The 121896-nt window shown below is 33.9% G+C and overlaps 14 protein-coding genes, 1 non-coding gene and 1 pseudogene across 31 annotated transcripts; 5 read left to right on the top strand and 11 right to left on the bottom strand.

The window, feature by feature from the left end:
• Positions 1–761: 761 nt before the first annotated feature.
• Positions 762–8502, top strand: LOC7494742 (phosphate transporter PHO1). Its single transcript, XM_002312553.4, has 15 exons — positions 762–1062; positions 2152–2235; positions 2538–2763; positions 3354–3687; positions 4070–4118; positions 5030–5101; positions 5422–5551; positions 6029–6149; positions 6460–6709; positions 6882–6986; positions 7090–7134; positions 7249–7401; positions 7520–7798; positions 7882–8018; positions 8126–8502. The coding sequence occupies exons 1-15, from the start codon at positions 823–825 to the stop codon at positions 8214–8216; spliced, it is 2316 nt and encodes a 771-aa protein (XP_002312589.3). The 5' UTR covers positions 762–822; the 3' UTR covers positions 8217–8502.
• Positions 8503–8764: 262 nt separating this feature from the next.
• On the bottom strand, positions 8765–12969 carry LOC7494741 (long-chain-alcohol oxidase FAO1). The gene is made up of 3 exons (XM_002311649.4): positions 12574–12969; positions 12088–12360; positions 8765–10664 (listed from the first exon to the last, which is right to left on the bottom strand). The coding sequence occupies exons 1-3, from the start codon at positions 12799–12801 to the stop codon at positions 8931–8933; spliced, it is 2235 nt and encodes a 744-aa protein (XP_002311685.3). The 5' UTR covers positions 12802–12969; the 3' UTR covers positions 8765–8930.
• Positions 12970–17720: 4751 nt separating this feature from the next.
• LOC127905730 (small nucleolar RNA R71) lies at positions 17721–17831 on the bottom strand (annotated as a pseudogene).
• An 11408-nt stretch (positions 17832–29239) lies between these two features.
• TRNAE-CUC (transfer RNA glutamic acid (anticodon CUC)) lies at positions 29240–29312 on the bottom strand. Its single transcript has one exon. It is a non-coding gene; the product is annotated as a tRNA-Glu (tRNA).
• A 761-nt stretch (positions 29313–30073) lies between these two features.
• LOC7473467 (KIN14B-interacting protein At4g14310) lies at positions 30074–34654 on the bottom strand. Its single transcript, XM_024606297.2, has 3 exons — positions 32933–34654; positions 31836–32452; positions 30074–30762 (listed from the first exon to the last, which is right to left on the bottom strand). Exons 1-3 carry the CDS (start codon positions 34478–34480, stop codon positions 30231–30233), a joined length of 2697 nt encoding a protein of 898 aa, XP_024462065.2. The 5' UTR covers positions 34481–34654; the 3' UTR covers positions 30074–30230.
• Positions 34655–40288: 5634 nt separating this feature from the next.
• LOC7473466 (plastid-lipid-associated protein 6, chloroplastic) lies at positions 40289–44477 on the top strand. Its single transcript, XM_002312552.4, has 4 exons — positions 40289–40626; positions 43236–43472; positions 43837–43963; positions 44090–44477. The coding sequence occupies exons 1-4, from the start codon at positions 40342–40344 to the stop codon at positions 44302–44304; spliced, it is 864 nt and encodes a 287-aa protein (XP_002312588.2). The 5' UTR covers positions 40289–40341; the 3' UTR covers positions 44305–44477.
• Positions 44478–45352: 875 nt separating this feature from the next.
• On the top strand, positions 45353–49829 carry LOC7494740 (kinesin-like protein KIN-10A). The gene is made up of 6 exons (XM_024607529.2): positions 45353–46455; positions 47116–47271; positions 47373–47480; positions 47569–47679; positions 47774–49306; positions 49423–49829. Exons 1-6 carry the CDS (start codon positions 45793–45795, stop codon positions 49705–49707), a joined length of 2856 nt encoding a protein of 951 aa, XP_024463297.1. The 5' UTR covers positions 45353–45792; the 3' UTR covers positions 49708–49829.
• Positions 49830–50658: 829 nt separating this feature from the next.
• On the bottom strand, positions 50659–53646 carry LOC7494739 (CRIB domain-containing protein RIC3). Of its 5 annotated transcripts, none has more exons than XM_052455441.1 (6): positions 53197–53646; positions 52682–53109; positions 52170–52379; positions 51896–51996; positions 51515–51608; positions 50659–51390 (listed from the first exon to the last, which is right to left on the bottom strand). In XM_052455441.1, exons 3-6 carry the CDS (start codon positions 52225–52227, stop codon positions 50882–50884), a joined length of 762 nt encoding a protein of 253 aa, XP_052311401.1. In that variant the 5' UTR covers positions 52228–52379; positions 52682–53109; positions 53197–53646; the 3' UTR covers positions 50659–50881. The 5 variants fall into 5 exon arrangements, with proteins under 5 accessions (XP_052311401.1, XP_052311400.1, XP_052311398.1 ...); XM_052455440.1 differs by having other exon boundaries at positions 52170–52299; positions 53197–53645; XM_052455438.1 differs by having other exon boundaries at positions 52170–52294; positions 53197–53645.
• Positions 53647–54383: 737 nt separating this feature from the next.
• On the bottom strand, positions 54384–57827 carry LOC7494738 (glycolipid transfer protein 1). 5 transcript variants are annotated; one of them, XR_008059977.1, is made up of 8 exons: positions 57806–57827; positions 57125–57275; positions 56668–56714; positions 56339–56469; positions 55722–55857; positions 55071–55202; positions 54769–54891; positions 54384–54588 (listed from the first exon to the last, which is right to left on the bottom strand). XR_008059977.1 is itself a non-coding variant. In XM_024606136.2 (7 exons), the coding sequence occupies exons 2-7, from the start codon at positions 57252–57254 to the stop codon at positions 54553–54555; spliced, it is 612 nt and encodes a 203-aa protein (XP_024461904.1). In that variant the 5' UTR covers positions 57255–57275; positions 57377–57799; the 3' UTR covers positions 54384–54552. The 5 variants fall into 5 exon arrangements, 1 of the variants encoding a protein (XP_024461904.1); XR_002983115.2 differs by lacking the exon at positions 57806–57827 and adding an exon at positions 57367–57799; XR_002983114.2 differs by lacking the exon at positions 57806–57827 and adding an exon at positions 57377–57799.
• Positions 57828–60040: 2213 nt separating this feature from the next.
• On the bottom strand, positions 60041–61807 carry LOC7473465 (uncharacterized). 2 transcript variants are annotated; one of them, XM_024606747.2, is made up of 3 exons: positions 61627–61807; positions 61254–61450; positions 60041–60488 (listed from the first exon to the last, which is right to left on the bottom strand). In XM_024606747.2, the coding sequence occupies exons 2-3, from the start codon at positions 61398–61400 to the stop codon at positions 60264–60266; spliced, it is 372 nt and encodes a 123-aa protein (XP_024462515.1). In that variant the 5' UTR covers positions 61401–61450; positions 61627–61807; the 3' UTR covers positions 60041–60263. The 2 variants fall into 2 exon arrangements, with proteins under 2 accessions (XP_024462515.1, XP_002311681.1); XM_002311645.3 differs by lacking the exon at positions 61627–61807 and having other exon boundaries at positions 61254–61531.
• Positions 61808–64514: 2707 nt separating this feature from the next.
• Positions 64515–66217, top strand: LOC7494737 (60S ribosomal protein L14-1). Its single transcript, XM_002312550.4, has 5 exons — positions 64515–64677; positions 64774–64875; positions 65414–65543; positions 65627–65739; positions 66005–66217. Exons 1-5 carry the CDS (start codon positions 64675–64677, stop codon positions 66059–66061), a joined length of 405 nt encoding a protein of 134 aa, XP_002312586.1. The 5' UTR covers positions 64515–64674; the 3' UTR covers positions 66062–66217.
• Positions 66218–69759: 3542 nt separating this feature from the next.
• Positions 69760–72454, top strand: LOC7494736 (putative protein phosphatase 2C-like protein 44). Its single transcript, XM_002312549.3, has 5 exons — positions 69760–70087; positions 70588–70872; positions 71254–71512; positions 71864–71997; positions 72093–72454. The coding sequence occupies exons 1-5, from the start codon at positions 70013–70015 to the stop codon at positions 72228–72230; spliced, it is 891 nt and encodes a 296-aa protein (XP_002312585.2). The 5' UTR covers positions 69760–70012; the 3' UTR covers positions 72231–72454.
• A 343-nt stretch (positions 72455–72797) lies between these two features.
• On the bottom strand, positions 72798–81137 carry LOC7462838 (COP1-interacting protein 7). Of its 3 annotated transcripts, XR_002983158.2 has the most exons (14): positions 80835–81137; positions 80231–80404; positions 79627–79747; positions 79508–79547; positions 79085–79137; positions 78946–79001; positions 78133–78285; positions 77787–78007; positions 75672–77272; positions 74521–75471; positions 73558–73954; positions 73191–73253; positions 72932–73096; positions 72798–72857 (listed from the first exon to the last, which is right to left on the bottom strand). XR_002983158.2 is itself a non-coding variant. In XM_024606329.2 (13 exons), the coding sequence occupies exons 1-13, from the start codon at positions 80891–80893 to the stop codon at positions 73029–73031; spliced, it is 3957 nt and encodes a 1318-aa protein (XP_024462097.1). In that variant the 5' UTR covers positions 80894–81137; the 3' UTR covers positions 72859–73028. The 3 variants fall into 3 exon arrangements, 2 of the variants coding, with proteins under 2 accessions (XP_024462097.1, XP_024462098.1); XM_024606329.2 differs by lacking the exon at positions 72798–72857 and having other exon boundaries at positions 72859–73096; XM_024606330.2 differs by lacking the exon at positions 72798–72857 and having other exon boundaries at positions 72859–73096; positions 77802–78007; positions 80835–81136.
• A 10393-nt stretch (positions 81138–91530) lies between these two features.
• LOC7467543 (casein kinase 1-like protein 10) lies at positions 91531–97930 on the bottom strand. 3 transcript variants are annotated; one of them, XM_024607351.2, is made up of 15 exons: positions 97867–97930; positions 97184–97262; positions 97030–97070; positions 96051–96120; positions 95788–95936; positions 95575–95670; positions 95103–95173; positions 93844–93905; positions 93679–93742; positions 93503–93587; positions 93177–93303; positions 92953–93026; positions 92792–92852; positions 92406–92539; positions 91531–92280 (listed from the first exon to the last, which is right to left on the bottom strand). In XM_024607351.2, exons 2-15 carry the CDS (start codon positions 97257–97259, stop codon positions 91999–92001), a joined length of 1392 nt encoding a protein of 463 aa, XP_024463119.1. In that variant the 5' UTR covers positions 97260–97262; positions 97867–97930; the 3' UTR covers positions 91531–91998. The 3 variants fall into 3 exon arrangements, with proteins under 3 accessions (XP_024463119.1, XP_002311677.1, XP_024463120.1); XM_002311641.4 differs by having other exon boundaries at positions 97184–97880; XM_024607352.2 differs by lacking the exon at positions 97867–97930 and having other exon boundaries at positions 92406–92536; positions 97184–97860.
• A 2185-nt stretch (positions 97931–100115) lies between these two features.
• LOC7467542 (uncharacterized protein At4g14342) lies at positions 100116–102312 on the bottom strand. Of its 2 annotated transcripts, XM_002311640.4 has the most exons (4): positions 102113–102312; positions 101944–102029; positions 101720–101843; positions 100116–100398 (listed from the first exon to the last, which is right to left on the bottom strand). In XM_002311640.4, exons 1-4 carry the CDS (start codon positions 102116–102118, stop codon positions 100351–100353), a joined length of 264 nt encoding a protein of 87 aa, XP_002311676.1. In that variant the 5' UTR covers positions 102119–102312; the 3' UTR covers positions 100116–100350. The 2 variants fall into 2 exon arrangements, with proteins under 2 accessions (XP_002311676.1, XP_024463121.1); XM_024607353.2 differs by lacking the exon at positions 102113–102312 and having other exon boundaries at positions 101944–102035.
• A 446-nt stretch (positions 102313–102758) lies between these two features.
• On the bottom strand, positions 102759–112952 carry LOC7467541 (uncharacterized). Of its 3 annotated transcripts, none has more exons than XM_002311639.4 (14): positions 112721–112952; positions 111318–111725; positions 110798–110972; positions 110410–110493; positions 110077–110318; positions 109755–109974; positions 109183–109262; positions 109017–109101; positions 108550–108681; positions 108352–108465; positions 108218–108265; positions 107574–107658; positions 106509–106565; positions 102759–103234 (listed from the first exon to the last, which is right to left on the bottom strand). In XM_002311639.4, exons 2-14 carry the CDS (start codon positions 111536–111538, stop codon positions 103122–103124), a joined length of 1656 nt encoding a protein of 551 aa, XP_002311675.1. In that variant the 5' UTR covers positions 111539–111725; positions 112721–112952; the 3' UTR covers positions 102759–103121. The 3 variants fall into 3 exon arrangements, with proteins under 3 accessions (XP_002311675.1, XP_024463118.1, XP_024463117.1); XM_024607350.2 differs by having other exon boundaries at positions 102759–103231; XM_024607349.2 differs by having other exon boundaries at positions 112460–112933.
• Positions 112953–121896: the final 8944 nt, after the last annotated feature.

Raw genomic sequence — 121896 nt, 5'->3', positions numbered from 1 at the left:
TATATACACAAAATTCAAGATTTAAAGGGTTTTTTTTTACCTAGATAACAATTATTTTTAAAATGTTTTTTAATTTAAAAATATATTAAAATAATATTTTTTTTTATTTTTAACGTTAACATATTAAAATGATTCAAAAACACTAAATAAATAATTTAAAATTAAAAAAATTAAAAATTTTTAAAATTCCAATTAAAATGCTATACCAAACAGATAATTAATTAAACTGGTTCTTTACCTAACTAAAATAATAACATAAAGAGTTTTAACTCATTAGTAAATATAACAAAAGTATAAATAAATGTCTTTTTTTATAAGAAGTACGCAAGATTAGGGTTCAATTCCTTCGTTGATATATCCAGGAAAATTAATATCATGTTAGTAATATTTTTTTTTTAGTTTAACGTGGGTGTTCGGGCCAACTTGCGTGTATCTCGACTAATCCCACGGGCCCTGAAGTTAACGACCATGTAAGCCTCCAGTGGCCATCATATGAGCAACCACAGGGCTTGAACCTGAGATCACAGAGAGAGCAAACCTCTTGATCCCAAACTTTTATTACTAAGCCACCAGCTAGATGGTTTCATGTTAGTAATATTGATTAACCTAGTTCTCAACGTGTCGACACCCAATAGAAGAGGATCTCACTTCATTTCCCCCGACGTTGCTGTCATTTCCTCTTTCTATATGTACACACACACACACACACACACAAATCTCCCTAATCCCTCCAGCACCCTCAAAGGTTCTCTTCTCCTCCCTCCCTCTTCCTTCTCCCTATCTCTCTCTCTCTCGACTTCCTTTCCATTCAAAGAGAAGAAAATGGTGAAGTTCTCAAAGGAGCTTGAAGCTCAACTAATCCCAGAATGGAAGGAAGCCTTTGTAAACTACTGGCAACTCAAGAAGCAGATAAAGAAGATCAAACTCTCACAAAAATCCAAACAACCCCAACAAGTTCTTGACCATGAATTTGGTCTTTCCATTTTTGATCCCATTCGCTCCCTCGCCAAAAATATATCCAGCAAGCTCTTCCACTCCGATACCGAAACCGAAATCATTCAGGTATTTGACAACTTAAGAAGACACACATACACACGTATATCATGTGTGTATTATACGTGTTAATGTGAAATCTTGTATATTCAACCTCAATAAGTAGTTAAGTTGGGCTTTCGAAGTAAGCTGATCATTAATGTATAAGAAGTGGGGGTTTCGGCCACTAATGGTTTTTTCCAGTTCACAAACCGAGAGATCGGAGTGTTCTGAATAGTTTCTTCTTCTTCTTCTTCTTCTTCTTCTTCTCTTTTTGGGACCAATATTAACAAAGCAAAGTGGCATCAAATTATTCATCAAAAAGACAAAAGCTGCATCAATATTGCAGCAAAAAGTATCAATTTTTCCGATATGAAAACACATGCGCCGATATATAATCCCTCTTTCTTTTTTCCTCTCTCTGTTTTTTTTTTCCATGATTTTTGGGTATCCTCGAGTTTTGTTACTCGTCCTCTGTCGGTCTCAGCTTGCCATCGTGCCAGAAAATATTTGCTTTCTCGACAACATTTCAGGTGGTTTTTGGTTTTGTATAAGTATTCTTTTACTCCCTCATTTTTAGAGTTCGCTATAACCATCCAAAGTTCAATTAATGGGTCCCGCATCCTTAGTACAACATCTCTCGCAGTTGTTTTGAAGTTATATAACGAGATAGACGAGATAAGACATGATGATATAAGAAATATATATCTTTATCTTTTTTATATATATTTTTTTATATATTTGATTGTTTTATATATGTCTAAGTAACGATTATCTCCTCTAATTTAATTAATTAATTTCTCTACTGCGTAAGTGGCGCCAGCTCTTCTTTTCCTCAAACCCCCACTAAAGATTGGTAATGGTTTTACTCTATTGTTGGATATGGTACTCGAGCGAGTCATAATCCACCAAGTGCGGTTCCTTTTTGGGTTTTTTTTTTCCACCCAGTTTTGTTATTTTTCCAATTCTCTCACGAAATCAAGGAAACGGTTATGTAGGGTTCTTGTAGTCACGATATTATTGTGAATAACATAGAGAAGAACAAGGACTCAACGAAAGTTTGAAAACAAAAGAAAATAATCAATGAAAAAGCATCAGTTTTTCGGTGGTTAATTACAGGCGAGGAGCAAGAGCATGGAGGATGGTGATGAAGAAGTACTGTACCAAACCGAGCTTGTTCAATTGTTCTCCGAAGAAGATGAGGTATATATTAAGTGGCCTCGCATGGCCCCAAAAGGTTATATCAAACTTGTTACTCACTAGGTTTTATATAGCTTCCTAAGTTTGTACATATATTTAAATTAATTATATTCTTTAATTTAGTTTATTTTCTGTCATTTCCTTTTTTGGCACGGATTTTCTCATGTAGTTTGTCAATCTTTAATCAAATTAATATCTTTGAGAGTTAATTATGACTGATTAATTATACAAATTAGGAGGGGAGGAGGCATTTTTACAGGTTATGATTTCTTTGTTTTTGTATATCTCTGCACTTCATATTTTAGGTGGCGGTGTTTTTTGAGAGTCTGGATGGAGAGTTAAATAAAGTGAACCAGTTTTACAAGAATAAAGAGAGCGAATTTCTTGAAAGAGGAGAGATACTTAACAAGCAGCTAGAGACTTTGCAGGACCTCAAACGGGTTCTCAACGAGCACTGTCGTCGTAAGCCGAATGCCGGAGTCCTTCCTCTTTCTTGCTCATCCTCACCACCTCGAAACTCCTTTTGTTCTGGTAACGGTCGTTTTTCCTTTGACATAAAACTAATAGATTGGAGTAGATACCATGAGATTGAGACCACACCGTTTGAAAGTACGTGGAGACTCATGGAACTTGGGGGCGTTAGCTAGCCAAGTAGGTGGGCAATACATAGACGTGGCTAAAAGCGAGATTGTGAACAGATTGAATCAATTAATGCTCTCTCTTGTTTATTTATGATGACAAACTATATCGCCAACAGGATACTTTCCAGAAACGGAAAGAAGCGAGTCGGATACCAGTAATCCATTGAGCCAAGAACTAAAAATTGACTCCAGTCATTTAATTTAATTTACACGTGAAATCGGATCTCTAACTTTTAGGCCTTTGGCATACAAGAGAGAGAGATGAAAATTTAATTTCAATTAGGCCTAGAATTAGTCTTGCATGCACGTCAGTCGTAGTTTCTTAATTGCAAATTATGAATTTACTTTTATTACCAATGTTATAACATGCAAGCATAGAAACGGTTGATCACTACACCAACACGAACAATCATATATAAAACAAGGATTTAATATGATTTTAATTTGTATACATAACATTTCCCTAATGTTATTACGCAGAAAGCGCGAGTGAATCAAATGAGACCTCTGCAGATTCACAGATTGATGAAATCATCGCAGCACTGGAGAGAGATGGCATCAATTCGGCCACAAGAAAAAAAACAAAGAAAGGGAAACCTAAGATGGCAATGAGGATTGGCATTCCAGCTGCTGCACCAACACGAACGATCACGGCTGTAACATCAATGTTGTGGGAAGATTTGGTTAATAACCCTAAAAAGGAATTAGGTGCTGGAGATTTCATTAATAGAAAGAAAATCCAGTGTGCTGAGAAGATGATTAGAGGTGCATTTGTGGAGCTCTATAGAGGCCTCGGTCTCCTTAAAACTTACAGGTTCATTTTCACACCAATATAATTCCTCTTCATCGTATTATATATTTTGTCTCATAATATCCAGTCTTTTAAGAGAGGACTGCATGTCTCCCACCACCTAAAAATACTCTTCGTGCGTGGACTGTTGTGTATAAAATATTTTCTATTGATTATATATAAACTCCCAATTCCTAAAATCGACGGACAGATCCGCCATTCCATGCCATGGCTTTGATCATTTGAACAGCCACTCCAACGTCGTCACAATAATGATTGATTTAATTTGGACGGAATTGAACACGGGTGTAAAATATTGGGGTTTAGCTAGATATATACTGCTACGAAGATAATTTTTTTTATGACCTTGCATATCTTGATACATAAGCTTACCTATTTTTGGCAGCTCGTTGAATATGGTGGCCTTCACGAAAATATTGAAGAAATTCGACAAGGTAAGGTGGTCTTACCTCAGCTTTTCAGTATATATGTTCATGTATGCATGGAAGAAAGACAAGAGCATTTTATATTCTAAAAAAGAAAAGAAACAAGAAGAAGAAAATAAATTTAAACCAATATTGTTCCTTTTTTTATGAGTGGGAAATTCTATTAATCAAAAGCAACCGAAAAGAAATACAGAAATAAGATATTAAAGTACGTAAAATAATTTTTATGAACAAATTTTTTTTAAAAAAATGATAATTAATTATGTTGATATTCTAAAAACTGGGTATAAAACAGTTTCTCAAAAACATTATATTTTGAAAGAAATAGGCTTAAAGATTTTAAATTTATATTTAGTTAAAATAACATCATTTTGAATTTAATGTTATTCACTGCGGACTTTAGCGATATATATATAATTGAGAATTGGTAAATATCTTGAAGTGGGAAAGTATTTTTGTATCTTCCGAAACCAAACCCCTTTCCAATTAACTCGTGTTGGAGACAATAACATCAATATATATATATATATATATATATATATATGTTCCTCACATGAAGAACGTGAGACCACCAAATATCCTTACCTAATGATGATGTAATAAAATTAAGGGATTGGAGCATATATTTTTATTTTTTTACTTCTAAATATCATCAATTGCTCCCTCTTTTAACTATCCCGATCGAATCTTATATCTCCTTCTCTACATAAATACTTTATAATTGGACTCGTCATCATTAGTAATGAAAAAAAGAACAGTATATATAATTTATCATATATCAAGTCATTCTTCTGATAATCTTATGCATATAATAGTGATGAATGCAATTTCATATTATCTCACTATGTCATCTGCATAAACTTCATGAGTTAGTACTGTTCATAAAACAACTGAAACTGGGATTTTTCACACATAAACAGGTCTCTAATCAACAAGCATCAGCAAGTTATTTAAAAGTAGTGAAGAGATCCCACTTCATTAGCTCTGATAAGGTAACAAGACATTATCATTATTTTGTCATGTAGAAAGATGCCTTGCTGTTGTGCATATGGTACTCGGAATTGCATCCTTCGCCTGCACATGATCATACTATGGTGTTCTTATTCTTCACCACTACCTAATGTCTATACCAAAATGTACGTGGCAAGGATATGGTCTAGCCATGTTCTTTTTGTATGCATGATGACTTCTGGTTAGCTCTCCACAAATATGTAATTTGCATTTTGTTTACTCAAGTACATATATTTGGAGAAAGGGATTAATGGTTTTCTAATAAGGATTATGTGTAATATTATACTACTTGACTGATAAGGTTGTGAGACTAATGGATGATGTGGAGTCCATCTTCACAAAGCACTTCGCCAACAATGACAGGAAAAAGGCGATGAAGTTCCTGAAACCCCAGCAACAAAAAGAGTCTCACATGGTTACGTTTTTTGTTGGTAATTTCTCTTTCTCTGACACACACCGACAATAATCTTTACCACCTCTCATCACTTCGTTTAATTAAGTTCATTGACAAGGCAAATCCATTTTTATTTGGTAGGGTAGACATACTAGAGGAAAAAAAGCTCACAAGGGTTAGTATGAGTGGTGAGACTTGACCTAGGAAGTATTTTTTTATTTAAAAAATATTAAATTAATGATTTTTATATGATTTTTCATCAAATAAAAAACGCTTTTGAAAAAATATTATATATTTGATTAGCCTTTCGGTCAAAATATGCCGCGCACAAAATTCCCATGGACTAGTCCTGGCAGTGACCACTAATCCCATTAGTGGAAATAACCCTCATCATGGTTTATTAGTGTAATTCGAATTGGACCCACCAAACCAGTGCTGCTGGTGCTGTTTCAGGAAGATTCATGTTTTTTATTATTTATTGATGTTGTTTTTCTTTTGTTGTTGCTTATTGCAGGATTGCTTACTGGTTGTTTTGTATCACTGTTCAGTTTATACGCAATCTTGGCACACTTGGCTGGTATTTTTAAGCCAAATTCTGAAAGATCATACGTGGAAACTGTCTACCCTGTTTTCAGGTGCTTATTATGAACATTATCTTTAATCCACTTAGTAATTCTTCACATAAATTCTACATGGTTTTTAACTAATGATTTGAAGAATCTTTTTAACAAAAAAAAAAAGTTTCGAAGAACTTAATATGCCTTAATGGACTAGATGACTAGTATGGAATTCCTTGTAACTGGATTGACAAGAAATGAAGGATTTATTTGAGAAGTAGGATAGTCTCTTCATACTAATCCTTCGCGGCTGCTATGTTTATACTGTCCAAGATAAGATAAGATGATTTGAATCTGCAGTTGATGGACTAACTGTGATGTTATGCAGTGTCTTCACCTTGTTAAGTTTTCACTTGTTTATGTACGGGTGCAATCTCTTCATGTGGAAGGGTACACGGATCAACTACAATTTCATTTTTGAATTCCAACCCAGCACAGCCCTCAAGTACAGAGATGCCTTTCTCATTTGCACCACTTTCATGACCTCGGTGGTTGCAGCAATGGTAATCCATCTTCTCTTAAGGGCTAGCGGTTTTTCACCAAACCATGTCGATGCCATTCCTGGGATTCTCCTCCTAGTAAGTGTTACTGGTTCCTGTTAGTAGCAAGCTGTTACAAGTTTTCCTAGTCTGTACCAGCATTGCATATTTGCTCAAGCAGAAGTCGTTTTCCTTGGAAGCTCATCAGAACTGCAATTGAACCTCATATTAAACTAGAGACGGGGTGCTGATATCCACATGTATTTTTCAGATTTTTATTTTCGTGCTCATTTGCCCTTTTGACATCTTCTATCGTCCAACACGTTATTGCTTCATCCGGATTATACGAAACATAGTCTGCTCTCCATTTTACAAGGTATATATCATACTTGTTTATTTTGTCGAGCGTTATAAGAATTTGTCAGTGTAATAACCCAAAATTCTGTTTTTTGGTTTTCTTGATTACAACATATTTGCAGGTTTTGATGGTCGACTTTTTCATGGCAGACCAACTTACTAGCCAGGTGATTTCTCTTAGCATATAATTTACTGCTTAAAGTATTGAACTTCTGTATATTCTTTCTCTTGATTTCAATTAGTTTGTGGCTTGGCTAATCTTCCTCACGATTCTAATACAGATTCCATTGTTGAGGCACATGGGATCCGCAACTTGCTACTTTCTAGCTGGGAGTTTCAAGACACATAGATATGAAACCTGCAAATCCGGAAGGCTATATAGGGAGCTTGCTTATGTCATTTCATTTTTGCCTTACTATTGGCGTGCTATGCAGGTATAATTCCCCTTAACAACTACGCACTTTTCTTTCAAAAATGTATGATCATTTATTTTTTAGTCACTCAAAGCCAAATTCTTTATCTCCAATTAATACATTTTCTTGCCAATGAAAGTGTGCAAGAAGATGGTTTGATGAAAGTGACCTCAACCATTTGGCTAACATGGGGAAGTACGTTTCTGCCATGGTGGCAGCTGGTGCGAGGATAACTTACGGTAGGCAGGAGAACCACCTATGGTTTGGTATAGTCCTGGTTACTTCTGTGTTTTCCACAGTCTATCAATTGTATTGGGATTTTGTTAAGGACTGGGGCCTTCTCAACTCTAAATCCAAGAATCTATGGCTAAGAGATAATTTGATACTGAACAACAAAAGCATGTACTACATGTCCATCGTGAGTTCTCCCTCCATTTAAATCCTATTCCATTCAAGCGTTAAATATGGAAGCTCTTATCAGATTGAGAAATTGAATTGCAGGTCTTGAACATAGTTCTTAGAGTTGCTTGGGTGGAGACGGTCATGGGGTTCCGCTTCAACATGGTTGAGTCACGTATGTTAGATTTTTTATTGGCTTCTTTGGAGGTAATTCGACGTGGCCACTGGAATTTTTACAGGTACATTTTATTTCAATCTTTACTTAGAAAAGTTTATGAGAAGAGCTTTGTGGTCTCTAGAGGAAAAATATCTATCTTCTAACATTAGTCAGAATGTGTTGAAACAGGTTGGAGAATGAGCATCTGAATAATGTTGGCAAGTTCAGGGCGGTGAAAGCAGTTCCCTTGCCATTCCGCGAGACTGATTCTGATGGCTGAGATGTCCAACCGTCAAAATGTAAAGAATTTCCTTGCAAGTTCATTCCAGGTACAGTTCCTAGAAGGCTGACATAAAGGGGCCATATGGGATCCACATCTTATAAAACAATGTGCGAGTCTCCTTTTCATTCTTCACAGATCCAACTGATTCGGTGATTGTAAAGCTTTGAGTGTAATGAAGAAAGCGAGCATCAAGTTTACTTGGAATTATTATCTTGTACAATATTGGGAATTCTGACTTCGATTTGATGATATGAACGAAACTGATGTCTTCGACGAATTTTCATTTCCTGTGGTGATGACTTGAAGAACATCCATTGGCAGCTACAGTATCCCCATGACTCGTCTTATATGTTGAGAAGTATAAATTTTGAAAAACTTTAGGCAGCCCACAGCCCTTTCAATAAAATGGTTGCATCGAGTTGAATGAAATGGATAGACTGCCCAAATGAATTTGAAGCACATCGAAGATCAAGAAAGACAGAAAAATCAAAGGCATTTTTCAAGACACAATGTCAGAATTGAAGACGTTAAAAGAAGAGCCTAGGTTCGAGAAAAAGGTGTTTTTATTATAATAATGCGATATTATTACAAATTTTTGGCAATTGAAACCATTATTAATCAAGTCTTATAATTTAATTCCTGCTGAAACAAATTATTTTCTTGGACAAGTTTAAGATTAACAGGATTCTCTAAGCTCTAGAGGACTGTTCTTTAATCTTTGCGTAAGGACTCTGCTATTTTCTTCGAGAGACAGTAAGCAGTGGACTGGATTGTGATCATTGGATTAACACCCACGGCACTTGGCAAAACACTAGCGTCACAAACGAACAGGCCTTCTGCTTCCCAACTTTCTCCATTCTCATCAACAGCACCTTCTTTTTCATTAATCCCCATCCTGCAGCTCCCCATTTGATGGGCTGAGGAGTAAAACATCCAGTCCTCTTCCAGTGACAGAGCCCCCCCGGTAGCATAAACTGTGTCCAAAAATTCCTCCAGATCCTCTATTTTTATCCCTCTACATTTGATCCTCTGCCCATCGCTTCTATGTGTACCCACTTCGACTGCTCCCGCTGCTACTAAAATCCTCAATGCCTGCCGCAGCCCTACCTTGAGATTGTCTCTGTCCGATGCATTTAAGTAATAGGATATCCTTCCCTCTGTCGTAACTTTTCCAGACCCGCTGTCTCTTATTATTGTTATGAGGTGAGCAGTTCTTGAATACTTCATCATTCTGTTCTTCATGTCATGCCCAGACACCCAGGGACATAATACAGAAAATGAAGAAGGCCCTAATCCAGGGGTTTCTACAATTGCCCTTACATTGGAGTCTCCTGCTACCACTTCATGAACTGCTGTGATTATTCCACCATCATATACTTTCCCCTTGAACTCTGAATTTGACTCGGGAAAGTATCCCCAGGCCATTAGGACAGGGTGCAGATGAAGGTTCCTACCTATATTCTGATTCTTCAATCCACTAGAGATCATTAAAGGCGGTGTCAAGAGAGCTCCACATGCTGAGATTGTTACCTTGGCCTCGATTTGCAATCTTGTTATGATGTTGTTGTTTATAATTTTTGCAATCACTCCCAAGCACTTCTTTTTTCGTTTACCTAAGCCCTTGTTCTTTTCCAATATGAATCTCTCTGCTTTGCATCCTGTTAAGATCACTGCCCCGTTATCAACAGCATCAACCAGCCATGTACGATCAGTCCCTTTCTTCTCTCCTTTTCGACAACCATAACCACAAGAGCCACAATAATGTCTCTCTGAGGAATTTCGTGGGACGGTTTTGACGGGAACACCAAGGCGCTCGCACCCTTTTCGAAGTACTTGATTTTGAAATCCTTCCACTTTACAATTCTCTGTAACTCCTATTCTCGCACAAACAGTATCCATGGCAGAAAGATATTCAGAGCTACCAAAAAGTGGAATTTTCTGGTTCTTGGTCCATTCCTGAAGCACAGAGTTTGGTGTTTTGATGGATGCTGACCAATTAACAACAGAACCTCCTCCAACTGCTGATCCTGCCATAATTATCACCCCTGCATCAGCACTTGTAAGCAATCCACCTGATTCGTATAGTTGAGCCAAGGAAGGGCCTTCCAAACCAGAATAATCCGTAGCAGTAAAGTAGTTCCCTTTCTCGAGAACAAAGACCTTTTGCCCAGAAGCTGCAAGAACAGCCGCGGCAACTCCTCCACCACAACCGGAGCCAACAATAACAACATCACATTTGATTTTACAAAGGTTCCTTCGAGGATCTCGCGTAACTTCTAGGCCTTTTTCTGTAAGAGAGCGGAGAAGGGTGGAGTCAGTTTCTTGATTCGTATCTATCAATCCCTTTTGAAGGGGCCTCTCTTTCGGAACCTGGTCTGGATTTTCATCAGTGCCTGCACAATATTCAATGGCTTCCCATGCTGGGTTGTCACCATTTTGACCAACCTGTAGAAGCAGATAAAGTTGGATATTGTAAATCGATAAGAGAAGAATAGAATTTGCTGGAATGAGAATTATTATTGATTGCATCGCATATTTATACAAGAGTATATAAAGTTATTCTCATCTACTAGGAATCCAACACTTCCTCGGAATTCATTGTCCTATAGACTTAGTATTACAGTAGCGAACTCATGTAAGTTATTCATTCCTAATATATCTCTAACAGGATTCCTAACAGATATCTTCAAGACTTGAAATAACTGCTTCTGTAGAGGGGGGGGGGGGTCATTGTAACCTTTTCATCTGTGATTTACCCAAGTGAGAAACGAGTGCAGTGCATGATTAATTGTTTGGCTGGAGATGGTTGGGTGCATCAGTTTTTATTCTTTATGGAATATATATGGCCGTATGATTAAATGGGGCAGCTGAGACGTCAGTGTCATGTTGTTTGGCCGAATTAATGATGATATATATGCTTCCAATTCAAGCTGTTATACGAAAGGAAGTGATCAAAAACCAAACTAATACTATTACTGATGAATTAATGGATCGGAGCCATGATACATTTCTGCATAAATTAGCAGGGTGAAGAAATGGACTCTTGCTATCAGGACTGCCTACACAAAATCACAGCAGAAAATCTTCATTGCATCCTTCAATCATATCCAAGACTGCACAGAGTTGTAAGACCGTAAGAAAAATGGCAATGTGTGGTCCAGAAGCCTTTTCCTTACACTGAAAGCAACAACTCCATTTAAAGCAAGATGTTTTGTCGGTGGAGGTAAAAGGAGAAGGAGAAGTCACTTGTTTATCTCTGCTCAAAATTTTGGCAAGAGAGGAGCATTATAGCTAATAATAGAATATCCCACACAGTATCGATCCTGGATAGAGATATATGTTAACGATGCGATTAGTTTCTCTTTCATTTTATGCCTGTCGTTGTTTTGGCCATATGCAACTCCAACTGCTCACTTTTCATGAGGTATTTGTCAGTATACTATCAGTTATTTTTTAAAATATTATTTATTTGAAAATAAATAAAAATAATTAAATTTTATTAATAAATCTTTTCCAAATTTGCCGTTGGATTCATTCAAGTTTAGATTTTTTTTTTAATTTTAAATTTAAATATATTTTCTGGTTAATTTTCGTATATCAAGCTAGATTTAGCTCCTCTTGATTAGATCTTGAACTAGTCATTTATACCAAAAATAGATAAATGATAAGAAACCGAAGACCAATGCTTGCGGTGATACCCAAAATAGTATAAAAGGGTAATTATTAATTACTATTAACTAAGAAATTATCTTGGGCTTCTATGTTTTATGTCTGGAATAAATTATTAGATATATTCCTGATAAATCATTTTTCACTAAATACCAAAGAATAAGGAGCATAGAATCTTGCAAAGTGATGGGAACATTACCCGAGAGAAGAAAACGAAGACGCACAAGACCTTGACATAAATGAAGGCAATTCTGATAGCTGTAAAAAACCTGCGTTTGAACCATTTCTGCAGAACCTTCTCCCTCTTATCCAAAGAGATGCTTGAAAAATTCTTAATGCAGAGCCATTTCTCCCCAAAACAAAGAGACCCGCAAAGCAAAAATGTACCCAGCCTAGTAGATAGAAGCCATAGAACCAATCTCACCAGGAACACAGCTTCTGGCAAACCCCTCTTCCTTAAAAGCTCTGCAATCTGTGCAAGGCAAGACAAAAGAAGAAGAAAAGCTGCCAATTTCAATAAATTCCTGTAGCCAATTGAATAGTTTAAACAATTTCTTTTTCCGGATCAGAAACTATTTAATTCATGAAACTATAACCGATACAAGTTTGTTTGCTATGTTTGTGTTCACCTATAATTGTGTGAGACAAGAGAAGTTAAGAAGGGGAGAATATATCGATTCTAAACCTCATCAGGCATAGGCGTTTGAGAGCCAGAAGCTCTGTATAGGGCCTGCACGGCCTTGGTAGGCTGGTGTTGTTTTCCGTCCAAAGTAGTAACTGGTGGCGGCAGAGAAGGCAATATGGTTTCACATAGACTAGCAAGCGAATCCATCTCAGCAGAAGAGAGCCCATGACTGTACTTGCTCTCTCTTGTTCTCCCTCCACTCAACAAAGGATGGCACTGTCTTCTCATCTCTCCGTCCCCTATAGAACTTCTCCTTCACACAAACAGTAAGCGATGGTGCGCGTTCTCTGTTTCTATGATGTTGAAGTTGAAAGACAGCATATTATATTACATTTGTCTTTGTACTCAAGAGTAATTAATAGGATTAGCTTAATTATAAGAAAAAAAAACCCTCTAGTGGCTGTGTAGGGACGCGCATGTACTGTTGAATGCAGCGTGCAAACTGAAGACTATTCTGCGTACAAAGTATAGCTCAAACAATTTTGTTTTTTTTTTTAGAAAGAAAGAGACAATTGTCTCAATTTGAATATATAATTTGATGAAATGACATTTTAAGGAATTTGATATTATTTAGTGGCATAATTGGATCCATGTGGTTATTTTCTAGCTGCATATTTTCGTGGTTTGGTATGTTTTATTGAAACTGATTTTGATGGGTTTAGTTGGCAATGAATGCTGTTAATGTCTTTGCTCATTCTCTGGGCAACCATGAAATGACCATGAATCCCGGCTTGTAATTTACTTAATTATAAAACCTGGATTCTTCTAGAGTTTTGGACTATTCTCTGTTAAAGAAAATAAAAAACAAAAAAAGATGTGATTTAGTTTGATATTGTCAAAAACCTGATCGATCTGGTTGATCTAAGATAAAACTCAATTAAAACTAGATTTTTAATTTATTTTAAAAAAAATATTAAAACGATATCATTTTAATTTAAAAATAAAAAAAAATTAGAGTTGATCCAGGTTGGTCTCGCGGTCCATAATCCAATTCTTACTCTAAATTGGTTTTTAAATTGGATTTTATAACTATTGTCCTATACAAATTATTCTCCAACCAATCATATCTCAATGGATAATGCTAAATCTTACCAAAAGATTTTTATAGAATTCATTTTCTAGCAAGTTTCAAAGGTCAAATTTCGTTTTCCAGAAAATTTATTTTCAAGACAAAGCTGGTTATTATCAAAATATTTAAAATAATGGTAAAGAGTAGAGATCACTCTCGTGACATTTAGGTGGGAGCTCCATTTGAAAAGTCTAAGGAAATGCATGATGTCTTTTCAACCAATTACTAGCTTTGTCGTGAATAGTAGTACGGTTAAAATTGTGATATTAATTATTTTTTAAAATATTTTTTATTTTAAAATATATTAAAATAAAACAAAATAAAAAATAATTTTTTTACTTTCTTACGGCAAGCACTGCAGACTTGGAGGATTTATAGCCTTATTTCTTTTTTATGCTGTAGGGTTTTTTTTTTTATTTACCCGAAAATACTTAGTCCACGCACTTCAATTTGAGAAATTCTTAAGCACGCTATTCTTTTTTCTATAGAGTGGTCAGCACGATCCACTGTGGACGTGATCATGTATTATTTTTCGTATGTTATAGGTCCTCCAATTGTTTTTCAAGAATTGTTTTGATATCTTTCTGTCCCTCTTTTTTTTTTCAACCATAAAGTTAAAAATAAAAAATAATTCTTAAAAAATAAATTATTTTTCTATGTATGAATATATCTTTTAAGAACTGTTTTCCAGATATTGATAAAAAATAAGAAGAAAATAATTGTTATTAATCTTTTTTAAAATAGTATAATCTTTTAGTTGTCAACTCTTTCGTTGGCACTATCTCTTGCAATGGCTGTTTTACTTGCATTATTTTCAAAGAAATTCAAATTATATTTATTTAAGACAATTGATATGATGAATCCTTTGTAATAATAAACCTTAATTCTATAGATTGGGAGTTATAAGACAAGACAAGTGAAAAGACGTTGATACTTAGATAATAAGATAAGATTAATTAGTCAATCATCTAACAAATTAATTGTTTGTGTAGTGGTAACTTATTTAATGTTATAATATATATATATATATATATATATATAAAAGGTGCTAACGGTTTTGCTATCAAGTAAGGAATTTAAGTTAGTGTGATTTGTAATTTAATCATCACTTTCTATTCCATTTAATATTTTTCATTAGTTTTTTATTCACAATATTCTCGCTTTATTATTTATCCATGATGGCGAATTTCAGGTAAACATTTCCTGCTTGCAAAATACACATTATATAATACTAGTATATTTTTCGGTGCTCCGCTGCGAGTTGGACTATTTTTTTTTAATTTTTAAAAAATGTCGAGTATGAAGATTTTTTTGATAATATTTTTAAATTCAATCAAGCAATTCGATCTTGAAATCTATCAACCCGGTTCTTTGTTTAGCTCGAGTTTTGAATTAAACAGCGTGGGAGCTGATCCAAAGTGAATTAATCAATTTAATAAGTCCAAAGACAACTTGAATGACTGATAAAAACATGACATAACTTTTTGATTAGTACTTAAAAGTGCATTCTCATTAAGGCTTTATATCATCGTATTGCACTAAAGTATCGTTAAATTCCCTAACTAAAGCATGTTTTATAATAACAAGTCTAATAATATAATATATCTTTAATTTATGGTAAATGCTTGTTTTGAATGCAGGTATATCTCACAATTCAAAGGATTGATTGCTGTGATTAACAATTGAAAGTGAAGAGACAAAAAGAGGACTAGGCTAAGAGAAGAGATGCTGGTTCAATTCCAAACTGGAACACTATTCGGTTATTTGATCATAACTGGAGTTGTAGAACTCGGATTTAGGTCCACTTTATATGGATGGAAAGATAAGACATAGACCTAAAACTTTCATGAAGGGTCCAAAACTCAATTCTGCCATTTTCAAGTTCAAATATTAGCAACAACGGAGAAGTCGGAACCTGTCCTGCAGCTCAAACACTGTTCGGTTTTCAGCTCATATCTTGAGTTCTAGAAGTCCAAATGAGCTCTGTTTTTTTTTGTTGGAAAGCTGAGACAATTGCCCACAGCTTTCATGGAACAAAGGGCTCAAATTCTGATGTTAGCAATGACGTTTTGGCCAGCCAACAATATCAAAAATCTGCCAACAATTTCAAGAACCAGCAGCCAATAATGTCAAAAACCAGCCACCAAATCAATGGTTGGCCACCAACTATTTTCTTAGTCCACCAATCAATAGTTCTGAATCTTAGCCTATAAAAGGAGGCATTTGCCATGTATTTAGATATATTATTTTTCAGATCAAAATCATGTTCTTGTTTTCTCTCTTTATATCTTTGTAATGTTCAAGTTTTCTTTCATGTTATATTAATCTCTTGTTTATGCTTTTTCATTTCCTTTCCTATAATTAGTTAACTTATATCATGTTTATGTTCTTATGTTGTTTATTTATGTTTTTCTTCTTCATTATGTTTAGCTAAGTTAATTATGTCAAGGTGAAAAGGTTTTACTAATGGTGTTAGAATATGTATAATATAAACTCAACATGGACTTTAATGTTTATATTCAAGAAAAATTGTTATTAGCATGTCTTATCTTTTTATCTTAATAATCCTTAATACCTTGCTTGTTAAATGGTTAATCTAGATTTGTGTTGTATAACACTTGGTACATCAAATGCTTGATCCTTCATAGTTTTCGGCCGACATCGTTGTTATGATAGGAACTTGATTTGTTGTTAACATAAGCTAGCAACATGAATGCCTGATGATATTTATAAGTATGGTGTTACTTAGACAAGATAATTAATATGATCATGTTAATACTTTATAATGAGCCATTAATGATAAATCATCCGATTAGAACCTCCTTTGTGTGTGGTTTCTAGTTGAGTAATAAAAAGAGTTTATATTATATTTATTTGAAATACCATTAGTGAATCCTCTAACCTTGACATTTGTTTTTATCATTGTTTAATCCTTACATTAATCTTCCATCTCAAAGTTCTCATTAATTTCTTCCTCTTCTTCTTTTTATTATTATTATTACTACTACTATTATTATTATTATTATTATTATTATTATTATTATTATTTACATTCTTGTTATATGTTATGTACGTTAAGTATGCTCTGTGTTTGATCAAGGATCCTGACATTGTTGGTCTTGCCTTATTCATTCGCATCAGAAATCTGTTTATATTATATAATATATCTCTTTGATCTTTTCATAAAATCAGTATATAGGCTGGAAACCTGTGACCCGATCTTTTAGATCATTCTCAGGTATAACAACGCCACGTACTGAGTATTATTATTATTATTATTATTATTACTATTATTATTATTATTGTTATTATTGTTGTTGTTGTTGTTGTTGCATTGTTATTTATAATTTATACAATTAACCTCTCTGTGGTTCGACCCCGGTCTTGCCGGGTTATTTATTACTTCGACACTCCTGCACTTGGGAGAAGACATCAATCTTTTGGTCGTGTCAAGTTTTTGGCGCCGTTGCCGGGGAGGTAAGTATTGTATCAATTTTATATTTCTTTTATTTTCTTTTGTTTTTTACTTTTATTTGTTTTTCTAATTTTGTTCCTTTTCTTTTTCTTTTTCTTTTTCTTTTTCTTTTCTTTTCTTTTGCACTTGCATGAGAGTTTGGACACGTACATTAAGTGGTAGACTTTCTAGGAAATCCTCATTTTCTTTACAAAACATGGCCGAAGAAGATAACCAGTCAATTCATAATGAGAATAATGAGAATAATCATGTGAGAACACTTAGAGATCACATGAATCCAACAAGAACAAGTGCACCATCATGTATAGTTTTTCCTCCTGATGCTTCTCATTTTAATTTTAAGCCAGGTATTATTCAACTTTTACCCACTTTTCATGGCTTAGAATTAGAAAATCCATATTTGCATTTAAGAGAATTTGAAGAAGTTTGTAACACCTATAATGACTTAAATTGTAGCATGAACACCATCAGATTAAAGCTTTTTCCTTTTTCATTAAAAGATAAAGCTAAAACATGGCTACAAAATATTAGGTCAGGATCCATTCGTGCTTGGGATGAAATGCAACAACAATTTTTAAAGAAGTTTTTTCCATCTCACAGAACAAACTCTTTCAAAAGACAAATCACCACTTTCACTCAAAAACCAGGAGAAACATTTTACAAGTGTTGGGATAGATATAAAGACTTGCTTAATACCTGTCCTCATCATGGTTTTGAAACATGGAGATTGGTCTCACAATTTTATGAAGGGTTAACACCTAAAGATAGACAAATGGTGGAATTGATGTGCAATGGAACTTTTGAAGATAAAGACCCTGATGAAGCAATGGAGTACCTAGACTTGCTAGCTGAAAATGCTCAAAATTGGGACACCACAGGTACGTGTGAGGCACCAGGTAAAACTCAACCTCATAAATCTAATGGAGGCATGTACAACCTTAGGGAAGATCATGACCTCCAAGCCAAATTTGCATCTTTAGCTAGAAAAGTTGAGGCACTAGAATTAAAAAAGAGTGGTCAAATAAAATCTGTTCAAGAAATTATGTGTCAAATTTGTGAAACTAATGAACACTCAACCAATGATTGTCCAACTTTGCCTTCTTTTAAGGAGTGTCTCCATGAACAAGCCAATGCTTTAAATAGTTTCCAAAGGCCAAGTCATAACCCATACTCGCAAACGTACAACCCTGGTTGGAGAAATCATCCAAATTTCAGTTGGAAGAATGGTAACAATAATGCACAAACTTCACAGCCACCATTTCAAGCACAACATAATTTTCAAAATTCTCATGGATATGCACCTCCTTATATTCCCCCTCCTAGAAGAAATCTTGAGGAAACACTACATGCATTCATTGAAAAGCAAGAGACAATCAACTCTCAAAATGCTCAAACCATGGCAGATCTAAAAGATACTCTTGCAAAGTTCACATCTGCTCTTAGTTTTCAGGAGAAAGGTAAGTTTCCATCTCAACCCCAGCAAAATCCCAAAGGGCAATACAATTCAAGTGCAAGTGGTTCCGGAAGCCAACATATGGATCAAGTCAAATCAGTCACAACTCTCCGCAGTGGTAAGGTTATTGAAAAACCCGTTCTTGAACCTTGTGAGAAAGAAGATGAGTTAGTCTCTGAGGGTAAGGAAAGGGTTGAACCTGAACACTGCAAGGAGGAGACTGATTCCCCACCAGCACTTCCATTTCCTCATGCCATGACCAAACAAAGGAAAGTCAATCATAATTCTGAAATCTTTGAAACTTTCAAACAGGTAAGGATCAATATACCTTTGTTAGATGCTATTAAACAGGTACCGTCTTATGCTAAATTTTTGAAAGATCTGTGCACTGTGAAGAGAAAACTGAATGTGAAAAAGAAAGCCTTTTTAGCCGAACAAGTAAGTGCCATTCTTCAGAATGATAATGCTTTGAAATATAAAGACCCTGGTTGTCCTACAATTTCTTGCTTTATTGGAGAACATAAAATTGATAGAGCTTTACTTGATCTTGGAGCTAGTGTGAATTTACTTCCATATTCGGTTTTTCAAAATCTCAATCTAGGTGAGTTAAAACCTACTTCTGTAACTCTTTTACTTGCCGATAGATCTGTAAAAGTGCCTAGAGGAATAGTTGAAGATGTGTTAGTACAAGTTGATAAATTCATCTTTCCTGTGGATTTTATTGTCTTGGATACACAACCTATTGAAGCATGCAATTCAATTCCTGTTATTTTAGGACGTCCATTTCTTGCAACTTCTAATGCATTGATTAATTGTAGGAATGGAGTGATGAAGTTATCTTTTGGAAACATGACATTGGAGATGAATGTTTTTAACATTTGCAAGCAACCTGGAGATGATAATGATTTACAGGAAGTAGATTTTATTGAAAAATTAATTTGTGATCAATTTGAAAACACTTCCAGTGAAACTGAGTTTAATGAATCTGATGATTTGCAAATGGTTTATTTTCAGGAAGAATCAAAGGCAAATAGTTGGAGACCAAAAATTGAGGAATTGCCACCACGATCAATTGAGTCCATACCTTCAAGTGTTCAACCACCAAAACCCGATTTGAAGCCATTACCATTTAATCTCAAATACTCATTTTTGGGAGAAAATGAAACTTTTCCGGTAATAATTTCTTCCAAACTTAATGTTCATCAAGAAGGTAAGTTATTACAAACTCTGAAAACGCACAAAAATGCATTAGGATGGACCATAGCTGACATAAAAGGAATTAGTCCTTTGATTTGCACACACAAGATTTATTTAGAGGAAAATGCTAAACCCTCTAGAGAAATGCAACGAAGGCTTAATCCTAATATGAAAGAAGTAGTGAGAAATGAAGTCATTAAGCTTCTAGATAATGGAATCATTTATCCTATTTCTGACAGCAAATGGGTAAGTCCTACCCAAGTTGTACCTAAAAAGTCTGGAGTTACTGTGATAACAAATGAGAAGAATGAGTTAATTCCAACTAGGACTATTACTGGTTGGCGCATGTGCATTGACTATAGAAAACTTAATTCAATGACTAGAAAAGATCATTTTCCTTTACCTTTCATGGATCAAATTCTAGAAAGAGTTGCAGGTCATGAATTTTATTGTTTTCTAGATGGCTATTCAGGTTATAACCAAATTGAAATTGCATTTGAAGATCAAGAGAAAACTACTTTCACATGTCCATTTGGTACATTTGCATACCGAAGGATGCCTTTTGGATTATGTAATGCACCAGCCACGTTTCAAAGATGCATGCTTAGCATATTCAGTGATATGGTTGAACGTTTTCTTGAGATTTTTATGGATGATTTTTCTGTTTTTGGTGATTCATTTGATGATTGTTTAACTAACTTGGAAAAGGTTTTGAACAGGTGTGAAGAGAAGAATCTTGTGCTAAATTGGGAAAAATGTCATTTTATGGTAACAAACGGCATTGTACTTGGTCACATTGTTTCATCAATAGGAATTGAGGTTGACAAATCTAAAATCGAGTTAATTGCTAACTTGCCAACACCAAAATCTGTTAAAAACGTTAGATCATTCTTAGGACATGCTGGTTTTTATAGAAGGTTCATCAAAGATTTTAGTGTAATATCTAAGCCATTGTGTAACCTTCTAACAAAGGATAATGTTTTTGAATGGACTGAACATTGTGAAGAAGCCTTTGTTAAACTTAAAAACTTGCTTACTTCTGCTCCTGTCATTCAACCTCCTGATTGGTCATTACCTTTTGAAATAATGTGTGATGCTAGTGATTATGCCGTGGGTGCTGTTTTAGGACAAAGAAAAGATAAGAAACCCTATGTGATTTACTATGCAAGTAAAACTTTAAATAGTGCTCAAATGAATTACACCACCACTGAAAAGGAATTACTTGCAGTAGTATTTGCATGTGAAAAATTCAGATCTTATCTTGTTGGCTCACCTGTTATTGTTTTTAGCGATCATGCAGCGTTGAAATATCTTCTTTCTAAGAAGGATTCTAAGGCTAGATTGGTGCGGTGGATTTTGTTACTTCAAGAATTCGATATCACAATCAAGGATAAGAAAGGCACCGAAAATGTTGTCGCGGATCATTTGTCAAGATTGACAACTGATTCGAGATCTGACATCACACCAATCAATGACTACTTTCCTGATGAATCTTTACTTTCTGTCTCTACGATGCCTTGGTTTGCTAATATAGTTAATTTTCTTGTTTCAGGACATTTGCCAGCTCATTGGAGTACCCAAGACAAAAGAAAGTTCTTGAACGAAGTGAAGAACTTTTATTGGGATGACCCTTACTTGTTCAAATATTGTCCTGATCAAATATTTCGAAGATGCATTCCCGACAATGAGGTAAGTAGTGTCATTAAATTTTGTCATTCTGAGGCATGTGGGGGTCATTTCTCATCAAGAAAGACAACTGCAAAAATCTTACAATGTGGATTTTATTGGCCCACCATGTTCAAAGACACGCATGCATTCTGCAAAACTTGTGAAAATTGTCAAAAGCTAGGATCTATTTCAAGACGTCACATGATGCCTTTAAATACTATTCTTGTCATTGAAATCTTTGACTGTTGGGGTATAGATTTTATGGGTCCATTTCCTCCATCATTTGGTTTTGTGTACATATTAGTCGCAGTAGACTATGTTTCAAAATGGATAGAGGCAATTCCAAGTCGTAACAACGATCATAAAACAGTGATCAAGTTTTTGAAAGAAAATATTTTGAGTCGATTTGGAATCCCTCGGGTCATGATAAGTGATGGTGGAACACATTTCTGTAACAAGCCATTTGAGTCTTTAATGAAGAAATATGGAATCACACACAAAGTTGCCACCCCTTATCACCCTCAGACAAATGGACAAGTAGAACTTGCTAATAGGGAGATCAAACAAATCTTGGAAAAAACAGTGAACCCTAATCGGAAGGACTGGTCTTTAAGACTTAATGATGCACTTTGGGCTTATCGCACTGCTTTTAAAACATCATTAGGTATGTCACCTTATAGGTTGGTTTATGGAAAACCTTGTCATTTGCCTGTGGAACTTGAACACAAAGCTTATTGGGCTATTAAAGCTTTCAATTCAAACCTGGATGATGGTAGCCATCTGCGTAAGTTGCAAATAAATGAGCTTGAGGAAATAAGAAATGATGCATATGAAAATTCAAAAATTCATAAAGCAAGAATCAAAGAGTTTCATGATAAGAGAATCTTGAGAAAAACATTTGATGTTGGTCAAAAAGTTTTGCTTTATAATTCTCGACTCCATTTATTTCCTGGAAAGCTAAGATCAAGATGGAGCGGTCCATTTATTGTGAAACATGTGTATCATTATGGGGCCTTTGATATTGAGAATCCAAAGAATGGCAATGTTTTTAAGGTAAATGGACATCGTTTGAAAGCTTACTTTGATAATTTTCCTAGTGAAATTGAATCCATTGGTTTGAATGATCCTGTATATAAAGGTTGATTATATTATTTTTCTCATATTGTTTTTGTGTTTCTTTTTATGTGACTCTTGTTTTGCTAGTCTTTCTCCAACCCCGGTCAAATGGCGGATAACGGTACTCCGTGACTCTTAAGTCGGTTCTTTCAGTTTCCCATGATAACTGATATCTGTGTATATATTTGTTCAATTTCTTGTTCCTTCTCTTTTCTTTGCATCTCTCATCCACTTCTCTTTTGAAAAATGGACACCACTCTTGAAAAATTGAAAAAGTATTTTCCCGCCCTGCCTCAGAATGCGATTACAAAAATTTACCGTGCTAGGTGTGAAAGATTGAGGTTGTTAATGAACCATGGAATTCCTGAAGATATTCGATGGCTGATTGAAGCAAAGGTCCGATTGTCAGGTGAGTCTTCCAATACTTTTATTTCATACATGCCTGGAACAGGTAAAAGCACTTTTGCAAAGAAACGTCGTGCAAAACGACTGAAAGTCTGTCACCGATGTGCCAGATGGACTTGTAATGCAAAATGTCGTTCTTTAGGAATGGTATCTATAAACCGTGAAGATAAAATACAATTCATTAAGGATGGCCTGAGTAAGGAGTCTTTAGATAATCTTCTATTAACTCTTGAGACGCATCCTAGTGGAGATGTGCATCGTGCAATTCATGATTTATGGCCTCATTTTCATAAAGAACATGATCGACTTAGTCTTGGGAATCTGACTAAAAAAGACCCTGTTTGTCAGTTTTTAAGAAAACTGGATGGGAAGCCTATCCCCGACCCATAGAGGGCGTTTAAGCCGTTCTTGGACGTAAAACCAAAGGAAGATGTGAGCCACAATCACAGCTGCTTGTACATACACATGCTTTTTCAAAAATAAATAAATAAATAAATAAATAAAAATATACAAAGAGAGAGAGAGAGAGAGAGAGTGAGACTCCAGCTAGCCTACATATAGGTGGTATGATTGCATTTTCAATTTCTCATCTATAAAATCTTCTCTTCCTTCCCATCATTTCTACTCTACCCATTCATTTAATAGATATAGAAGTGTGTAGAAATGGCCAGTTCCTCTGTTCCTAAAATAAAAACTATTTGTGTTTTTTGTGGATCCAATCCTGAGAAAGAAAAAGAGTTTTTAGAATCAGCAAATCATCTTGGTCGGGTACTAGCTGAGAGAAAGATTCATTTAGTGTATGGAGGAGGTAGCCTTGGGTTAATGGGGAGTGTTTCAATAGCTGCATTTTTAGGAGGCAGTCAAGTTTTGGGGGTCATCCCCAAAGCTTTAGCCGAAGGGGACATCATTGGAAAAACAGTCGGAGAGGAACTACAGGTCTCCACAATGTCTGAACGACTATCTGTAATGTTTAACCATGCTGATGCCTTTATTGCTTTACCAGGTGGTTTGGGAACTTTAGAAGAGATATTTCATATTTCATCTTGGGCTCAGCTGAACATTCACCAGAAACCTATAGGTTTGCTAAATGTTAATGGTTTTTATAATACTTTACTGTCTTTTCTTGATCATGCTGTGGAACAACAATTTCTAACATTTTCAGCGCGACAAATCCTCATCTCTGCTGCTACTGCTGAACAATTGATTGATGAACTTCAATCTTTCATCCCTGTAGTTGATTCCTCTATGAGTCGACTTAATTGGTCAATCACGGAACGCCGTAAAAAGCTTAGATTGGATTTGAGCCTTAGTTTGTGAAATATTGTGTCTTTTGGTTTTATTAATGGTATATTATTTGTGTTTTGTTGTTTCTTGTATTTGTTTAAGTGTGTTTCAGGTTTGTCAGTAGTCGCTGTTTCAGGTGATGTCTTCTATACTCTATCTTTCTACCTTACAACATTGAGGACAATGTCTCGTTTTGGTTGGGGGGAGAGGGTAGTAGTTGATATTAGTAGTTGATATTACAAAAAAAAAAAAAAAAAATTATTAACTAACTGTGTTTTCTATTATTACAACCATTTGCAAACTTGTTGTTACTAGGATGGCAGAGTAAAGGATGAACTTTAGTGACTCTTGAGACGCATCTTAGTAAACATTCTTAACAAGGTCTATTATAATACTTCTTGAAATATTCAGATTTACAAACTCTCACATTGTTATCACTTAATTCTGCTCATATACTTATTTAACAAGTATTCTTAAACCTTCATTTTCACACACACACTTTAACATATGATTGTGGGTTGCATATTGGATTATTACATTATTTATGTTCTTTTGTTAAAGGTAACAACTAAGGGAAAGGGACAGTATATATATAAAAAAACAAAAAAAAAAAACAAAAAAAAAAAACAAAAAAAAACAAAAAAAAAAAACAAATAAATAAATAAAAAAGTAGATAAGTTTGGTTTCGTAGCCTCCTTGACTTAAGCAATTAAGCCCGAAGGGGTGTTTTAACACCTAGTACCCTAAAGTCAACTGACTTGGGAGCTATTGGCCCAGTGCTTGTTACATGGGTTAAGGAGAAAAGCTTAAGGGAATCAAACATTGCACTATCTACGTGTCAGTATCTGCAACCCGAGTTACTAAGCTCGTAGGGGTGTCTCAACACCTGATGCCCTAAGACCAACTGGTCTGGGAGTCATTAGCTAAAAGCTCGTTACATGGGTTCAAGATACATTGTATTATAAATTCTTGCTTTAAAAAAAAAAAAAAAAAAACAAAAGAGATAATTATCCCAACCCAAGGAAGTTAACCTTAAACATTGGAACAAAAATTTTGTTTTCTTCCATGAAAAGCTCCATAGCTATGTTTTGATTTACTGAGCACAAAAAGAAGGTTTATTAATATCTTGTTTAAGAAGTATGAAGCAGATATATAAATTTAATGAGAGTTTGTTTATTTGGATAGATTAATGGAAGTTAAATGATGAATACCTTGCTTTGTGGAACTTGCAAATTGTTTTTGTATTTTAACGCTTTGATTACTAGGGACTAGTAATAAGCTGGTTGGGGGGTGTGATTAGTACTTAAAAGTGCATTCTCATTAAGGCTTTATATCATCGTATTGCACTAAAGTATCGTTAAATTCCCTAACTAAAGCATGTTTTATAATAACAAGTCTAATAATATAATATATCTTTAATTTATGGTAAATGCTTGTTTTGAATGCAGGTATATCTCACAATTCAAAGGATTGATTGCTGTGATTAACAATTGAAAGTGAAGAGACAAAAAGAGGACTAGGCTAAGAGAAGAGATGCTGGTTCAATTCCAAACTGGAACACTATTCGGTTATTTGATCATAACTGGAGTTGTAGAACTCGGATTTAGGTCCACTTTATATGGATGGAAAGATAAGACATAGACCTAAAACTTTCATGAAGGGTCCAAAACTCAATTCTGCCATTTTCAAGTTCAAATATTAGCAACAACGGAGAAGTCGGAACCTGTCCTGCAGCTCAAACACTGTTCGGTTTTCAGCTCATATCTTGAGTTCTAGAAGTCCAAATGAGCTCTGTTTTTTTTTGTTGGAAAGCTGAGACAATTGCCCACAGCTTTCATGGAACAAAGGGCTCAAATTCTGATGTTAGCAATGACGTTTTGGCCAGCCAACAATATCAAAAATCTGCCAACAATTTCAAGAACCAGCAGCCAATAATGTCAAAAACCAGCCACCAAATCAATGGTTGGCCACCAACTATTTTCTTAGTCCACCAATCAATAGTTCTGAATCTTAGCCTATAAAAGGAGGCATTTGCCATGTATTTAGATATATTATTTTTCAGATCAAAATCATGTTCTTGTTTTCTCTCTTTATATCTTTGTAATGTTCAAGTTTTCTTTCATGTTATATTAATCTCTTGTTTATGCTTTTTCATTTCCTTTCCTATAATTAGTTAACTTATATCATGTTTATGTTCTTATGTTGTTTATTTATGTTTTTCTTCTTCATTATGTTTAGCTAAGTTAATTATGTCAAGGTGAAAAGGTTTTACTAATGGTGTTAGAATATGTATAATATAAACTCAACATGGACTTTAATGTTTATATTCAAGAAAAATTGTTATTAGCATGTCTTATCTTTTTATCTTAATAATCCTTAATACCTTGCTTGTTAAATGGTTAATCTAGATTTGTGTTGTATAACACTTGGTACATCAAATGCTTGATCCTTCATAGTTTTCGGCCGACATCGTTGTTATGATAGGAACTTGATTTGTTGTTAACATAAGCTAGCAACATGAATGCCTGATGATATTTATAAGTATGGTGTTACTTAGACAAGATAATTAATATGATCATGTTAATACTTTATAATGAGCCATTAATGATAAATCATCCGATTAGAACCTCCTTTGTGTGTGGTTTCTAGTTGAGTAATAAAAAGAGTTTATATTATATTTATTTGAAATACCATTAGTGAATCCTCTAACCTTGACATTTGTTTTTATCATTGTTTAATCCTTACATTAATCTTCCATCTCAAAGTTCTCATTAATTTCTTCCTCTTCTTCTTTTTATTATTATTATTACTACTACTACTATTATTATTATTATTATTATTATTATTATTATTATTATTATTATTTACATTCTTGTTATATGTTATGTACGTTAAGTATGCTCTGTGTTTGATCAAGGATCCTGACATTGTTGGTCTTGCCTTATTCATTCGCATCAGAAATCTGTTTATATTATATAATATATCTCTTTGATCTTTTCATAAAATCAGTATATAGGCTGGAAACCTGTGACCCGATCTTTTAGATCATTCTCAGATATAACAACGCCACGTACTGAGTATTATTATTATTATTATTATTATTATTACTATTATTATTATTATTGTTATTATTGGTGTTGTTGTTGTTGTTGCATTGTTATTTATAATTTATACAATTAACCTCTCTGTGGTTCGACCCCGGTCTTGCCGGGTTATTTATTACTTCGACACTCCTGCACTTGGGAGAAGACATCAATCTTTTGGTCGTGTCACTTTTAAAAAAACTTTAAAATGATAATATTTTTTTATATTGAAATGATGTCGGATTGGATCGATCTCGGTCACCCTGCAACCTATATCATGAACTTCATTTGGCTTAATAACTTTGTTATTTTTGTAAATTATTTTTATTTAATTTTATGATAACATTAAATGCTTTCAAAATCAAGCATCAACTCTAAAATAGATATTTATTTGAAATCGTGATAACCCTATATAAAACAGAAAAAAAAGCTAATATCAAATGATAAAATTCAAAAAAATTAATTTATATAAAAAAAAAAGGTAAACTCATCATACACGTCAACAGATCCATGGACTTTCTAAAATTTAATAAGATGTTTTTTTTCAAAACTACTTTTTTTAACTATATGATAAAAAAAATAGACAATCACACAATTGAGTTCAATTAGAAAAAAAAAAAAAAAAAAGAGATACCCCTCTAAACCCGCAAATAGAAACAATCAGGGTTATCTCGCCAAACTCGCAAATCGAGTTATTGACTCCACAAAAAAAAAAATATTTATTTGAAATCGTGATAACCCTATATAAAACAGAAAAAAAAAAAAAAGCTAATATCAAATGATGAAATTCAAAAAAATAAATTTATATATAAAAAAAGGTAAACTCATCATACACGTCAACAGATCCATGGACTTTCTAAAATTTAATAAGATGTTTTTTTTCAAAACTATTTTTTTTAACTATATGATAAAAAAAAAATTAGACAATCACACAATTGAGTTCAATTAGAAAAAAAAAAAAAAAGAGGTACCCCTCTAAACCAGCAAATAGAAACAACCAGGGTTATCTCGCCAAACTCGCAAACCGGGTTATTGACTCCACAAAAATTTAATAACCTAGTTTTTTTAAAATATATATTTTTTATTTAACTAATGTTTTTTTTTTTAAATAGATCATACCATGAAGTTAAGATATTTTTTTGATACCAGCTTGATACTGATATTTTTTTATTATTATGCAATAACTATATAACAATAAATTAAAACAAATTATTTATTTTAAATCCCCATAAACACATTCTATAAAGATTAAATTAAAAAATCAATAACAAAAAAAAATTAAAAAAAAAAAAACACAATAGACTGATTACTGGTCCACACTCCACAGTATGACTAAAGAAACCGTGTTTTTCACCAAACCTTTTTAACTTTATTTATAATAATAACATGATGCCTTTAATTCACCTTTCCGGACACAAGAAAAAAAGGATCATCCGGACATTAATTAAAACTTGTTTGTTTTTAATGCTTTTTGTTAGGAACAATTTAATTATATATAAAACTTAACTGTAAAAACTAATTTTTTATTTTTTTAATTTATAAATTCCATGCACAAATCTCAATCTCAACTAAAAAAACAAAAAAAAAAAAAAAACAAACACACCAGAAAGTAGAGAGGGAAGTAGAGTCGATATAAATGTGCTGCACAAGAGTGGTCCTTCAGTGTATTCTTCTTGTACCTGCAGACAGGACAAGTGATGCTACTTAAGAACAAACAGCCCCTCTGGACGCCGTAAAAGACAAGTGATGCTACTTAGGAACAAACAGCCCCTCTGGACGCCTTAAAAACCGTAGCATGCACATGCACCGCCCAGAACTAGAAGAATAATCATGTGAATTTTCAAGCGTTAATTTGCGCCACTCGCTAGGATAATCATGTGATTACTGATTTACATTTGGATAATAAAAAGGTTATATTCCGTTGCCGGGACTTGAACCCGGGTCTCTCGGGTGAGAGCCGAGTATCCTGACCAACTAGACTACAACGGATAGATGTTCTATGGGTCCAAATACTTTGATTTATATGAAACGTTCCCGATTACAAAACATTTGTTAGTTTCAATTTTTTTTTGAACGTTTTCGGTTAATTGTGGAAGATAGAAAAACATGGCAACTGAGTGCTTTAAGCATGGCTTCTTTCTTTTTCTTTATTATCTGACTGCACAGCGATATGATCTCAAAACGTGAAAATTGTTAACAGTCTGCAATTGAATTGAAGAGTCTGGAGATTTTGCCAAGAAACTACAAGAGCAATCTCCATGTGTTTCTGAAGAGAACTCTCAAATCTCAACTTATCTACTCAGATTATAGGGTGGAACCTGATTACCAATAGATCAAAGGAGCCACAACTGTATTTCGATTTTCATAACCACTACACATTAACCACAAATTCACGTATGGGATCTTTTGACATCTGCAACTTGGGCATTGTTCGTGAGCTACGAGGGTATAATTTGATTATTAAAACCAGGATCAGCATCTGCAAGCACAGCAACAAAATGAGATTAAATCTTTCACAAAAAAATTTATTCCAAACTCAAATGTACTATAAAAGGATAATCTTGTCGGCAAACCATGTCTAGTGCTTGTCTGCAAGCAACAGAGTGTTTATCCAATTACCACACATCAACCACAAAATGTACTCTAACAATCACCAAGCTTATCCAGTTGCATCAACCCACTCCTTGTTTACTCTCTCTCAGGCTGGGGTGATAATGCTCCCTTTTCCAATATGCTTGAACAAAGATATGTGAATGAGATATGTCCCAGCGGTATTTATAGAATAGAATTCCAAATAAATATCAAGCATGTCATGTAATAGACAACAAAACATAAACAACAGGGCGTTGTCACATTCACAGTCATCTTTTCTAGACATATTACATCAGCGGCAGGCAGGAACAGCACCTACAATAACCGCTTCCACAGTGCTGGGCGATCTCTTGATACAAGGAGAGCACAGGATGCCAAGTAATCAAAAGAAGGGGAATCTAAGTCATCTGGCCCAATAACATCCTTGACCTTTTGAGTACTGCCAATATCACCAGTGAGAGACTGTGGTGCGTCATCTTTTAAGGCATCAAATGCAAATAGCCCCAATCCACAAACTCCCATTACAACGTTTGAGTTCCCCCAAACCTGTGTTATAGCTGAGTAATGTGGTTGAGCATTAGATTCTGGCAGAGAGTAAGTGTTGACTAGCCTTTGCTTGCGCATTGAGAAATGTTGCACCTGGGAACAAGGATGTTTCTTCCCTGCAAACCTCGTATTGGCACAGCCAATGTAAATCGAATCTCCACGACTGAAAACCGATTGCACACTGGCACCTATTTTCGGTATCTTAAGGCCTATACCAGATGGATTGCGAAAGTCTAAGACATTTATAGAATCATGGGTGCAAAACACACCATCATTTCCTTCAGCTTCTGCAGAAGTTGCTCTGCGTTCAAAAACCAACATGAGGACTGGTAAGAGAAATGTTCCATAGCCTCTTTATACAGAGTTAATAACCAGAATAAGTATATTATTACATATATGATATTAAGCGTGGTTTCTCCCTTCTAACACTAACCCCTAATGTATATCGGCACCGTCAAAAAAGAAGAAGCAGAGCAAGCATATTATTACATATATGGTAGTGCAACTATCTTTATACACGATACAATTGATGAGTAGTAAATAAAACAGTTCAATGAGAGATACATGGAATCATTAAAGGAGAAAAATGATCAGTGGTAGACAAATCATATAATCAGAGAGCATCACATGGCATTATTTCCTTCAGCTCCTAGAAAGGTGACCATTTCATACATTATCACATACTTTCAAAATGGTAGAGAACTTTTCTAGAGCATCTTCACGCATTTGTTAATTAAACTCAACAGTTACTGACCTATTCAAACAACCCATTGCTGCTAGTGATTCCATGTGTGCGAAAGAGAAGTAAGAGAATGATCAGAAGACAAGCAATGTTAAATTTCAGAATCAGGGGTTAAAATACATTAAGACTTTAAGGATATGCCATAAACAATGAAACCATGATGATGTTTGACAAATTGTTAATTTGGTCATAAGCAACATAGCTCTTCAAATGTGTCACAGCTACAAAGAGCTACTCCTTTCAAGTACAAATAATGAAAAGGGAAAAGGATAAACCACAGACAACATGAAAGAATTGTAAAGAAAGGATTACTCTGATAAAAAAAATATCTCTTCGTCATCTCAGAAGCAATATGGCTCTAAACATATCAGTGAAGAAAAACATAAAAATGGTCTGTCTAAACATTACAAAATTAAGCACCATTTGATTTGAGAATCGATGTTGCAGATATTGTTATCTCTTTCTCCAGCTTTAGGAACGAACTTAACAATTTATAAATCATGTCTTAAGATGTTGATGAAATCTTGATGTGGCTTCTTTTTAGATGTTTTCACATTTGTGATATGTGTAGTTACACACACACACAGTATAATGACAAATAGAAATGATTTTGAAGTTATCAGAGGTTTTACCTTTGCCTAACCCCACCACCCAGTTCAGCATCAGTGTTGATCACATGAAGAGCTGAGATTTTTCGACCAGCCAAAGAAACAGACAACAAGGATTGAGGATTAACAGAGTTCACATCCCACACAGAAATTGTTTCTGCCTCAGCCACAACCACTTTTCCTCTGTTTCTCCACTGCAAAGGGCTTGAATAATCCATTGCTAGCACAGGTTTCTGCACCTCCCATTTCATTATTTGTTCTCCATCTCGAATATCATGTACTTTGACTACTTTTTGAGAGCTGGCAGCAGAGATCATAAGAGGTCCACAAGGTTTATACCACCATTGTCGAGTTTCAGGTAACAATATGCTAGACAAAGCATTTCTCCGAGATGCAGTATTGTTGGGTAAGGGACCAAGTACTGTTCTTGAGGCAGTTGTTCCTCCATCCTCAATGTGAAAAGCTCGCACATCTTTGGCATAGAAATCCCATGAACAAAAGCCTGAATCAAGAGTATTCCCAGCAGATGCGGCCACGACATATCTGCCTGAGCAGCCATCAGCACCAGGTGCACGAATCATCCAGCAATCTCTCCATATATTAGGTGAGACTCCTCCTGGGGGCTTGTATACAGCCTTCTCCTGAAACAATTATTAATCATCAGTGTACAATTAAGTCTTGAAGAAAATGCTGCTGGTTTGATTATGTCATTGTATGCATCAATCTGCTCATGAAGTTTATGATAATAAACATTATCTGCATGTTACTTTGTTCACACAAACATGTTTAAATGAAAAGAGTGACAGAGAGAGATTAAATGAAATAAGCAGCAATCGGTAAAATCAGAAAGCTCAATAAATTGTCAAAAGCGCATCTCTCTTTTATCCGAAAAGAAAATCAGAAACAAATGGATTCGATTCTTTAGGAAAAGGGAAGGAAACATGCATGAGATATTCGGGATAGTTAAAAATGTTGTTTTTACATTCTTTAGAAGTCTCTCGTTGAAAATTCAGAAAATAAACAAGAAGCATGTCAGGGAAGACCTGGGATGCTGATCAGTAAAAGCTCCAAGCAAAATGGAAGTTCAATGCCAAGCAGAAAATTATAGTTCTAGTACATACCTCACAATTTGCAATATCATAAAAAGAGCAGGACCCATCATCATGACTAAGAAGAATTGACTCTCCCTCTGACACAAACCATCCTCCTGTAGAATTTTTGGTGCCTATTTCTTTCACCTCATAGACACAAGTATCTTCAGTTTCCTCGCCAATCATGATTGTATCTCCATTCTCCTGGTCATCAAACTCATCGAGTGTTTCGTCAGTTGTAAGAACAAGGTCCTCGCACTTGAGATTGAACATGTTTGAAGAGTCTTGCTTGCCTGAAACTGAATCATCACCCATTTCTTGGACCTCAAAAGACTCAAGACCCACCTTTGCATCTCTCATGGTTACTTTTTTATCCTCTTTACCAAGGGAATACAAAAGCTCGAATGCTTTTGGATTCTCTTCAATAGGACCAGAAAACTTCTCCCCCACCTTTAACTCACATCCAGACTCGTGACTTTGACAACTTGCTCTAGGTGCCTTCAGTGATGTTCGGTTTCTAAGCAACTTATGATGAGGAAAGAGCCTTTCTTCAAGTTCCTCGGTATTCAACCCTTTAACCGAACTCTTCACATCCTCTACCTTCTCACTTTCACTCTTCTCCACGACCACAGCTGTTCCAGTACCCGCAACATTTCCCATTGCCTTCTCAATCCCAGAAATTTTATCTTGAATATCTGATAGTATCACCTTGGACGCATCAGGGTTATTCATATCCAACATTTCCTTTGTCTTCTTAATGTCCGACGCAATCCTCTTCACTTTTCCTTCTAAAAAAGCGAGCTTATCGTGAAGCTTGCTTGGATATTTGACACCAACCTTGCTTCCACTTCCTTCATCACTCAACCCCTTATCTTTCAGGTTCTCCAAAACCTTACCTTTCACAGAGGATTTCTCACTAGACTCTCTAAAGCTATCAGATTTAAACTCAGGCTCGGATTTCTCTTCATATAACTTATCGAATTTACAAACATTTGCAGCTTTTGAATCTAAATTTGAATCAAGCTCACTTGATTTTCTTAAATTAACTTGTTTATTACAGTTATCATTCAAAACTTTAAGCCCGCAAAGTTGCTTTTTACTTTCTAATATTTTCAAATCATTTCCTTCACAAAGTCCATTCCTTTTCTTCAATTCCACACTAAATCCACCATTCTCTTTCAAACCCCTAATCCCATTCTTCTTCCCTGCACTCGACACCACTCGTTGATCACTCTCCCCTTTACAAACCCTAGAATCCCTAAATACCCTAATAAATTCAGATGGGCTTGGACTCCTACCTCTTGGCGCCGATGACGTCGACCACCGCATACGCCCTTCGCTACCATCTCCTACAGCGGCCTTGTCAACACGGGGTACTGGCAGGATTGAGGGTTTCTGGACCCGAGAGTTGGGCCTGGTGGGGTTCTCTTTGCCTGGGAGCGACCCTTTTATGGCTGAATTGCGGTTATTATTATAGAAGGTTGAGTTGAGGGTTACGGTTTTGGTGGGTTTTTGGGCAGCTGTGGCGGCGGCGACGCCATTTCGATCTCTTAGCCGACGGGCTGAGGAGGCTGACATGGATTAAAGAGTTTTGATAAATCAATAAATTATGGATGTTTAAGGTTGTTGAATTGATTTGTGTACTAGACAGAAATGGGAGAGAATAAACGGATCTAGTAGTATAGATCTGTAATACTAGGACGCTATCATCACTGTCACTTCTTTTGAAAGGGAAAGGTTATTTTGAGCGGGAAATGTGTCCCATTTTGAGTTTTCAAATTCTTTTGGAGGGTTGTGCCTTTTATTTTATTTGATACTATGTTTTTTTCATATTTTCTTCATTGTTGTAAAACCCAGCGGGCTGGTTAATTCAGGTCTGATCAACTTGTTTCTTCTTCTGCCTTAAGTTGGATGTTAAAAAAAATCAATCAAAAATTAACTTAATTTAAAAAAAAAACACAATGAAGTGGTGAACATTTAAAAAAGTAATTTTATAATGTTTTCAGAATAATTAGTACTATTCTATTAGTTATTTTATGAAATTATTTAAAAAAATAAAAAATATATAATTATAAGAGATAAAGTATTTTCTGTTCTTTATATATGGGAACTTTAAAAAATAAATAACTAATAAGATTTCAGTTTTAAAATCGTAAAACTTTCTCATTTAAAATTGTGTATAAAATAGCATGTATTTAATGTTTTTATGGGATGTTTGAGAGTGTATAACAGTTGCTTTTAAAAGTATTTTTTGTTTGAAAATGTATTAAAATAATATTTTTATTATTTTTTAAAAAATATTTTTAGCATTAGCACATCAAAACAATAAAAAAAACATAAAAAAAACCTTGAAATAAATAATAAAAAAAAAATTATAATTTTTTTAAAATATTTTTAAAATTCAAAAACAAATACGATCTTCATTCAATCAAACCTAACAAAATCATTGATTATTGCTGAAGTAACGAAGCTTTTGACGGTGGTGGTAATGGAATTTGTAGGTGGCAGTGTAATTATCATGGCATGGTGGTAGATGACGGGACACTGGAAGTTACTACTCATGTTTTATGATCCAGTGGAGGTTGTGGGAGGTGTGGCCGGTGGCTGATGGCATAAAAGAGGTTGCTAGTGGTGTGCTAGAGACCGACTCACGACGGAACAAGGAGAAAAAGAAAAACGGAGCAAAGTTTTGTGGTTGAAAATGTTTTTATAAAACTTTGAATTGTTTTTTATATATTTTAAAATTTATATTATTAATTTTATATTGTTTTGTATGTTAATATTAAAAATAAATTTTTAAAAATAAAAACAATTATATTTTTCATATAAAATATTTTAAAAAATAATTGTTACGGTAGTGCCAAACAATCATAAAATACTGAATTATATCAAACAATTTTTCATCATTGATACAAAGTTTTTAGTTCAAAAAATTAATATATCTTGGTTTTTTATATATTCAGGAGAGAAAACATCCATGTTTAACTTGTAAACTTTTACCTTCATCAATCAACAAAATGAAATGTTTAGTTTACACTTTCTTGCTTCCAACTCATTTGATTGAAAAGGAAATAAGATAAAATTTTATTGATAAAATGTTTATTTAGAATTGAAATTTTTATTTGTTTTGATTTATTTTTTATGTGGTTATAATGATCTCATGACTCAAGACATAAGTTTTGTAAGCTGATCAAAATTAACTTGAATCGATTCAATATATTGTTGTCTTAATAATTTTTTATTTAAAAAAATATATCACTCAAAATATCACAATCTCGATACTTAAAAAATATATCTTCTAATACACATTAAATTTTAAATTTATAATTGATTTCTTTTCCTATAAAACACCTTAAAAGTATCTTTATATTTCTTTCTCGATCAGAAAAAAATAATTCAATCCAAAACACAGTACCGGCTATAAATCTAGTAATTACATAGAATTTAGTCAACCACGTTATTTACCAATCAAGTTAATAAACACAAGAAACGTGAAAAAAAATATAGTGATCTATATTCGATAATATATGAATTTTAGATGATTTTGTTTATATATCGTGTATTTACTGACTTTAAAATTATAGAGAATACATGATACGATGACCTTAGGCCAGGGAAAGCTGGGGAAAAACAAATAAAGTCAAGGTTGGAATTGATCTAATAATAAATATATAAGTTTTAGGGACTAATTTGTAGTTATACCAAAGGTAAATTAATGGCATGGATCATAGAAGTCTTCATTGGTGGGTCCAACGCAATCTATCCCTTGCCGCTCAGGATCCCAGGTGTCCCTGTTAACCAAAAAGTCACTGCTACCTATCTGATGTGGATTTGATAGGGCAGTAGTAATAGTTATTTAAAAAAAAAAAAAAGTTACTTGTAAATATATTTAAATGAATTTTTTTTATTTTTTAAAATTTAATTTTTATATTAATATCTAAAAATGCTTTAAAAATATGAAATAAAAAAATCAAAACTTTTAAAAACATGCAGCTAGCCATGTTTTTAAATGTTTTTCTAGTAACGGGACTTAAAATCTTTTACTATTCTAACGTGATTTGAATTTATAAATAACTATTTGTCATAAAAATATTATAAAAATAATACAATTCATATATATTTGCGGTTGTTATGAACTTTATATCTCATTCAAATTAATTAATATGTATAAAAATCAATTTAAAATTTTATAAAGATTCGACAATTAAATTATAAAATTTAAAATCTAATAGTCATGAAAGAGAAACGAGACAAGCTGATATAGCAAGAGAGAAAACAAAATAAGAAAAAAATAAAAAGAATGATGGATTATTAGGGCTCTGTTTTCAACATATCCGATATCATTAGAAATATTTCGATGAAAAGATTTTAGTCACACATTGAAATATCACTAGATAAAGTCATAATTAGTTAAGAGTTTTGTTCATGTTAATTACAACCTCATTTGGTTATCTTTCAAGTTGTAGTTATAATTTTCTAATTGAAATTTTTATAACGGTACTAAACGTGTAAAAAATAAAGTTTTGGTATATCCCTGGTTATCCATTATTTCTTTTCTTTTTTCTCTTTTTTCATTTCTCTCTTACTAGATCAACTTATCTCTTCTATCTATTTTTAGCCATTAAATATTGAATCTCATATTTCGGTTATTGGATCTTTTTATAAAATGTTGGGTTGACTTTTGATCATGGTAATTAATTTGCACAAAACATGTATTTTAGTGTTGATTAAACAATTGTCATTAAGAATAGTAATATGTACAAAACCGATATTAAAAAATGTTATTGTGTTTAGATTATGCTATTTCCCATATATTTTTTCCAGCACATGTCATCTCCAAAAACTTTTACCAAATTATGTTATTTAAAAAAAATTTGTGAACTCACTCATAGGGGTGAGCAAAAAAACCGATAAACCGATTAAACCGAGAAAATCGAAAAAAAAAACCGAAAAAAAAACCGAATTAACCGATTAAAAAATCACAAAAAAATTCTGGTTCGGTTCGGTTTCGGTTTCTAATGTCTGAAACCGATTGAACCGAACCGAACCGGTTCAACCAGCTAGCACTTAAAAAAAAAAACAATTATAAATAGAATGTTTTCTAACCCTAAACTAACATTCACCCATCAGCCCCCCCTTTTCCCCTCCCTTCTCTGCATATCTCATTATCTCTCACTTTACTCTCACTTGATTTTTCTCCCCTCCCTCTACTCTCTATGAGACTTTTGTCTTGCTGTGGCTTCTTCCTGGAAAGCACGGGTTCTTAAGAAAGCAGAGATTAATAAACAATGGTGTTTGTTTGTTTTTGTTGGATCCTGGTGGAAGGAACCCCGATCCTCTCTCTCCTTTTCTTGTTGTTTCTTGTTCTTCCCCTCTCTGGTTTTTGGGTTTTTCCTTTCTCTGGTCTCTAGGTTCCCTCCTTTTCTGTCTCTCTGGTTTTGCGTTCTCTTTCCCCCTCTGATTTTTTAAGGTCAAACCTTGAGAGAAATTCGATCCTTATCTTCCTGGGATAGTGATCTTGTATACTAATAATTATTGTTTTATTTTTTTTGCTCCGTGTTTGGTGGGATAAGAACACCAACAGTCCTGTCATTGTTAGACTGTTGGTGATGAGTTTCCTTAACATTAATGACGCATCGTGGGGTGAAGGAAACTGGGACAAAATGAGATTTGTGGTAGACAACTTGGTCTATAATGTAGATTGGATGTGGTTGTGTTGATGGTTCTAATAAAAGCCAACATTTTTTTTTCTTTTTCAGGTGGGTTCTTCTGTTCCAGAGGAGGAAGAGGATGAACAGTCCTTCTTGGAACGACGCTATTTCTTCTGCTAAATTGGTTGGGGAGGGCAAAACAACATTTTAGGGACTGAAGTGTTGTTTCTTCAAAAGCCACATTAGACCCAGCCAGTGATCCAAAACAGAGGGAGGAATATTACTAGTGTTGTTTGAGGACCACTAGGTTTGAACCGGTTTGGAAGGAAAAAAACCGAACCAAACCGAACCGAAATTAATCGGTTTGAACCGGTTTTCGGTTTGGTTCGATTCAAAAAATTAAAAAAAAAATTCAGTTTGGTTATTTATTTTGGTTCAAAACCGGACTGAACTGGAAATGCTCAGCCGTCACTCATTCATCAACTCAAAGTTTAATATGGAATGGGTTATTGAAAAATCCTTTTTTTTTTTTTCAAATAATAGCATTTCAAGTCTTTTTAAATATTAAGTTGATCGATCCTAGTTAATTTCATTGACCTTTGTCAACTTGGTTGAACTATAGCCCAGTCTTAAACTAGGTGGACTTTGTAATTGAATCTTGTAACTATTATGCATAAAAAAAAGTTGATGTTTTCTTAAAACAAAATTCTACCAAAATAATCCCATATCTCTAAATTTTATCTTTTTTATTTGTATTTTTATTTTATAGGGATAATTACAAAAACCCTTTTATATTTTAGTTAAATTTCATTTTCTCGTTATACTTTCATTAATTAAGCATTACATCACAGGCCAAACAAAAGATTTAAATAAAATACAATATTGATGATATAAACTATTATTAAACATGTAAATTACACAATGAGAAATGTATTTTATAAAAATACAAAGGAAAAGTGAAATTCAGACCAATGATTGACGGATTTTATAATTATCTTTTTTTTTTTATATTAAATGTCTTAATTTTTAGTTTTCTCTTCAAGCAATTATCTCTCTATTTTTTTCAATTGTCTTTTATAGAACTTGTTAAACTGTTGATGACGTGTCCATTAAATAAACAAATTATCGGAATTCATTATTCATAAACAAGAAAAACAAAGAGAAAAAAACGGGAATTAAAATTTGAAAAGAAAAGAAAAGAAATATCTAACAATAAAGAAGTAAATCTTCCCATAGTAGGAAAATTCCACACCTTTCTTCTTTTCATGGGTTATTCCATAATCATAAAACACGATAAATAAATAAAAAAACAAAAGGATGAAATAAATTGATGTCATGTTTTAGGAGGAGAAGCTGGGTGAGAAATTTTCCTCCTAAAACAAGTTTACATCTTTATCCCTTCTCATTTTGTTTTATTCTCAAAATTTAATTTTAATTTTTTAATTTCATAAATAGCAGGATCCATAATAAAGATAACACATATCTTCACAATAACCACATTAATAGCAATATAATGGATTCTTAAATAGAAAAATAAATACAGAGACATTTAATTAAAAAATAGAGTGTAGGCACTAAAATAGAAAAAATAAAACTATAGACACTAGGCTAGAAAAATCGTGCATATAAAAGCACCAAATTTACTTCTACAAAAGTATGAAAAAGCACAAGAAAAAAAAAAGAAAAAAGAAAAACAAAATCTCCTTCCCCTGGCCACAAAAATTCCCACTTATTTATTTAGAGCTCTTTAAGAAGAAAGCCTTGCAGCATCCAATAGAGAAAAAAACCATGGCATCTGTAAGCTCTCCACTTCACCCTCCAGTATTTTCTCTCTCTCCTCCTCCTCCTGCTGCAAAATGTAAACTTCCCAGCAAAGTTCACACTGTACAAAGAACTTCACCAAGTCCACATGAAACTCGAACAGGACGTGACAGTTCTTATACACACCATCGACAGAGAAGTGTTGTGTTGAGGTCAGCTCTTGATGAAATTTATGTTCTGGACCCACCTCCATCTTCGCCATATGAAGAGGGAAAAACTGAACCCATTGCTTCTCTGAAACTCAAATTGCTGGTAATTGTAATTTACCTTCTTTTTTTTATCTAGTTAATAACTCAATTCTGCCAACTGGGTGCTTCTTGTTTTCGTGGTTTCAATCTTATGTGATTAATAGTTAACGGCCAATCTCGATGTTAGTGATCTTGATTATGGTTCAATTTCTTGCTTTTCGGTATCTATGGCTTTATACTTAATTGGGTTCTTTAATTTTTAGATTCAGATGCTCTGTACTGGTCCTGGGGTGAGTGAAAGCTTGCTGTTGATTGGTTTTGTTTTCTTGGGGAACATAAGTTAAATTCTCTCGCTTTTTTTGTTCGATCGATAATGGCTATCTTTTTAGCATCTTACGCTTTGACCGAGACTAAGTCACGCTTCAAGGACATTTTAAAAATGCACCCTTCATATTGGTCTATGTGCTGCCCTGAGACTTGAAACCAGAAAGTCAATGAAAGGAACAAACCTCCTTAAGAGCAAGGCCGATTCTTCAGTCACACTAATCAAATCATGGATGCGTGTTTAATATGGTTAGTATTGTGTTTAGTTGTATAAGTAACTGTGACGAGGGAAGTGGGGGCGATGCTTATTGATCGGTGTATAATGCGTTCTTGGTGGTTTAAATCGATAGGATTGTGTAAAATTCTGTAGTTAGCACCACATCACAGCCAATGGTGTTTGATTAAATTGACTTCCTACCACAAGAACCAGTAACAATTACATCCACCATGTATGTGTTTTGCTACCTTTGTTCTCTCAGGAATCTAGAACATACAAGCATAACTTCACTTGTACTTTCATGGTGTAAATGAGATAGAACAGGAATTGTAATTTCTTTCTGACTGAAATGTGGGTGAACGCTTATTATGGGTTTTAGTTGTATAGATGGTTGTGTCGAGGGAAGTGGCAACAAATATGTGGATTCATGCCTGCTTCTTCTGTATATAGGATAACATAAAGTATTCTTGGCATTTATCAATCCTTCTGTTTCTGGTAGTGGAAGGTCATATTATTGTGTTGTATTTAGTAGGCAGTCACACCTCACAATCTATAGCATATGATACAATCAAACTTTCTACCTCCTGGATAACTGTTAATGCTCGCTTCCTTTCTGAATGGAAATTGCTATCGCTGTTCTCTATAAATTAAGAATACAAGTACACAAATGAGTGGCCTAGTTCTTTTCCACTGCAAAAATGAGTTAGAAAAAGAAAAGTTCTTAAACAAGTCTCTTCTGAAGTTAAAAGCATCACAAAAACTGGAAGTTTCACATGTGCAGATTTGATTCTTAGAGAATGATGACAGTGCTTTCATGGAAGAGTGTGGGTTAGAAATGCTAAACAGGGAACATAGTATGAGGAATGCCTGTTTTTTTTTTTTTTTTTTTAAATCTAAAGTAATATTTCTAGTATAAAATGATGTCAAAAATATTTTCCTAGGAGGTGGCGTCAAGGGAAAACATGGATCGATAAATATTAATATAACTGATTAATTCTTAAAACTTCCACCTTAATTCTCACAGCTGTAAATGTAGATGCATATGTTTGTTCAGTTGCAATTTTTTTCATCACCTTTCTTTTGTATTGTTCCACTTAATTAGGTTCACTAGTTTCAATTTCGGATGCATTCCCTATGAATGTATTGTTCGTGTAGTAAAAGGTATGTTATTTAGGTTTTGATCGAAAAACATTAGTGCATAACTCTCATAATGGTTAATTGAGACGTGGTTAAAGCAAAACTTGGTTATAAACTGTGTTAGGCAATTAATAAATGCTGATCTTTTGTTCAACTATGGGGTGGCTGTGTTTGGAAAAGTGGGTGTAAATATGGCTATCATTCCTTGCTTCATCTGTTGGGTACTTAATCTGTGTATTCTTGGCATAAAAATTTCATTAAATATTGTTTTTGGGAGGTGAAAATTGATGTAATTTTTATGATAGTAACAGCATCAGTAAATCGTAATAGAATGATTAACCATCAATGACATGCTTTGTTATATAATAGAGAAACCACCAGGAAAACTGGCAATGTTCATTTTTCTATATAATATAATAGAGCTTACCTCTGTTCTCTCTAGATTGAAATGTAAAGTATCTACGCTTTTGTCATTTGTGATGCAAATGCTATAGAATGGAAGTTTTAACAGTAGGTCTTCCACAAAGCATGTGCATCAGCATGTTTCTCTTGCAATTGGACGGTTCTAGGGGAAGAATGATGGTGCTTTTGACTAGATGAGTGCAGTAAGAGACACTTAACAGGGAAATGAGGCCTCTATGTGTTCTGTTAGGAGCTTCTAAGAGAGTCTGTTATAATATTGGAGGATTTCCATAATATTTTTCTTATGGTCACGTGGAGGAATAATTGATGTGATGTTTAATTCCTAGAATCTCTTACATTAGTTTTCACTCTTTATGATTTGAATGCATTTTTTTGAATAAGTTCATGTGACATTTATTTTAATTCATGGACTCATTTCAAAACACCAGAAACATGGGCAAAATCTTGGATCCCTTTCTTTTGGTACATGAATGCCAATACAGACACACCAAGCTTATTTTCTTCCTTCTAGGGTGCATATTCAATTTTTCATGAATATTCTTACCTTGGCACTTATGTTTGATTGAATGCAGAGTGTTGTTTCTGGCCTGAACAGAGGTCTTGCTGCTAGCGAAGATGATCAACAGAAGGCAGATGCTGCCGCCAAGGATCTTGAAGCTGCAGGAGGACTAGTTGATCTCTCAAAGGATATCGATAAGCTGCAAGGGAGATGGAAGCTTATTTATAGCAGTGCATTCTCATCTCGCACCCTAGGTGGAAGTCGTCCTGGACCACCCACTGGAAGGCTGCTCCCCATAACTCTTGGTCAGGTGTGTATTTTGACCACTACCTATTGATCTGCTTTTCACCTCGGTTCGCAGGTCAATGTTTGATGTTACCATTCTGTGAAACCTAGATCAAGGTGCAGTCCTTCAAGCACCTTAACTGGAGTAGCTTGTAGATCTCTTGCCACATGACAGGCTTTCTTGCATGTTGTGAACGCCCATCAAAATGATTTTTTTTTGTGTGAAGGCCTCGTCTACAATTGTTTGGTCTAAAGTAACAATATTGTGATACCGTGTGTCATGGGCAAGCTAGACGTGTGAAAATTATTTGGACTCGTGGTTTCTTGGATGTGCAAGCTACGCTTACAAGATATAATCTGCCCTAAATTTGTTTTGGCTTCTTAATCAGGTCTTCCAAAGAATCGATGTCCTAAGCAAAGATTTTGACAACATCGTAGAACTTGAACTAGGAGCTCCATGGCCCCTACAACCTGTTGAAGTGACTGCCACATTGGCCCACAAATTCGAACTCATAGGTTGGCCTCTCGCTCACTTCTCCCTTCTGTATTTGGTTGTTACTCGCTTTACTGCTATTATTTCGTGATATTCTTTTCCAGTGAACTAGAAAATAAGATGGATGCTTCTGCTTGTGTGGAGAACAGGATCGGCGAAGATTAAAATAACATTCGAGAAAACAACTGTTAAGACAACCGGGAATTTATCACAACTTCCACCCTTAGAAGTACCTCGAATTCCAGATGCATTACGGCCCCCATCTAATACTGGAAGTGGTGAATTTGAAGTTACCTACCTTGATGCTGACACTCGTGTCACAAGAGGAGATAGAAACGAGCTTCGAGTTTTTGTACTATCGTGAATTCTTTCTCGTGCAGTACTCAAGGTTTTCAACATTCCATGAAATCCATTCAAGGTTTTCTGTACATGTGAAGTGTCTTCCACATGTTACTGCTCTCTGTTATTTTGTAAATGATATCTTTTGGTGGTTACACACTCGAATCATTGTATAATTGTAAAATTTTCTCTTGTAAATTTAGAACTGTCGACAGAATGCTCTCCGTGATCACTGCATTCCAACGGGTCTAAAATTCATGCTAGATGACCGATACAGGTCTGGCGTGTGGTGGTGGTGGTGTGCATCAACAACATTACACCAAAGCCTCGTTCGAGATTGTTACCAGTTAAAATCTTCAAATATTACTAATAATATAATTACGAGGAGATACTCTAAATATTTATTTATTTTTTATTAAAATTTTACTTGAAAAAAGCTATTACAACTATTTATATAGAAAAAAAAAATCAGAAAACCATATTAATACTAAATAAAAAAGAAAAAGTATTCCCTTCAAATATGAAAACTGGAAAATCTTAATAATATTGAATAGAAAAATAAAAATCCTAAACTGAAAAATATTTATTTATTTTCCCAAAAAGCAACAACATGTTGATCAATTGGCCCCAATCAACAACAATTCCTAAATCTGAATTATAGTTTCTAATTAAAAAACTATTTTCATGTTTTTTTGAAGGATTTGTGTGGTTACTTGGGATAATCTGGTGGCTGGATTGATGGCGAGCCGATGGTGAACAATATCAATGCAAAAAGGAGGGAGTTTTTATAAAAAAATTTAATTCGATCCCTACTCAAAAAAATAAATGCAAATCAGCCATTGATTGGGGTGTCAATTGACAAACATTTAGTTTATGCTGGTGCAAATTGATCAAGTTTAAGAGATAGGGACCAATAGCCACAAACAAACACGGGAATAAAAATGTGATTTCCTATTTGTTTTTTTACATGGGCTCATCATGCCTCTCCATTGGCTTTTTTATTTATTTTTAATTTTAAAGTCCTTACTATAAATAAATAAATAAATAATACCACCAGGACCACCATCAAATCATCACAGAGAAGAGAAGAGAAGCGTCCCTCCCACAGCAGAAATAGACGTTAGAAACCATAACGGCTATATTCAATTTCAAACTTGAAAAACCCTAATTTCAATTTCCAATTTCTACTGCTATTTTCTCTCTTTCCAACTCTTCTTTAGCTCCCTTTCTCTCCCATCTCTCTATCTTCCAGATCAAAAATCAATCTTTCTCTCTCTGAAAACTGAGTTTTTTTTTCTCACAGTTACAGTCTTGAACTCTACAAGGAAAGAAAGAAAAGACCCGTGAAAAACCATCAACAGACCTTAGATTTCTTGTCTTTCCCTTGAGAAAGTCCCTTAAATCTCGCAATAATTCAGTCATTCTTGAATTCTTTCACTAACCCCTACAAAAAACAACTCAAAAATCCATATCCTTCAAAAACAGAGTCTTGAAAATTCTGAAAGCAAACACAATGGCCCCTACACCCTCTTCTTCTTCTTCTAAATCGAATCATCCACACCTCTTAAAGACACCGCAATCAAAACATAGGTTAAATTTCTCTTCCACAAGAACCCCAAGTCTTAATCCATCTCCAAACCCTAACTCCACCGTCAAAGAAACCCCTCAAGACCACCCGATCGAAGTAATTAGCAGAATACGAGATTATCCTGACAAAAAAGAGAAACCCAATTCCATCTTGCAAATAAACCCCGACAATCAAACTCTTCGTGTCCGTGCAGACATTGGGTACCGAGACTTTAGCCTTGATGGGGTCTCTTTTTCTGAAGAAGAAGACCTCGATTCCTTTTACAAGAAGTTCGTGGAGTCGAGGATTACTGGGGTTAAATTGGGTGCAAAATGCACGATAATGATGTATGGTCCTACTGGTTCTGGGAAAAGTCATACAATGTTTGGCTGCTCGAAGCAGCCAGGCATTGTTTATCGATCTTTGAAGGATATTTTAGGAGGAGGAGAAGAGGGAAGTGAAGGGGGTGATGGGGAGGAGATACGAATTAGCACTTTTGTGCAAGTTACAGTTCTAGAGATTTATAATGAAGAAATTTATGATCTTTTGTCAACTAATAGTGGGGGTGGACTTGGAATCGGGTGGCCTAAGGGCGGCAGTGGATCCAAGGTAAACTTTTCGACAAGTTTAAAATTCGAAAAGTTTGATTAAAATTCGGTTTTGATTTGCTTATTTTTTAGTAGATATTGCTCTTTGTGTTATGATTAGGGCATTATGATATCACGCTGTCTTTTTTTAGAATTTGTTCCTTGTTAACTATTGCTCCTTGTTTTTTTCATGAAAATTTTGTTCGATTTTATGATTCATTTTTTATTTATAATAAGAAATCAAGAATAACTAAATTTCTTCTTTCTGTTGTTGTACCCATACCACCTCTCTGATTGTGCCTTTCCTGAAATTGGTGTGTGAACAAAGTGAAACTCAAGCAACTTTCTTTAATGAAGAAGTGGGTTGGGAGTGCTAGAACTAGATATCTGAAATTGTTCTTTCTGTTATGGTACCAGAATAAGTCAGGAGTTGTTAGTTCTAGTAATGCATATGTACCTGTGACAGCTAAACTGTTATATAATCTTCTCTTGTGCTTGTATTTTTTGTTGTTTATGAAATTTTAATTTGAACAATTTTCTTAGCTTATCTCTCCGTTGATGATTTGCCTGGATGCATTTTTTTTATTTCCCATGAGGACATTTTATGGGTTCGCCATGCCATGTCAGTTCTCGGTGGACAAGATGTTATAGTGGATTATGAGGTTGTCATCATAATTTGCAGGTAAGACTTGAAGTAATGGGAAAGAAGGCAAAAAACGCGACTTTTATTTCTGGAAATGAAGCCGGGAAGATTTCAAAAGAGATCCAGAAAGTTGAGAAGCGAAGGATAATTAAGAGCACGCTTTGCAATGAGCGAAGTTCAAGGAGTCATTGCATGGTATGACTCATTGAGAACAGACTTAGATCAAAAAGTGAAACTACGGCAATTATTGTTGTTGACTGAGATTGATCTGCCTTTTCAATGGCTTGTTTGCACAGATAATCCTTGATGTTCCCACAGTAGGTGGCCGGCTTATGCTTGTGGATATGGCAGGGTCAGAAAATATTGACCAAGCAGGCCAAAGTGGTTTTGAAGCTAAAATGCAGGTAAAATTTTGGGATCCATTTTGCCCCCCTTTTCTGCGTGCTGACATTGAAAAGGAAAACTGATTTTGTGCTTCTGTTGAAATGACAGACAGCAAAGATCAACCAAGGGAATATAGCATTGAAGAGAGTGGTTGAATCTATTGCTAATGGAGATTCTCACGTACCTTTCAGAGATAGCAAGTTGACTATGCTGCTCCAAGTAATCTCCCTACTCATGTTGATTACAACTAGGTTAGTTTGTGTAGCTTGTTTGAACTCTGCTTTATCAGGTTTTCCTGTTCCTTATTTTTCAGGATTCTTTTGAAGATGACAAGTCAAAAATTTTGATGATTCTGTGTGCAAGTCCAGACCCGAAAGAAATACACAAGACAATCTGCACGCTTGAATATGGAGCAAAAGCAAAATGTATTGTCCGTGGCCCTCATACACCGATAAAGGATAAAGTTGGTGCTGGAGATTCTTCTGCTGTCATCTTAGGATCAAGGATAGCAGCCATGGACCAGTTTATCTATAAACTACAAATGGAGAGCAAGCTTAGAGAAAAGGAGAGAAATGAAGCTCACAAACAGCTAATGAAGAAAGAAGAAGAAGTTGCTGCACTGAGAGCACTTATTGAAGAGAAGGGGTCTTCAGCAAGTGAGGAGGAGATAAACATAAAAGTGAGTGAGCGTACAGAAGAACTGAAACTTCAGTTGGAAAAGAAGCTGGATGAGTGTCAAAGAATGGCTGAAGAGTTTGTTGAGTTGGAGCGGAGGAGGATGGAAGAAAAGATACTTCAACAGCAGCAGGAAGTTGAGATGCTGAGAAGGCGCTTGGAAGAAATTGAGTTTGAGCTATGTCATTCAAAGGGTGAAAACAGTGGTGTGAATGGTCCTAGGGACATTGATGGCAGTGGCTTTGCCAGAAGATTGATGGGGGTTTATGCTGATGAGGACCCTGGGATGGTGAAATCGATGGATTTAGACATGGGTGATCAAGATGTGTTTGTTCGTGATGTGAAATTGGTTGGCACATCTGCTCACCAATCTAGCAACATTGGAATCCAAAGCTTGTCTGGTTATCCTCATTTAAGTACTTTGAATCAGGTGGTTGATCATGGAGTATTTGCACCAACATATGGTGATAAAGTGTGTCTTAGCACTGTGTTTGAGGAAGAAGAGGTAGAAGAGGAGGAACACAAAGTGGAAGATGAAGAAGTGGAGAAAGAAGTAATAGAGGTGAAGAGGATTGTTGATGTGTCCAGTCCGGTGATCAATTTTGGTGCTGGCTCCTTGATGTCTTCTCCTCTGAAGTTTGAGGCACTCAATGATGGGTCAGAGGATAGGCACTCAGTTTCAGGGCCAGTAAATGAGCATGAGAATTCGAAAGATCCAGCCTCTTCGAGACTATTAAGAATCCAGAACATATTTACACTTTGTGGGAACAATAGAGAGCTTTGTCAACAATTCAGAACTCCTCCACCTGCAAAAAAGAGGGTTGCAGATACTGATTCCCAAACACCTCCAATTTTGACTGATGGCGAGGATTATGCTCTCAAGAGTTCAAACAAGGAAAACTCACCACCGCTACAGAAAAATGTGCCTGTGATGGAATGTAGGAAAAATCTTTCTGATATGATAGCTTCAAAGGAGAATTACAACCCTTTAATAGGAAGTAATGATTCACAGATTGAAGTGCATGTGAAATGGGAAGCTTCTAAAGGAAACAATGGGAAGTTCATCACTACACTTAAGGTTTTGAAGGATGCGACACTTGCTGACCTGCGGAAGCTGATTGAAATCTATCTTGCTGCAGACAATCAAGCATTCACTTTTCTTGTGCTTGGGGTAAGGTTTTATCTTCCTTTAGCTAGTCCTTAAAACAAGATAGATAACCAATCTCTTTGAGTTTGCTTGCTTGCTGCTGTTTTTTTTATGGAAACGCTATAAATTTACATGTGCAGGATCCTGGTGGAGCACCAGTTCCAAGAGAGAAAGAGTCGACGGTACAGGCCATCAAACTCCCCATTTGCAACAACCAGTCCTACGGCTACTTGGCTTGCTTGCGACCAGCCAAGGGAACCCAAGGTTCGAATCATCTCCCAGCAACCCCTCTTCCATTGACGCCAGTGGAAAATAAACTACCACTGACCCCAATGCCTTGCTTGTCACAACAAGCTGTTGACTTATCTCCCAAACTAGCTGCACACCTGAACTCTACTCCCTTCATCACTCTTCGAAGGCGCTAGCTGTCATGGTGGTGTGTATCTGATGCATTGAGTATATATGCGTATGTACTCTTTCTGGATTTTAAATGTGAATTTGCTGTCGATAAATGAATTTGGCAATCTGTCTGGGTATGTTTGGTTAATCATTCCTCTTCTTTGTTTATGCTGCTTTCGTTTTTGTCTCTTCATAATATTCGTATCTTCAAATCTGATTGTTCCAACGCGGTCAAGGCACGGTTGATAATCTCTGCATAGAGAGGGTCCTCTGCTTATCCAGTTCCATTTAATCTGCAAATTTGACAATGCAGATGCACCCAAGTTCCCTGCAAATGACAAGGGAACCAACTCTTTAAAGTGGATGACGAAATTAAAATTATTGTAAAGTGAAATTTGAAGTAACAACCACCTTCTTGTATTGCTAGAACCCCATGTCCATAATTGAGTTTTGTTTCCATGTTTCAAAACCACCTTCTTGTATTGCTAGAACCCCATGTCCATAATTGAGTTTTGTTTCCATGTTTCAAAAGTGATTTAAAAAAACATTAAATTTTTATTTTTTTATTTGTTTTAAATTAATATTTTTGGTGTTTTCAGATCGTTTTAATGTGTTGATATAAAAAATAATTTATTTTTAAAAAAATATTTTGATACAATTTCTAAGCGAAAAACAACCGCTATCATACTTCCAAACACCCCCGTTAAATATCCCTGCGCTTCTTATACTGTAAGTGCAAGCAATTCTCTCACAAAAATCAGTTTCTCTATACAAACAAAAGAACTGCACTGAGTCTTGTATGTATCAGTAGTAACATGATGCCATAAATCACTGAGTCTAATACTGCAAGGAAAACCCTTCCACTTTTGTAAGAAAGAAAAAAGAAAAGAAAGAGTCATGTTATTTAATTATTTGTTTGATAAATTGATGGAGCAGTCATATTTTTGAACATTTTAAAACAATGCTGGAGAAACTCCTGTTGTCAATCCGCTCTGGACTGGTCATCATATCCGCCAATAAAATATGGGGTAAAAAAGGCTACCAAAAAGCTGAAGCACAAGCTTTTGACTTTTGGCTATGCAAGATAAACATGTACGACATGAAGAGAACTAAAAAGCAAATTAAAGACAAATTGAATTATAGTTAACACTTTCATACACATTACATTAAATCTCTAACACACAAATCACTGCATTGCTTTCATCCCTCTTCTTCATAGGCTTCCAAAACAGAGCTTAGTTGGCTTGCAATGTTCTTCCTTCCATTTATAGATTCACAACCCCCAGATCCAGGATCTGAGAAAGGAACCGCTTCTTTTGAAGACTTCTTTTCTTTTGATTTTGATGACCCACTGCCTGGTGATCCTTTGGACTTTCTTCCACGAGAATGTTTTGGGATGGAGGGCTGGTCATGAGTAGGCGATTCAGCTCCAAGACTTGAGTTCTTTTGCCGTCTTGAGATTCGGTTGGTCCCTGATGATTCTCCTTTTGGAGAGTCCATTGACTTGTTCGAAGAGCGGTGACGCCTATAACTCTTCGGCGCATCAGTGCCGCGGGGGGAATTTAAAGGTGAACCCGTACCGCTAGATGCTTGGTGCCTGGAATTCCTAGATGAGTCGGTGCTCCTTCGGTCTGGGGAATTTAAAAGTGAGCTCGCACTGCCTGATGAGCGCCTTGACCTATGCCTCGGCTTTTCAGTCTGAATTGTGTCTATTAAAGCAAAGCAACATCAGCAAACTACATTTTTTCCCAACTGAATAGATGATCCGGTAAAACCCTGCACACATTTTAATCCATAAAAACACCGATCCATGATCATTAGAAAAAGGCAAACCTTCTGCGGGTGGATCTGTTGAAAGGCTCTTCTCTTCCTCTTTAGAATTTGAAGTCACACATAAAAGTTCTGGAGGAGAGTTAAACTCATTCATCTGCACACGCAAGGAATTATTTCTCATCAGAAAGTCTATTAGAGCAGTGACAAGGAACAATACCTATGTAAAATTTAAGGTTTTCATTTCTTTTTCTTTCGCATATTTTGTTCTCAAACTCACTGATGACTGGAGGAAAAGGGACATAAGCTGATAATGTTAGGCAGCGTGTAGCCAAAGGAAGCATGAAATGGGGCTGCCTATCTATAGGAGCATAAGCAACCTAAATCGTTTTCATGGATAAGTACGATCTTCAGAGGCAAAGTAAAGGAAACTTTTTGGCATACCCAGCTTGGTGCGTTTGTTGCAGATGGACCATCGCATCCAATGTGAGCAACATGCTTTACATCTGTAGGAAATCCAATTTGCATTTCTTGTTCCTTTTCATCTGCAAAATTGGAGAAAAGATTGATGACGTCCACAGGCATAGTACAGTACTACTACTGCTTATATCCGCCAAGTTTATTGTTGGAATACTTGATTAGTATTAATGCAACGTTGAGCTACAATATTTTTTGTTCTGAAATAACATATTCTTTATGAGTGAAAAAGTAGACGTACCAAATATTTGTGAAATGTATCTTAGACCTCTCAAAAGACCTTTCACTTTGGTTGTCATTTTGGCCGAACCAAGCAATTAATTTGGCCGCGCCTGCAAAGTTGATGCGTTTGTTGAATTGGTGCTTCTGCACTTGAAAAATGGAGTAAAGCAAGTGTGTGTGTGTATCAGCAAAGCTGACAGAAGAAAATTCTTAAATCTTTCCGCTTATCCTGTCACAATATCCAGTATATTCCATCAAAATGCACCAAAATTTAAGAAAAATATCCTTGCTAATCGAAAATAAATTATGTACATCTCAAAAAACTTTCTTTGAACACTGTAAAATTTGTTTCCATAATTTAATATATTCTAAAACAATTATCATCACTAATGGAAAATTCAAATCCATTAACTCACCAAGGATCACAAAACAAACTCATGACAACTTGGAGCAATCAACGTAGTAAGAACAAACATTAAGAAAACTCCCATCGAAACAAAGGATGTGCAAATTCTATAGAGAAAACCGCACCTTGGAGAAACAAAACGAAGAAGTCAAGACAATGCCATGATCTTGCAATGTCAGTGATTGCACATCAAACAATCTCTGAACAGGAACACACAGTTTGGTTCCATGAACTAGATGACATTCCTCAACCCTAATGGATGTAAGTTCTTGGTTGTTGGCTTTGTCTCCAATCAAGAAGAGAAGAGGGATACTATGAACTGGAAAATCTCCAAATTTTGTAGTCTAACACATCATCTTTGTTTCAAGGACGCGTTTTCCTTTCCCGTCCTCTGTCAATCAAAACCAGTAGATAGCCTATTTTCCAGGCCAAATATCCAGAAAGGCAGAGCCATCTAACTTTGGGTGTTTTTCGTTACCTGTCTTTCATAAAAGCGCGGGAAAAACGGTTAGGAAAAACGGTTCTTACTTTTGGTTTCTTCTGTTGCTCCTCTCTAATGACACATCAGCATGCAGATTTAGCAGTATCCAAAACAAACTAAGAAAAAATAAATCACGAACACCTTTTTTAGAACACTTACCAAACTAATCAGGTCAGACACGTCAGAGGCTCATCGGCTATTTATCTTTTTTACCGGGTAATAGATGACTGGGTTGGCATTCGAAGTGGAGGTCCCAATAATGGGATTACAAATCATTACACGAGGCCTGCTGCTCATGAATGATAAATTTCTTTTTCAAAAAAATAAAAGATAATAAGATATACATACAAAGGAGGAGAGATAAAAAAAAATGGAAATTGAAGAAATAATTTTTAATTAAATGAGAGAATTTTTATCAATTTTTGATGAATCTAGATGCTATTTTAAACTATAATTAAATGTAATATTGCCATCGCAAATTCCAAAAATATAATACCACCCTAGATGGAAAATTTTAATTATATTAAAATCTAATAAAAAAAATCAACAACATTATAATAAATAAATGATCTAAATAAAATAAGAAGGATAGATAATATGAATAAAGAAGTTAATAACATAAAAAAATAAAATATCTCAAAACAAAAACAAAATTTCCCAAGAAGGAATCAGAAAAAAAAATAAAAGAATGAAAATAACAGGATAACTGGTTTCTAGAAAACCCAGAACCGGTCTACTGATTATTCAAACAAAACCAAAAAAACCACTCATCTTACATAGCATTTTTGTGGATCTTATAAGCTTGTAAACTCGGTCTGATTTTATCGATTTTACACAAGTCAAGTATGATTTTACTGGTTTTCGAGTTTTTAGTTCAATTTTGTACATTAGATACATGTTAACTCGTTAAATTGAATGATTTTATGAGTCAACTTGCGATTTTAAAAACAATAAGAAGCCTTGTTTATAGAGCACCCTGCTCTAAATTTGTAACTTCAGTTGCTGTCTTCTAGGATGTTCTTGTTTTAATTTATATGCAGAAATACCCTTCTAAGGTTATTATACTGTTTATTCACAACATTATCATCTACTTTTGTAATCATAGGAGAAGCTGCAAGAAAATATGATTTCTTAAGAGTGCCCTTGTATGCAGCTCTAGTATCTAAACAAAGAAACCGCTATCAGAATTGCTGTCGCAACCCAGGGGGTTCCAAGCGTTAAATGACATGCATTGGACCGGAGCAGAATGGCAACTTAGTTCACCTATGCTTAAGGGTGGGCAACACTACCTTCCTCAGTGCGCAATACCTGCTCCCAAACCATACAGAACGCTAGAGAGCAAAGACTAAATCAAAAAATTGAAGTTATCATAACACATGTTGAACAGAAGAGTTGAATGGAAGAGTAAATAGCTGTATAATTTGATGTAGCTCTAACGTCTAAAGTTTTTGAAGCTAAATCAACGGGAGAAAAGGTAACCAAAACCACTGCCGGTCATCAGAAGGATCTCCTCAATTATAAAGTTTTCATATCATCCAGACCAACACTAGCCTGCATCAACAAAATAGAATTGGTGAGAAAACAAGTATAAAGTGACATTACACAACAATGTTGCTCCTAAAACAAAAAATCTCCAACTAGCCCACTAGACTTTCTGGCCCTTCCTTCAAACCTCCGAAATTCCCAAGTTTCAGAGTGTATTTGGTTCCTTTATATATGCTGAGTACATACCACATATGGAATCTAGCATAGTTGATTCCACTTGCCATCCTTTCTTATTTTACTGGTAATGCCGTAGCTTACAACTTAGGCATGAACAGGAAAGCAAGGAACAGACACTGACATAGATTTGGGCTATCTAACAATAAAATAAAAACAGTAAATTTGGTTGACATTTCATATTTCATTATTGGCATTTTAATTTGGCCCCTTGATCCTAATTGTCAAATATGAAGTATACTATCCTTAGATTAAGCAGTTACAAAGATATTGGGTATCACTGACCATGCAATTCAGTTACGGAAACACCTTACCAGGAACTTGTGATTCTCTTCAAGAAATGGAGGAAAGGTTGTACAGAATTGCTCCATGTCAGCAGAAACATTGCCTGGGCCAGAAATTACTTCCATGAACTTCTTCCTGTCTGGAACAAGCTTCATGACAACCTGTAATCCAGCGTGAAATACGTCAAGAAGTCTCGAAAAGTCATTCAGATAACTCAGCACCAGTCTTAGCTATGATGTATAGCATATAGTTAATATACTAGTAATGCTGGAGGGAGTAAAATGACATTCCCATTTATTGATTAAACTTCTGCGGTATGAGGACTAAGGTATCCTTGCATAGCTACTGCAATCCATTACTTTTTCTAATCAAATCCTTGTCATCAATACAACCATACTTCATGCGAGTTTGCACTTAAATCCATATAACTGAAGGGGGAAAAAGTGAAGAATGGAGGAAGCCAGGTTTAAAAATATGAGAGAATACACGGAAGCAGTAAATTTACAGGAAGAATTCATAAAATTTCTAAAACCTTAGCACGTGAATGGAATAATTTTCAAAAACATAATTTGAAGCATCAAATTAATTCAGAGATTCAATGGGAAGCAAGACACATTGCATACAAATTCCACTAATATAAAGAAAAAATTAGATTGAATCGAATAGATCAAAGACATTACAGTGGAATATGAACTAGCAACCCAGCCATGAAATTTCTTCAGTGTCTTGCGATATGAATCTGTACAGGCTTGTGACATTGTCCAATCTGGGTGTGCAAGTAAATTCAGGAACAGTTCCACAAGGAAATCCATTGCTCTAAGGACATGCAAGAGTGATAAAACACGTTAGAGCATAAAATTGTAAATTCCTTAATATTAAGAGGATAGGCAATGACTGTCAGTCACAAAGTGTAAATAAGATTTTTTTTCTAGTTTGCCAAGATTCTTATCTAGTGAAGAATCAATGCCTAAAATTATCTGCTTTTATCCTATTCCTTGTTCTGCGTCTCATCTTGCATGCCTTTCATGACTTGAAAACTATGCACTGAGGCTGTTCCAGTGGGACATATTCAAAAATCTGATGTGACATGGTTTGAATAAAATAAGATAAATAAAGCCTCAAAATATCTTTATCCTCAATAACTCTTTTGCACCAAACTTTGCAATGATCAACATGCTCAAAATTTCTCACACTGGAAAATTAAAGAAAAACAATCTCTCCATTATACCAAAATGGCATGCAAATGACAAGCTAAAATACAAAACAAAATATGTTGCCAAGGTTCTGCAGCATGTACCTGGTTAGCCAAAGAAGACAATTGGTACAACTGGAAGATCCTTTGGCTGTTTTAGCATCAACCTCCTCTTGAATCATAGTGTATAAGTGGTTGTATTTAGACGGATCAGACAAATACTTGTTTTCCAATCTCTACAAGTAAAAACCTAGAGTCAATATTAGACGAGGAAAAAAAGCCAAATCACATTCCAAACGTGATAAAGAAAATACAATGTATCATCTACACAGTACTCAAATGCCCATCATAGGCAATTTTATATATATAAAAAAACATGCAGATAACATAACTAATTTAAGCAAGTAAGCAGATAGGAAGAAATAATCCCTTACCGTACCGATATCAGATTTTACAAGGGTCATGGCAGCTCCAAACTTATCTGTCATCAGAAGTACTACAAGAGTTCAATTTGCAACCAAGCATCTAGTAGTAGTTGAATAATGCAAGAAGATATGATAATCCAGAAGACTAATAAAATAAAATAAAATCATTACAGTGAAGAATCTCATAAAAGAAATAACAAGTGTCCGTTTGGCGTTTGGCGTTTGGCATGACTTACAAAATGACATGTCAAAAATTATTTCTAACAAAAACATATTTATCATTTTTCTATGAGTAAAAAGAGTTGATGTAAATCATTTTTTTGCATAATATTCTTCTAACTAAACTTATTTTTGTCAGGGGTTATTTTTTTTAAAAAAAAAGTAATGCCAAACAGACTCGTAAAGCTTTTAGTTTCGTAATGCGGTGGGCAACCACCATACTGAAGAGAAGAGATGCAGAACGGACCGATAACAGGCAAAATCAATTTGCAGACATCCAAGAAAGGTTTAGTGAGCATTTCTCCGTGATCAGATTTGACGTGCTTCATTCCTTCCAATGATGGTGTAAACACAGTTCCTAGACCATCAGCCCCCATCGTCTATTTCACTGCAACAACCTTTTCATACAAAAAAAGAAGAGGAAAAGAGAGTTAGAAATCTGAATAAAAAATTAAACAAATATGCAGTAATCTAAGATTTGAATTTTACTCAGATCTACCGGCAATTTCTGTATCAGTACAAGAACAGGAAGAGAAGAGATGTTGGTGTGATTGGATTGGGTTAGATTTGATTTTTAAGGGAAAGGAGATGCCGAAGAATCTGATAGTACCATTGGAAGTGGAGAATCATTTGATAAAGCGATGATCGCCTTTGATATTTTAGAAGAAGAAAAGAAGAGAGGAGAAAGTTCGGTGGAGTCGGTTAGTCGCTTTCACGTTTCGAATCCGAAGCGTGCTATTTACAACAGTTTGCTGGCTTCGCTGGGGGGCTGATGAACTCCGATAAAGATGAATCACCATCGTCAAGGACAGACCTCATAGAATTAAAGCCTAACAACTATACTGATTGTTTGGCTCTTTGTTATTTGTCAGAGGATATAATCATATAAACTTAGCCAGGTGTTCTTGCATTGTGAGAGATATCCAACCTTAACCGTCCAGGTAACACCTTCCAATCTGATCATTTAGATATTTTGTGTTATAACTAGGAGTATATATATATATATAAAATACTTAAAGCAACATAAAGAAAAATAAAAGAAATGAATTTTAAGAAAAGAAAATATTTTTGAAAAAGGGAAATAATATAAGTTAGAATCCATAGCTAAATTTTAACATAATTTTATAATAGATATTTAATTTAATTTGAAAATTAATTTCAAAAAAATATATTTATATCTTTTATGCGAGTCAAAAATAAAAAAAAAACAAATTAAATGAATTTACAAAAATTATATAAAACTGAAGCCAGGTCTTTCGCCAGTTACATTTGGAGTGAGCTATCCACACCCGCTTGAGCATTATCAGCTCAATAGCTGGACCTGCCCTTTTGAGGGTCCTGTTAATATCTGTATCCGGTTGGATTGTACTGCAAAAAAATTTCTTGAATAGTTTTGGGCCATAAGTATTCGACTAGTTTCCTAGCCCGGCTACACTGGATATTAGATTAATTTTTTAAAATAAATATTTAGGTTACGGGAGAATGTTTTGATATTATTATTAAATTTAATATAGCGGGTCAGTTTTCTTAACTTGATTATTTATTTAATTTGAGTTTCAAATAAAATCATATAAGAAGTGTTTATACGTGATTTAGTTAATTTAACGAGATTAAAAATAATATGAATAGCTGATAAAAAATATAGTTTGATCTTAAAAAACATTTCAAGAAGACATCTTTATTTAATAACGAGACAGTGATATATTAGATTAACTCGGGCTTTTAGGTTTAACTGATTAAACTTGTGTCTTGGATCATAGTCTCCACAAGGTTTAACAATTTTGTTTTCTTAAATTGTTTTTTACTTAATGATATGATAACAAAAAAAAAACTTGCAAAACCACATAGTTCAGGATAAAATCAACCCCTATTAACTTTTTAAACTCGTGACTCGAGTCATCAGACTGGAAGCACTGTACATGAAAAAACCACGAAGCCCGATCCCCAAAAAATAAAACACTGAATGATAAAATCATAAAAAAATACACAAAATATTTAAAGTACAAAAGTAGCAACAAAAAGAATGAGGGTTAAAATAAAACTAAAAAATAAATTAGAAGGCGACAATAAGTTTCAATTTGAGAGTTAAATTGAAAACATTAATAACATTAACAGAAGGATAAAAAAATTAAAAGAATTAGGATCAAATTGTAAAAAAAAATAACACACCATAAATTTGGATTGAATGGTGAAATTGAAAACTAATAAAAATTTTATAAAATGATCAAGGTAAAAATTAAAAATCAAAATAATACGGATCAAATTTGAATAAACAATACATGATAATTTGAGATTAAATGATGAAATTGAAATTTTTTTTATAAAAGAGCTAAGAATAAAAAATCAAAATCAAAATAATAAAGACCAGAATTAAAATAGTTAAAAAAGAACAAACTTGTATTTTTTTTTAGGAAAAGAAGAGAAACAGAGAGAGGCCCATCAGTAATAAATTGCTCCACCTCCATTGACATGTATTACACCACCAGAAAAATAACGTGGCGGTGAATCCAATAATAGGTGGAAGGGCAACTTTGGTTATGGAAAAGTGTAACATGCATCACCCAAAAAAAAACATCGTACTTCACATATGCCAACATATTTTTAGATTAAAAAATTAATTTATCAAATTTAAAAAGATAAAAACACCCTCGATGATTCTAGAATTCACAAAGCAAAAACTATTTGAAAATATCAAAATAACCCTTTATGTATGACTTAATTTTTTTTATTCCAAGGGAAAAATTATTTTTTTATTGCATTTAAAAAAAACCAAAATAACTCTCTTAGCTGGTTTTAAAATTTCTAATGTAAAGGGTAATTAGTTATTTTATTATATTAAAAGGTTAAAAAGATAATTACACCCTGCCTAAATCTTTAATTACTAATGCATTATGTAAAAGAATAAAATATCTCCAAATCAAAAGTAAATAATTTTTTTTTGGTAGAGAAAAGATATCATTTTCACTATTGTGAAATGAGTTCAGCTTTAGCTTTTTTTTTTTTTTTTTTTTTTTTATTATTATTATTTCCTCATAAACACGTCTATCCGCTTGGTGGGTGGCTAACGAACTATTGATTTGGATTCCGGGGCGTAATTTATTGGGCCTTTTTTGCACTATTCTTCCGATTAAACCAGGCGGGTAACCTGGCAAAAAAGCCTGGCTGTAGCAAACGGCATAAGCAATACTTCAGAAATTATCCAGGCCACCAAAAAAGGAGCTCCCGAGCCACAAGAGCTCAATTGTGTTTTGCAGCCTATATACTATCCAATCCCCAAAACAATAAACAAAAAGGACAAGTCTATCACAGTCTCCACAAGGATTCCATCAAAATGTTTGTTTCAAGCTCACAAAACAAAACTAGCAGGGTTAAATCAAACTGCTATTTCAGCAGGCCTTGGGCGGGTATTTGATAGCATTCTTAACAATTTTTCTGGTGGCAGCATCACCAAGATCAACCCCACAAATATCAGCCAGCCTGATGAGGTAGAGCAGGACATCAGATAGCTCTTCTGCTAGATGCTCCTTGTCGGATTCCTCCCAATTTGGCAACCCCTTGTCCACCTCTCCTTTCCACTGGAATATTTCCGATAGCTCTCCTACCTCACCAACCTACACATCAAATACCAGAGGGGAAAAGGGAGTCAATCAAATATTAGATGGTGTAAAAACTCAGTCCATCATCAGGAAGATTTTAGCCTATAATAACCTATGTATATTGTCACCATCACAGCTACAAGACATAAAGAAGCATATTTATACACCCTTTATTAGCCAGTGGTTCAAGCTTCACAAATGGAAGGACAAGGGCATCTTCAGAAATTCCTCAAGTACAATTCCAAACTTGGCAATTTGGCTGAAGAGATTCCTCTGACCCCCCCCCCCCCCCCTCCCCAACCTTATTCTGCCATAAAATTGGTGTCTGAAATCGTCTCAAGTAGCCATTGAAACCTCCTTCAGCTACATATTTGTTCTGTTAACAGTCTTTGTGGAACTTCTTTCTGAAATTATGAAATAAAACACAGTTTGTGACAAAAAAAAAACAATCTCACAGTAGTAAACGCCCAACCAATTTGTGAATCCTTTCGTCCTGCTCAAAAAAATAAAGTTTATCGTGGTTAATGTTGTCCTTCCCGTCAGTGACTCGTCACGTTTCGGCTTTGACATAGATGATTAAACTAGAAGAAAAGTTGTCCCTAGATTCAACTGATCATCATAATAAATTGAAGACATTGATCAAACGAACATATCGAGAGAGCCATACTGCCATACACAGGGACATTCAACTATGTAGCAAAGAAGAAACATTACATGGCACATGCATAAAAGATCTTCACATGATTACTGTGATCAAATTTAAGAAAGACAGGGCATTACCATTGCAAGAAGAAGATTCCTTGGACTATGGTACTTTTCCCAATCTCTGGCCTTGGCAAATTCCTCTAGTTTCTTTGCAAGGTCCTTAAGACTAATGTCCACTACTCTCTGATCTTCTGCAATAGTGACCTCTTCACCTTCTTCCATGTTTCAGCTCCTTCTGAGTCTCTTTGCAGAGTAGAGGAGTTCTTATAGCCCTAAAAGGACAGGATAAAAAAAAATATTATTAGTACAATGTTTCTCAAGATATGTGTATCCTCTGCGAAAATAAAAACGAAAAGAAAAGGACCGAAAGTAGGAAAAATGCCTTCCTCATGGTTTATACATGAGATTCCTGGCACTCCCCACCAAGCCAAATGGCCAACTTCAGTACCTGAAATAAGTTGAGAATATTCCAATTTAACTATGCCTTACTATGTTTTGAGCAAAAGGGAAAATTGAGCTAGCTATACTCGGATGCAAGGTTAAATTAATCAGCACAGTTGTCAGATAGCTTTCGGTGAGATTTCCATCTATATCAAATGAGAGGAATTTTGGGTGATTCAACACTCTTGTTTCAGGTGGGTAAATTAGTGTGATACACAAAAGCCCAATAAAACCTGCTACTCTTAGACAGGCATGCTTTACAATGGATTCCACATATGTAATCATGCTTTATTGCCACTACTAAGTGCTTGCTCCATTATTTCTATAGCCTAGAGCCATATAATAGCCAGAGGTTCTTGCCATAGCGAAGATGTGTAGCTCAATGAATGGCTATCATAGGAGAATATTCTTAAACCGATCTGCAGAGGCATGGCGCGTTCCCTTTTGGCACTGGCCTTTTGCCATTTGCTGGTTGAAGTTTGGAGTCTAAAAGATTATGAGTAAAGGCTTAGAAATCTGAGTTAATTCTATTTTCTCATTCTCTCAAATAAGAACAGAGCGGAACGACCATAAACTTTCCAGTCATAAGATAAGAGTCCAGCGTTGCTGAAAGTTTCAAACAACTTGCAACTTACTGTTAAAAATCTAGAAAGGAAACCAAGACTGAAAAGAAGCTAGAAACCATGTGAATACTTGTCCAGATCATTGATCTGTGAAACACTTTGGACAAGCAGCAAGGCCCTCCACTACTACTAGTTTACAATGCATCAAACAAAACCATAAAAAGGTGAAGACATGTTTTGCATGAGCTAATGGGTATGTTTTTTCTGCTTGTGAATCCTCCAAGTAACCTTTTCATCATGCATCCCCCATGGTTTGCAAAGAAAAAAGCAAACACTTAAAAAGGTAAAAGGTTTTGCTAACTTCTTTTTTCCAGGAACGAGTGCTTATTTAATAAAGTAATAAAAAATTACCTTTCCAACAAGTAGTAGAATTAGGCATAGATGACATTGATGATTTGGCTCAATGAATCCAAATTGTCAAAATTCTTATTATCATTGTGCAGAAAGAAAAAGACTTTCACATATCATTCTAATCAAACCTCTAAAAGCCATTGACAAATGATTAATTACAAAACAACCATGAGATACTTCAACACGGAATGCACATAAAAAAACTAAAAGAAATAAGAAAAAAAAATATTAGGATAAGAAAAAATTCCATCCGATTTGGCCTCTTCGAGGAATAGAAGAATTGCAAGCTAAAAGGGGAATCAATTCTTTTGACAGTTGATATAAACAAGCAGTTTAGCAGTCCTCAGAGTGCAAAACGCAACCGCTGAAGGGCATAATTCAAGTAGAATATAGATTTTAGATGCCATGAGATAAACTTAATAATGACGCCTCAGTCTCCAGAGATAAAGAAGATAAGATAGAAGCTAAGGATTCCTTTTTGGGATGAATATAGAAGGTTCTGATATGTTACGTTGTGGTGGATTATCTCAGTGTTAGAATAATTAAAGAACTTACTTCAGTATTTCAATTGAACATTCCTATTTGGCAGAGACTTACATAGGGTGGGGGAGGCTGCTGACAGGTTAGGGTTCTGTTCCTATCTAGCTTAAGAAGACAGGGTATGGTCAGGGATAGAAAATTAATGACTTGTGAATGTGCATTCATTGTCTAGTCTGCACACATTTCAGGCCAAAATATGCCTTCATACCATGGAAATGCATTCATTACAACCTGTGAAATAAGTGTCTTAATGTCTTATATTTCTTATGTTTGGCCTGTCTGAAGAAATCTTGCTGTGTTAGAATATAATGATGCGATCAAAGGTGCCTTCTCCTCGCTGTTGCTATCAATGCTATGGTCAATGATCTAAGCTAGTAAGGTTGAATCGTTGATGATTCACCATTGGCTTTTCGTTTAGTATGGATTTAGCTATATTAGACAGAGATTTGTAATGTCAGAGGCGCAAGTTATAAGAGCACCATCATTTTACCATCCTTCTAGGTTCTTAGATCTTGCTACAGTTGTAAGTTTGTTCTTGTCAGAGCAGCTTAAGGAGATGGGTTTTGTTCTTCTTTAAAATAGTTCTTTTGAGTTATTTTCTTACCAGACAGTCAGACACCCTTCCAACTAAACTTGTTTTTATTATAAATTAATTATGAAAAATAAATTTTGAATTATGACCCCAAGTTAAACATAAATCATGTAAAACACACTCCAAATTAATGGTTTTTAGATTGATGATCTAAGATTTCACTAGGTGCTATAGCTACCTGTTTGAGAGTGTGGTTGTGGTTGCTTTTCACTTAAAAATGTATCAAAATAATATTTTTTTTATTTTTTAAAAATTAATTTTAATATTAACGCATTAAAATGATCTAAAAACACCAAAAACATATTAATATGAAGTAAACAAAAATAAAAAAATTAAATTTTTTTAAAGTTTTTTTTAAACACAAAAACAAATAGTAACTATGGCTAGCTTTATAATTTTAGCTTATAACCTAAAATTCAGTTTTAGAAAATATAAAAACTCAGTTAAAAAAAAACATAAAATCTTCAAGATATGAATCAATTATCTAAAACAGGAAATAAAAAAACCTCAAAAAAAAATCAATCATGAAATTTTAAAACTACGGAAAATACCACCGGTATCTGTTTTTGATTTTCTATCCAATAATTTTTACTTATAATTCTTAAAAAAAAACAAATAACTTTTAGAAGATAAAAAAATAATTAAAAACATAAAAGGGGACCACCAAAACGGAGAAAAACAGAAAATACTCGTAACGAAGCCCAAAGTCATTAGCATTCTATGGCCTAATAATAGGTCCTGTCCGAATCCGCCGAACCTCATAAGACCCAATAGCTTTTACCAGCTCGGAACCAATCCATTAACCCAAATCCAAACCCTAAATGGGATGGCCCAAAATATTCTACAAAACTAAGTATATAAAAAGAAAAAACCCTAACCCCTTGTCATTTCTGCATCTTCCTTAGCTCGCTCTTTGCTTTCACGGTCACACACACCGCACGAACCCACCATGGTGAGCTTCTTCTCTCTTTCTCTTCAACTCTGCAACTCTCTCATGTCTCTCTTAATCTGACGGCAATTACTTCGTGTTTGTGATTCGGTCTTGTAGCCTTTCAAGAGATACGTGGAGATCGGGAGGGTAGCTCTTGTCAACTATGGAAAAGAATACGGCAGGCTCGTTGTCATCGTCGATGTCATCGACCAGAACCGCGTACGTCTCTCTCTCTTTCTCTCTCGTGTTTCTTAACTTATGCTTACTGCTTCTTTTGCTTCTATTTTTCCTGTTATTTTTTTTTGTCATAAAGAAACGATATAGAAATCGAAAATCGAGAAGCGTTTCGCTAGACTCATTCGAAAGGCCTTTTTTTAAGGCCAAAGCAATCGAACATGGCAGCAAAGAATACCCGTTAAAAATTAGAGTTTGAAATGCATACCGGCATTGTAAGAATTTTTTTAATGTACGCTGTTACTTCGTCTGTGCGTGATTGTTCTGTTTCTTGTAAGCATTAGACTTCGAATTTCTTTGGAGCTTAGGATGTTTAAGATTAATGTAGATGGTCCGAGGAAAGCAGTGTTATGTGTGTAATTTTTATTCTGAAGTCTACGTCTTTGACGGTGTTTAGTATTCATGAAATTGTTTAGGATGTGTGTTTAGTTTTTGACAAATGTCTTTTGGTTCTGTGATTTTTTGTTCAGACGTGGGATTGGTCACCTTACATTGATTGCAATTGTATGTCTTTTATTTACAGGCTCTAGTTGATGCCCCGGATATGGTGAGGAGCCAAATGAACTTCAAGAGGCTTTCACTTACCGATATCAAGATTGAGATCAACCGGGTTCCAAAGAAGAAGGCTTTGATTGAAGCTATGGAGAAGGCTGGTGAGGACAATAATTTGCTGAAATTTGAGGGTCATTAATTAATACCTACTATTCATTGAGTTGTGTTGTTTCTGTGATGATAGATGTTAAGAACAAGTGGGAGAAAAGCTCCTGGGGCAGAAGGCTGATTGTCCAGCAGAGAAGGGCAGCTCTCAATGACTTTGATAGGTTCAAGTTGATGTTGGCTAAGATCAAGGTTGGTGATAGTGCTTTAAACGATTGTTTCTTGAAATATCACAATGCTTTACTTTCCGATTCAATTCCCCTAGCTTATTTTACTAGGTTTGAATTATATTAAGAACTTCTGTTTCTATTGTTTGATATTAAGTTCTTAGTTCACTTTGGAGAAATTCATCGTTGTTGGCTCTGTGCTTTCAGCAAAGTTCTTTTGCGTGATTTTTTTAATTTCGATACTTTCTTTCTTTCTGAATCAATTATAATCTTGTTATATACACTTGCAGAGGGGTGGATTGATCAGGCAAGAACTTGCAAAGTTGAAGAAAGAAAATGCTGCTTAAGTGTTACCTGTTTAGAGACTTCCAATTTTGTTATCAATATGATGCCAGGTTTTACTGGGATGTTTTTCAGTTGGTTTTCTGTTGACTCCCAGATTAAGAGCAGTTTCAATACATTTAAGATTTTGTGGTCAATTTCATCTTGCTACCTTATTTTTATTTTGTGATCTTGTTGCTTGCGTTGAAAATTGTGGGTTCTCCTCAAGTCACTCTTACCTGGCCAGCATTAAGTGTCACTATTTACTTGCATTCTGCCTTGTTCTGCTACTTAGTGGATCAAAAAACACATTATGCCGGGACCCTTCATCGATCAAAAACATCCGTGCTCCATTTATTTGTTATTAAATATGATTTCTATCAAGTGCACTGTTAATTTTTTATCCTTTGGTTAATTTTGTTATCAATTTTCTGTTGGACTAATCCATTATATCACCCATACATTCGTAAAAAAATTTCAATTTCACCCTTGTGTTTTTATATTTAATCTTGATGTGTGTTATCTGATTTTTATCAAGATCATCTAACAGATGGTGTTCTAATCAACTATCAATAGCATCTAAATGTTCCAATTGTCGATTCCCCATTCAGCCTCTTCCCATTTTCAAGCTTGACCTCGTTTGGTTTATCTGAAATTATGGCTCTTACTACTCGAACAGTAGTATCACACTCGTTATGCTTAATTTTATCAGTAGATCCACGCATCTCCATAACAGCAAAGGCTGTTGTGTTAATGTTACATGTTGAAATAATCTCCAGTATCGTTGGGTGATGACTCAAGTACATTATTAGACCCCTCAGATTCAGCAATATTTTCACCATCGCCAGTTTGTGTTGCAATAACCTCAGATGCAGCAGAATCAGCAGTAGAATGTGTTGTCTCACGACTAATTTGCTTGCGACTCTGAGGATTTCCGAACATTCGGTCCTTCAGATTAGCAAGGATTCTTTTCAAAGAACACCTCGATCCACCCACTTCAACTTGAACTTCTGTCACTTTTGGCAAGACCTTCAGATGCATTTCCATGTGTAGTGGCTTGAAACAAAAGGCGGAAGATCATTTGATCTTTCAACTAGCTGGGAAAACAATGCATTTTTACTGAATATAATAGCATCAGATGAAAGTTAATGTAATATAAGCCGACATTGATCCATGAGTGCAACCAACCTTAGTAGCCTACACAAGGAACTAATATGGAATCATGTTTATCTAGCTTTGGTTCTGTTGACCTGCCTGCCTTTCCCTGTTATCTTTCTTTCTTTACTTTTAAAACCAAAGTAATTGTATTCATTATCAAGCACAAAAACATATGAGGCCTGAATCAGCCTACTTAGTCCAGGGATTGCTTTTATAAAGGAATATAAGAATGCTCAGCCCAAAAATCAAGATCTCTCGTATGTTTATTTTTTTGTTTTAAAAGTATTTTTTAAAAAAATTATTTTTTATATTTTATATTTTAAATTATTTTTTAATATTTTCATATTTTTTTGATATATTAATATCAAAAATAAATTTAAAAATAAAATATTCTTTCAATTTATTCTCAGACAAAAAAATATAACACTAGAGAATATAAAAACAAACAAAGGCATTATCAAAAGGAGAAATCTTCGAATTCATCGCCATCCTTGTTTAGAACTACCAGTTTGTGTTTTCAAAAGCATTATCATATCATAATTACTAGAAAATGGTCGCAGACTTGAAGCCAAATGAGGCTTCGATGTGTATGTTAACACTTCTATTTTCTTAAGCCAACGTTATTTGGTATTGTCTGATGACTTAAAATTGTGTCGTCATTTATGACTAGAAGAAGATTCATTCAGCAATAATTTATAATTTAAAGTCTTTTTATTTACCCTAATTCATAAAAATATAATGAATATCAATCCTAATAAAGATTAATGAAGATTTCTCCAAATATATACGGACATGAAAAAAATATTATTGTTGGTCAAGTATTTAGAAGTTGTTTGGAATTGTGGTGTATAAGTATTTTTTTAAATAGTTTTTCACTTAAAAATATATTAAAATATTTTTTTTTATTTTTTAATTTTTAACATTATTACGTTGAAATTATAAAAAAAATACTAAAATAATATTAATTTAATACTTTTTAAATCAAAATTACTTCTAAAAAATATCTAAAAACGTAATACCCCTTGTTCTGACCGTCAAAGACGATCGCCGGCAAGCATTGGCACGAATTGCCTTGTTTTACCGATAGATTAGGAAATAGAACAGGCATGAACCAATGCGTCTAATTTAATAGTGTAATGATGATGACAATGTACCAGTTCACTGTTCACCTTTCTTAGTTAATGTGCCTGAAATTATGGCCGGGAAGAACAAAGCTGGCCGTGGCTCAAATTTACATGACTGACTCACCAGAAAAGCATAGAGAGAGTCATGAAAAAGATTGAGTACTTTTTTTTTGTTTTTAGAAAGTAAAATTTAGAAAAATGAATTATTTTTTGATGTTGGTATTGTAATAGAAAATAAATTGGAAAATACTTTTTAGTGTTTGGTTATGTCATGGAAAATGAGCTGGAAAATAACTTATTAATGTTTTATTTTTTTCAAATTTATTAAAATAATAAGGAACAAATCTTACAAATTAAAAAGTTGAATGAGAATGAAATTGAAAAAAAATATAATTTCATAAATTATCTCAAATAAAATAAATAATAATCAAAATAATAGAGATCAAATCTAAAAAATAAAAAAATTAAAAGATGAAGAAATTAAAATAATAATAATTAACATTTCATAAATTATTTCAAATAAAATAAGTAACAATCAAAAGAATGAAAACTAAATTTGATAGATAAAAAATTTCAATTAAAAAATGATAAGGGAAAAACAAATAACAATTATAAAAATGAGGACCACAGTTAATATAAAAATTAAATTCTAATGGATGAAATTGAAAAACAAATATTTAAAATAAAATATATATAGCAATCAAAAGTTTGAGGATCAAATTTGATATAATCAACAAATATTATGATATTTTTAAATTTTTCACAACTTTCGGAAAGTGTTTTCCGCCCAAAATAAAAGGAAAACACTTTCCTGGAAACCAAGTTAAATTTTTTTGACCGGAAAGTGTTTTCTGTTGACCAGAAAGTGTTTTCCGTTGATCAACTTTTCTAATGGTAAATAAATATAGAAAAGTTTAGAAAGTGGTTTTTCAGAAACTATTTTTCAAGAAACAAACACAGCTTTAATTGAAAACATGCATGACTAACCCTTGTCGCCATTTCCTTCATCACATACTTAATATTTCAAAACGAAATTGTTTTAGTTTTTTTTAATAAAAAAAGTTATTTGAACAAAATAAATTAAAAATTTAACATAATGTTATTTTAAATAAGTTTTATTTTTTAAAAAAACTTGAAACCAATTCGGTCATGTATCACCTGAGTTTTTGATCGTATTAGCTAAATTATTGAATTTTAACTAGGTTAATAGTTTGAAAGTAAATCTAGCTCGAAATAAGTTTTTAATCAGAGAGTGCCTAACAAATTTGATGACCATTTATGATAAAAGTGAAGAAGAGTCACTCACACAGGTGACTATTATTATGTGTTTAACATGGCATTTAACGAAAATGGCAGAAGGTAGAAACCGACTGTAATAAGGCTTAATTTTCTTCAACAGAAAAAATAAAAACCCATAATTTTCCCATTTAATACACAGTGACCTAAAAATAGCACTTCTTGATAATAGTCTTTTACACCTTTAGACCATAGATTGACTTCAAACTTCTCTTTTGATTCATTTTCAAAGCAAACACCAAAGCTTTCTGCAAAGCACGACTGTCTCCTTCCCTTCCTCCACCCCTCTCTCCAACCCTCCTTCCCTCTTTCTTTTAATTTTCCAAAACCATTCCCTTTTGATTTGCTTATAGTATACGTATATATATCTTGGCCTTCAAATACTACGTATTCAAGGGTATGCATAAAGCAGTCTCTATCATCAGTTTTCCAGGGAGAAACATGGGACTCAAAGATCTTCATCGAAAGCTCAAGGTATGCCTACAGGTTTCATGGTGGTCTTTTCATAATTCTTGACGTTCAAAAGGTAGTGAGAAATGAACAGATGAATTGAATTCTTGATTGCTTTTAAGTTTTTATACGTCCAACATGCTGTGTATGGTTTTCATCTTGATTCATTTTTCACTTTCTGAGGATCGTATCCAACTGGGCAGGGTAGTCTTCTTATCTCGAGTTCTTGAACAATCAGATTAAGATCGAGTTGATCATTTTTATTGTGTTTATGGCTACAATTCTACAAGAAATCAGTATCGAACAATAAAAACGATTCAGGAACTGCTATGATCATAATCCTTAAATATTTGCTTGTATAACAATGATTCATGTATTTCTAAGATTTTGAAATTGTCAAGGAAAGGCAGTGTAAAGTTCAAAAGCAATTTTTGGTACTGGGAGACTTGAGATTTTGGAGTTTGCCATTGAAAGTCAAATTGTGTGGAATGGTCATTTCATTAACGCGCTTGTTAAAATTTCAGGCATTTCGGCTAAAACGCCCTCTTATTGGAAATTGGCGCAAGAAAAGAACGGCTAGTATGGCAAAGAAGGCTTCATGGATGATGCCAATAACGCATGGATATCATGTCGTGGAGGATCAGTCGTTTAAAGGTGGTGCAGATGAGTCAGACTCTGACTCTGTAGTGGTTCAGAGAGAGCAAATAGCGGAGCTGGAGTTGTGGTATTTCGGAATTTCCGATGCACAAATTGGACATGGAGTCAGCAACTATATGCAATCCCACCTGTTTTATAGGAACCCCAGCGAGGTAATCAAGATGACATCCAATGCTTGCTCATTCTCATGCTTTCTTTCATGCGCACAAATATCATAGTACGACAAAATGACGACTAACACTAAAAAAGAGTTGTGATCACTGACTTGGAAATTGTGCTAATGCATTGACCTTCACAGCTGAAATCATCCCCAAATGAAAAGGTGCAGGTCATTTACCTGTGCAGTAGCATACAAGGCAAAAAAGCATGGAAACTTCTCGTTTACAATTTTGTTACTGAAGAAAGTCAACTAATGAACCTGCAAGCAGAAACATTATGCATGTAACTGTGATCATAAAAGAATATTTAAGATGTACTTGTTTCACTTTCAAGTCTTTGTCTATAGCTATGTGACATTACAAGATGGCTTGCAGTCTCAGATAACGACAAAGAGTAAGGAGATGATGAGAAAAGCGTATCTTGCTGCAAGAGCAAAGATCAGGGAGACACAGAAGTCAGTTGAGGCATTGAAAGCAGGTGCGGCATCTGTTATGGTGATCAACAGAGAGAAGCTTGTGACAGCTAACATGGGTGACTTTAGAGTTGTAGTGTGCAGAGACGGCGTGGCTCATCAGATGAAAAGCAAGCACCAGCAAACAGCCACAAGGCATTGGTCTCACAGGCTTTTTTCCGGTATGGAGCACTCCTTACTCCAGTCTTTTTACAACTAAAGTGGATGTATATGCTATTAAATTCTGATCAGACAACGTAACCCAAATGTTTTTAAGAATTTCTTTAAAAAAAAGTACAACGCCTGTTAGGATCAACGTTATTTGCTGGAGTGATGCGGAAAATTTTAACAAGCTGCGCACTCTACATTGTTTCACCAGAAAGTTACAGAAGGGTTTTTGGTCATCCGGAAAAAAAATAAAAAATAAAAACGGAAAATTAATGACATGGGAGTCTACATGCAATGGAAAAGCAATCTAACAATTATATATATACCTCCGTGATCTGATACCGGGTGCTATTTTGTGCATCCAGGACGCATGTTATCGTGGAAATCCAGCGATGCAGCAAGCACCAAGAAATCTAAAGGCTCCGAGCTTGCTGTTGGCGCTGAAAGGATTGACTCTGATACTGAGTTTGTCATCATAGCAAGCACAGGCATATGGGAGGTAAGATATATCTGATTACCATAACATACACTCCATCTGTCCTAATAATTATCGTACACTTAGAGACATTCGATTTAACTTCGATATTTATCCAGACAATGAATAATCAAGAAGCAGTGCATCTCATCGGACACTTGGAGGATCCCCAAGAGGCTGCCGAATGCTTGGCGAAGGAGGCTTTAACTAGAATGAGCAAAAGCAACATTTCATGCATTGTTATTCGCTTTGATTAAAACATGTGTTTTCTCCGGACTCTTTATCTGGCAGGCACATATGCAGTGAGAACTCTTGGAAGCAATAGGAAAATAAAAAATTTTCAATGATAGAAAATCACCGTTTCAGCTTTGTATGATAACACAATAGGCTCCTTGTCATTTTCCATTCGACATGGCATAGGCATGCGATTGACAGTTGTAATTTATAATTTCACTATCGAAGAATTTATACTTCGAAGTTTTTTTTTTGTTCAGCTAAAATGTGACAACATTAGATTTCCACTTTGATTCAGTTAAGGAAAATTTTAACTTTACTAACAAAAGTAGCCAGATGCCAACAGTAAGCAGATTCCACAGAAGTTTTGGTGCTAGTGCCCATAGCAACAAGTGATTGGATACATATTCCCGCATTGCTTCTTGGTGTACCTTAGTTTGGACAAGAAGTCTACAAAATCCTAGATGGGCCATTTCCTCCCAAAACCTCCTCAGATTTTGGGGAGATTCGTTTTGCTGTTTGTTGAGGCTTTTGCCTTACATTTGTGAAGATTCCAGGATATCTTATTCCAAGTAAGCCATGTCAAAAACTTCTAACAATCTATCAACACTGTCGTACTTTAATAGGAGTGGGAGCAACAAGTCAAAAACCTAATGAATCAAAAGAAATTTAGAAATTGAATGTGAATGTACATTGACCGATATGCGTAATGAAACTAACATACCTTTCTTTCAATTACAAGACATGAAAATCAACAAAGCACAAAAAAATCGTGCAAAACAAGACCAGCTTTCTGCTTTGGTACATCCACATATCAGCTATCAAGTAGTCAACTTCTTTTCACCTGTCTTACTTCGGAAGGGCGATAGCAATGAGAAGTGACGAGAAGCTGCAGCCAAGTTTTTTTATATCTTAGTGACAACTAAATCTATGAACAACAGTGTTATATGATGAGTTTGATGTGGGCATAGGAGAGAGCTTACTCTTTTGATTGGAGCCAGCAGTGAGGGTTTCATCTTGAGAGATAAGATTCTTCAATGTATGAACTGGTGCAACAACCAAAAATTGATAGTGATCTTGTGGAAAGTACATATGATTAAGGCTTGCACTTAAATTTATTTATCTGCATAAAACTCATCCTTGGGAGTATTTAGTGGTATATTCCTTTGACTTTACCAATATCACGTGGTATATTCTTTCAAACTAGACTTGGCTGAAAGAATTTTAAGATACCATTTGCTCACTAAATGTTTCATGGATAGTCATATTCAGTGGAACCACTAAGCAGTCCAAGGAACTTCAGGTTCAACTATTCACTAAAAGCAGGGGCAAAAGTATAGTTGCTCTTACCTTCACTGGAAGAGGCAGCATTATCATCTGTCTGGGACCCATTCAAACTGACATGATTTATTTCTGCATTACGTTCACCTGTAGTATGACTCTTTCTTCCAAACTTCAGCAATCGTCGAAACCCTTTCGATGATTCCTTCGTATGAGGCTTCTCCAATGCTTCAGGGATCTCTTCTAGTTTCAAGCTTTTTAAACCAGACACGTGAGCTTTAATGGTCTCTGTGCCTGCTGAATCCGTTACGCTTGATGGAGGTGCTTTGCCGTATTCGGAATTTCCAGTACATGGATCTTCCAAAGATGAGACCCGAGCATAAGGGGCATGGTAGGGCTTCTCAACAATGGTGCTTGTAAGCTTTGGTGATTCCTTCTCTGCATGACTTGCATGTACAGATGCAGCCTGAGAACAGAAGATGATACATAACAAACATCAAATCATGAAACAGATTTCCAACGCGGCAAAAAAAAAATGGTTTACTCATATCCAAGAGTGCAGAATTTACAACAATACAGAAGTTTGCGTTGCCATTCAGAGGCAAAATATTAGTCTATGTTCCTGATGAGAAGATTATCAGAAGCAGATTATCAAATTGATTCTGGGACTTAGTAGAAATAATTACAGCAGCAAGGAGGTTTTAAGAAAAGAGATAAACTTAGATGAATCTTTTCTATAAGTTTCATTTATCAATAAAGGAGGTTCATTACAATTCACAAGATTCCATTGAGACATGAAAGGAGCTATTAACTGGTTTTGATGTATTGTATAATCCAGTAATAAAACATAACAAAATAAATTTCAAAACTACATATCTGCTATAAGAACACTTCCAATCTTATACTACTATGTTCATTTCAAATGCACTGTGTACTTATTCTAAGTCTTAAATCTCCAAGATGAATTTACATGACAATTATTTTACATGTAACGCGCATTGATATACCAGTCAACCATTTCTAGTCACTTACCTCATGAAGCCCAGGGTGCTTTGGTAACTGGTGCTCAGTGTGTTTTCTACCAATCCCATCCATGGTAAGTGGTGAAACTGGTGCTCGAATAGCAGCATAATCCACCACAGTCTCTGTTTTCTCCCCTAATTTATAGTTATTAGAGTATCCATCTTGTACTTCTATTTTGTGCTCTGATGTGTGTACATAGGGAATGGAGGGCTTCTCACACTCGAGCACAACAACAGTCTTCTCAATTATTGGGTTGTCATCCTCATCACTATGATGTGAAATTTTGTTTCCATTCTGTTTCAGTTCATTGCTCTCCGAAGTTGCAATGGCCTTGCTTTCGTGCATCTTCTGTGGAATTTCTTTTGCTGCTGAATTGCCAGGGGCAAAATCATGCCCTTTAGTGGTTTTGGTTTTCAGTTCTGGAAGAGATGCTGCCTTGCTTTTATCATGGTTCATGATGGCAGATATTTTCTTGCTCTCAGTCCCACTGGATAATTTTGGTTTCAGTACTGGTCCAGTTTTTCGTGGTTTAATTGAAGCATGATTGCTGCTACTTACTTTTGGCTCTGATAATCTTCTAATCCTGGCCATCGATGCCTTTGAATCAGATGTTACACCACTTTTCTCATTCTTTGGTTCAGACAATGACGATAATGACAGAGTTAATCTATTTCCAGCTGTGCTAGGTCCAGTGCTCAATTTGCTGGACCTAGAGACTTTCCGAGAATCACCCGATCCTGCGGAAACACTTTTGATGGAGAACCTTTGCAGAGGTGATAAGGATCCAGGCTCTGAATCACTGAATTTTGATCCTCTGTGAGAGCTTGGGGAAAGTTTTGTTGGCAATTGTTTTCTGGTTTGCTGCAATGCTGGCAGAGCAGTAGTGGAACTGCCTCTAGCAGCAATTCTCTTTTGTCTCTCTAACTTCAAAGCTTCCAGTCGTTTAATCTCTTCTTCTTCCTGAAAGAGAGAAGAAATTCCAAATCTGAGGATAACTCCTAATGAGCTAGCTAGTAAAATAGATAAATCATCCCCCATGGGAAGATAGAACTAACCCATGGTAGCACTGGTTGGAGCCTAGATCAGCACCCCACTTTGCTGAAAGTATTCAGACTTTCAATGTGGAGTTGAGTGCTCACTAAAAGGTCAAGGAAAAGTACCTTCTCTTTCTTCATTTTCTGGAGATCAGCTTTAAATGCTCTTAGCTTCTCAGCACGGGCTCTTGCTTCATCCAAAGGACTCAACTTTGAAGGCTTTCCTTTCCTTATTGGTCCTACCGTCTTCTTCCTGTCTGAAGTATCTGGAATGAGTTTTGGTTTCCGGTACTTGTCTGACTTCGTAGAGCCTTGCCCAGTTACCACCTTATTTTTCTTATGTAGTGAGGCCTGCATATCATAATCTAAAGCAGGATCATAACCGATTGATCCCTTTTCTGTCCCACGTTCAGGCATCAAACTTAAATCATCTGGTTCATATTTGACTTGGCTTCCAACCCTGTTAGATAAGTTTTCTGTCTTCTGAGCTGTTGATGGGAACTCAGAATCCACATCGATAATGTTTCTTCCCTCAGTTACAACTTGATCTAGTGATGTTGACCGTAGTGAAACTACATATGAATCGTCATCCATATTGTTGGATGATCTCCTGTCCAGATCACCTTTTGCAGTCTCAAAACCATTAATAGCTAGTGGATCTGATGATGAACTTCTATAACCTGACTTGTTTTCTCGTCCATGAATTACAAAATCATCATTTGCATTCATCCTATACCGACCTCTCCTGCCATCTATATCCACAGACTGTAGATCCATTTGACCATTTACAAACCCTGTACCATCATTAGGCTCGCCCATTTTTCTTGATATCAACAATTCATCTTTTGATGCATTAGTCATGCGGGTCCAGTTTCCACTAATTTTCTGCATATCTGTCACATCCCCTTCTTGAATATCACCTGGATCTCGTCCATCAATAACTAAGGGATCATCACCCATTGTATTTTGTCGCCTTTTTGCTCGAACATTCTTTTCCATTGCAAACATGCCTTGATCAACAGAACGTTCAGCTTCATCAGCATCTTTTAGCAAATAATTTTGAAATGCTTTCCAGTGTTCACCATCATCCTCCTTCCCATAAGATGTTCTAGCCACATCTGACGAGTTCAGTTTATCCACAGATTTTTTATGGCTTCCCTTCCTTTTTGAGGATCTCAGAGAGTTCCTATGCTTGGAATTCGGAGTGGTGTTCAATAAAACTTCATCTTCCTCGTCATTTTCAGAACCAGAAGCTGATTGAGATTCACTACCAGATGCCTCCTGTCTCTTTGAAGTAATGTAGTTGATGTTCCGAATAACAACTGTACCTGATTGTCTTTTACCTGAACGACTTCCCTTCCTCCCAGGTTCTCGACCTCCTGAAGTTTCCTTCTCTTCTGTCTCATCCTGAGATCTTGTTCTCAAAGCATCCACTTCCCAAGCTTCAGGTTCAGTATTGCTATCCATTGAATGCCTTCTGTGACTCATTCTTTGACCAGCATTGATTCTAGGATCATCCCCTGATGAATATGGTGGCTGAAAAACTGGGCTATTTCCTGGATAATTCTGGTAGTAAGGAATGCCTTGCATGGGATACCCTGGAAAGACAGGCACTGCTCCAGGTGGAGAATGAATGGGCCAAGGAGGAAACATAGGATGTGGAAACTGGCCTTGAAAATACTCCTGCTGGCCTGGTGATGGTTGTTGATCTGTTGGAGGCCGCTCATCTGGCAGATTAGTTGAAAATTGTTCAATAATTGGATTTTTAAAGAAAACAAAGAAATAAATGAAATTCAATGCCACAAATAATTACAGCAAGGACATTCCAAGTTCACCATTTTTAAACATGCATGCTTATAAGAAAATTTTCACGCTGCTGGACCTTCTTTTGTCCAAATTGTTTTTAGCTGCTATTGGAACACCCTATGTGATGTTGACCTCAATAGCTGCACCTTTGTTCTTAATACAAAGAAAGCATTATTCTAGAAAAAAAGGGTGCGCAAATCCATGAGCCCTTGAAGTTGGCCAGTCCAGCAGATTACAGTCAGTTGTTTGTTTTAGGTGAAAAGTAAGGCTGAGGTCAGGTCTTGGGCTTTTCCACTCCTTGAGAGGTTTACTTAAATCAGTATCAGTTGTATTCCTTTCCGATTCCCATGACATTTAATTTCCATCAGATAGTGAGACATGTAATTGAGTTGCAATGACAATAGAGCAACTCTTCATTTTTAGGGAACTACTTACATTTTGAGTTCATACCTGCACTTGGGTCAGCACCAGCTTTCCTTTTACTATCAGGAGTTTCAGGCCACTGCTTGTTTATTGTATTAGAAAGAACAATGCCCGACGCATTCATGGAAGAAAAGTCAGACCTGCTAGACATTGCTTCAGCTCCTTCAATCTCAACCCACTGGCCAGTTTCATGCTTTCTTTTCCATAATTCCATGAATCTGACACAGGCATCCCTGTTGACATTGATGAATGAAACCACATTAGAGATTATCCTCTAGGAAATATAGCTATACCACAGACCAATTTGTGGTCAACGTGAAAACAAACTATAGAGAATGCATAAAAAAAAGCTATTTACATCAAGCGTAAGGCTCCAAAACTTTCAGCAAATGATATCAAATGTGCCATGTGATCAATGTCAAAACCAGCAGCCACAGCACGTGCAAAGGCCATGCCCTGCTCTTTCTGCAGCAAAGTTTTTCGTGTCTCCAGAGCTTTCATAAGCTGAACCCTAGCATACACAAACCAAATGCAGTATTTGAATAATACTCTTGCTTTTGCTGGTGATCTACATAAACAATGGATTGCACTTAGATATGCTAGCAGTCATGAAACTATCACATTTTGATATGGTACTAGTCTGGTCACTCTTCATCAACTACAATTATTATTTCAAGAATGCGAGCAACATGCTCCTTAACAACAAACTTTTTGGCATTCTCTGAATCTGCATTACAATGACAGAAAATGAAGTCAATATAGAGGTTTTGCAGAACAAGAAAGTAATTTTACCCTGCAATCTTATCTGACTCTTGGTATATGTCTTGAAATCATGATACAACTTCTAATACCCTTTATGTAGGATTTTATATTGGGTAGAAGAAGACAATCATGATGAAATTTGCAGTAGGGAACTGAAATGAATTTGGTAATTTGTATAACTGCAATTTGGCCCATAGATCTTTAGGAAATTGAAATGAATAGTCACATTGAGGATTGTGATTTTGAAGTAAAAGTTTAACAATTATACATAACTTCTTTTTTCATCATAATCTTGTTATTTGTTACTCATGACAGCAATCAGGTATGTGAATTTTGAATCAATCAACTTCCTTCCATAAATTAATTTCTTTTTCGCTATCCAGTTACTCATGGGAATTATGATACTTACTTGGAATTTCCTTCCTGCACAGTCGACCCATCTGCTTCATGTGGATCTGAGCCAGGCTGCAAGAACACAAAGAGATGAGATTAAAGAAAGAAAATGCCAATAATTCACTATGTGATAAGGATTATTAGTGACCAATTACCTTATAAAGGACAATGGCTTTTTCCTCACTAGAATCTGTCAGAGGCTTGCTACCTGTCAAGAGTCATCCAATATAATCCAAAACCAACAAAAAACAGCACCGCAGCTAGACAATTATATTCTTAACCATTTAGTTCTTAGGATAGAAAAAGTTATCAAACACTTTACTAGCATTACCGTAACTACTTAACAGCAAGAATAAACAAAAAAAAGAATGAAAGACTACTAGGTAAATATACTAAAAAAGAAATGCCCCCCTCCTTACACCCACCAGAAAGGATATAAAAACAAAGAAGAAGAACAAAGTTTTATTGACCACAGTTTAGAAAGAAAATTATGAAAACACTAGAAGCAGAAGACAGGATCGTAAAAGAGTTTTTAATACAAAGACAAACACAAGGCCAGAATTCTTTTGCAACAGTACCTTCAATGCGCTCTACAGGTTTTGCTTGATGATCTTCTACCTGTGGATAAAAAAGGACAACCAAAATTGAATTCTAGGCTCTGACTTTGCATCATGAGGTGCTTCACGATTTTACTTACTGAGCTCAACCCCGTATCATTGTTGCTTTGAATTGCAATTCCCTTCTCGATCTGCGAGATCTCAGATTCTAAATAGTAAACCCGTTCCAACACCTCTGGTGTACTCACGAAGCGAACAAATCTATATGAACAAAACAAATTAGTTCGCAACATCGATTTGGAGGCAAAATAAAACCAAGATTTGCATCAATTACGCTTGAGAAGCTCAAAACTTACTTAAAGCTGACAACATAAAACTGCAAATCAAATTATGATTAAGAAATCAAACCAATTTCATTATTAAATAAAAGGTACAGTGGCAAATCACATAAAGTTCAAACCCTCTTTCACAAAATAGTCATTTGGCAATAGCAGATATAGGAAACATCTATATCATGTTATTTGTAGTTTATCTTTGTCTCAACCATTTCTCATTCAAGTATTATCTTTTCTCTCTATCTTTCCAAACTCTTAATTAAACTTCGTTTGGAAAAAACATTTATGCATTTTCTCGATCAAAACCAGGAAATTATATATCAAAGATCAATACTCACTACCACCACTAAAACAACAATAAGTGATATTTAAAAGTGGTAACTGGGGAGCATTAGAAAACAATGTGCACCTCTCAACTGTTCCTTTCGTGAACCACGTTGCATCACTTCCAGGCTCAAGAATTATTGAGTAGCCCCCCTTGGCCACTTGATCTTGAGCAGTTTTCAAGTGGTCAAGAAATGGCTGTACCAACCCAGAAGCTACTTTCTCTATCTTCCCATTTACACATATAATCAAATCACACCTGATAAAAAATACAGGAAAATTCAAGTTAATTTTCGCCGGAAAATTTACAACCCATTAGTCAATGGCTTGAGCTCTGAAATGTTGACTAGTAAAGCTTCGAAACTTGAAAATAATTCACAACTAAATGTTAACATGAAATACATCATTAGCTTTATCTATAACTCATGAACCCAGATCTTTTCAAGAAGCAAAAGGTTTCCAATGAATACAGAAATCAACACATAAAACCCAAAAAAAAATGAAAAGAAAGCTGGTTTATGCTTGAGTACTCGAGCATTGAGTGAGTAATATTTTTGCTCAAAAGAAATAAAAGGTGATAATTAATATAATAACAGAATCCTGAAAGCTTACACAAAAATGTTACAAATACTGGAAGAAGCTAAGCTACACATGCAAAGAGAGTAAAGTAAAAGAAAAGAGTAGATTACCTGGTTCGAGTTGGAGTGAGTTGAAAAACGGCCGAGTCAAGCCGAGTTGAAGACTTCATTCTTAACAAAAAAACTAATCTTTAATGGCCCAAAAAATGAGATCAAATGAGGGGGGGGGAAAGGAAGACAAGAAAGAAAGAAAGATCAATTTGCCAAAAGAGCCATTGATACATAAAGGTTTCGCTCTCTGTGAAAAGAAGAGAGCTGTAAAAGAAGAAGAAAAGTTGCAGCTGAGAGCCCAGCAAGGTAGTAAAGGGGAAAGAGAGATTTTGCTTTGGATACCAACTGGGCAGTAAGAAATTTGTCCGCAAGTGGAAAAGGCATGACGTTAATGTGGCAGAGGTAAATAGAGGAAGTGATCAAGGGTAGTTTAGAGAAACCGAACTAATGTTGACATATAAGGACAAAGAGTCTATCAGGATTGGAGTTCAGACAATGATTCCGAGATTTTTATACTTGAAATTACTAATGTAGCCCTCTGTTTTTTCAACGTTTACCGTTGATGCTTGATGGATGGGATGGCTACCTCCACTGAATTGTTACTGGCTGGAGTTAGTGAACCTCCTCTCACGTGCTTGTACTTTAATTTATAAACGTTTTTTTTTCTTTGTTTTTTTTTCTAAAAAATTTCCCATTCAGCAAGGAGTATTTATGCGGTCAGTTATAAGGAATTCTTCTTAGAAAACAAATTCAGTTGATTAATCAAATAAATCTTATTTTATGATTCCGAATTTTTTTTTAAATGATTTCTCGTTCGGTTAGGAAGTATTTGTTTGACTAATTAACATAAAATACTTTGGATAGTTGTAATTAATATGATTGTTTACTTGCATTTCTTCAACATAATTGCTATATCCTTGCTTCAAAATTTTAAAATGTCATATTATTTGCTGATTATATCAAATCTGGTCCTTAAATTTTTTATTGCTATATATATATATTGATTTTTTTTTTAATTTCTTCCATTAAAATTTGATTTTTATATTAACTTTGGTTCTCATTTTTATAATTGTTATTTGCTTTTTCCTTGTTATTTTTTAATTGAAATATTTTATCTATCAAATTTGGTCCTCATTCTTTTGATTGTTACTTGTTTTATTTGAAATAATTTATAAAATGGTAATTATTATTATTTTAATTTCTCATCTTTCAATTTTTTTATTTGTTAAATTTAATATCTATTATTTTGATTATTATTTATTTTATTTGAGATAATTTATAAAATTATATTTTTTTTTCAATTTCATTCTCATTCAACTTTTTAATTTGTAAGATTTGTTTCTCATTATTTTAATAAACTTAAAAAAACAAAACATTAATAAGTTATTTTTCAGCTCATTTTTCATGACATAACCAAACACTGGAAAGTGTTTTCTAACTTATTTTACATTACATTACTAAACATCGGAAAATAATTTACTTTTCCAGAATTCACTTTCCAAAAAAAAACTACTTCCCAGTAAACAAACGGGCCTTGTATATTAGAACATGAAACATGATGAAAACATGTTATTTTTGTCCCTATTATTTTTGTCTCTTTTATTATGAGACAATTACCAAATATTATCTTAAAAATCATAATTGTTAGTAAATGAAAGTGGTAAGGAATTTAAATAGAAAGGAGAGAGAAATAAAGATTTTACACTTGAGGCTGTTTGGGATTCTTGAAATTAAATTTAATTTTAAGAGTTAAATCAATTTCTAATTTATAATCTTTTTAATGATATTTTTTTTGAAATCCATATGAAATTTAATTGTTAAAAAATAAATAAAAACAAATTAGAAATGAGTCCCTCTGATTTGCTAATTTTTCTTAGATTTGATATTAAAACAATACTAAAAAAATACAAGTAATAACATAAACTCTATCTTTTATATCTATATATATAAAAAAAACCCTTCTATTGTCTCTGTCCTTCTACTGTCTCGTCATATATCGTGGGTGGGATTGAAACTTCAACCATCACAATTAATTGAATTCAAAGTTTTCAGGGAATTTCGGTAAGAACAAACATTTTTCCTATAAATTATTGTATTTTCCTTTGCACAATTTTTTAGAACAAGCCTGAAATTTCTTCTATGTGTCCTTATGGAGCATCATTGTTCATATTAGCATTATGGAGCATCATTATGGAGAATAATTACTCATGTTAGCATTTAAGCTCCCCTCCTTTTCTTTTATTTTTTTCAATGTAACCCCTCCTATTTTTTTTCCATTTCCTCCCATTTTTTCTCAATATTTTCCTTTAATTTTTTTTTTAAGCTGACCAGCCATATCAACTGGGTTATGTTAGAACAACTCTCATATAGTTTAATTTTAAATTCAAGATAGGTAAAAAGTTTGGCACGAAGTTTTTAATATCAATTTCTTTTTTTTTTTGTAATTTTGTCCTCAAGTTTTTTTTATCGGTCAGCTAGGATACATCTAAAATGACCAAGTTAATTGAGTCACGTCATAACAACTCTTACACGGTTTAATTTTAAACTCAAATTAGATAAAGAGTCGGATCATAAGATTTTAAATTTTAACATATTGAGCCAATTTTAAAGCGTGTTTGAGAGTATGGTTGCGGTTGCTTTTCAAAGTGTTTTTCACTTAAAAATATATTAAAATACTATTTTTTTTATTTTTAAAAAATTATTTTTGATATCAGCGCATCAAAATGATCTAAAAACACCAAAAAAATATTAATTTGAAGCAAAAAAATAAAAGAAATTTAATTTTTTTCTAGAACGCTTTTAAAACACAAAAAAAACTTTAATAAAAATAACAAATAATTATCTACAACATTATGAATATTCTTTGTTAATTTTAAAAAAAATCGACCGAACCCACAATTGAGCGCTTAACTACTTAGCTTTTCCATCGTCTCTTAATTCTTTGTTAATTATCTACAACATGAATATTCGTTATTTAGCATGACAAAGCCAGCCTCCATTGCATTCCTTGAGCTAAAATACTTGCATCCACATTGCACAAGAGGCTGTTTGGGAGTGTTTTGTAAAAGCATTTCTAAAAAAATTTGAAATTTTTTTTTGTTTTAAAGTGATATATTTTTTATGTTTTCAAATCATTTTAATATTCTGATCTCAAAAATAATTTTTAAAAAATAAAAAAATATTATTAGCATACTTTTCTGAGTGAAAAGCAACCACAATCACATTCCCAAACATCCTCGAATCATGAAGCCTGCTGCAAGCTTAACCCATATGTGATTAGGACGATGGACTTAGCTTAACCTCCCTGAGGTCTGTTAAGGAGTCTTTCACTACTGCCGCACTTCCATCCCATGCTTAACTAAATGGAAAAAATAATAATTGTACAAGTCATAGTTTTTAGACCCGACTCGGTCCAAGGTCCGGGTTCTGGATTTTAATCGGGTCGCCTGAGTTAATTTTTTTTAAAAAAATTAAAACGATGTCGTTTTAGTAAAAAAAAAAACTCAACGGGTTGCAACCGGGTTTTTGATCAGGTATTGCCGGGTCATACCGGGTTTCTTCTTCCCTTATTTTTTTTTCAACCCGGCCCGGTTATAGCCCCGGATCAGTTGGGTTCCGAACCAACCCGCATGGCCGAGTTTTAAAATTAGGATACAAGCTGGCAACTTAATTGAATTATTAACACTAGATTGGACATGTTCAATGTAGGAAGTGCATATGTTAGGTAAGAATTAATAATGCAATAAAAGTAACGAGTTGAATATTGTTGTTTTGGGGCTTTATTTTGTCTATCTTGTTTCCTTATTCGTTAATTGGATCGATCTACCAAAATAATAGTGAAATAAGAAAATCTGGTTGGTACTAAAAAAAGCTAGAGAATTATTAATTTTCCAATTTAGACCTGTAAAAAATATGAATTAAAAGATATTTTTTATACTTAAATATATTATATAATTTATAAGCTTTCTTAAAAAAAAAAAAATACCCAAAGGCAAGTATAAATTAAGTCAACAGTGGAATTCAAAGCTGACAATCTTACTATATGTATAGTTGTCCTGCACTGATTGGTCTCTTCTCTTTTCTAACCTTCTTCAATTTCTCTCCTAACTCTTTGATTATAACAGCCTGGGATATAAAACTCTTGATGTCGAAGGTCCATGAATTGGTACAACTTATCCCACCAACCCAACCCTACATTTTTAAACTTTTTATTTATTTATCTTCCTGGATTGGCAGCAAACCTGGAGATTAATTGCACGGGATTGTGTTGGATTTTATTTTTCTACTACTCTAGTAACCCTAAACTAGTGGCTTTACTAGGTAAATCAATGACCCAGAACATGATTATATTCATGTTTTAATTTAAATTAATTTTGATATTGATTTGGCCAAATCTAAATGACTTAATGCATTGACTTGCAATCTATTTATATGACTAAACTTGATTCAAATTCAATCAAGTCAAAACTATTTTCTTTTTAAATAAATTATATTATTTTATATGTATATAAAAAATTACCAATCTAGATTGACTTCAATGACTCGCAAGTTTACCCAATAATCTCATAACCCATGTACTTTCCCAGCCACATCCCGAACTTGAGTATATAAGCATTAGCTTATTCCGTTGTTTCGAAGCAAAGTCCTGTATAATTGAAAAGGTTTTATAATCCTGAGGGGTATAATTTAATTGGTTAGATCCTAAGTTTGCTCCCTAAAAATCACCAGTTCGAGTCTCACAAACATCAGGGCCACTGGAGACTTACATGGTCATTAACTTCAGAGCTCGTGAGATGAGTTGAGATGTGCACAAGCTGGCTCGGACACCCACGTTAATAACAAAAAAGGTCTTTACTATTAAATTTGGAAATACATGGTTGGTGTCACATGGACAAATTTTTCGCTTAACATTTCAGTACTATATGACAGTAGACTAAGTATCTACTCACCTTATATGTTTATGTACGCACATGTATCTCGCTCACCTAAATTTTTTTCACATTTTAACTTGTTGTAAGCAAGCGAAATTAATATAAATAATAAAATAGAATAGTGAACAAAATATACATAAAAATTCTCAACTTTATTATTACCTCAATAAAGAAAATAGTGCCATGCACAAAACTTGTATACTACGTTGTAAAAGTTTTAAATAATATTATGGAAGTTAGAAAGCAAAGATATCATCTCTATTTTTTAGGACATGGTGGGGTAGTTTCTCCTTATGTTTCTCATGAACTTGGTGACCTCAATTTAGCAAATATTATGTAGTTTTATATTCATGTTCTCTCATGAACTTAGTGATCGTAGAGCATTCTCATTCATGCTTTATGTTTGACAGCTCATCACCCACAATTTGAACGGTCCTCCCCGAACTAGATACATCTAAAAGCCCTCCATCAGTTGGCCTCTTTCACCTGTCTTTTGTCCAAACTCCACACCGTTTTTTTCTAGAAGAAAGACAATATAAGTGAAATAAAAGATGACCCTGTCCCTGGTTGGATAACATTTAAGGTGTAATCATATGTTATGCTGTGCTGCTTACATAATATAAGAAATTTAAGAGTGTGAAGTTGTTAATTTTAAAAATTAAAAAAATAGCCATCTCTACTTCTAATAATAATGTCGACGCTACAACAAACACCAACAAGATATATTATATTATCTTGAGAGGTGTAACTTAACTGATTAGACCTTAAATTTGCTTCACAAATGTTACTAATTCGAGTTTCACAAACCTTATGATCACTAAAGACTTACATGATTGTTAGCTTCAGGACTTGTGATATTAGTCGAGGTATACTCAAGCTGATCCGAACACCCACATTAGTAAAATAAAAGATATTTCATATGGCCATACTAAAAATAAAAAAAATACAGATAATGATTTTGCTCCTCAATTGATATTTATTTAATCTTAAAAAATACTGGATTCTCCGAATTTTTTCTGATGTTGATTTTCATTAAAAAAAAAAACAAACAAAAAAAAGGTGGGAGAATATTGAAGACTGAGCTGTCCCATTGAAATTTAAGTTGAAAAAAAAAAAAAAAAGGTTGTCAATGGGGCACGATGGCATGGATCGGGCTTGCTAACCAATAACATGGGGTTAGAGCCCGAGAAAGAAAATAAAGCCTTCGTCACTCTTCATCGCCGCTACAAAATTTTAACGTCTTGTATCCATTCTGAAGCAGAAAAATTCTCCACGTCACCAATGGGTTTGTAGTTTAGTGGCTGGCTAAGAGTCTAGTGAAGTGTTAAATCTTTATTTGAATTTCACCTCTTATAATAATAATAATAATAATAATAATAATAAAATAAATCTAGGACTGGATCACACAGATAATCTAGTCACGCCACTAACTGATGTCCGGTAATGGCATCAAATATAAATATAATTAATAATCTAGTTATTTTTAATCAATGAATCTTTGGTTAAATCAAAGTTGACTTTTAATTATGAGTTTATTTGTTTGAGAGTATGTTTGACTTATATTATAATTTTTTGAGTGTATATATTTGACCAATCACATCTCGAGTATATAGTTGTGTTTTTCTTTAGAGCAAAGCGATTGAAAGCATAGATTAGGTGTTTGATCATAACAAAATATGATTCATTTAAGTGATTTCATTTACAAACCGGAGAAAGATGTGTTTCTTGAGATGAAATGTTGCTAATTTCTAAAAAGACGTAAATAACCTTGGAAGATTTAAATTTACAAATAATTAATGCATATCTGGCCTAATATATATTACAAAAATCTCAACAATAATCATTACATTAATTCCTGACCTTCTCCTTAAAAAATCAGACATGTTTAAAAATGTTTTTTGTCCATAATTAAGTTACATTGAGCTTATAAAATTATTTAATTTTAGAGTATACTTCATCGCATCGATGACCAATAAGCGCATGGAGAACAAGGAGTGGAGTAATTTCTCCTCTACATAATGACAGAAATTAACAAAATAATTAATTGATTAAAACGAAACAAAAAAACAAAACATGGTATAATTAATCACCCGATGGAGGATTAAGTGTTTTATTTTTTATTTTAAATAAAATTACATAAAATAACATGCATGTCCCTACAAACTTGATCATTAGGGTTTTGGCATAAAACCCTTGTATCGATCCTCCGTCTTCAAGCTCTACAGCTTCAAAGTCAAATCCAGCGTCTCCGCATATGATCTCTTCCCATGGTTACCTCCGGAGGAGAACGGTCTCTCCAATTGTCGAAGAAACGGCCTGGTGCGATCAATACTGTGAGGCTCTTCCATCACCAGCTTGGGCTGTGTTGGCAAGGCAAAGGGAACATGTTGTGACCGGCCAACTGTGTACTTGTTCCTAGCCAACGATGAACGTTGTGATTGTGGAGCTCTAATAATTGGTTGTGCCGAAGCAATATTTTGTGGGGTGCTGGGACTGAAGGCAGGGTTTCTCTCTGTCGAAGAAAGAAAATTATAGCGACTGTGGCCAAGGAAACCAGTTTGTGGCGAACGAGAAGGAGTAGAAGGACCAAAACTGAAAGGATTGGCAAGAGGATCTGCACGGGAGGAGGAAAAGCTGAGACCATTTTTCCATCTCGCAGTCTCGACATCCTCTACCATGTGAGATTCAATATGGTCTATGAGAGCTTGTACACTCGTAAACACATGGTCACATATTCGACAAGCGATTTGTGAAGGAAGCAACGGCCTTTTAGAACCAAGTGTGTTGCCATGCCTTAAGCTCCAACCAAATCCAGCCATGTTCTCGACTATGACAGTGAAAAGACTTGATGCTGTGAAGAGACTTTGCAAAGGGGAGAGAGAGAATTCAGTACAAGTATATCTTGGATCCTAGGATTAATGCATGTATTTATAGGGAATTTGTTTCGGTACATTTATGGTAATACGATGAGCAGTTATGCCATTAATGTGTTTTTGTATCTGCAAAAGCTATGTAGCATAGATTTTGAGTAAATTGATGCTAATTAACATTTTCGACATCATAAAATACAAGGGAGGAGGGAGGATTGTGATTTTATTGAAGAAATCTACGTGCAAAAGCTAAAAAGGGATCACAATCCAGAGCATTAAAGAGAATTTATAAATCAGAATATGTATTATATTTGCCTTATTTTGTTGAAGATCTTCTATAAAACACAAGGGAATATCGTTCTGTTCATAATATGAAAAGGCTCGAGAGTTCATTGTTTTCACTATTGTGTCTTTAAAGGAATTATTATTATTTACTATGTTTGGTAAATTATTTATTTTCTTTTATTTTAAACAAAAAAGATTATCAAGATTTCATGAAGTTTCCATTTTTTCTTTAATTGTCACCGTCATTTTTATTTTATTTTTTGAAAATAAATAATGCCTAGAGAATCTACTCATAAGATATATATCCTTTCAAGAATGAAATCAAAACATTGATTTTATAATTAATTAGCATGGGATTTATAATAGAAGGGTGATCTTAGGAATTCTTGGCTCTGTAAGAACGTATATATATATATATAATTAAAGCTGTTAACTAGGAATAAATTATATGTACATATAATTAAGCAAATAAATTATGCCACTTCGTGTTTTTTTTTTTTTTGGTCATTTATTCACTCCAGATAATGCTTACAATTATTGATTGCATTAATTAGCAGACAGAGCAATTAATTTAGTAAGCACAGTTAATTAGATCTTGTAAACTTATTTCATTAATACCAGTTCTGGCAGGGACTTCATGCAGATCATCTTAATTTTATATATAATCTACTCGAGGCGGGCGATAATAAATTATGGCTTGCCATTAAATTAGATTCCAATCAGGAAAATCGCTCTGTTTGATTAGTATATCAATCAAATTCATAGATTTTGATTTTTTTACATTTCAATACCATCCTTTTCACGAGTGCCAATACAATATTTCTATCCAGATTTCACCCCTTTTTTTTTTCATTTTCTTAATGTTTGGACACAATATTAATTACAAGGGATCCCCTCGATCGTAATTAATATTGTGTCCAATAAAAAAATATTTTCAGATTAGATTAAATATATTTATTTGGTTAAAATAAATTCAATTAATTAGTAGATAAAATAAATACAGTTGTTTGAAAAAACTTAAAAAACTTATTTTGCAGAGGATTAAGGTCACGTTTATATATATATAAGATTTTTTTATAGATTATATCGTTATAATATGGTAAGGCATCATGCTTCAAATTAAACTTAATAAACCGTGTGAAAATAAAAATAGGATCTAGAATGAAAAGAAAATAGAAAAATCCATAACTACATATGAAAATATGAACTCTCTTAAGAAACTTCTGATTAACTATATATTATATACCCTTAATTCAATATTATATATTCAATTCTTTTTTTTTTTCACTCTTTTAGATAAACACCATTAATCCAGAACAACTGAAAAACTTTTCATGAACTATTTTACCTTGAAGGCAATACCTACTATCAGTACTAATTAATAAGTAAATTCAATTCTACCTCTAATTAAGAAAAAACCAATTACAAATATCGAAATGAAAATTATTTATTCATAACTAATAGACTAGGTTTAGAATGAATCCGAAAATATATTTTAACCTTTTTTTTCTTATTTATGCACGACATAAACTATAAATAAGATAGAATAACCTGTTGAAATTATTTTTAAACTATATAATGTAACTTATTTTGACCATCAAAATTCTAAGAAACACAGTATTGAAATAAAAAAATAATTAAATTACATCGAAACTCATCGAATTAATAAATTGAACCTTAGTTAGTTATTTATAGAGTTATTGTCTTACCCTTTCAGGGAAAAACTAATAAGATTTTCGTTTATGTATGTAATTTTCATTTATATTTATGTCACAATATATGATCAAAAAAGAGCAATTTAAAATGATAAAAAAAGGGTTCATAATAACACACACAAACTAACTATTATTTATTAATTATAAAAAAAACTTAACAATAAGACATTAAAAAAGCATAAAATATTAAAATCCAGAAATTATTCAACGTCATCAAAATCCACCAAATTGAGTTCTTATTAATTTTTATAGGCTACTTTCAGTTCGTTTATTTTTTATGATTGAAAAAAGGTTGTTTAAATTAAAAAAATATAAGAATATTAAATAAATCCCCGAAAAAGTTATTTTTTAGCAAATAATTGTCGTTTATTTTTTTTATTTTTTATGCAAATAATTGGATAAGAATATTAAATAATTAAAAATATAAGAATATAACTCTGGTTAAAAAAAGAAAAAACTTGGTATTTATAATTTGCTAGTAGACTCCTCTATAGTGGAAAAGATGAGGTTCATGTTAGGTGGATAACGACGTCATGCTAGAAAAACTAGTATTAAATAAATCATATTTTTGCCATTTTCCAAATGTACTTGAATTAAATCCCTTCATTTTGAACCCCAAAGGGAATGCGACGAACATGACAACAACTCAAAAGGATGTTTAGCTGTTTGAAAAAATTATTTTTTTTTATTTTAAATTAATATATTTTTAATATTTTCAAATTATTTTGATAATAATCTCAAAAATAATTTTTAAATAATAAAAAAATATTATTAACATGCTTTTCTGAATGAAAAACATTTTAAAAAACAACCACAACTACATTTTTAAAAACTACACTTCTAAACACATTAAATGCCCAGCATTTTGTTTAGTTATAAAATTACAATATTTATTTATTTATTATTGTTACTTTATTTTGAACAGAAAAGTTTAAATGAGTTCAGCATCAGAAACTAAAAAAGAATTCAATTCCATTTTATTGCATTTTTCGCTCCATTGTTGAATCGACCTCTGCCTGAACCACAGCTAAGATTATGTATATAGTAGTAGAGAGGATGGCCGGAGTTCATACCGGTCTCTTAGCGGAAGTTGTAATTTTTTTTCCCAGAAAAATTTAAGTATTTATTAGAGCTAAAAGCATCTCAAATATATGAACAATTCCTACCCTGAAATGATTCTTCTCTTTTAAGAATTGAGTCCGCTTGCCTTTGTATTGCCAATTCTCTGAGAGATGGATACAAGACGAGTCCCAGTCTTCCAAGGAGAGGATTCCCTGATCTTTTGCTGTGATGGAAACCTAATGGTGGGTATGAATATACAGTAACTGGCGACACACCATTGTAGTCCCAACACTGATAGAAATACACAAGGGAATTTTGACCCCTTGCACAAGTAAATCTTCGTACCAGACAGGTCCAGTGCTTATTTCCTCTTTCCTGTGCCAATAGACAGGAGTTCAAAGCTCCTAAGTGTATTGACACGACCACCACTTGTGGCTGAAGCACGAGTAAAAGAAGATGATTTTGACTCAAACCCAGGTTGAACCCTTTGGGTTGTTGACAGGCGACCACTGCTTGAGACCAGCCGGCTTGACCGATTCTCACTAGGCTCGCCAGAAGAGCTTGGCCGGCTGCTTGACATGACCGCCCTCTTTGAAGTGCTTCCATTTCGAGATGACGAACGGGGCCTTTCTGAATCGGGATGCTGTAGAAAGGATGGGGATAGAAGAAAAGTAGCAGGCAGTTGAGAAGTGAAGCTAAAATCCAGGGCAAAAGGGCGACCAACTCCACCAAAATTAAAAGGTACATAATTTCTCTTGCAATACTCACCACATCCTTGGATGATGGCGCATCATCTGAGGACCTGTGCCTGGACTGATCGCTGTGCAAAGCATGTCCAGAGCTATTCCTTCGAGCAAATGCCTCAACTCCACCAGAGAATCTGTCTCGGACTTCCTGGCCTACTGGATAAAAATAAAATTGTCTCAAACACGAGAAAGTAGCCCAGGAATCTCTTTTTGTCAAAGGTGAGGGGGCAACAAAATAGTACCATGAATGTCATGCTAAATATTAATCTATACTAGGGAATAGCAAAACAAGCAACAAATGAATTACCCATCAACACTTCAGATATCATGTCCAGGCATTCATCGGCAGTTCACTTGATCAAAATATTAAAGAAAAAAATTGTTTGTTAACTAAAAATCAGAACAGACCTGATGGCCGTTCCACTCTTTCAGCAGATGGCCCTGGGTATACAGCTGGTTTGCCACTTGGCTGTTAAAAGAAGACACGGAATCAAGAATAATTGGAGAGAGACTTGTTAAAAATATTTTTCCTACTGAAATCAGTCACAAAAAAATTAAGGTATACTAACTCGTGATCTAGAACTTGAACCAATCTGCGGGTACTTCAATATGGTCCAGTCAAAAACATAATCAAACTGATACCCTGCAACAGTTTAGAAACCTATATTAGGTTCTAAAATTTGGCAGGACCCTAAACTAACAATTGAATTTAGAACCCCAGCAACATATTTAAAATAAAAATAACAATTGAATAGTAATTAAAAGCATCAAAGATTCTGGAGCATGAACAAACCTTCTCGAATAAACAAGTCGCGGAAAAGTCTCTTCAGGTATGAATAATCAGGTTTGTCTTCAAACCGCAGTGAACGGCAATAATGAAAGTAAGATGTAAATTCTGAAGGATAGTTCTTGCAAAGGACCTGCAAAGTAACCATTATACTTCATATTCCACCAGCATGATAATCATTTAAAACATTTATTAAGGCAAACTAATTGTTTAAACACCAAACTGGTATCCTTGTACACCAGTAATTCTCCCCATTGTGGCTGTGTATCATATGCTACACCATGAAAAACATGTGCTTGGAGCAAGCAGCTTGCAAAAGCAAATGATTGTACCTCTATAGGAACAAGCATCTTCTTTTCACTGATCTTGTCATATTTCTGCTTTTTATTACCAGCTTTCATGCCCTGCCATGGAAGGCTGAACTAGAGAAATCACCAAAAGAAAAAGGATCAAACACATATTAAGATTTACAAATAGGAGGGTAAAGCAAGTCGAGTAAGTTCTTAACCTTCCCCTCAAAAAATACATAAGCACATAACCAAGGGATTCCAGATCATCTCTTCTGCTTTGCTCTGCAAGTAAGAATGGCATAATAATAAGATCAAATATAAAGATTTGAAAATGTGCTAGCAACATCCAATAGTCATCTTACAGTTACAATCAGTTCACTCACCAACTCCAAGATGAGTATTAACACTAGCATAGCGAGCCGTGCCTGTGAGATTCTTGTTTTCCCTGTAACAAAAACTTATTACATATATCATGATAGACAATGGAAAGAGGCTTGAAAAGGGGAGGAGGTGAGAATTCATCATTACATCAGTATATCAGAGAAAGATGTGCGAACAAAATGCACGATAACATGTACAGATAAAAACATGATACATGGTGGCATTGAATGCTCCCAGGAAAACAGGCTTAAAGACATAAAAACAATAGCAAGAGATAGTTGCCCAAGCAACTCTGCAAAAGTAAGCAGCATTACCAACAGCAGCATTCTTAGCACTGCCCTTTTTTGAAGGGAAACATACCAAGCAGAAGATTTCCCTGAATTGCAGCTTTATGCCTAGATAATAGAAGCAAGCTGAATATGCATGGACAACTAGGCTCTTGCCAGCAACATTAATTCTAGATTCAACTCACGAAACCAGTTTTTTTTTTTATTGCATTGTTTATTTACCAAACTTGTCAGGCTTCCATTCACAAGTACTCTATGATTAAAAGTAGCTGGAATTTTATGATCGTACTTGTCAAACTCAACAACAACTGATCAAACAAAGTACACATGAACTGATTAGATTCACAGGTACTCCATGAGAAACACAGTAAACTATTCATGTGTGATTCTGCTCTTAAGATTCATTGAACATTTAAAATCTCTGTTCCAAGATCTCCATTTTCTTCTCGGACAAAAACAATAAATTGCAAGCTCCTTCCTAACAGACCTTTTTTTTATTTGAAATATAATAAAACATCTGATATACAAAAGTATGCTTGAGCTGATAAGAAACACAGTAAACTATTCATGTTTGATCCTGCTCTCAATTCAAAGTCTCAGTTCCAAGACCTCCATTTTCTTCTGGGGAGAAAACAACAAATTGCCAACTCTTTCCTGGCCATTTTCTTTCCTTTTACTTTTCGAAATAGACTATAACATGGCTAGGTCCCAGACACAAAAGAATGAATCCTCACAAATTATTAGGACTCTATCCTAGGTAAGCATGTCCTTGGTACTCCTGAATACTGCATTATAACAAAACCATGAGCACGCACATTAAAACATAATATACTTCATTTTTGCTCCAACTGGCTATCAATGAACAAAGGGCAAGATCTAAGAGCTTGGAGGGGGAATAAATTTCATCATCAAACCAGGGTTTCAAAAATGGTATTGATACAGGATCCAGAAACATAAGAAAAACAACACTTTACCTATATGGTATATGCTTGTGTGTTTGCAGATCTCTGTACTTTTTTGCAAGGCCATAGTCAATAATGTAGACCTGTGTTTCAGAGAAGGTGTAGCAAGAAAACAATCCGCGATAACTATTAGGGCATCCTAAGATATATGTTAAGTAATAAAACAAAACTGCATATGCATATCAGATATAAGATAGATTTTGACACCGCTAAGACATTCAGTAACAGAGTGCAATATTGAATACTGACTTAGCAAGTCAACCCCATTTGAGGATTGAAAACTGACAAGTGCTGCTCAAATGGCGAAGGCCTCATTTTTTTCCTATTGCCAATGAACTTCAAATCTAAAACCTCTAAATTGCAAAGAAGTTTTTCCCATTGACATATTTACATTGTCCCCTCGACTATGAACTAGTAAGCTCACACCTTTGCAATATCTAACAATTCTATTTAAATTGAACATAAAAAGGAAAAAGGAACATACCTGATTTGCTTTGCGCCCTAAACCCATCAAAAAGTTGTCAGGCTTGATGTCACGGTGAAGAAAACCCCGTGAGTGCATATATTCAACTCTATTTATCTACATTAAGGAATGCGAAAGAACACTGAGTATAGCAGCTGCTAAAAAAGCATGTGTTCTTAACAGTTGATATCCTAATATAAAAGGCATGCCTTTCTTAAAAATGGGCATACTTACTAATTGATCTGCAAGCATCAACACTGTTTTCAAAGATAACTTCCGATTGCAATAATTAAACAAGTCTTCAAGACTTGGTCCAAGAAGGTCAATAACCATGGCATTGTAATCAACCTCAACACCAAACCATTTGAGATGAGGAATACCCGCTTCACAAGGATGAAGAAAATAAATAAATAAATAAATTGACTTTTGCTCAAGCGAAGAAAAAAACATATCAGCTAACAATAAGGAAAAAAAAAGGAAAAAAGAAAGAAACTTACTTCCTCCTTGAAGTAGCATGTATAGTTTTGATTCATAATGAAGCTGGGGGTGCTTGGTTTTCACAGATTCCTGGGAATATCATAAGAATATGTATCAGCTACAAAATCAAAAGTGCAAATTGCACTATATTATAACATATATATAAAAAAGGACATAATACATGAATCTACTAGATTACATCCTCAGATTTAAATGAACAGAAAAGGTCAGAATTTCATATTAAAACATCCAGTCAAAACAACCTTAGAGCAGGCTTAATTCAACAGCAGGCTTTTTCCCTCAACATGGTATAACATGGAAAGTGCAACGCTCAAGAACACACCGACTGCAAACTGGAAACTTTTTACAATATCTTTTGCTCACAGTATCAGTACATAATCAAATGAATAGAATTACTCTTCTACATATACACAAAATGACCAAAAGCGTCGCTAATTAGAAGCTTCCAATATCTAAAATACAATATTTGATGTTTCCAACCAATGCAAATAGACCTCGGTCAAAAGCTAGTAGGACCAGGGTACAAGGAATCACCAGCCAAAAACAGAAAACTTAACGACTTTTTATTCAGGGATCCTTTTGTTTTAAGAACATAGTAGAGGGGAGCATTTAGCATTGCCACTGAGAGAATCATTTGGTAACATAAATATAATGAATTGATTGAGGAAAACATTAACTAGCTACTAAGACACCAAGAAGAAGTCCTCCACTTGGATAACCAAATTCACAATCCATCTTAAGTAACTAACTATCTAAATTTCTCAAAACCAAAAAAGCATTTGGAGAAAAAAAGAAGAAGAAGCAAATTCCCTATCATCAACTATAAATTGCTACTTCAAACAGATGGAAACAAACACGATCATCAGCCATCTAGTATATCAAAACATGACAGTTAACTACTATCCAGGAATGCACGAATGAAGAAATAACAATCTATAAGAAAGAATTGCAGATAATTGCTAAAGATGTAAAACCTACCAACTTAACAGCCACTTCCTCTCCACTCTGTACATTAATACCTGCAAACAAATAAAGAACAACAAAAAAAATCAAAAACCCATCTAAAGACACAAAAGGAAAGAGTGATCAAAACACTTTGAATGTTACTAAATAAACCCTAAAAATTGCATACCTAAATAAAGTTCACCAAAGGACCCACTACCGATCTTCCGCCCAAGCTTAAACTTGCCACCAATCACATGATCCATGATCTAACAATCTCAATCAAATATTATAACCCACCAAACGAATAAAGGAAAGAAAAAAAAGACCCCCCCTTTTTCTTTCAAGTTCGCAGTCAAAATTCACCAACTAAAGTGACCTAAGACTCTTCCTTGTCAAAACAAAAAAAAAACCCAGAACACTCAAAGACCACTCTAAATGATTCAGTAAATGCCTCAAAATTGAAAAGCAAAATAAAAGAAAAGATATCTTTTGTAACCCAATCTGCTTAGCAACCGAGCAAACTAAGATGTTACTTAAAAATCTAAGAAAACCCCATTAATCAGCGAAGGGAAACTAGGGTTTGCAAATCACGAAACTGCGTTATCTTGAGAAAGTGAAGAGAAAGGAAGTAGAGAGAGAGAAGAAGGTAAAGTTTTTGAAATAATTAACGGGAAAAAAAATAGACTTTGAAGAGAAAGAATAACAACAACAACAACAACAATAATAAAGTAGGGGGGAGAGAGAGAGAAAGAGTATGGGGTGGCAACGATATGTGCGGCAAGAATTTGGGGAATTTTAAAGATCTGGCTAAGACAAGGATTGTGTTTTCTCGAGAAAATTTGGAGATTCTGTGAAGAAAATAATACTTACCAAAAAAGTGATCCGAGAAAAAGTGGATGCTGTGTGTATATATTTGATTATTTGCGTTTTTCCCTTTTTATAGTTGCTGTTACCTCGCAGAAGTGGGAGTACCAATCTCTACCTACTTTATTTATTTTTTTAGTTTTGTTTTGTAGTGAAGAGGATAATGGGATTATTTTTGAAGGAGGGCCATTTTCTTGTTCAAAGCCTACCAATGGAAAAGAAAACGGTTCCTTGCTTTCTTTACCAGCAAAATAAAATAATTGAGAGTGAAGGTTTTTCTCTGCCATTTTCCTTCTCCCTTTCTTCATGCAATCTCAAAAATATTAATTTAAAATTAAAAAATAAATATTAGTTGAAAACACTGTTTAATAATTAATTATTTTATTTTAAATAAATTTTATGGTTGAACTAAAATGCCAAATAAAATCTTAAGAATAAGGTGAGACAGTGTTTAATAATTAATTATTTTATTTTTTGTTTATTAAAAACATATATATTTTTACCAGTCTTTTTTCAAGTATTTTGTTAGCTCTAATTTTGCTTTAAAAGCAAGCAGATTGCTTTGTTTTAAAATCAAAACAGGATGCTGGTGTTTACCCTCTTCACTGCCATCCTAATTTTTTTCGAGTAAACAGTACGCAAGAGGCATGCAAAACTGAAAACTCTTCTCAATAAAAAAAATAATAATTAATAATGATGTCGATAATGAGCTTCTCCATAACGTCTACTCGTAAATAAAGACTGAAATAGTAATAAAAATTGGTTTTAAAAGTATTTTTTTAAATGTATTAAAATAATTTTTTTATTTTTTTATTTATTTTTGATATCAGTATATTAAATTAATTTAAAGATACAAGAAAAAATAAAGCTAAAACTTTGTAAAATATTGTTGGCTGCGGCAAATACATAAACTAAGATTCTGTTTCAGAATATGATTGTGTTTACTTTTCAAAGTATTTTTTACTTAGAAATGAATCAAAATAATATTTTTTTATTTTTAAAAATTATTTTTGATATTAAAAAATATTAATTTAAAATAAAAAAATAAAAAATATTTAATTTTTTTCAAAAATATTTTTAAAATATAAAAACAAAAATTACCTAAACTGGAAATCCAAAGTCACCTGCTCTGTCAACGGATGCATGCATTTGAAGATAGGCGGCGTAGCTTTCATTGGTTTACCAAGAAACCACTTGCTGGTAAGTGAATTGACCCGAGCATACACGTGGTCCAGATTTGAACCCATTTTGCCCTCTTTCTACGCACCATTCCAGTCGTCGAGTCATCCCACATAAGGCACTTCATGTGGATTTATAACGTGCGGATGTTTTTATAGAGTGATTTTTAATGTAAAATATATTAAAATAATATTCTTTATTTTTTTTTAATTTTGGTGCATTAAAATTATTAAAAAATATCTAAAAAAATACTACATTTTCCCAGACAAAAATCACTTCAAGAAGCATTTTAGAAAACAAATTGAACTATATTATAAATCATTTTACTACTTGGTGTCGATCTCCAAAGTAGTTAGTGTCGTTTCACAGAACAGAAGGAAATAGGTTAAACGGATGGTACCTGTTGCTAGCTTCACGTTACCGTATGTTACTTTTAATTGCGCAAAGGAATAAGAACAATTTATGAAAAAAACTAAGTGCTTTCTTCGACCCTTTTCATACCCCTCTAGACAATGTGTAAATATAAAATAATGTAAAAAATATAAAATAACGTAATGATGTAGAATGCTTTCCCACCTTTCTTTTCACAGCATCCAAAGTTATGATGGTTTCTCCTGCCACAGCTCCCTCGCACCCTTTTCTTTCCTTCACAATTCTTTTTCCGAGGATGGCCTGGTGTTTTGCATCATCCTCGGCAGCCACCAGAATCTTCGAGGATGGCCCTTCAGAATTGCCAGCACAACCCCCCTAATAAAGAATAGCGTTATACTCTTAAGAAGCTCGGCAGCAAACACAGAAAAACATAAATTCATTTCCATCAGATGTTCTTCACCGCCCAAATGGAAGTGCACGCACCAAAATCTTGCAGTTAGTATAGAGCTGCCTTGCAAAGGAATGTAAGATGGGATTTAAACATTATAAAAAGCCCAGGTCATTTTCAGAGGGGACATGGCAACAAATATCACTTCTATCATTTTTGTTCCGACAATCATCAGGGTCTTGCCATAGAAAACAATCACGAGGGTCTTCTAAGAAAACTGGCATAAGCAACAAACATGGTGAAAACCAAAAAGACATTGGAAAAAGCGGATGCTAATCATATTATAAGAAATTATAAATTCAACCACATAAACGCTCCAAGCTTAAACCATCCTTGAAACCATAAAACATGATTTTTACAAGTCTACAATCACAAATGATATCTTCAGTACTCATAACTGTCATCAAAAGGCCAATGTTCCTTCAGCCATACACAAGTTTAAGCATATCAATCAGTTAGCCACAGCTGACTCGGATCAAGCAGAACATGTCTCAATCATCTTCTCTTTCCGGGGGTAGACCACAAGGCAAAAGCATTTTCTGCACCAAGTTAAAAAGAATCATTAGGTGATCATATTTAAGACATGTAATAAGTATGGAAGAGAAAATCAGAACTTCTCTGAGATATCTTCACACAATCAAGATTTTAATGTACAGGACAAACACATTATCAGTCACTAAGCCATTTTCCACTGATTGTCAAGATTTAACACATGAAGCAAGTCATAGTTCAGACACCTATCCATCAGCAATTGAAATAACAATAAACTCTTGCATCTTATACTTTCTAGAACTTCTAGAATAGCTTATATGTAATGCGATCTTCCAGCACCCCCCCTGCATTTACGAATTGCTCATTCAAATTGACACAACTTTTGTTGCACACTTTTGACTGTGGATCTTAAGATCATCATTCATAAATAACTGGGATATAAAAAAGTAATCTGGACCGAGTAAAGTCCAACTATTAAAATGGTAGCCTGATCTCATCATAGTTTAAGTAAAGTCATAGTGTATAAAAAACTAATCTTCCAAAAATGTGTTCCATAAAGAGATGGTTGCTATCATGTAAAACTCATGCAGCTAACCAAATAAATGGGAGAAGGCTTTACAAGTTGACTTTAGTGAAGCAGTAAAACCTATAAAGGATGCATTCCTGATAACAGCACCTGACTCTGACAAAACATATGGCATATGGCTTCCCTACTGCAAGATGATTGGCATGTCCCCATGCATTGCCAGGGATGTGATTATAGCACCAACATGACAGCACCTACTTCATGAAACTTTTCATCCCCTTGGTTTTATAAGACAAAAAAAAAACATCTTTTTTCTTAGGGGTCATTCGGTATCATTTCCATTCCATGTTGGTAAAAAACAAATTCGGAAACATGAATAGAAAAAACTTGTTTTTTTTTTGTTTTTAATTTTCAAAAACATAAAAAAAGCAACAACCAATTGTCAGAATTTTTCAAAATCAAACAAAGTGGTTTTCAAAAATTGTGTTAGGGTTGCTCGTTTTGCTTTTTCTCAAAAAAATAAAATTCAAAACAAACAAGTTTCCAGTATCCGTTTTCAAAAATTTGAAAATGAAAACCACAAATGATACCTAACTACCTCTTACAGACCCATTAAACGGAACACTCTTACTGGTGCAATGATCAGGTTTTATCACAAAAAAAGATAAAAAGAAATGGAAACTACAACTTTGAACGAACATGAAGTTCATCCCCAATATCCTCAAACACCAAATTACAAACCCATCAAACTAAGTCAGTGATGTAACCAAATGGCAACTCAAAAAAAAAAATAGATCAATAAACATATAAAGTAAAGGAAGGAGATTAAAAGACGAACGAACCTGCATAAAATTATAACGTTCCCTTCCAATAGACTCATTTTCAGCTAAAGCAAAATAAGCAAGCATAGGGTAGTGACCGATATACGATGCATAGCTGTCACGTTGAATATTCACTGCCCACTCGCTGTATTAATTTACCAATCACAATCAGTTTTTTTTTTTAAAAGAAATTATATACATTAAACTGGGCTAATAAAGGGGGGGGGGGGGGGGGAAACCCTCACAATCTGTTTAAATCAGCGTGGCCTGTCCCAACATATTTGGCCTGGAGATGCTCCAGCTGTGAATTGATGTTAAATCTATCACTGGCCTGCATCATCATCATCGTTAATATTGAAGAAATTAGGGTTTTGAGAAAACAAGGAGAGGGAATTGAAGAAATGATTGACTTACCTGCATCTTCGATTACAAAGATACGCAACCACGATGTCTAATAATTGCTAACAGAGCAGACTACCAACGGAGGATTGAGTCGTTGTCTTCTTCTTTCTTTACAGGCACATACAAAAAGGGGGGCGTAGTAGGCTAGATGTCCCCGCTTTTCCTCTTGTTCACTACAGTTTTACCATGCGCTGCTGTAATTTCTTCTCTAGTAATCTGCTCAGGAAAAGGTATCGAGTTGATTATAACAGTCCCTGTAGTTTAGTAAAAATAATTAATTAGTCATCATGGTTTCAACAATTGTTATTTAATCCCTCTGTTTTTACTTTCATTTATAGATTAATCTTTTTCATCAATTCATGCTTTTTTTTTTAAAATTTAAAAAAATAGAAGAGTTAAAAAAGCACGTAGATGAATTGGAAAGTTTGAGGAGTTAAAAAATCATTTTTTAGAACAAAACATTAGCATCGCCTGTATTGATCAAAGGATATTAAATTATTTTTTATATTATAAAAATTAATTATTTTGTTTCGAGAAACCACAGGGACTAACTTATAATTAAGTTTAATAGCATCCTCGCATGAATTACAAGATTGAGGGGGTTCAAAATTGCAATTCTCAGAACCCTAACCTAGAAGTTACATCCAAGAGGGAGGGAGGGAGGGGAAATCTCTTGTTTCTGCATTTTTCACAGGAATAAATGATACATCTTAATCAACTCAGCAATGATTAGTAACAAGAAAAACCCACAATAGTGATCTGGTATAGCAGATTTCTGACAAAAGGGGTAAAATAAATACACAACGATTTCAAAAGAATATTTACTATGGGACGATTTTACAAGGATTAACAACCTAACTAAGACGAGCCAATTAGTAAACTCAAACCACTCATGTTTTGGGCCCTTCGCCCTTGAAGCTTTGATTTCGGCAACATAAAATGAGGAGCTATCCATCAAGAAAATGATCCATCATTTTATCTCTAATTGAATGTTATGTGACCATCTGAAGGGATGATGAGATTAGAACAGCTTATTTGGATTTCCCGATTGCTCCGAAGAATCTAGTTTAGGAGGCAGGAGGCTTAGGAAGCTCCCCTTAACAGGTTCATTAGGAGGCTCGGCTGACTCATCTTCTGAAATAATATGAACCACCGCAATAAGAACAAGGAAAGAAAAAAAGAAATGCAACCTGATTGATGGTCAATACAATATCAAGCTATTACAATGCTCCACTTTTTTTGCTGTATTATGAAGTGAAAATATACATAATGGTTCTAAGAGCATGATAGTGTTTAACTTGCATCATCTACAGACTACATACAGTTTTGAAAGAAATAACTATAAAAAAAGAAGTGTGTTGATGATGTTTTTTTGCTGTATTTTGAAGTGAAAATATACATAATGGTTCTAAGAGCATGATAGTGTTTAACTTGCATCATCTACAGACTACACACAGTTTTGAAAGAAATAACTATAAAAAGTGTGTTGATGATGTGAATGAAATTCTGAAACAACTCAAACAAAGATTTTGCACTTGCTTATTTCAAAGAAAGCTAAATACATCGCCAATAACTTCAAGCAATACCAGCCATTAGGCCCTAACCAAATTTGAGCACTTGCATAAATAAATGATAGCTTGATCTGTCAGTTAATAAACCAGAAAGAAATATCACCATAAGCATAAAACATTTTTAGGTTTTCGTTGTATGATATGATAAATTTGAAGATGGGTATGGCAAAGGGTTAGATTTTGAGAGTCAAGTGCCGAGGGCATAAAAAGTGTCGACGATGAAAGTGTTTGTGGTGTTTGGTAGTGAATGATGCATAGAAGGTGTAAATAGAGCATAATAGTGGGTCCCATTATTATCAAAATCAGACCGGAGCTTGAACCAACAAAGGTGTCAATTCATTGGTTCACTGATTCAACTGGCATTTCACTGGTTTAATACCTGGAAGAACATTTTTTCAGATTTTTTATCGAGGGACACGTGGTAGGCCTTGAGTCAGTTCAACCCAATTCTTGGCCGGTTCAATCTGATTCAGGCCAGTTCTTAGTCAGTTCAGCCCAATTCAAGGTGGTTCTTACCATATTGATTGCACAATTAGTCCCTACACTCCAACAAGACAGGTGTAAAATCTGGTTCACCAGTTGAGCCAGCCAATTCTGATAACTATTAATAGGTTTATAAATAATATTAATGAGACCTGATTTGATTAAGAAAATGATGAAACGAAACATGAGAGGGAACAAGACCACTATTGAGGAGGGACACTAATTTCCATGCTTGGAAGGCAGTACTTCAACCCAAAAGGGGGATGAAATATTACCCTCCATAACTTCTCATTCTCTTAACATGGGCGCCCAACAGGGTGGTAGCTCCTCACTCCTCTCAGCCCTTTCCCTCGGTTAAAAACAGAATTTTCATTTTTAAAAAAAAAACAAGGTAACTTCAAAATTAGATTTATCGGACCTTAGAAAACTGAGAAAAACTACAAAGTAGCAAAGAGTACAAATAACATTGTTTCAAAAGAGTAAGATCACAGTTTTGTGAGTTTGTAATCTCAATGCATATTTTAAAATTTGTTTTTGGCTACTTTTTATCATATTATCCCAACCATTCTAAAAAAATATTATAGGAAACAATAAAAGACTATAGATGGACACTGTTCACACTCACAAAACATAGTGGACTTCTGTTTATTTTTTAATAATTCATTTTGGTCATCAAAGTTTTATTTCGGGCGATTTGATCCTAATAGAAGGACAATTGATTTTGATTTCTTAGGAAATGCTGGAGCCGGAAGAAAAGGCACTAAAATGAAAAAGACATCAAACATGGATAGTGTGCATGATATTTCATGAAAAATACACTTAGATCCTCAAAATTTAAAAATAACACAATTTATACAATTTAGATCCCCTTATATTTCAAAAATTCATTTTCGGCACAAAAGTTTATTTGTATTATTTTTCAATTCCTAATTAGAGGGAGGGGGCTCGCCGGATTCCGATGATGGGAGAGAGTTGTCGCTCACGCCATTTTCGGCCACCGAATGATTTTTCTTGGTGTTCATGAGTTTCATGAGATAAGAAGGGCTTGATGGTGGTTGTTTAGAGTCTTAATGTTGTTTGAAAAAACAAATCAAAGCCAAGGACGCCAAAACTAACCTGATTTGATTTCGAGTTTTTTGATATTTTTTTTTTTGGTATTTTGAGGTGATAGATTGGTTTGTAGGTGTTCTAAGGGTGTTGATGAGGTGTTCTAAGGGTGTTGATGAGGTGTTCTAAGGGTGTTGATGAGGTGTTCTAAGGGTGTTGATGAGGTGTTCTAAGGGTGTTGGTAAGATGTTTTTGGGTTGAAATGGCTTGCAAATTAGGTTTTTTGGGCAAAAGAGACACTGCCCTGATTTTTCGACCACCGTAGTGGTAACCGGAATCTAGGCTTGCAGACTACACGTCGTCTGTCTTAGCAGGCGATGTGTTGCCAGCTTATTTTTTTCAAAAAAAATAAGTGCTTCCGCCCTTTAAATTGTTTTTAAAAAATAAAACCAAGCCTAGGCCCACAGGCTTGAAGGCCCACCTACACGCCTAGGCTTTTCATTACAGTGGCCCAGGCGTGTTGGGCTCTTTATATATATAAATTTAAGGGGAAAAATTATTAAACCTTGTTAAATCAATTACTCGGATCAAAGGTTTGACGAGTTAAGCCACAACACCCGCGCTATTATTATTTTTTCTAATATTGATTTTTTTTTAATTGATATCTTTTTTTAATATATTTTTTTAAAATAATTTTTAAATTTATGTTTCAATTAATATCTCTCCTCTGTGGAATTGTTTTCTTTTTTGCTTATTTATCCTTTTTTGAATAGAATTTTTTTAACTTTGTATTTAATTTTTGAAAAACTAGGATGATTTATCTATAATTTTTCTTTTCATCTTTTGTATAGATTTATTCTTGAAAATAAAAAATGTTTATTTTGATTTATGCAGCCTTGCATGATATATTTTTTTTCCTTTTTATGTTATTTAATCAATTTAATATATGTGTCTATTTCTATTATCGTTTGATTGAATAAAAAAATAATTTTAATAAACATATTCAGTAAACACAATCGAATATATGTCCTATCTTACGAGATTAAATATCCTGATTTATATTTGTCTATCGATTTTTCTAATTTATTTTTAATTATCGTTAATGACTTTTTTATTATTATTAACACACATAATTCTCGATTTATTTAATTACATGTATATAAGTTTTTTAATTTACACATTTTTTTTTATGTACAAAAATACATAAGAAAAGCATGCATATATATTTTTTTTATAAAAATATTTGGCTTACGACAGAGCGCTAGTCAAACAATTAGTATTTTACTAAAACTGATAACAAAACTTACCAAAAAGTGACTTGATCGAAGGCCTCTTAGATTTTGTGCTCTTCTTCTTTAATTCAGCTGCATATTGCAGGTAGAAAAAAGTCACATAAAGGATCACGTGAAAGTAGATGATTGGACAAAGATAAAAATTGCGCTCTTCACAAATAAACATATAAGAAAAATATGCAAGCTTCGATCTTCCACCAACAGATTTGATTGATATTTTGCTTCTACCCCTGTAGCTTAAATTTTCCCATTGCTACCCTTCTAGTTCTCAAAAATTCCAATGTCACAATTAACCATCAAATAGCTTACTTTTGAATTTGGTTCTTTAGTTTTTTTAGGTTTATAATAATCTTTGTGAGATACCACAACACGTACGAGGATTAAAGAGGAAAAAAAGTGAGTAAAACAGACAAAATAGCAAAAAATACAAGCGAACTTTTAGTTAGTATTTAACAATAAAGGGCAAAATTGGAGCTTTCTAGAGGTAACATTGGGAAATTTTAAACTAAGAACAAGTGGAAAATTGATGAATCTGTAATGGCAACATTAAAGTTCACTCCAAAAATATCAACGCTCTTTGTGCCTGATCTACAAGGCACAAGACACAAGACACGCATTTGTTATTCTACATAATTTGTCACTTTTAGCAATTAAATTAATCATCACCTACTAACTAGTAAGCGTAACATTTTATAGCCAAGATATGAATAAATAAATATTTCAGGCCAGAAACAAACACAAATATCCCCAGTATAAGTACACCTCAATATTGCCTCCGCTAGAAAGTTTAGGTTCAAGCATTTCCAACCGTGCATAAATGAACAAAAATAGATTAAGTTAAGGTATAGCCACTGTAAAAAAATAAAACTTGTAGAGCACTTAAGTTACAGTGTGATGCATGGCCAAACACTTCTATTATTAGCAATCCCATTCCCTACCTTAGGACCACAATATCACTATGAAAAAAATAAAAGATAAAAGATTCGATACTCTGGATAATGTGGAGACAAAATACTAAATAGGATACTCGAATGGAGAGGATGCATTATATAAATATAAATGAAGCGAAGAAAAATATACCAATTCCAGGCAACTGATGATCATTTATGATTTCAAAGTTCTTGTATGTATAACCAACAAAGTTGATATCTTTAGATGAAAGCATCTGCAAAAAAAGACAAACGATCATTTGATCAACATCTAGATGCCAGAAACATTATTTATCCCCAATTAATTAAACCTTTAACTTGCAGGCTATATAAAGCAAAATAGCTTTTGTGTTTGATGCTACAATACTCCAATTAAATTCACAGGCAAATCTACCACCAAAAAATCTTAAGCTGTGGAACTAACATTTTCATGCATGAATGTCCACCTCCCTCAGGGAAAGGAATGCTGTAATTTGTGAGTTTGGAAAAATGTAAAGTTCCCCATGCTCCCAAATTTCAGCTTTCCTGATTGGTGTTTCATGAGGTCTTATCATTAGTTGATGTTTTTTTGTTTTGATATAAATTGGTTGATAGTAGTACAGTAGAAGTGAAGGGTGAATTGATTGGTCAACGCCTTCCTACTGAATTTTTCTTGGAAATGAAAGACTTGTCCATTGAAAAAAATGAAATAGACTGAACAGAGAACGCATATCCTCTGGTGGAATACTAATAAAGAAACCCTAAAAATAACTACATATGCTTAAAACATGAATAACAGAATTTGTATGTACCAACCTTTCTCCACGGACCAGATTTTGCTGAAGTCTGAATTTGGTCATCAGCCTACTCAAACAATCACATCAATGATAGAAAGGTTACCAAGATAAAGCATCTAAAAAGGTGATTAAATTTTAGACCAATCAATCTACCTCTTCAAACTTCTCAAAATTTTGGGTATCCAACTCATCATTGACCTCAGGAATAAATGCAGCTTTTATTTGATATAATTTGTCCCACTCAATACCTTTAAACCATGGGTGAGCCTGAAAATAACACAGCAAGTAAATTTTATCAATCTCGAATTTATCTTGGAGTAACTAAAGAATTTAGAAAACACGACACAACACCTTGATTTCATCTGCCCCTTTTGTTCCAAGCCTCTGGTCAACATTACATAGAAGTTTGCTAATAAGGTCTTTTGCTTCGGAAGATAACTTTGCTTCTTCTGGAAATTTTAAATGATCTCTCCAATTAACTATCTGCACAAAACAAAAACTGTGAAATGAGTAGGACTGCTGATATTGGAGACAGCGAGTAGAATGAACTGCTCCAAAGGTAAACATTGAAAAAGGAAAAGAACTTAGATCTCGGTGCTGACAATTAGAGGTTTATTAGCATTTAGGCAAAAAGCTTGAGAAGTTACCAACTACAGGTTAGCAATTTGAACTGAAAAGCATGGTTTTGAGTTGGTAATGAGATTAGAAAAAATAACAAGTAAACATGTTCGCAAGGCTCATTTCAACATGCATTAATCACAATCAAGAAAAGCAAACTTTTCTATTGACAAATAAGAAGTAAACAGTTGCAAAATTACCTTCCTACAAGTTGACATGGGCTCGTCTGAGTAAAACGGTGGGAACCCCACAAGCATTTCATACATAATAGCACCAAGGGACCACCTGGATGTATAAAACAAAGTCACACCTGAATGGTCTCAGAAAATAAAATTACTAGCTAAGAAACATTTAAAGTGTACCAACCAATCACATTCCATTCCATATCCTTTCTTCAACAAGACCTCTGGGGCAATATAGTCAGGAGTTCCAACAGTAGAATAAGCCTGCAAAATTAACACATTGAAGGTTTAAAAAATAGAAATCCCAGTGGGATTCCCACAGATACTACACATACCCATGAGGGCAGAAATGATAGATGAACACGAGGTCGTCCTAGCATGTCTAAAGATTTTTATAGGAAAAATAATTACTAAAGGAAAAAGGAATGTTTATGATTGTAAAGGAAATCAAGACATCCTACTAAGAAACAAGAGAAACCAAGAAAAAAAGAGGCTAGAATTATAGAGCTTTCCAGTCTCTCTGCGTAGCCACTAAGAAAAGTTCACCAAACACGTCCATAAAACAGCACCATAAAGAAGCTTGGAAGAGTATTTAATCACTCTAGATAATTACTTATTGCCAGCAAGTTATAAGCGATAGAATGAAAACAAGCATTCAGCTATAAAGCAGCAGCAGTGGCATCAACAACAATGCCTTGATTGACAATGTTACTCCTATTGAATGAAAGGTCATTCCACTACATATAGGGAACTTACGAGCATCCTCCTGTTCCTTTGCCAATGTTGTAATTGCTCCTGTTGTGTACGTTTTGGCACTGCAGGGCGTCCATCACTTTGAAGAGCTCCACTAAGCTTGTTTGCCGCAGAAAAATCCTTCTCTTGGAGAGTACTGCAATCTAATGGTTTACATAATCCAAAGTCTGATAATTTCATGTGACCATTTCTATCAAGTAGCAAGTTGTCAGGTTTGATATCTCTGCAACATGAAAACACAGAAAAGATAAGGCCACAATTACAATATCAGAAGTACATGGTAAGAAAAGCAGATCAACAGCTCAAGTCAAAAACCTTGAGTTACCTATGAATATAATTATGTTTATGGATAGACTCAATAGCCAGGACAGTTTCCCCAACGTAAAACCTGGCCTCATCTTCGGTTAGTGTGTCTTTGCGCATCAGTAAAGTCATCATATCTCCACCAGGTAGATATTCCATGATGAGATACAGATACTCTTCATCTTGGAAAGAACAATATAGTTTGACAATGCAATTGCTATCAACCTCAGCAAGTAGATTCCTTTCTGCTTTCACATGTTCGACCTGAACATTTTAGATCCAAACTGAAAATAAGCATAATGAACAGATAAAAAAACCAATAAAATTGTCGGGCAGGATTAATGAAAACATATACCTGGCCTCTGCGTAGCATCTCTGATTTCTTAAGCTTCTTCATGGCATATACATGACCTGTTGATTTTTCTCTACAGACTCTAACCTGCAAACTCAAAAGGAGAAGATCAAAAAACAAATCACTAATTGATGCTTTGATTGAAAGAGCAACAGCATTTTAAACACACAAATGTAAATCAAGCAAGAGATCCTGGCTATCAAATAGAGATGCAACATATAAATGCAGCAACACTTTAACTAAGAGTGGATTTTTCTTGCAAACAGCAGTAAAATGTTTTAACCTGTGTATACATGTTTGTTTCTTCTTACTATATGCCAGGATGCAGCAAGAAGAAAATGCCAAATAGGTCTGTCAAGCTGGAATAGAATATGGAAAAAGACTAACTTACCTCCCCAAATGCACCCTTGCCTATCATGGTCAATGGCTCAAAATCATCAGCGCCCATTTTATGCCTTTGAAGACGCATGTATTCAGTTTCCTTCTTCTCTAAAAACTTTAGTAAGTTATTATGTTCTTCCTCAGAGACCTCAGCATCAGCTAACTTCTTCTCCAGTACATTACGTCTGCAAGAAATCATAAGCACCAAAACACCACCATCATCAATGCACTAAAGTCAAAAGATCAGATGGTCTAAGAAAAAACAGGTGTTTTATTCATCCAATGACTACTTGGAAAAGAAATTTAAAAAATTTAATGCACTTAAAGAAAAAAATGATTTCTTGAAGAATGGAGTATCATATAAATAATGGAAACATGACTGGTTGTACAATGTTGGAGTATCATATAAATAACATCTTCCCATCAATTGAGAATTCCAAGCAGATAAGCCAATGGGTGAAGTGTGAATATTAACAGAAAAGTAATTTTACTCGAACATCATTGCTATGAAAAGATGCATTAAATCATACCGCTCCTGCCTCTCTTGCAGGTCCTTCATTTGCTTCTTATAATGGTTCTCAATAAACTGTTTTGCAGCTGCAACCTTCTGCTTGGTTACATTGGATGGTGCTTCTTCACTGTTAGGTGCTTTAGTTCCCTCCTTCCCATTGCATGTGGTATCTTTCTGTTTGGCAGACTTCAGCTTATCCTTCGACTTTAACCTGTTGAACCAACACCCTGTTGACTCCATGTGTTTACTTAACAATTATTTCAGCTTTTGTGGGAGTTAGAGCCCTCTTGTCACAACCCCTCACTCTTAAATATATGCATTCGATTTCTCAAGTTACTGAAGATGAACCCTTTAGCTCAGGCACTCGTTTGACAGATGAAGCAGACTCTTATGCACGACTCATTACCAAGGAATTCAAGCATTTCCTCTGCATTAAAAAAATGCAAACAGCATTAAACAAGCTTGACATAATCATAATTGCATTATTCTCAGACTTATCTCCAAGCAATTGCAATAAATTGGAACTGCAAACATATGTAAAAGAACATTAGAAGAAATGCACCGGGTGGCAGCAGAGAAAAGTAATGTAATGAAATAAACTGCAGATCCGTTCAGAGATTGACGATCAAATGTAACCAGCATACATTTAAAAACTTTAGAAAGTAACATAACTCAAAATCTCCCAAGGATCATTATCTCAAAAGCATAAGACGCCTGCCTTGCAACTGAAATTTCTGCGTCACTCCTTTCGTTTCCCAAAATCAGTATAGAATAGCCCTCGATTCATTAACAAACCACCCATAGAGTTCTAAACCTTAAACATCAAAGCAGCAAACAAATGCTGCATCACTCAACAACTTACACACCACTAGGCAAGATACAAGCCAATCCTCAAATCAGCAATCTACCTACATGATTATCCTAATTGGTATTACTAAGAAATACCAACCAACTTGAGTTTCTTCACTGATTCAAAATATTTTAGGCCAGCCCCTTCCTAAAATTCTCTCACCGATAAAACACAACTAAAAACAGATATCGCAATTCAAATTCAACAACCATCAGAAAATAGATATACAAATAAACTACACATTATTCCAACACTGTTTCAAAAAAGCAAAAAAAAAAAACTTCAGATCCTTAAAATCCCTAATCACTCACCATTCATATTTTTTTGGTATACAAGCAGGAATTCAGAACTCAAAATGTCGAAACCAGACAAATCTAAAAGTTAATAAAAATCAATAAAGCAATGACATCCAAAATCTAAGACGAAAAGCACTGGCGTTTCCTACATTTTCTTACTAAGCATACAGAAATTGAAACCCTCAAACTCAAACCACAAGATTAACTTCCTTAACAAGAAAAAAAAAAAAGCAAAATAAAAGTAAGAAAGAAGTGAGTAGATGGAAACAAAAGGACCTTGTGTAATTACAAAGAGAACGAGAGAGAGAGACAGTAGCGTAGGATAAGAAATGAAGAAGTAGGATTAAAGAAAGAGAGGAAGCGGAAATCTCGGCAAAGAAGAGAAGAGGAGCACTTTGTCTTCATGATTTTGATGACCCATTTGATTTGTGTTGAAACTTTTGAACCCCTCTCTCTCTCTCTCTCTCTCTCTCTCTTCTTTCCTGCTTCTATCAGTGTCAATGGATCGAACACGCTTCTTTTTCTAGTTTTTTTTTTTTTAATTTTTTACTACTCACTCACTCTCACTGTGCTTTTTTCTTTCTTTAATTTAATCCTGATCTTTAATTGCTGTTCTTCTTCTTCTACCCCCATCCTACGTGTTTATTATTTTATGCGCAAATGAAGAAACGTTTCTCGCGAGATGTTTCTCTCTCTTGAAAATAATAACTTTCTTTTCTTGCTTCTTCGCAGTTTTATGTAAATTCGGATTGATTTTTATTTAAAAAATAATTAAATTAAAATTTTAAAAAAAAAATGAAACCGGTTCAAACCGACCGGTTTTGGTTCGATTCAGTTTTTTATGACAAAAACCGGTTCAAACCGGTTTGGCTCGGTTTTTCCGGTTTGACTTGATTTTTTTGGTTTGCCTTGATTTTTTTTGTTTGAATTGGTTTTTTTTTCAGTTTTGGTTCGGTTTTTTTGGTTTTAGGCTTATAAAACTGAAATTGAACCGGCCGGTTTTTTCAAAATTTTAATCGGTTTTTTTTTATAGTTCGATTTTTTCAGTTATTTTTTTCTAATTTTCTTAATTTTTTATTTTTTAATTTTTTTATTCACCCCTAATTTCACATGGAAAATACATCCATCTCCTCATATCCTGATTCCTCACACGTATTGTAATGTTGTTGCCCCATAAAGGAAAAAAAAAAATTATTATTTTTATAGTTATTAAATTTAATTTAGTGGTTAACTTTTCCATGGATATAAATTATTAGATTTATTTTTATTAATTAAATATTTTAACTAGAATAACTAGATAATTAAAAACTCATTTAATCATCTGAATTTAATTAGTCAATATTTTACTCAATTCAATTAAAAATATAATTTAAATAGACTCTGAGGTTTGAATTTTAAAGCTAACTCATTATTTAGCGAATAAAACGGTTATTTTTAAAAATATTTTTTATTTAAAAATATATTAAAATAATATTTTTTTATTTTTAAAAATATAAACAAATAAAAATAATTAAAAAAACATAAAAATTATTTTTAAATAAAAAAATTATTTAAAAAAATATATAATTAGACCGCAATATCAAACAATACCTTAATCTATTTTATTTTTAAAAAAAGAAGAAGATATAACTACCTGACATTTGAATTCTGATTTTGTAATATGCTAGCAAACACATCAGTAAATATAAAATGTAATGATAATTGTCACGTACGTCGCTAGATCATCGATCAGTCTGATAATTATACATAAATTGTTAATAAATTCAACCGATCAACTATTATATATTTTGATAATTTAAATTCTTAATTCGATACTGATGGGAAAACTTGCAGCTATCATATCAGACACCATGCTATAAACATGTATCGATCAGCATTTATCTTTATATATATATTTTAAAAGATAAAAACATTTATATCTTCATAATCAAGAATTGGTTCGTAAGCTCTCGATCGCGTGACACTGGAGAAACCATCGATCTGTTGTCTTAAAAACATGCTTAGCAGTTTAGGAATTTCCAGCTGTCCTATTGAATTCAATAAAGTATACAGATTATTTCAATATTCTCCGTAAACTATTTTTTCACTGTTTTAATTTTCACGCTTTTAAAATAAAATAAAACAAAACGTGTGCCGTTTTACATACTGCACCAATATTTCAAGAGGGAGGAATATTATCTTCGTCTTGATTGATAGGAGGACAAGGGAAAGGTGGGAAGACTTTCAACAAAGATTTCCTACCCTGGTTTGGAGATGTGCTGTCACTGGGAAAAATTGCACAAAAACAGTGCATATATTCAGATGATGCATTTATCATCAAGACAAATAAATTGTCTGTGTTTTTTTAAAAAAATTAGTTTTAAATTAATATCTTGTCAGAGTTTTTTAAAATTAAAAAAAATATTAATATATTTATAATAAAAAAAACAATCTTGAAAGGAAAAGACTCCCAGAGAGCTCGAAACAGCAATATCCAGTATTTCCTTATTTCATGGTTCAATCGGTAGGTAAGTAGATGTGTTCTATACACTACGATCCACTATTTAAAGAATATAATTTCTGGTGAAAGTTCCAATTAACATCTTGTTAATATTTATAGGTTCCTGCGTCAAAAATCCACTCCAAAATATCCTTGTCGTCAACAAAAGGGGATCTCAAGGGAAATGCTTACAGGCGGCCTATGAATGAAGGATCAAATTTCTTGTTTACAACGCTTCACGGTCATGTACTTTCATGTTTATATTTCCCAGGCTATTACAGTGGACATGTATACTTCAATGGTGGAGCAAGAGGGTTGACTTTTGTCACTCGTTTCTCCTTTCAAGAGACTTTTTCTAGATCCGCCATCGCATGATCTATAGGCTTACACTAAACATGTCCATTTTTCTTTATTAACCTAACATGGGTGCTTAAAACACTCCACAGATCCTGCAGTGGCGCTGTTTGACAGGTATATATGACCCCAAAATCCCTCCCAGCATCAACCCCACAGCAAAGGCAATATGAGTAGAGTGGGGGTTTACCTTGCAGGTAGGGCAACATGGGGGGCCATTTTTAAAGTTATCTGGATAGGCATCCATTCAAAATAAAGAGGAAAAGGTTTCGTGAAAGCTGTAGACATCAATGTGTCACATTATTGGACCTCATTTACCCTACTTGTCCATTAATCCATCATTATCAGACCTCATAAAGACGCTATTGGGTGCCAGCTTCTGGGGTAGAAGAAGTTCTCTTTTACTTGTTAAAATCAACACTTCCTGGACTGCTATGCTTTAACATACCCTAATCACGGCTCCAGTACAAGATGCTAGTTCAGACAGGCTGGCTTGCGTTCATGGGCTTGAACTTCCCGCACCCGTTCATCCAAAGGTCCTTGCATGTGATCAATTATTTACTATATAACACCAGAAAAAAGAGAGAATATATTTACTACTTGCAGACCGTGTGATAATTAAGATAATGATCTCCTCTCTTTTTCTCCTGGATAATCTCTTCTTGATCGGTAGTTCATTGTTTTTAAATTGATGTGTTTATAAGGAATATATATGTTCGACCAATGGAAACAGGTAGCTGTCTTTGGAGATCAAACGAAAAGCAAGAAAAAGCCACCAAGTACGTGGGAAAAGTTAAAGAACTGAGGGATTCCCATATCCACTGGCGCCAAATTAATTAGGTTGCAAGTTCTCGACGCCGTGTGCAATATATGTCCCAGAATACACACTCCGTGGTCTCCGTTCACGTCCACATGTTTTAACAGAAACAATAAAGAGAGTTGCCAAGACACTGTGGAAATCATTATAAGTACAGATACAAGAGACTATTTATTACGACAGTTGAATTATGTTTTTGTTATTTGAATAGAAACTGGGATGCCTTAGTTTGGAGCGTATTTCGATCTTTTTCAATGACTCATTAGTTATTAAAAAAGTGTTAATTAAGGGGTATTTTTTTTCAGAATAATAAAATAATTTTTTTACCAATAACAAAAAAAATATAGATATTTTTATAAAGGGTTTTTTTTTTCAGGATAGTCATAAAAAAATTTCCCTATGAATGGAAAAATAATTTAAAGGCATGTATTTAGGGGTGACTTCATCTTTTTACATTGATTTTTTGTTGTGTTCTAAAATCATGAAGGGTATTTTGGATTTTTTGCGCTCAATAATTATATTTTTAATTAAAAAGCTACAAACACGTTTTCCTCACGCATCCGTGTGTGGGAGCGCCCGTATTTTTTGGGCGACACGTGCAGTGCATCCCAATGGCCAGATTTATTGTTCCGTTGTGTCATAGGAAGCGTCTTGTGCAGTGCATGATGACAATTGATAAGCTATTTGTCTTCAATGGTTTTTTTTCTTACTCTTCTAAAGAAAGTGCATGTTTATCCTTTTTTTAAAAAAAAAAAATTTCAATCCTTATGTTTTTTGTTGTTTATTTTCATCCTTGGCTATTTTAGAAAAGTTTTTAATGTTTTCAATTTAGTCCTTAAATTATAATTTGTCATGTATTATTTTTTTGTTCAACTTAGACCTTTTTTTATTTCTAATTTTTTTCCTGGCTTTTTTGTTTTAATTATAATTTTTTGTGAATGATTTTTTCCTCGGTTTTATCATTTGATGTTTAATTTATTGGGGATTGAGTTTCATGATTTTTCTATTTGTCATGCTTTCAAGTTTTAGGAGTTGATACGATCAGAGATCCTTTTTTTCTCATTTTCTTTTATGATTTTATCATTCTGCATTGTTTTTTTTTTTCAAGATTGGTTTTACATCTTTAATTTATTTTTTATTGGTTTATCCTAATCTCATGGCTTGAGTCACAGGTTTTACAGGTCTTTTTTAATAGAGTTTTTTTTTATGTTTTGCATTTAATTTTTGAAGATTTGTTTTTTATTTTATACAAACAAGCTTTATTTTATAAAAAATAATTTATTTTGAAATAATATTTTTAATATGTTCAAACTTGCATGGTATTTTTTATTCCTTTTATTTTATTCACTCAGTCTTACATGTGTTTCTATTTTTATTATCTTTTATTTATTTTAATAAATAAATTTAGTAGACACAAACAAGTACAATATTAAATATCTTGATTTACATCTATCTCTTAAATATTCTAGTTTATCTTTTAATTATTATTAATGATTTTTTTATCTATCTACATGAATGATCATCGATTTATTTATTTATATGCCTGAATAAGCCTTTTGATCTACACTTTGATTATTTTATGTAAAAAAAAAATATTGAAATAGCTTGTTTACACAAATATTATATCTGGATTTCTTAAAACATGTTTTTGCATGCATATATACATGTTTCGCAACACTTTTTCCTAGAGTCTATGTGTTATTGCAATGGATTTTGCTTTTAAAAATATTTTTTAAATTATTTATCATTTAAAAAATATTAAATTGATATTATCTTGTATGCTTTTTAATGATTTTAATATATTAACATTAAAAATAAAAAATAAATCATGAAAAGTACTATTTTAATCTATTTTTAATTAAAAAATATCATACACCAAGTTATCAACACACTAATTGCCTCGACATCAAGTCTAAAACAGTGATCCTGAAACACTTTTTTCCGAGATATGAAATGGATTCTTGAAATAGTCGTGGAATTTTGAATATCACACATAAAATTTCTTAATCATCAAAACGCGATTGAACGAGCTACTATTTTATATATCTGGATTTCTTAGAACATAAAATAAGATTATTTCTCCCTGTATGTTAGCACGAATGTTTCAAACATGATCACCAGACAGATGTTTTACAGAGACATTTGTCTTTACTTATAACACAAGACATTGACCAGGCCATCAAAGAAGAGAAGTCGATAAACATGGGATTTCTGGTCCGGGCTATACAGAGCACTGAAAATGTCCGGTCCGAGAAGGATAATACAGGTCAAACAACATGGGAGACGTTGGCACAGATGTGGTGTGCTAGCTCATAGCGTAGGTAATTAAGGCCAACGAAGGAATCGCGGCCACTGGGAACCGCCACTGGTATGGAACACAAGCCCATGTGACGCTATTGGAGAGATGGAAGGACATTGCATGTGCTTACTATATGAATATGTTTATATGCTAGTACCGTGGATTCGATGTGAAGATTGATTGTTATTGTTTTTTAAAGTATTTTTTATTAAAAATATTTTTTAAAAAATAATTTTTTTAATATTAATGCATTAAAATATTTAAAAATATCAAAAAATATTAATTTAAAATAAAAAAATTTAATTTTTAAAAAATATTTTTAAAACATAAAAACAAACCAAAACAAGCGACATTCATATGTAAAGGGAAGGGATTAGGGGTGGGTAATTAGTTTGATTAGTTTTTTTTTAGGGGTGGGTAATTAGTTTGATTAGTTTTTTTTCTCTTTCTTTCTCTCAAGTAAAACTTTCCTGATTTTATTGTTTTTAGTTTTTTTTTATTGAAAAAAATCAAAGGTAATGAAAAGGAAAGTCGACTTTTCCAATAATTTCAGTTTTTAAACCAAACTATCGAGCCTAACAAATTGAATTTCAAATCAATCAAACCGAACGAAGTAAGACCATGGAGATTCAATTTGGTTTCTTAGATTTAAACTAAGGTTTCTTGGTGCATATTTGTTTCTGCGGCACAAATCATATCTTTAAAAAAGTTGATTTATTTTTTGTTTTTTTGTTTTTGAATTATTTTAATATACTAATATTAGAAATAAATTTTAAAATAATAAAAAACTATATACTATTTTAAATAATCACCAAAGATAGAGGCAATTAGCTGTTGTTGCCAGCAAATACAGAAGTTTACCCACCATCTTCTCCCCTTCATGAAAACCATCGCAAATTTAAAGGGATCTAAGATCTTTTAATATGAGAGAAGATTTGGTATATGATTGGGGACAAAATGGGGCGAACAAAATATCCGATCCCAACTGGTCTGACTGACATCGTAACAATTGGTTGTTGTTATAGTTGGCAATCAATCATTACACCCAACCAAATCCCCCCCTCTCTCTCTTTTTACTTAATTGTTTTTGTTTGGATGCCTGACTGAGATCGTAGAGCTTAATGCTAGTAATAATTTTTTACTTTAAACCATCTGGGATAATATATGGTAAGAAAAATACTGCTAAAGGAAAAACAGAAAAAAAAAAGAAAAAAAAAGTAAAGGTCATGTTAAGAATGGTAATGATTACTAACCGATCGGATTTTTCTATATTTACATCTAATTTATTATTCATTAAGTAATAAATTTAGATATTTATAAATTATTCATTATATTTTAGGTATTTGATGAGTATTTATTAATTAATAAAAAAAATTAGTCAGCATACTAATATTGGTACAAAACACATATATAAATAATATTTATATGTGTGTTCAAAAAATGTAAATATTCTACAAATATATTTTGGGTTAAATTTAACTGGATTTTGAGCTTGATTTAATAATATCTATACTGATGGGTTAAACTTTAATAAAATCGTATATTCTGTGCAGCGAAACATGTTTCGAACATAATTTGATGTTTCCTAGATGATCTTAGACCCAGATCAAGAATCTCTAAAAGAACGGAGAGTCAATCAAGGAAGAAATTGCTTGGAGATTGAACCGAGGATTGTTGTATAAATTAGACTGCAGAGTCAATGTCTAAAAGTCTGACTTTAGACCACACAGTAAAACGCAAGCAGATGAAGTTATATTGAGTTTTTGTTTTACAAAGAACTCCTGGATTTGAATGCCATTGTTTCTCAAGAAGTTTCTGCAGGCAGAGGCGGAGCTAGAGTGAATTTACTGGGAGTCGATGTGAAAAACATGCAAGGGTATAAATGAAAACGAAGGGAAAGAGATGGGGCCAAAGTGTATTAAGTAAAACTTTCAATATCAATAACTGTTTCTATAGGGCCAGATTCTAGGGCTCGTAGAAGAAACAGTAACTACTCTTGCTCCAAATACCCCTTTGATTCTGTACATATATTCAGGAAGAAGCTAAGTGAAACTGGGCATGAGGCCCAATGACAAATTAATATTAATAAATGTTCTCTTCGCAGGTTTTCAGCAAGTGAAGCGTATAGGGTCATGTTTGATGGTGCGGCCAAAACATTATTTATTTAAATTTTGAAAAAAAAAATATTTGAAATTAATTTCTTTTATATTTTTGAATTGTTTTAATATATATTGATATCAAAATAAATTTTTAAAAATAAAAAAATATTATTTTAATATATTTTTAAATAAAAAACACTTTAAAATATAATATTTACCATACTTCCAAACAAAAATACATAAAGTGTGTGTTTGGTATTGCGGTAGTGGTTGTGGTTGTGGTTTGAAAAAAGTAGTTTTATAAAAAGTACTTTTAATTGAGGTTGGTTTGAAAAAATAGGTGTTTGGTTAAAACTGTGGTTGAAATTGAGGTTGAAAAAAAGTAGTTTAATGTGTTTGGGTAAGAATGCTTTTGAAATTGAGGTTATAAAATAATTTTAAAAAATATATATTAATATTGATAGTTTTAAATTTAAATATTATAGAATTAATTACTCATATTACATTATGAAATAAATAATACTTTATATAAAATATTTTTTATTATTCCATTAAACTATTTAATAATACAATTAAATAAAATATTATCATGTATAAAATTGATATTACAGTGCGAGTAAATTTAATTTATTTTATACTAGTTTTTCGGTAAAAATATATTGTTCATATCACATTGCAAATAAATTTAATTCACTCTAAACTATTTTTTTAAAAAAATATTAATAAAATTAATACATTAAAAAAAAAAAAAAAAAAGTTTTAACAGTGCACGTGAATTGCACTGTTCACGTGAACAGTGCAATTCTCCTGCACTGTTCACGTGAACAGTGTACCATGTACACTGTGCCTGTTAATTGCACTGTTCAGTGAACAGTGCAATTAGCTTGCACAGTGAATGGAAAGCATGATTTTCCTGCTTTTCATTTTTAACGTTTCAGCCGCAAAAAACACGTGGGACCCAGGCACAGTAAATCAAGTTTTTTCATTACCAAACGGCTGCGAACTGCGTTTTAATTAAAACGCAGCCGCAGCCGCGTAAACAAACGGACCCAAAATAGTTTTCATCTATGTGCTCAAACAGATCCTTGGTTCTGTTTTTAAAATAATATTTTTAAAATAAACATATTTTTTTATTTTAAAATAATATTTTTTTGTTTTTTAATATTAACATATAAAAATAATTAAAAAATATTAATTTAATATTTTTAAAATAATAAACAATTTAAAAAACTTAGATTTAAAAAATTCAGAGATTTAGTTAATTGCATCAAAACTTAAAAAATGGAAAAGTAATTTACCAAAGCACCTCGTCTTATCTCATCATATGAGGTCAGTATCCAGTGGAGTTTTTAGTTTTTACGCCAGAAATAATAAAGAATATTGAATAAAAGTGAAATGACGTGG

This window comes from Populus trichocarpa, chromosome 8 (assembly GCF_000002775.5).
Source record: "Populus trichocarpa isolate Nisqually-1 chromosome 8, P.trichocarpa_v4.1, whole genome shotgun sequence".
Taxonomy (NCBI): domain Eukaryota; kingdom Viridiplantae; phylum Streptophyta; class Magnoliopsida; order Malpighiales; family Salicaceae; genus Populus; species Populus trichocarpa.
This window is presented reverse-complemented; position numbering and strand designations above follow the sequence as displayed.

Bases quoted from the DNA above. Each gene is read 5' to 3' on its own strand.
- LOC7473466 (XM_002312552.4), top strand. From the start codon at position 40,342: ATGGCATCTGTAAGCTCTCCACTTCACCCTCCAGTATTTTCTCTCTCT. The intron at 43,473-43,836 runs GTGTGTATTTTG...CTTCTTAATCAG, and splicing joins TCCCCATAACTCTTGGTCAG to GTCTTCCAAAGAATCGATGT. The intron at 43,964-44,089 runs GTTGGCCTCTCG...TGTGGAGAACAG, and splicing joins CCACAAATTCGAACTCATAG to GATCGGCGAAGATTAAAATA.
- LOC7494736 (XM_002312549.3), top strand. From the start codon at position 70,013: ATGCATAAAGCAGTCTCTATCATCAGTTTTCCAGGGAGAAACATGGGA. The intron at 70,873-71,253 runs GTAATCAAGATG...GATGGCTTGCAG, and splicing joins TTTATAGGAACCCCAGCGAG to TCTCAGATAACGACAAAGAG. The intron at 71,998-72,092 runs GTAAGATATATC...ATATTTATCCAG, and splicing joins CAAGCACAGGCATATGGGAG to ACAATGAATAATCAAGAAGC.
- LOC7494737 (XM_002312550.4), top strand. The intron at 64,876-65,413 runs GTACGTCTCTCT...TTTTATTTACAG, and splicing joins ATGTCATCGACCAGAACCGC to GCTCTAGTTGATGCCCCGGA. The intron at 65,544-65,626 runs GTGAGGACAATA...CTGTGATGATAG, and splicing joins TGAAGCTATGGAGAAGGCTG to ATGTTAAGAACAAGTGGGAG.
- LOC7467542 (XM_002311640.4), bottom strand. The intron at 101,844-101,943 runs GTGAGGGTTTCC...AAATTAATACAG, and splicing joins CACGCTGATTTAAACAGATT to CGAGTGGGCAGTGAATATTC. The intron at 100,399-101,719 runs GTTCGTTCGTCT...AACTTGGTGCAG, and splicing joins AACGTTATAATTTTATGCAG to AAAATGCTTTTGCCTTGTGG.
- LOC7473465 (XM_024606747.2), bottom strand. From the start codon at position 61,400: ATGGAAGAAGGTGAAGAGGTCACTATTGCAGAAGATCAGAGAGTAGTG. The intron at 60,489-61,253 runs GTAATGCCCTGT...TTTGATGTGTAG, and splicing joins GGAATCTTCTTCTTGCAATG to GTTGGTGAGGTAGGAGAGCT.
- LOC7494738 (XM_024606136.2), bottom strand. From the start codon at position 57,254: ATGGGGGCTGATGGTCTAGGAACTGTGTTTACACCATCATTGGAAGGA. The intron at 56,715-57,124 runs GTCCGTTCTGCA...TTCTGATGACAG, and splicing joins ATTGATTTTGCCTGTTATCG to ATAAGTTTGGAGCTGCCATG. The intron at 56,470-56,667 runs GTAAGGGATTAT...TTTTACTTGTAG, and splicing joins TAAAATCTGATATCGGTACG to AGATTGGAAAACAAGTATTT.
- LOC7462838 (XM_024606329.2), bottom strand. From the start codon at position 80,893: ATGAAGTCTTCAACTCGGCTTGACTCGGCCGTTTTTCAACTCACTCCA. The intron at 79,548-79,626 runs GTAAGTAAAATC...TTTTATCCACAG, and splicing joins ATGATACGGGGTTGAGCTCA to GTAGAAGATCATCAAGCAAA. The intron at 73,097-73,190 runs GTAAGCTCTCTC...ACTTGGCTGCAG, and splicing joins TGCTGGCTCCAATCAAAAGA to CTTCTCGTCACTTCTCATTG.
- LOC7494741 (XM_002311649.4), bottom strand. From the start codon at position 12,801: ATGAGAAGACAGTGCCATCCTTTGTTGAGTGGAGGGAGAACAAGAGAG. The intron at 12,361-12,573 runs GTTTAGAATCGA...TGCCTTGCACAG, and splicing joins AAACGCCTATGCCTGATGAG to ATTGCAGAGCTTTTAAGGAA. The intron at 10,665-12,087 runs GTAATGTTCCCA...CTGCTTCTACAG, and splicing joins TCTTCGTTTTCTTCTCTCGG to GTTGGTCAAAATGGTGACAA.
- LOC7467541 (XM_002311639.4), bottom strand. From the start codon at position 111,538: ATGGAGTCAACAGGGTGTTGGTTCAACAGGTTAAAGTCGAAGGATAAG. The intron at 109,102-109,182 runs GTTGGTACACTT...TTATACATCCAG, and splicing joins TATGGAATGGAATGTGATTG to GTGGTCCCTTGGTGCTATTA. The intron at 107,659-108,217 runs GTTGGTACATAC...CTTTTTTTGCAG, and splicing joins AATCTGGTCCGTGGAGAAAG to ATGCTTTCATCTAAAGATAT.
- LOC7467543 (XM_024607351.2), bottom strand. From the start codon at position 97,259: ATGGATCATGTGATTGGTGGCAAGTTTAAGCTTGGGCGGAAGATCGGT. The intron at 93,743-93,843 runs GTGAGTGAACTG...TCTTACTTGCAG, and splicing joins TAATACTCATCTTGGAGTTG to AGCAAAGCAGAAGAGATGAT. The intron at 93,588-93,678 runs GTTAAGAACTTA...TCTCTAGTTCAG, and splicing joins ATGTATTTTTTGAGGGGAAG to CCTTCCATGGCAGGGCATGA.
- LOC7494742 (XM_002312553.4), top strand. From the start codon at position 823: ATGGTGAAGTTCTCAAAGGAGCTTGAAGCTCAACTAATCCCAGAATGG. The intron at 6,150-6,459 runs GTGCTTATTATG...GATGTTATGCAG, and splicing joins ACTGTCTACCCTGTTTTCAG to TGTCTTCACCTTGTTAAGTT. The intron at 6,710-6,881 runs GTAAGTGTTACT...TGTATTTTTCAG, and splicing joins TTCCTGGGATTCTCCTCCTA to ATTTTTATTTTCGTGCTCAT.
- LOC7494739 (XM_052455441.1), bottom strand. From the start codon at position 52,227: ATGACAACCAAAGTGAAAGGTCTTTTGAGAGGTCTAAGATACATTTCA. The intron at 51,609-51,895 runs GTATGCCAAAAA...TTGCGTGTGCAG, and splicing joins CAACAAACGCACCAAGCTGG to ATGAATGAGTTTAACTCTCC. The intron at 51,391-51,514 runs GTTTGCCTTTTT...TTGCTTTAATAG, and splicing joins AACAGATCCACCCGCAGAAG to ACACAATTCAGACTGAAAAG.
- LOC7494740 (XM_024607529.2), top strand. From the start codon at position 45,793: ATGGCCCCTACACCCTCTTCTTCTTCTTCTAAATCGAATCATCCACAC. The intron at 47,481-47,568 runs GTAAAATTTTGG...TTGAAATGACAG, and splicing joins GTTTTGAAGCTAAAATGCAG to ACAGCAAAGATCAACCAAGG. The intron at 47,680-47,773 runs GTAATCTCCCTA...CTTATTTTTCAG, and splicing joins AGTTGACTATGCTGCTCCAA to GATTCTTTTGAAGATGACAA.
- LOC7473467 (XM_024606297.2), bottom strand. From the start codon at position 34,480: ATGTCAGCCTCCTCAGCCCGTCGGCTAAGAGATCGAAATGGCGTCGCC. The intron at 32,453-32,932 runs GTATGTACTAGA...TAATTGTTTCAG, and splicing joins ATGATATTGCAAATTGTGAG to GAGAAGGCTGTATACAAGCC. The intron at 30,763-31,835 runs GTAAAACCTCTG...TTTTGAACGCAG, and splicing joins GGTGGTGGGGTTAGGCAAAG to AGCAACTTCTGCAGAAGCTG.